This window comes from Musca domestica, unplaced genomic scaffold, assembly GCF_030504385.1.
Source record: "Musca domestica strain aabys unplaced genomic scaffold, Musca_domestica.polishedcontigs.V.1.1 7, whole genome shotgun sequence".
NCBI classification, from domain to species: Eukaryota; Metazoa; Arthropoda; class Insecta; order Diptera; family Muscidae; genus Musca; species Musca domestica.
Genome location: NW_026712383.1, coordinates 26,625,570 through 26,769,748, shown reverse-complemented (window position 1 = coordinate 26,769,748; position 144,179 = coordinate 26,625,570). Strand labels below are relative to the sequence as shown.

At 35.8% G+C, this 144,179-nt stretch overlaps 5 protein-coding genes across 6 annotated transcripts in view; 1 reads left to right on the top strand and 4 right to left on the bottom strand.

The window, feature by feature from the left end:
* Positions 1-1,818, bottom strand: part of LOC101890206 (uncharacterized) — a 9,771-nt gene extending 7,953 nt beyond the window's left edge. The window contains exon 1 of the mRNA XM_005187148.4: positions 1,614-1,818. Within this exon, the coding sequence (XP_005187205.1) occupies positions 1,614-1,704 (91 nt within the window). The 5' untranslated portion in view covers positions 1,705-1,818. The remainder of the gene's footprint in view (positions 1-1,613) is intronic.
* Positions 1,819-11,623: 9,805 nt separating this feature from the next.
* Positions 11,624-18,871, bottom strand: LOC101890382 (uncharacterized). The gene is made up of 5 exons (XM_011295733.3): positions 18,668-18,871; positions 18,476-18,568; positions 18,263-18,416; positions 18,052-18,185; positions 11,624-11,949 (listed from the first exon to the last, which is right to left on the bottom strand). The coding sequence occupies exons 1-5, from the start codon at positions 18,741-18,743 to the stop codon at positions 11,633-11,635; spliced, it is 774 nt and encodes a 257-aa protein (XP_011294035.1). The 5' UTR covers positions 18,744-18,871; the 3' UTR covers positions 11,624-11,632.
* Positions 18,872-27,736: 8,865 nt separating this feature from the next.
* On the bottom strand, positions 27,737-31,312 carry LOC101890552 (uncharacterized). The gene is made up of 2 exons (XM_059130246.1): positions 31,075-31,312; positions 27,737-28,375 (listed from the first exon to the last, which is right to left on the bottom strand). Exons 1-2 carry the CDS (start codon positions 31,310-31,312, stop codon positions 27,801-27,803), a joined length of 813 nt encoding a protein of 270 aa, XP_058986229.1. The 3' UTR covers positions 27,737-27,800.
* Positions 31,313-48,117: 16,805 nt separating this feature from the next.
* Positions 48,118-139,058, top strand: LOC101890798 (WD repeat and FYVE domain-containing protein 3). 2 transcript variants are annotated; one of them, XM_059129913.1, is made up of 25 exons: positions 48,118-48,334; positions 104,109-104,594; positions 104,685-104,930; positions 109,934-110,279; positions 110,356-110,542; positions 111,763-113,112; positions 113,177-114,189; positions 114,944-115,098; positions 115,159-115,583; positions 115,646-116,853; positions 120,205-121,439; positions 121,500-121,888; positions 124,065-125,202; positions 127,192-127,410; positions 127,479-127,758; positions 127,823-127,953; positions 128,375-128,478; positions 128,547-128,847; positions 128,914-129,525; positions 135,246-135,435; positions 135,498-135,701; positions 135,770-135,874; positions 135,952-136,086; positions 136,152-136,266; positions 138,688-139,058. In XM_059129913.1, exons 2-25 carry the CDS (start codon positions 104,316-104,318, stop codon positions 138,851-138,853), a joined length of 10,533 nt encoding a protein of 3,510 aa, XP_058985896.1. In that variant the 5' UTR covers positions 48,118-48,334; positions 104,109-104,315; the 3' UTR covers positions 138,854-139,058. The 2 variants fall into 2 exon arrangements, with proteins under 2 accessions (XP_058985896.1, XP_058985895.1); XM_059129912.1 differs by having other exon boundaries at positions 48,119-48,334; positions 135,767-135,874.
* Positions 109,087-109,944, bottom strand: LOC109614198 (uncharacterized). Its single transcript, XM_020039545.1, has 2 exons — positions 109,918-109,944; positions 109,087-109,858 (listed from the first exon to the last, which is right to left on the bottom strand). Exons 1-2 carry the CDS (start codon positions 109,936-109,938, stop codon positions 109,130-109,132), a joined length of 750 nt encoding a protein of 249 aa, XP_019895104.1. The 5' UTR covers positions 109,939-109,944; the 3' UTR covers positions 109,087-109,129.
* Positions 139,059-144,179: the final 5,121 nt, after the last annotated feature.

Sequence of the window (144,179 nt, the reverse complement as noted above, 5' to 3'; positions counted from 1 at the left end):
GATCGCTAAATTTAGAAGAGACCTACTAGCCATGGATGAAAAGTCCACAAAGAAACGTCTTGGCCTGGATAAATCCAAGATCAGGAAGCCATGTCCGAGCATCAAAATAAGATATCAAAAAATCGGAGGTAACCAAACTGACATTTAAAGATTTCGTGTAGTTCTTGTTCGCTAAATTTGGAAGAGACCTACTCCCAAGGGGAGAAAAAGCACACAGATTCGGCTTGATCTGGAAAAACAATTCCAAGATCTGGAAGTCATGTTCGAGCAGCAGAATAAGAGGTCGAAAAATCGGAGGTAACTAAACTGGAAGACCCAAATTGAGGCTTTAAGGTTTTATGAAGTCTTTGCTCTCTAAATTTGAAAGAGACCTAGTAACCATGAAAAAAAGTATTCAAAGAAACGGCGTTAACAGGATACACAAATGCAAGATCTGGAAGTCAAGTTAGAGCGGGAGAATAAATTTATAAAAAAATCATAACCAATTTGGAAGTCCCAGACTGGGACTTCAAGATTTGGTGCCGTCCTTGTTCGCTAAATTTGAAAGAGACTATCTAGCCATAGAAGAAAAGTCCGAAAAGAAACGGCTTGGCCAGCATAAACAAATTTCTTGGTCTGGGTATACTAGTCCAAGATATGGAAGCCATGTTAGAGCAATAGAATAATATGTTGGAAGCTAAGGTTTCAAAAATAAAATAATACCAAACTGAAGCTTTAAGGTGTCGTCCAAGACCTACTTGTCATAGAAGAAAGGTACGAAAGAAACTGGAAGTCAATTTCGAGCAGCAGAATACTATTCATAGAAGAAAGGAACGCAAAGAAACGGCTCTGACTAGATTAACAAGTCCAGGACCTGGAAATGAAGAATAAGAGTCGAAAAATCCAAGGTAACTAAATTTGAAAGAGACCTAATCGTTATGGAAAGAAATGGCTTGACCTGGATAAGGGTTTCAAAATAAAATAATGCCAGACTCACATTTCTAGATTTGATGAAGTCCTTGACCACTAAATTTGAAACAAACCTACTAGCCACAGAAAAAAGTCTACAAAAATGGCTTGGGCTGGATAAACGAGTCCAAAATGTGGAAGCCAATTTCAAGCAGCAGAATAAAAGGTTGAAAATTACGATATAATCAAACTAGAAGTCCCAATCTGGGACTTCAAGGTTTGGTTCAGTCCTTGTTCGCTAAATTTGAAAGAGACCTACTCACCATGGCATAAACATCATCCAAAATCTGGAAGCCAAATTTGAGCAGCAGAATAAAAAATTGGAAGTCAAAATCGAAGAAAAAAGTAGGAAAGTCACTCAATTGAAAAAAAAAATTGATAGGTAAACAAATGGTATTGTTGGACCTTCGGAAAAACACCACGCAAGCATTTACGTACTGCCGATACAATGCATTTCGCAATGTTTGCACTCATTTGGCACCGATTCACGTAAAGTTAGCTCATAACACCACAATATGTTTTCGCTGGATCCAAAGGTTTTTTAACCATCATTTTTTATAACCGAATTCTTCGATAATATTTTCTTTTTTATTAAATCCAATTCAATAACTGAGGTGTGCTCAGAATTGTTTGAAAATATTTATTCTTGTCTTAATTTTACGTACGTTTCTCGCTAAGAATTTTCCGACCCATTGCCAGTGCAATCATGGACAAGGTTACTAAACTGCAAATCTGCATTCGCTGATGGTGATTCATGTTGCGTTTTTCTGCGTTAAACCCACAATACCGCTAAGAAACAGTTTCGTTGTGGACGACAGTCGCTCCGAACAACCGTCCGCTTTGAATTTTAACAAAATACTGAAGGTATTTAAATATGCCGAACAGCAACACGTTTCAATGCACATACACTTGTATTGTTTATATTATGGAAACAACAAAAACTGGTTTTAGTTTAATGCCGGCATCGCGCGTTTTTGTCGTCAAATAGTGGGGTAGACAGAGAGACAGACAGATAGTTGGCCAGCCCGGCAGCCACCTAGCAGACCCACTATTGTGAAATATTACGGCCAAACAGAAAAAATGTTAACAATAACAAATGTTATAACCAAATTAAAAGTGAAATCCAGACTTCAACGAATTTGGGTGTGCCCTAAGGGAATGGGGCTTTGGAACGAAAGAAAGAATTAAATGTATCTGTAAAAATTAGAGGGGAATCCAATCTCGCTCTTCGGCTGTCAATTCAATTCTCTATCCGGTTCGAAGGACCAAATGTGAAAAATGAAAAGGGAATCTAATCTTGCTCTTCGATTGTTAATTCAAGGAAATCCAATCTCTCTCTTCGGTTGTCAATTCAAATCTCCATCCGGCTCGAAGGACCAAATGTGAAAAATGGAAAGAGAATCTTATCTTGCTCTTCGGTTGTCAATTCAAGGAAATCCAATCTCTCTCTTCGATTGTCAATTCAATTCTCTATCCGGCTCGAAGGACCAAATGGAAAAAAAATGAGAAGGGAATCCAATCTCGCTTTTCGGTTATTAATTCAAAGAAATCCAATCTCTCTCTTCTGTTGTCAATTCAATTCTCTATCCAGCTCGACGCACCAAATGTGAATCTATTTTTATCTATTCAAATATTGAATGGAGAGCATTTACCGGACTTGGTTGTCCTTTAATTCAAGTGGTCTTGAATACCAACAGAGCACATCCGATACATCTTTATTATCTTATATATTATCAATGAAGGATCACTGAATTGTTCTTATAGGGTGAGGTGAAAACAAAACTGCAACCAACTTCAGACTGGTGTCATTTTCAACCCACTCATCCGACAGCTGTTAAAATTATTCCAGTGACAGTTCATTATATTGTCTACAAGCGTACGAAAGCATTTTGGTGAGAATTTTCCAGAAAAAAAGTTATTCGTGATGGAATTCAAGCGTGATTTCTTTATATTTGGCTGGAAAACCCCAGGGGGCTATCGTTAGAGCACTCCAGCATTTAAATGTGAATAAATCTTTTGTGTCTCGTGCCATCTCTCGTTGCCGTGATACTGGTAGCGTATCCCGAGGTCCGACGTCAAGGAAGTGAAAGTGGACAGAAGAAAACAGCAACATCAGCAGAAATGGTTCGAAAAGTGAAGAAGCGACTTGATCTAAACCCACGTCGCAGTGGTCGAAAATTGGCTTGTGAGCTGTTTATCTGCTTGAGTACGTATTAATGTATCTTGCAGCCGTATCGTTGAACATCCTGCTAATCTGCTTGATTACATATGAAGGTCTCTTGTCATCATAGTCTTTAGCATCTTTGTAGTCTGCCTGAGAACTTATTAGGTCACTGACAACCCTATCATTCCATATCCTCGTAGCATGCTTGATTACTTATTAAGATCTCCTGCATCCGTAGCTTTGAATATCCTTGTAGCCACCTTATGTACTTATTAAAGTCTCTTGCAACCGTATCCTTGAATATCGTTGTAGTCAGCTTGAGTACTTATTATGGTATCCTGCCAAGATAGCCTTGAATACACTTGTAGTCTGTCTGAGTACTTTTTAAGGTATCTTGGAACGGTAGCTTGGAGTATCCTTGTAGTCTGCCTGAGTACTTATTAAGATATCTTTCATCCGTAGCTTTGAATATCCTTGTAGCAAGCTCATGTACTTATTAAGGTATCTTGCAACCGTATCCTTAAATATCCTTGTAGTCAGCTTGAGTACTTATTATGGTATCCTGCCAAGATAGCCTTGCATATACTGCTAATCTGTCTAAGTACTTTTTAAGGTATCTTGCAACGGTAGCTTGGAGTATCCTTGTAGTGAGCTTAAGTACTTATTAAGGTCTCTTGCAACCGTAGAATATCCGTTAGGTATGCTTGAGTTCTTATTATGGTATCTTGCAAACGTATCCAGTAGACCATATACATAAATAGGCGAAGGTAGTTCCCGTTCGTCAGCATAATCATACATGCAGCACCTGCATGGGTGTCATCCAAACCATCATATGGACATCAACGCTACAAAAGAAAGCCTCCAGATCAGGAAGTTTTTCAGGCTGGTCTGAGTGGCATTAATAGATTGGTTTTAGAAAATTGGCTCGTGAGCTGAACATATCGCAATATTCCATTCGGCAAATATTGAAAAATGAGCTCGGGGTAAAGCCATTGAAATTCCGAAAAGTGCAAGAAATTACACCGCAACAGAAAGAAAATAGACTCAAAAGAGCCAAAGAGTTGATTCGCTTTGCCGAGTACCGAGTGGTGAACTGCCGAATTTGGTTTTCTCCGTCTCCGATAAGAAAACATTCCAGCAGCATGTCCAGCAGTTTGTAAACAAACAAAATGATCGTGTTTACTTGCCAAGGAGGTCAGCTGAAAATGTGCACCTTAGGTTGGCCACCAGAAAAAAAAACTCAAGCGCCGGCTATGATGTGGACCGCCATAAAAGCCGATGGTCTCTCTCCGCTCGTATAAATCGACCATGGCATCAGAATAAATGCCGAATATTATCGCGAAAATATTCTGGAGGGTGTATTAAAGCCTTGGGCACGCAAACATTTTGGCCGCAGACCTTGGACATTCCAACAGGACTCAGCACCATCGCACTCAGCACGCGCCACCCAACAGTGGTTACAAAATGAGGTCCCTCGCTTCATTTCCAGCGCACAATGGCGACCAAAATCTCCAGATACCAATCCGTTGGACTATTGTCTGTGAAGTATTTTGGAAAGCAAGGTTGGCACTAGAAAATACCAAAGTGTCGATCACCTCAAGCAAGCGCTTCACCGGGAATGTGTCAAAATACCGCAGAACAACATTCAGGCAACGTGTGATGGTTTCATTGGCCCTTTGGAGGCCATAATTCGTGCCAATTCGAACAAATCTAAACTTATTCTAAAATTTGATGCTATTTCCGACATTTTTTGCTTTCATTTAATAAAATTGAAAAAATAAAGTAAATATTATGGTGTTGGACTTTGTTACAATTTTTTACCTCACCCTGTATGCTGCATTTTATGGCATGTGAATAATTGATAATTTTGGAATATTTATTTTTAATTGTTAAATTTTCCCAGCACCTCACCCGCACTCAAAAGTATGCGCAAAGTTTTTGATCATCTCACTCTATTCATCATTGGTGTGCCTCCGAAAATTTCTGAGAAGTTTTCTTTCGACTTCTTTGGGCTAGAATACCAGATTTTTAGTAAGGTATCTAACTTCACGATTTGTCTTCTCTTCTTCATCTCAAAATAGATAAAATAAATTAAATTTAAATTTTTGATATTTTAATCCCTCATCTTTATATGCCACATGTAGGGTATCACAATAATAGACGTTAAAGCTCATTGCACTACCAAACAACAAATAGTCAGTTTATGTACATACATATGTATGCATGAACTCTTGTGTAGTCAAGTCCGACAAAAAAAAACGAAAGTAGCTTACACGAGCACATACATACATAGCAACTTATCCGCTATTATTATTACCAAACAATGGACGGAGAGCCAAATATTAAATAATTCAATGTGAAGAAGTCAAACCACAACAAACAAACCAACAACCACAACAACAAAAATAACACTTTCTTTTTCCAAACAATTCGAAATGAGAGTATTACCGAGAACTTGTATTTTACGCTCCACTAAATTGGTTTGCTGGGCATAGGTGTTACTCGTCTTTTGGTCAACATTTGAAGTTCTGGAAAAGTGATTAAGTTTTAAAAACTTTAGGCATTTATAATACAAAAGAGGTGGTAATATTAGATCAGTATAACAAACCCCAAAAGAGAGTAGAATTCTCAGCTAAAAAAATCGCATTATAATTGCTATAACGCGACCTAAGTTTCGAAACTTTTAAGACAGAACTTTGAAATATGGATTATTGGTAATTAAAGTGGCGAAAATTAATTTCCTCAATAGATGTTCAAAAAAGAGGTACAGAATAATTAAGAACCTCAATTTTTTAAAATGTCCAACATATATGGGATGGAGGGTAAAGTAAATGTCATTTTGTAATCTCTCATTGTAAGCTTAAATCTCAAGGGTTGGTAAAAAATAATGCATAAATAAAATAATTCATAAAGTTTATTAAAAAATTCATTGTATGATATGTTGGAGTAAGTGTTAGGTTAGATTACTTTTCTACAAACAGATTAATCGGCCATTCGGACCTTTACATAAGACCTTTACACAGCGATAACCTAGACCGTCATGCGAGTCCGAAATCTATGAACATTGTGAGCGAAGGTTTGATGTGTCGTAATTTAATATATATGATCTAGAATTATATTAAAAAATAACTTTTTTTCAGATTCTTAAAATATTATATGCTACAGAATGGACTAATGGACAACATTTGAAGATAAAATTATAATGACCAGTGGACCTGATAACTCTATTTATTCCACAAATATTTTCATCATCTTGGGAAGTCTTTTGTGCTTGAATCTTTCTCCAATATTGTTTAGAATAAATTCCACTTGATTTTATTTTAACGAAAACACTCTTTAAAATTAAAGTTTTGTGTTCTCGAAAAAAAATTCCGTTCCTAGAATTTCTTGCGTCTTCACTATCGCCGAACAAAATCTCTCGCCCTCACATGTTGAGATCTTCTTTGGCAAACTTATCAATAACTGTCTCTTCAAAAACTAAATGCAAAAAATTTTGTGGTTAAAGACTTTTCACTCAGCCAGGGATTTTTTTCTCAAATGTTGTTAACTACAAATAACTATAGGAGCATATTTTGTAATTTACAGACGTAAATATTAAAAAAAAAAAATAATTAAAAAATGGGAAGACAACGAGGACTCACTGTTGGAGTGAGAAATTTAGTAGTTAAACATTACAAAATCCATAAATCGCTAAGTGAGATATCTGAGATTGTTGATAGGAGCCGATCTACAGTTCAGTACATCATAAAACGGTTCACAACAGACAGAAGTGTAGAAAATTAATCAAAAACGACAAATAATAAAATATTTACCTTGAGTGATGAGAAGTATATTTTACGGCAGATCAAAAAGGATCCAATTTTGAGTGCACCGAAGCTCGGAAAATTTGCTGAAAGGGATTTGCGAAAAGTATGTTGCCCTCAAAAAATAAAAAAAATATAATGCATAAGTTGAATTACAATGGAAGAAGAGCTAGACAAAATCCTCTAATCAGCAAGCGAAATCAAGAAGTAAGATTGCGATTTGCCAAGGAGCGCTTATCAAAAGATTTTTCATTTTGGAAGAATGTGATGTTCACAAACGAGAGCAAATGCAACCTTTTTAGTTCAGAGGCCATACTTAAGTATGCAGAAAGGCAATTGAAGCGCGCTTTGCCAAAATACATATGAAGCCTACAATGAAGCACGGTGGTGGGTCAATAATGGTGTGGGGTTCATTTTCAGCCTCTGGACCTGGTGTATTGCATTTTATTGAAGGTATTATGAATCAGACTATTTACCTTTACATTTTGAAAGAAAGTTTGCCACTATGTAAGGAAAAGCTCGGCCTTGGCGAAGATTATTATTTTTATCAAGACAATGATCCGAAACACAAGGCTTATAAAGTGCGGTCATGGTTGCTATATAATTGTCCCCACGTCATGGATACGCCAGCCCAGAGTCCAGGCGTAAACCCCATAGAGAATTTATGGAGCTATCTCGATGGAAAAATCCGCCAGCGTGCCATATCATGCAAAGAAAATTTCAAGAAAGATTTGTTGGAAGAATGGCAAAAAATTGAACCTAGATTTTGCGAAAACCTTGTTAAAAGTATGCTAAATAGGCCACAAATGGTAAAAAATAAAGGAATGCATACAAAATATTAATGTCTTTTATTTTTTACTTTAAATAAATTAAAATTTTAAGTTTTTTTTATTTTTTAATTTGTAAACATTTTTTAAGTTTTGATTTTTGAAAGTTATAAGAAAAATAATAATTTTCTTTAGCTATACGAGTTCTGCTTCGAGCTACTATATATATAAAAACTGGATATCAGAACAAATAATTTTTTGGTATAAATGGAAAAATAATTAATAAAACGGAAAACGTTCCAGCAAAAAACCCTTATTTTATATCACAGAGTTATACCTTTTGAATTATGGCAACCGAATATTGCAGGTTTGTTTTATCTTTATTTTTATACCCTACACCACAAGGTGGTCAGGGTATTATGTCTTTGTGCATTTGTTTGTAACAGGCAAATGGAAACGAGATAGACCCATAGTTCCTTTTGATGATCTGCATAGAATCACATTCTGAGTCGATTTATGCATGTCCGTCTGTCCAAAGTACAGTTCGCATTTATTGCCCTATCCAGATGAAATTTTGCACAAATCATTTGTTTGGCCCAAGGACGAACCCTATTGAAATTGGAGATAATCGGTAAAAATTTAGATATAGCTCCCATATATATCTTCGTCCGATTTTCCTTTTTGTTGTGCACCAAACGTGTAATATCAGGCCGAATAGTATGGAATTTTGCACATACAACAAAATAAGGCCTGTATGCCAAATTTGATCGAAATCGGTTCAGATATAGCTATAGCTCCCATATATATGTTTCATCCGATTTGTTATTTTTGTCCTCCGCAGCCGTAATATGCACTCTGTAACAACAATATTTGGGAAAATATATCAAATACAGCTCAGGAATACATTTGCTAAATTTTATCGAAATCGGATCAGATTTGGATATAGCTCCCATATGTAGCTTCTTTGGTTTACTTTTGATTGTGCACCAAACGTCTAATATTTGCCCAAATTGGATGAAATTTGGCACTTACGACCGAATTGAGTCTAGAAACTAGTATGTCAAATTTGGTGAAGATCGGTTCGGATATAGCTATAGCTCCCATATATACTGTTCATCCGATTTGTTGAATTTTTTACCCACAGGGAAATATATCAAATTCAGGGAAATATATCAAATAAAGCTCTGAAATATCTTTGCCAAATTTTATCGAAATCGGATCAGATTTGGATATAGCTTCCATATATAACTTCGTCCGATTTACCATTTATTGTGCACCAAACGTCTAATATTTGTCCAAATAAGATGGAATTTGGCACATACGACCGAATTGAGTCTAGAAACTAGTACGTGAAATTTGGTGAAGATCGGTTCAGATATAGCTATAGCCCCCATATAATGTTCATTCGATATGTTATATTTGTTACCCACAGCCGTAATATGCACTCCGTAACAACGACATTCAGGGAAATATATCAAATACAGCTCAGAAATATCTTTGCCAAATTTTATCGAGATCGGTTCCGATTTGGATATAGCTCCCATATATATCTTTATCCGATTTCAAATGAATTGTGCACCAAATGGCCAATACAAGTCTGAATTTAAAAGATACAAATGCTTCGGCATGTTTAATCCTTTGAACTTTAAATTATAATTATAATCATGGCGTGTATGATTGAATTCTCCCATTAAAACGTTTAATTGTTATGCGGAGCTCTTCTAAATTAGCAAAATGGTAGGGTATCATAAAGTCGGCCCCGCCCGACTTTAAGACTTACTTTACTTGTTTTTTTTTTTTTTTTGTATTCATCGATATGTGCACTCTCTCTTGTCTACGGAGGCTGTCAAGAGTATAGGGCTTATTCTATCTCCTCTCCTTATCTGGAATTCTCACATTATCGAAGTGTTCATATACAGTGGGGAGCAAAAGTGATTCCATGTTCAGCATAAGCATGTTCATCAGCTCATAGAACGTAAGTCAATGAACCAAATGAAACAAACTTTTTTCTCTCGATTACTTATTCAATTTGTAAGAAAACACCTAAATACTACAATAATACAAGAAGAAATGTAAGAGATAGAAAAAATATCAAAAACAAAAGGCATGTACTCAGTTTTGCACCTTCCGTTATTCGCACTTGTTTTTGCTCTCCCTGTTTTCTTATCGGCAAAATACTTCCAGATTTACAGTTTCATATCTTTTTCATTCAATATTCGTTGTCATAATTCAGAAAGTCGCACAATTCTTACAGTTTAAAGTAGATTTCATGAATTAAGAAATTAGTCTTCAACTTATATCTTTAAAATGAAGAAGCTATCGCCAGACACCGAAAATAGTATTGTTTCCATGACTAAAAATGGTTGTTCGACACGCACAATTGCTGAGAAGCTGAAAATTAGTCAGTCAGTGGTGGTCAAGGTGCAAAAAAGACAAAATGTTTGTTCCGAAAGCGGGTTGAATGGTCGCCCCCGCCTTCTAACGGACTCTGATGCTCGACTTATGATGTCCAACATGAGGAAGAATAAGCTTTTAACACCAAAAGAGGCTTCTAAGGAGTTAAATAAAACCGTAAGTCGATGGACAGCTAGAAGAGCACTGGGTAGAATTGGATATGTCGCCTCTGTTAAAAAAATAAACCAGCTTTATCCGAGAAAAATGTTAGAGCTCAGTTACAATTTGCAAAGACACACAAGAAGTGGACTATAGAAGACTGGAAACGTGTTATCTGGTCAGACGAATCCAAATTTAACCGTTTCCAGTCGGATGGCAAGAAGTATTATTGGCATAGACCCGGAGACAAGCTTCAGAGACATCATGTAAAGCAAACCGTAAAGCATGGAGGAGGAAGTATAATGGCTTGGGGGTGCTTCACATGGTGGCACGTTGGGTCGTTGCACAAAATTGATGGGATAATGCGAAAAGAGGACTATTTAAATATTTTAAAAACCCGTCTTCACGATTTTATCGATAAGAGTGCCTATCCCGAAGGAGAAATCACTTTCCAACAGGATGGGGATCCAAAGCACACAGCGAAAATTGTCAAAGAATGGTTGGCAAAACAAAATTTTAAGGTCATGGAGTGGCCAGCTCAAAGTCCCGACGTCAATCCAATTGAAAACTTATGGTCAATTGTGAAGCGACGGCTCGGGCAGCATGCAACCTTGACAATCTCTGGAGACGCGTGGAGATTGAATGGAGCAAAATTCCGAAAGAAATTATACTGAACTTAGTTGAGAGCATGCCAAAGCGCATAAAAAATGTAATAGAGAATAAGGGTCTTTGGACCAAATATTAATTTGGTATTTCTTTATAATATTTCATAAAAGGTGCAAAACTGAGTACATGCCTTCTGTTTTTGTTTTTTTATTTCTATGTCTTACATTTCTTGTTGTATTATTGTAGTATTTAAGTATATTTGCTACTAATAAAATAAGTATTCCGGGAAAAAAAGTTTGTTTCATTTGGTTCATTGGTTTATGTTTTATGAACGGTCAAACATCCATATGCTGAACATGGAATCACTTTTGCTCCACACTGTATGTCCCCACTGTTTCATATGCTGAGATAAAGCTGTGTTTTCTCTTCCTTTTTTAACATCTGTTTTATACTCATTTATTCTCACACACAATATTCTCTTCGTTGTCCTCACATACAGCTTATTGCACGTCTCTTTTTTATTACCTCTGCATCTTCATAGACAACATCATTTCCTTTAAATGTTTCCGTTTTCTTCCTTTGTTGTTTTCCAAATATGATTTAAGCCATTAAAAAAGCCGCCTATGCACTCTCACCTTAAGGCTTTGATATTTTATTTAATAAAACATTTGTTAATTAAAAAATTATATATTTGTTTTATTTCATTCTTATGCATAAATCTAAATATTATTTTAACAATTAAAAAAATAAATCACATTTTGCGCTTATTTCGACATACTTCCTTCCCTAGTCTATTTATATCTTCTGCCTCCAACTGGCAAGTCTTCAAACAAATACGATGCCGGTACATAGGCCAAAATTTTCGTCCAATAATCTTGCATTATTCGGCCAAAGGCTCCATTTAAACTTGGTCGCAATATGTCAAAAATGCCCGGTTCATTTTGATTCAGAATCTCATTTGCCTTTGCCTCCGCAGCTCGATTATCCAGCTGAAGTCGTAGTCCACTGATATCACGTAGGTTCAAGTGCAGACGCTCCACATCGGTAAAGAGAAGATTACGCTCTTCGCGAGCCAACAGGCGAACGGTGATGTCGACGCGAGATTGTTCTGAAAGAGAGAGGGAGAGGGAAAGAGAGTGTGAGATAAATTGGAGTAATTAATCAATGCATATTGAGAGTGAAATAAATCCATGTCTATTTTTAGTTGAGAGTCGGGTTGAGGGTCAGGCAGAGAGAGAGAGAGCTGTATCGGTTGGCTCTCTGAAGATCCTTATATTCTCTTCTCTCACGAGTACCCATTCCTAGCTACAAGAAGAGCCAGGAGATACTCTCCTAAATTAAAGTAAAATTAAAGTTTGGTCTTTCCAAAGAGTACTCATTCCTAGGTACAAGAAGACCCAGGATATATTCTCCTGAATTGAAGCAAAATTAAAGTTTGGTCTTCCCAAAAAATGTAAATACTCCCAAACTTACCCTCCAACCCAAAACATTGAGGTAGGGCATTGTAAAGCCACTGCGTAAACATTCATCGCACAAATGTTAAGGTCGTAGGGGCTGAGCTATTAGCAATTCTTATTAACTTGCTATTTACTATTTATAAATTGTTGTTGTACATATTATCATTGAAATTCTAATCAAGCATAGCCAGTCGGACGACAAGCTTAAGGCTTGACTGGCAAACGTAATCGAGAAGAATTTAATACAAATTATTATAAAAAAAAAATCTGTTAAAAAAATAAATAAAAACTAGAACAGGGAGGCACAACAATGGAGCAGGAAACGATTTAAAAATAGCTCTTAGCTAAAGCAAAGGTGTTCGGTCACAAAGAGATACAATGTGTGGAGTGTTAATTGCTGGCTTGATTTTTTTTCATTTTATGGGAATTTTTTTGAGTTTGAAGTCTAGCCATAACTTTGGGGGATATGAAAAATTCTCAGTAATTTTAAAATAAAATTTATTTGGGGTGTTCATTGCCGAATAAAAGTTTAATGGTCAAGTTAGCACATACTATTAAAATTGAAATGTATCATAAGCTCCCAAAGTGACAGATCCGTAAATAATTAATTTCCAATAATATTCCATAGTTTACAGGTCGGAATGGTACGAAAGAGGGAGTATTTCAACAATCAGATGGGAGATTTTTAGTTTCCGAAGGAATCCTAAGAGAAACAGACTATTATAATCGCCACCCGATTCTCAAGGCAGACATCAGGAATCTGAGCATAATAATTACGCCATTGAGATTATTTCAAAGTCTCCTAGGAAAAACTTGAGGTGAACTGAAGTGAAGGTCAATGGAACTGTCGGTCTTTTCCTCAAAGGAATAGTAAGCGAAAATGGAGTGATTTTTTCGATAACGAAATTTTTGTTCATCAAATACTTCAAGTTAATCACTCCGAAAATACAGGATGGCAGACAAACCGAAGTGTTATGAATTCCTTATAACTTTTTTATTACAATTCGTTTTTTCTTTCTTTTCAGCATTTTGTAAAGAAGACTTGGTCAATTTATCATGGAGCAATACAGAACTGAGAAACGCGCCTAAATCGTTGAAATTTACTTTTCAAATCAATGGCCCATTGGGTTGACTCAAGGTGCATACCGTCAGTCAACAATAAACCTGGACTGGTTGCAAATTTTCGACGACAAAGAGCAGTAGCAGCAGGAACCTTCTTGGTCCCGGTAGAATACGAACTGTCCACATATTTGACAATGTTCAAGTGGTCCTGCAAGGTTCTCCATTCAATATTCGAATAGATAAGAATAATTGTGTGGTCCCAAGGGACCTCGGTCTTTTCCTCAATGGAATAGTGAGAGACAATTGATTGATTTTAAGGGATAACGAAATTTTTGTTCATCAAATACTTTAAGTTAATCACTCCGAAAATACAGGGTGGCCCAGAAAAACCGAAGTATTGGGAATTCCTTATAACTTTTTTATAATAATTCGTTTTTTACTTTTGTTTTCAGTATTTTGTAAAGGAGACTTGAACAATTTATAATGGAGCAATACACAACTGAACAACGTGCCCGAATCTTTGAAATTTACTTTTCAAATCAACGGTACATTATGTGGATCCAGCGTGCATACCGTCGTCAATTTAATGTGCGGGTTGTAACCTCTCAATCAACAATAAACCTAGTCTGGTTGGAAATTTTCGACAATAAGGACCAGAAAGGAACCCTCCTCATTCCGGTAGAATACGAACTCTCCACACGTTTGACAATTGTCCAGTGGTCGTGCAATGTTCTCCATTCAATATTGGAATAGATAAGAATAATTGTGTTGCTGCGATTTGGTTAAGTTATAGTAGTTTTTGCAGCAATATTTGTAAGTAAAAACAACTAACGAACTTTGAATACCCTCCACTATTTGGAACCAATTTGGAAATTTTCAAAAAAATAAAAAAAAATTAAAATACTGAATATAGCCGTTATATTGGGGTCTATACGAAGAATTGGACCCGCATAGACAACTTTTGTCATAAGCCATTACAATATTCAAATGCGAAACTTGAAAACAAATCGGTGAATGATGTCGCTTTAATCACCAAAATACCGAAAATAGGGAGGTGCCGTTATATCGAGGCTATACGAAGGCCTGGACCTGCACAGAAAATTTTCTAACGCAGACTGTAGTACCTATTAGGAACATTAAATACAAAATCTTAAACAATTTCGGTGTATGTTATGCGCTCCACCATACATAGTATGGAGAGTATATTAAGTTCGTCATTCCGTTTATAACTCATCGAAATAATTTTAGACCAAACAAAGTTTATATATTCTTGATCGCCGTAATATTCTATGACGATTTAGCCCTGTCCGTCCGTCTGTTGTAATCACACTACAGTCGAAACGAATTAAGAAAGGAAGCTAAAGAAGGGCTATATCGGTCCTCGATATCGTTTAGCCCCCATATAACGGTACCCTCTGACATTCGGTATTTTGATGATTTTTTTTCCACATTTTTCAGACGAAATTGTCTGAAAATTTACACAAGAAGTTCCTTGTGGGTATTTTATACCCTAGAAGAGAATTGTGTATATAGGTCCACGATATGGTATAGTCCCCATATAATACCCATATAACGTTTTTTATTTAAGCGGTATTTTTCGACGATTTTTTTTTAATTTTTCAAGTTTCTTCCAAATGGTGGGGGGTATGGAAAGTTCGGCCTGGCTGAAATTAGCTTCTTTTTTAATTGATTTATTGAATATTTGGGGAATTATTGGGCAATTTCCGTGGACTTCAATATTTACATACATATTTTTCAAGTTCTCAAAACCACAATAAGGTCACCATAAAATCCATATGTGTGTCTTCATTGGTCCTCTGCGCTGGCTCAAACGACCAGAAACCACTTGAATGAACGGACGAGTTCTACATTACATACGTACACCCCAAATAAGAAGAATTTTCCAAGGATCCAAATGTCTCAATAAACATGAACTTTTTAAAGAATTTTTGGAGAACTCAAAGACATCAAAAACATGAATTTTTCGAAGATCCAAAGACCTCCATATATTTGGTTTTTTTTTAATTTTTTAGACTTTAGTAAACGATAATTTTTTAAGAATTTTCAAGGCCTCAGAGACCTCAATAAACGTGAACTTTTTAAAGATTTTTTTTCGCGAATTTAAAGACCTTCATAAATGTGGATTTTTTAACATTTTTTAGACTTCAGTAAACGATATTTTTTAAGACTCAAGGGATCACATACCTCAATAAACGTGAACTTTTTATTAAATTTTCGAGGACTCAAAGACCTTCATAAATGTGATTTTTTTAAAGGATTTTTTAATTTTTGAACATTTTCTAAACGACATTAATTTAAGAATTTACCTCAAAACACTGAGTTTTTTAAAGGATTTTCCGAAGACCAAAGACCTCAATAAACGTGGATCCTTCGAAGAAATTTTTGAGGATTCAAAGACGTGGAAATTTAACGAATTTTTTTAAAACCCATATATCTCATGGACGTGGATTTTTTAGAGGATTAAAGTCTTTAATAAACTTGGAATTTTAAATGATTTTTTTTTTCGAGAACTCATAGACCTCTATGAACGTGGATTTTTTAAAGAATTTTTGATGGACCCATAGAACTCAGTAAACGAGGATGTTTTAAAGAATTTTCAGAGTAAAAATATACTTCTATAAATCCCCCAACAATGGGGTATTTTAAAAAGAATATTTAAGAATTCAAAGACCCCAACAAAAGGGGATTTTGAAAAGAATTTTCAGGGAGTCAAAAACTTAATAAAACATGGATTTTTTAAGAATTTTCAGAGGACTCACAGATCTGGATTTTTATGAGATTTTCTGAGGATTGAAATATATGAATAATCTTGATTTTTTCAGGAATTTTTGCAGACTCATAAACCTGGATTTTTTAAAGAATTTTTCGTAGATCCCTTGGCCGAAATAAACGTGGATTTTCGCGGACCCATAGACCTCAATATACTTGGACATTTTAAATAATTTTTCAAAGGCCCACAGACCTCAATAAGTCCTCAAGATGTCTTATAAACCTCTATAAACGTGGATTGGAACAGTGTCGGAATGTTTGTTCGGGATACCGTAGTATTTTGTTGTTGCAAAACAGTCAGAATTTTCAGAGGACTCAAAGTCCTCATAAACGTGGATTTTTCATGAATTTGATTGATTGATTCAAAGACCACCATAACAAATATCAATAAACTTGAATTTTAAAAGGATTTTCGAGGACCTCAATAGACGTCGATTTTTTGAAGGACCCATACATTCAAATAAAAGTGGATTTTTTAAAGAATTTTCAGAGCATCCATAGACCTCTATAAAGGTTTATTCTTTAAAGCATTTTTCGAAGCCCCATAGACCTCTATAAACGTGTTTTTTTTTTTAAAGTATTCTTCGGACCCCCCATAGACCTCTATAAACGTTGGTTTTTTTAAGCATTTTGCAAAGACGTAACGAATTTTTCAAGAACTTAAAGACCTCAAAAACGTAGATTTTTTAACGAATTTTTCAAGGACCCAAAGACCTCAAAAAACCTGGATTTTTAAAGAATTTTCAGAAGAAGTAACGTTTTAAAGAAGACTCAAAAACCTCCATAAACGTGAATTTGAAAAAAATCGAGGACCTATTGATTTCAATAAACGTGGAATTTATCCAGAACTCAAAAGATCTCAAAAGTGTGGATTTTTTTAAAGAATTGTTCAAGTACCCATTGACCTCAATAAACGTGGACTTTAAAAAACAAATCAAAGCACCCATAGACCTAAATAAACGCAAATTTTTTTTAAGGATTTTTAAGGGATTTTTTTTGGATTTTCTAGAGGTTTTTTGGATTTTTTCGCGAATTTTCAAGGACACATAGAACTCAATAAACGTGAATTTTTTAAAGACCCAAAGACCTCAATAAACGTGGATTTTTAAAAAAACGTGGATTTTTCAAAGAATTTTTCAAGTACCCATAGACTTCAAAAAACGTGGATTTTGTAAGGACTCATAGACTTCAAAAAAAAGTAAATTTTTTAAAGAAATTTTCAACTACCCATATCCCCCTAAAAATGTGTTTTTTAAGAATTTGTCAAGGATCCACAGACTTCAAAAAAAGTGGATTTTTTCAAAGAATTTTTCAAGTACCCATATCTCTCTAAAAATCTGACTTCAAAAAAAGTGGAATTTTTTAAGAATTTTTCAAGTACCCATAGACTTTAAAAAAAGTGGATTTTTTTCAAGAATTTTTCGAGGACCCACATTCCTGAATTTTTTAAAGAAATTTTCAGAGGACCCACAGACTTCAATAACAGTGGATTTTTACAGAATTTGATAAATATACATAGTCCTGAATAATCGAGGACTTTTAAAAAAAAAAAAATTTAGAGGACTCAAAGGCCTTATTAAATGTGGATTTTTGAGAAGCCTCTTGAAACTTAGAGACCACACTAAAGGCAGATTTTAAATGAATTTTTAAAAAAAAATGGAGACGAACTTTTAAGAACTCTTGTGGACTACCAATAAATGCTGGTTTTTAAATTAATTTTTTCAGGGCTCAAATATATCACTTAACCTTGACTTTAAGGATTTTTCAGGGACACATACTTTTCCAGGACTCATTGAATTTTTTATGTATTTTTTGTGGACTCAAAGACTTCAATCGGTATGGATTTTTTAAAGAATTCTACTGAGGCTCTTAAGCTCTTTATCAACTTTTTTTGAACTTACCCACAGTTAGCGAAGCCTTTCCCATGCCATCCAAGGGATATTCCAATAAATGCCCCGTAATATTATAATCTCCACTTAAAACTAGCTTTGGTACCACACATTTGGCCAATATGCTCAAGGGTTTCGGCTTGAAACTGCAATGTGGGAAATTTTAAAATTTCAAATGATTATGAGTTTAATTTTCAAAATTCCATCGCTTTAATTATCTTACCTAGCCTCTGTACACTGGGCATCGCTGATGCCCTCCATTGTAACATTTGTCAATTCCAAATGAATGCCAATCGGACTCAGTGGGTCACCATCGACAAGGATGCGTTGAATTTCCAAGGGATCTATGGCATTGACTGTACGCAGGCCGGGAACGCCTAGAGGGGATTTTATGTTAAAATTTTAGGTGTCGATATTTTTCAAAATTTCCCTTTACCATTTTTCCATTCCTTGAGAATATTTCCAACATTTTTGGAGAGACAACTGGCAAAACTGTTGCCACTGACACTACATGGCTCCAAGAAGTCAGCTGGAATTGGAAAATCAATATTTTTGTTATTAAAACCCTATTTTCAAAATTTCTCATATTTTCCCATATTTCAAAAACAACTTTCAAAATTCCACTTACGTTTTTCGAGCAAATATTTCTCAGCACCCACCACACAAACAGCCAACAACAATGTCACACAAACTATTCGCATCATTTTTCTATTTTGAATATCTCTTTTATTTTTTTTTAGTTCCAATTAATTCCAACCACCGAATACTTATTTAAATTCAAAACAACTGATCCGTCGAAAGCTTCTGTGTGAACTGTTTAAACGAAGTTCTTAATTTGAAGCTCGACAAAAATTAATTTGTAATATGACAAAGCCAATCAAAATAGAAAACAAATTAAAAATCAAAAAAAAAGATTCAAACTTGTTTCGCCGATTTTTTTTTGGTGGCTGTCGTCGTCGGCATCTGTTATGGACCGTGAACAATAACGATGGCGCCAGTATCGAAAACAAAAGAAGGTATTCAAAAAAAAAAAAAAAAAGATTCAAAATATTTCGATTCTAAAGTAGAATTTTGAATACTCTACTTGATGTATGGAAAATGGCGCCCAATCGTGGAAATTTCACTAGGCAAATATATGGCGCCCAATCAAAAGTTTTTCATTCGTGCATTTTTTAAAGAATTTCCATAGCACCCATACCCAATAAACGTGGATTTTTTAAAGAATTTTCAAAGGACCTATAGATCTCGATAATCAAGGATTTTTTAAAGAATTTTCAGAGGATCCATAGACTTCATTAAACGTGGATTTTTTAAGGAATTTTCAGAGGACCCATACATCTCAATAATCCAGGATTTTTAAAGAATTTTCAGAAGACTCATAGACTTCAATAAACGTGGATTTTTTTAAGGATTTTTGAAGGACCCATAGACCTCAATAATCCAGGATATTTTAAAGGATTTTCAGAGGACCCATAGTCTTCAATAAACGTGGATTTTTTAAAGAATTTTCAGAGGACCCATAGTCTTCAATAAACGTGGATTTTTTAAAGAATTTTCAGAGGACCTACGTGGATTTTAAAAAAAATTCAGAGGACCCTTAGACTTCAATAAACGTGGATTTTTTAAAGAATTTTTAGAGGACCCATAGACTTTTATAAACTTTGATTTTTTAAAGAATTTCCAGAGGACCCATAGACTTCAATAAACGTGGATTTTTTAAGGAATTTTTAGAGGACCCATAGACTTTTATAAACTTTGATTTTTTAAAGAATTTCCAGAGGACCCATAGACTTCAATAATCGTGGATTTTTTAAAGAATTTTCAGAGGACCCATAGACTTCAATAAACGTGGATTTTTTAAAGAATTTTCAGAGGACCCATAGACTTCAATAATCCAGAATTTTGTTAAGAATTTTCGGAGGACCCATAGACTTCAATAAACGTGGATTTTTTAAAGAATTTTCAGAGGTCCCATAGACCTAAATAATCCAGGATTTTTTTAAGAATTTTCAGAGGACCCATTGACTTAAAAAAAAACCTGGATTTTTTAAAGGATTTCAATGGACCCATAGACTTCAATAAACGTGGATATTTTAAAGAAATTGCAGAAGACCCATAGACCTCAATAAACGTGGATTTTTTAAAGAATTTTCAGAGGACCCATAAACCTCAATAAACGTGGATTTTTTAAAGAATTTTCAGAGGACCCATAAACCTTAATAAACGTGGATTTTTTAAAGAATTTTCTGAGGACCCATAGACCCAAGCGTGAATTTTTTAAAGGATTTTCAGAGGACCCATAGGCTTCAATAAACGTGGATTTTTTAAAGGATTTTCAGAGGACCCAAAGATTTCAATAAACGTGGATTTTTTAAAGAATTTTCAGAGGACCCATAGGCTTCAATAATCGCGGATTTTTTAAAGAATTTTCAGAGGACCCATAGACTTCAATAAACGTGGATTTTTTTAAGAATTTTCAGAGGGCCCATTAACCTCAATAATCCAAAATATTGTTAAGAATTTTCAGAGGACCCATAGACTTCAAAAAACGTGGATTTTTTTAAAGAATTTTCAGAGGACCCATAGACTTCAATAAACGTAGATTTTTTAAAGAGTCGTCAGAGGACCCATAGACTTTAAAGGATTTTCAGAGGGCCCATACACTTAAATAAACGTGGATTTTTTAAAGAATTTTCTCGAGGATCCACAGACCTCAAAAATACAGAATTGTTTAAAGAATTTTCTTGAGGACCCATAGACCCCACTAAACGTGGAATTTTTAAAGAATTTTCAGAGGATGCATAGACCTCAATAATCCGGGAATTTTTAAAGAATTTTCAGAGGACCCATAGACTTCAATAAACGTGAACTTTTTAAAGAATTTTTAAAGGTCTCAAAGTCTCCAATTTTAGAACCGCTTCGATGCCTTCTTATCGCTGCCAAAGCGATATAGGCAGATCTCTCTTCGCGTAGGGTACAACTCCCCCCTCTCCAAAATTAGTATTGTTCTAATTTATTGACGTATTTTGGATCACAACAAAATACCATGAAATCATGATCATTATCTTTGGTTTGGTTCTGCAGTACCCAGAACACAACAACAACCACAGCAGAAACGATGAAAAAGTGTGAATCTCGAACCGGTACCGGTTCAGTTAAGTGTTGATTAATTGTGCCCCCTTAGAACCGGAGATTCTGAATTTTTTTTGGAAATACAATTACTTGTTTATTGAACAGTTAGTTAGAACTGACAATTGTGTTTGAAACCAAATACCAAATTGAGGTGTTCAAAATTAATTAACCATGGAATGCAGCCAGATGGGTATATTATTTGAAAAAAGGAATTTCCGAATGGAGAATTTTTAGGAATTAGATAATAAAATCACAGGCTGGGGTGTAGGGGAAGGTGAATTCCGATTTCTCACACATATCCACGTTTATTGAAGTGGATGGGTCCTCTGAAAATTCTGAAAACTCTATGGATGCTCTGAAAATTCTTTAAAAAATCCACGTTTAATGAAGTCTATGGGTCCTCTGAAAATTCTTTAAAAAATCCACGTTTATTGAGGTCTATGGGTCCTCTGAAAATTCTTTAAAAAATTGTTTAAAAAATTCTTTAAAAAATTGAAGTCTATGGGTCCTCTGAAAATTCTTTAAAAAATCCACGTTTAATGAAGTCTATGGGTCCTCTGAAAATTCTTTAAAAAATCCACGTTTATTGAGGTCTATGGGTCCTCTGAAAATTCTTTAAAAAATTGTTTAAAAAATTCTTTAAAAAATTGAAGTCTATGGGTCCTCTGAAAATTCTTTAAAAAATCCACGTTTATTGAAGTCTATGGGTCCTCTGAAAATTCTTTAAAAAATCCACGTTTATTGAAGTCTATGGGTCCTCTGAAAATTCTTTAAAAAATCCACATTTATTGAAGTCTATGGGTCCTCTGAAAATTCTTTAAAAAATCCACGTTTATTGAAGTCTTTGGGTCCTCTGAAAATTATTTAAAAAATCCTGGATTATTGAGGCCTATGGATCCTTTGACAATTATTTAAAAAATCCACGTTTATTGAAGTCTATGGGTCCTCTGAAAATTCTTTAAAAAATCCACGTCCATGTGGCCTTGAAAAAATTTAAAAAAAATCTTTAAAAAATGCCAAAGTTATTGAGATCTTTTAATTCTCTGAAAATTCTTCTCAAATATTCTTTAAATTTATTAAAAAACAACGTTTATTGAGAAAATTATTGAAAAAATCTAGAAAATCTCGATTGGGCGCCACGCATTTCCTAGTGAATCACCCACGATTGGGCGCCATTTTTGCCCATTTTCATAAATCATGTAGAGTATTCATTTCATTTTATTCAAAATATTATCTTCTTTTCTTTTCGATAACTGAAGTTTTTTTATAATGCCCTTAAGTCCTGCTACTCCAACCCCTTGCAATGAATATTCTCGTTGATCATGAATTAAAAATGCAATTTATTTCCAAAATTATTCTCCACATATTCCTAGCAAACATGCCAAGTTATTTTTATTAACCCAAAAATACAAAATTCAATTAACAAAATTATATGTTGACCTGGTTTTTTCGACTCAGAACACCAACTGAGTAACATCAACATAAAAACCAACTCCCCTTGGTAATCAGCCACGCTTTGGCCGGCCGGGGCTGGGAAACAAGGAAAGAAAATTAACTTTAGTGGAATGCCATTAAAAATTACAACTTCACAGAAAAAAAAACGCCAACTACATACCAAAGCTCCCAAAGTTGGGGCGGGGGTGTCGTGGAGGCTTAACATGCAATATTCCGTATGTCCTGCATATGACCCACATAGAAACAAACAAAATTTATTAAACCCTCCCCAAGTAAAGATGAAAAATTAATTTTTCAAAATTGCATTTTATGGCCGGCTAAAAACACATACTTTCAAACCGGAATAATACATAAACGAAATCCTCAATGCATTCTGGTCAGAAAGTTCACAACATAAAAATATATCACAACACCAACCACACCTCAGCAACTCCCCCCGCCTGCTGTTGGGGATGGTGATGGGTGGGTGGCCAAGCCCAGCAATAAAACACAGCAACAGCAGCTAATAAAGTAAACAACAACACACCTGGCCTTTGGATGTAGGTGTGTGTGTTTGTGTAGAAATGTAGAAGGATGCAACTTTCCGAAAAAAACCCATCCAATTTTCCAAAGTTTTTCTTTTTTGGAAAATTAGAAATGGAATATCAAATTATGTTTACGAGAGGCTAAAGTTTTTTTATGGCATATTTATGATAGTATTATGGCAAAGTTGCAATAAACTATGAAATATTAGAAACATTTATGGTAAGGGGGTGTTTTAGTGGCGTGGCAGGGAGGTCAGCTTTATTTTAGAAGGTTTCCAGGTGGTCTTCTTTTGGAAAAGAAGAAAAAAGAACGGCCATGTTCCTTTTTGATAGTTGAAAAGCTCTAAATATTCAGATCCAATTTGCTTTCCTTGGGGATGGGGGATAGGTCATAAGAAAAAATGGAAAAATTCTAAAGAACACGTATGAATCAAGTAGTCGAAGTTGTGGCGCCCAAATCTCTAAACAGCAAAATTCTACAGCTGTTGGACCCTATCGTGGGCTCCAAACAGATTATAATTTTAGAATCCAATAGAAACATTTTAGCACCCAAAAATTGTAGGATTTAAGTACACATATTCAAAAGACCAACCATGAAGCTTTAATAGCGCCCCTATGGCGCCCAATAGCAAGAGTTAAAAACCCAAATTCATGGCGGCCAATCGTATCTTTAAACAGGAAAATTCTAAAGTGGTGCTACATGGCGTCCAACATTTAATTGGACTAATTTCCTGAGGACCCAATTGAGGATTTTTAAGGGTATTTCAGAGGAGTCAAAGACCCCAATAAACGTGGATTTTTAAAGATTTTTTTTAGGACTCCAGAATGTCAATAAAAGTGGATTTTTTAGCAGATTTTCAGAGGACTCAAAGGGACGTGTATTTTTTAAAGAATTTTCAGGGGACCTATAGACTTCAATAAACGTGGATTTAAAAAAAATCAAGGAACCTATAGGCTTTAATAAACGTGGTTTTTTTTAAAACAAATTTCAGAGGACCTATAGACTTTAATAAAGGAGGATTTTTTAAAGAATTTTCAGGCTTCAATAAACGGATAATTTAAAAAAAAAATCAGGGGACCTATAGACCTTAATAAACTGGGATTTTTTTGAAAGAATTTTCGGAGGACCCATAGACTTCATTAAAGGAGGATTTTTTAAAGAATTTTCAGGCTTCAATAAACGCGGATTTTTTTAAGGACCCACCTAACTCCATAAACGTGGGTTTTTAAAGAATTGTTTAAGGAACACTAGACCTCAACAAACGTGGATTTTCTTTAAGAATTTTTAAAGGACTCGCAAACCTCCATAAGAGTGTATTTTTAAAGAATTTTCAAACTCGAAATCCTCAATAAATTATGGGTACTCAAAATAGACAATTCCATGGAACCCAAGGGTGAGATTTACAATAAACATGGCGCCCAATCAGCTGGACAAATTAATGGCGTCCAATTGTGGGTATTCTAATACATAAATCGTCGGTTCTCGAATAGACCTGAATAAAAGTGGATTTTTTAAAGAATTTTTTAAGGACCCACAGACCTCTTTAAACTTGGATTTTTTAAAGAATTTTCAGAGGACCAAAAGACTTCAAGAAACGTGGATTTTTTAAAGAATTTTCAGAAGACCCATAGACTTTAATAAACGTGGATTTTTTAAAGAATTTTCAGAAGACCCATAGACTTCATGAAACGTGAATTTTTTAATAAATTTTCAGAGGACCCATAGACTTCAATAAAAGTGGATTTTTTAAAGAATTTTCAGAGGACTCATAGACTTCAAAAAAAGTGGATTTTTTAATGAATTTTCAGAGGACCCATAGCCTTCAATAAACGTGCATTTTTTAAAGAATTTTTAGAGGACCAAAGGACCTCAATATACGAGGATGTTTTAAAGAATTTTCAGAGGACCCATAGAATTTAATAAACGTGGATTTTTTAAAGAATTTTTTTAAGAACCCATAGAATTTAATAAACATGGATTTTTTAAAGAATTTTTTTAAGAACCCATAGACTTCAATAAACGTTGATTTTTTTAAGAATTTTCAGAGGACCCATAGACTTCAATAAACGTGGAGTTTTTAAAGAATTTTTTAAGGACCCATAGACTTCAATAAACGTTGATTTTTTTAAGAATTTTCAGAGGACCCATAGACTTCAATAAACGTGGATTTTTTAAAGAATTTTCAGAGGACCCATAGACTTCAAAAAACGTGGATTTTTTAAAGATTTTTTGGGACCCATAGACTTTTATAAACGTGGATTTTTTAAGAATTTTCAGAGGATCCATAAAATGGATTTTTTAATGAATTTTCAGAGGACTCAATAAACGTGGATTTTTTAATGAATTTTCAGAGGACTCAATAAACGTGGATTTTTTAAAGAATTTTCAGAGGACTCAATAAACGTGGATTTTTTAAAGAATTTTCAGAGGACTCAATAAACGTGGATTTGTTAAAGAATTTTCAGAGGACTCAATAAACGTGGATTTTTTAAAGAATTTTCAGAGGACTCAATAAACGTGCATTTTTTAAAGAATTTTCAGAGGACTCAATAAACGTGGATTTTTAAAAGAATTTTCAGAGGACCCATAGACTTCAATAAACGTGGATTTTTTAAAGAATTTTCAGAGGACCCATAGACTTTAATAAACGTGGATTTTTTAAAGAATTTTCAGAGGACCTATAGACTTCAATAAACGTGGATTTTTTAAAGAATTTTCAGAGGACCTATAGACTTTAATAAACGTGGATTTTTTAAAGAATTTTCAGAGGACCCATAGACTTCAATAAATGTGGATTTTTTAAAGAATTTTCAGAGGCCTCAATAAACGTGGATTTTTAAAGAATTTTCAAAGGACCCATTTACTTCAAAAAACCTGGATTTTTTAAAGAATTTTCAGAGGACCCATAGACTTCAATAAATGTGGATTTTTTAAGAATTTTCAGAGGTCTCAATAAACGTGGATTTTTAAAGAATTTTCAGAGGACTCAATAAACGTGGATTTTTAGAGAATTATTTTAAGGACCCATATACCTCAATAAACGTGGATTTTTAATTTCATATAATTCAATAAACGGATTTTTTAAAGAATATTCAGAGGACTCGTAGATTTCATTAAATGTGGAGTTTCTAAAGAATTTTCAGAGCACCCATAGACTTGAATAAACGTGGATTTTTTAAAGAATTTTCAGAAGACCCATAGACTTCAATAAACGATTTTTTAAAGAATTTTCAGAGGACCCATAGACTTTAATAAATGTGGATTATTTAGAAAATTTTCAGAGGACTCAAAAACCTCAATAAAGGTGGATTTTTAACAAATTTTCAGAGGACACATAAACGTATATTTTCTTAAAGAAATTTCTGAGTATCCACAAACGTGAATTTTTTTAAAAAAAAATTTCAGAGGATCCATAAACGTGGATTTTTTAATAAAATTTCAGAGTATCCATAAACGTGGAGTTTTTAAAGAATTTTTTGAGGGCCCACAGACCTCAATAATCGTGGAATTCTAAAGAATTCTTTTCTATTGAAATTTCTCAGAAATTAAAGACCTCTATAAAGAATTTCTCAAAGACCCAAAGTCAATATAAAACATAATTTTTTTTTTCCAGAATTTTGGCTGATAGGAAAAATCGCAATAAATCTGTATTTCTAAAGAATTATGACAGGACTACAGAACTTAAGTAAACGGACATTTGTAAGGCATTTTGGTCCTTGAAAAAAGAAATTCTTTAAAAAATCCGCGTTTCTTCAACTGATCCACGTTTCTTCACGTTTCTGATTCTTTAAAATATCCGCGTTTCTTGGTCTGAACAAATATTTAAAAAAAATTCATATTTCTTCGTGTGATGGTACTTGATTTTTTTTTTTTTTTTTTTTTTTTTTTTTTGTAAGTTCCTGTCACATCTCATCACAACAACCGAATTCTGACACCGATGACAACTTTTTCAAAACTTTCCAACAGCCAAACAACCATCGATGAATCTGCAGTGGATTCACGGCACTTGACGTTGACACAATGACATACCGAAGACCGATATTTGAAATTTCAAACAAATATTTAAAGACCCAAAAGCCATGGCAGAGTTCCGTAGAAATTTTGATAATTTAACGGTATTTAAAACTACTGTCAAACAGAAACTTTTATCTGTCTCCCTGTCGTGGGAGGTTGGGAGAATTTGAGTTCATAGTTGGTTGGGCACGGGAAATTTAGTTGTTAAAATATTCAAAATGTTTTGACGGGTTTTAGAATAAATAAAGTGATGGGAAAAGTTTTTTGCTGTTGGGAAAATATTTTGACACTTTGAAGGTGGGAAAGATAGTTGTGAAGATAGTTGAAACCGGGAGAGATTGTTTCTCAAAACATCACAGAATGAGATAGCAGTAATGGTTTGGAGGTCAAATGGAATGATAAATGTGTTGAGGACCTTAGAGCCAACCTTGCTGCCATTCTGGGCAAAATAACAACTCAGAGGATTTATTTCCGAAATAAAAGTCTATTGGTCTTGTTATACTTTAATTTTCTTTTATTTTAAAAATTTTCACTTCAATACCGAACTTATAACCGAATTCTGATTTGGTATGTTATGCTTCTGAAAGAGGGTTCTCTACTCCTCTCCCTCTCTCTACTCTGTCTCTCTCACCTCCTTATGGTATGGTATCCCAATCCATATCCCAGCCCAGGGCATCACTAATCACACCCTTCAACTGATCCAGCGGAACACCCAAATGATACAGGGTCACCGTAAGTTCCTTGTAGGCTGGGACATTATTTCTCAAACGTTTAACAATTCGCTCAAATTCCTTCGATTTCATGCTGGTCACTTCTCGCAACAGCTGATCATCGGTGGAGATTAAGTGAGCATATAAATCTCTCAATTTTTGTCGCGGGATTACCGATTGAATTTTATATATAAGACCTCTGATGCCGGTCTCTGGTGCCCTGCGAAGGAAATTCCGGGAAACATAGTGGCCATCCTGTTGCAAATCCAGATGTAGGACATTACACACAAAGGAATTGAAAATGTTGTACTCCTCGGAGCTGCGTATGAGGGCGACCTTTTCCTTGTAGTCAGCAGATTCGATGTAATCTTTTAGGGCCTTGAATTCAGGATCATCGGCAAAGGATTTAACGATTTGTTTAACACTGTCCCAGGGTATAAGTTTCCGCGATTGGTTGAAGAGGTTTGCCAAGCCTTTGCTGGAGTCCCCTGTACATTTGCCTAAAAATAAAAATTATAAAAAAAAATATTTTTAGAAAATTCACGTTTGTTTGAGACTTGAAAAAATATTTATTTAAAACAATCCCCATTTGTTAAGGACTTGAAAAAAACATTTTTTAAAAAATCCACGTTTGTCGGAGACTTGAAAAAATAATTTTTAAAAAGTTCACGTTTGTTTAGGAATTGAAAAAATAATTTTTAAAAAGTTCACGTTTGTTTAGGAATTGAAAAAAATTATTTTTAAAAAATCCACGTTTGTTTAGGAATTGAAAAAATAATTTTTAAAAAATCCTCGTTTGTTTAGGAATTGAAAAAATAATTTTTAAAAAGTTCACGTTTGTTTAGGAATTGAAAAAAATTATTTTTAAAAAATCCACGTTTGTTTAGGAATTGAAAAAATAATTTTTAAAAAATCCACGTTTGTTTAGAAATTAAAAAAATAATTTTTAAAAAATCCACGTTTGTTTAGGAATTGAAAAAATAATTTTTAAAGAATCCTCGTTTGTTTAGGAATTGAAAAAATAATTTTTAAAAAGTTCACGTTTGTTTAGGAATTGAAAAAAATTATTTTTAAAAAATCCACGTTTGTTTAGGAATTGAAAAAATAATTTTTAAAAAATCCACGTTTGTTTAGGAATTAAAAAAATAATTTTTAAAAAAATCCACGTTTGTTTAGGAATTCAAAAAATAATTTTTAAAAAAATCCACGTTGGTTTAGGAATTAAAAAAAATAATTTTTAAAAAAATCCACGTTTGTTTAGGAATTCAAAAAATAATTTTTAAAAAAATCCACGTTTGTTTAGGAATTCAAAAAATAATTTTTAAAAAAATCCACGTTGGTTTAGGAATTAAAAAAAATAATTTTTAAAAAAATCCACGTTTGTTTAGGAATTCAAAAAATAATTTTTAAAAAAATCCACGTTTGTTTAGGAATTCAAAAAATAATTTTTAAAAAATCCACGTTTGTTTAGGAATTCAAAAAATAATTTTTAAAAAAATCCACGTTTGTTTAGGAATTCAAAAAATAATTTTTAAAAAAATCCACGTTTGTTTAGGAATTCAAAAAATAATTTTAAAAATCCACGTTTGTTTGTGACTTGAAAAAATAGTTTTTAAAAAATCCACGTTTGTTTAGGAATTCAAAAAATAATTTTTAAAAAAATCCACGTTTGTTTAGGAATTCAAAAAATAATTTTTTTTAAAATCCACGTTTGTTTAGGAATTCAAAAAATATTTTTTTTTTTAAATCCACGTTTGTTTAGGAATTCAAAAAATATTTTTTTTTTTTAAATCCACGTTTGTTTAGGAATTCAAAAAATATTTTTTTTTTAAATCCACGTTTGTTTAGGAATTCAAAAAATATTTTTTTTAAAATCCACGTTTGTTTAGGAATTCAAAAAATATTTTTTAAAAAATCCACGTTTGTTTTGGAATTCGAAAAATAATTTTTAAAAAATCCACGTTTGTTTAGGAATTCAAAAAATAATTTTTTTAAAATCCACGTTTGTTTAGGAATTCAAAAAATAATTTTTTTAAAATTCATGTTTGTTTAGGAATTCCAAAAATAATTTTTAAAAAATTCACGTTTGTTTAGGAATTTCAAAAATAATTTTTTAAAAAATCCACGTTTGTTTAGGAATTCCAAAACTAATTTTTAAAAAATCCACGTTTGTTTAGGAATTCAAAAAATATTTTTTTAAAAAATCCACGTTTGTTTAGGAATTCAAAAAATATTTTTTTAAAAAATCCACGTTTGTTTAGGAATTTAAAAAATAATTTTTTAAAAAATCCACGTTTGTTTAGGAATTCAAAAAATAATTTTTAAAAAATCCACGTTTGTTTAGGAATTCAAAAAATAATTTTTAAAAAATCCACGTTTGTTTAGGAATTCAAAAAATAATTTTTAAAAAATCCACGTTTGTTTAGGAATTCAAAAAATAATTTTTAAAAAATCCACGTTTGTTTAGGAATTCAAAAAATAATTTTTAAAAAATCCACGTTTGTTTAGGAATTCAAAAAATAATTTTTAAAAAATCCACGTTTGTTTAGGAATTCAAAAAATAATTTTTAAAAAATCCACGTTTGTTTAGGAATTCAAAAAATAATTTTTAAAAAATCCACGTTTGTTTAGGAATTCAAAAAATAATTTTTAAAAAATCCACGTTTGTTTAGGAATTCAAAAAATAATTTTTAAAAAATCCACGTTTGTTTAGGAATTCAAAAAATAATTTTTAAAAAATCCACGTTTGTTTAGGAATTCAAAAAATAATTTTTAAAAAATCCACGTTTGTTTAGGAATTCAAAAAATAATTTTTAAAAAATCCACGTTTGTTTAGGAATTCAAAAAATAATTTTTAAAAAATCCACGTTTGTTTAGGAATTCAAAAAATAATTTTTAAAAAATCCACGTTTGTTTAGGAATTCAAAAAATAATTTTTAAAAAATCCACGATTGTTTAGGAATTCAAAAAATAATTTTTAAAAAATCCACGTTTGTTTGAGACTTGAAAAAATATTTCCCCCATTTTGTTGCCTTAACCATAAAAGTCCCGGCCTCCTTTCCCTCCAAATTTGAAATAAAACTAAATTTCGACTTTTTTTTCATTTTTCTATTTTAGACTGTTGTCAAAGGTGTCGAGGGTTTATTGGCTTTTATGGATTTGGTTAACAAAATAGGGGTCTTTACAAGTATCGGTTTACCTTTTTTACCAACTGCCTTGACAACAAATTCATTTTCCCCAGCAATATCATCCCACACCGGTTGCCAATTGATCTTCACATGATGTAGATCCTCCAGAGAACGATCGAATACTTCCAATGTTTCAGGCGATTCCAGGGACTCATGGGATTCCAGCGACTTTGTACGATACCATATGCCGGCTGCCAGGATTTGGGGGATGACCAACAGGAGCAGGGCAAAAATTTTAAAATTCAACATGATTGACTCAGAATTCTGTTAAAACGTCAGTGGAAGCCAGCTTATCCAGAACTGTTGGAAGTTTTGTAAATGGAAATAACTTTTATACCTTGCCCCGAATGTGGGTCATTTGGTCTGTCGTTGTTGGCTTCTTTGTGTTTGGGCTCCTTAGGGACTTTTCTTTTTTTTTTCTTCGGAATATTGAGACAAAGATTTGAGTTCTTTGGCAAAAATGGGAATTGATTTTAAATTAATGCCGGTGATTATGAATTGGAAGCTAAAAATAACCAAAGGTTGAATGACAAGATTTTTTGGATGCAATCTGCAGCTCAATGCAGCTTCATGAAATTTTTAGTGGAATGACGTGTTCCATAAATCCATTTATCATTTCAGGGTGACTGAGGTGGTATCCTGGTCGTCTTCAGGGCCAACAGAAATTATGCAACACATAGAAAAATTAACAACAGCTAACATTGTTTTTTGTGGCCGCCACTCACCCCCAGTTCCACTTTCCCCTCCAGCCAAACAATGACATCTCCTAATGAGGATTAATATTTGCCTTAATCAAACTTGTCTATTACAACCATCAACCACCCTGCTCCTTCTCCTTACAACCCCTCCCTTACATATTTTATATGGGTCACAATGACCACCACCTCCATTGTTCTCCTTCCTTAGAAATAGTTTGATGTCCCATTTCTTGTTGGGCCGAAATTAATTGACATGCGGCGAAACCCCCCTCTTCTCTTATCACAAATGATGGAATCACCAAAGTTCCTTAAGGCAAATAATCAGCGACGTCTGGGTGTGTCTTTAATAAATTGTTGGTCACATTGAAATATTCACATTTCCTAGAGGAGACCTAGACCTAGAAATCAAAAAACCCTGGGAAATGTCTGTATCAAAACAAACATAACTTCTTTTGGTAACTTTAACTTTTGAATTTTTTAAAATTATTTTTTGAAGTCTATAACAAACGTGGATTTTTTAAAAATAATTTTTTGAATTCCCAAACAGTCTTGGATTTTTTAAAAATTATTTTTTGAATTCCTAAACAAACGTGGATTTTTTAAAAATTATTTTTTGAATTCCTAAACAAACGTGGATTTTTTTATAAATAATTTTTTTAAGTCTCAAACAAACGTGGATTTTTTAAAAATTATTTTTTGAAGTCTCAAACAAACGTGGATTTTTTAAAAATTATTTTTTCAAGTCTCAAACAAACGTGGATTTTTTAAAAAAAATATTTTTTCAAGTCTCAAACAAACGTGGATTTTTTAAAAAAATATTTTTTCAAGTCTCAAAAAAAAGTGGATTTTTTAAAAATTATTTTTTCAAATCTAAAACAGACGTGGATTTTTTAAAAAATATTTTTTCAAATCTAAAACAGACGTGGATTTTTTAAAAAATATTTTTTCAAATCTAAAACAGACGTGGATTTTTTAAAAATTATTTTTTCAAGTCTCAAACAAACGTGAATTTTTTAAAAATTATTTTTTCAAGTCTCAAACAAACGTGAATTTTTTAAAAATTATTTTTTCAAGTCTCAAACAAACGTGAATTTAAAAATTGTTTTTCCAAGTTATTTACAAACGTTGATTTTTTAAAAATTATTTTTTCAAGTCTCAAACAAACGTGGACTTTTTAAAAATTATTTTTTCAAGTCTCAAACAAACGTGGATTTTTTTAAAATTATTTTTTCAAATCTCAAACAAACGTAGATTTTTTAAAAATTATTTCTTGAATTCCTAAACAAACGTGGATTTTTTAAAAATTATTTTTTGAATTCCTAAACAAACGTGGATTTTTTAAAAATTATTTTTTGAATTCCTAAACAAACGTGGATTTTTAAAAAATTATTTTTTGAATTCCTAAACAAACGGGGATTTTTTAAAAATTATTTTTTGAATTACTAAACAAACGTGGATTTTTTAAAAATTATTTTTTGAATTCCTAAACAAACGTGGATTTTTTAAAAATTATTTTTTGAATTCCTAAACAAACGTGGATTTTTTAAAAATTATTTTTTGAATTCCTAAACAAACGTGGATTTTTTAAAAATTATTTTTGAATTCCTAAACAAACGTGGATTTTTTAAAAATTATTATTTGAATTCCTAAACAAACGTGGATTTTTTAAAAATTATTTTTTGAATTCCTAAACAAACGTGGATTTTTTAAAAATTATTTTTTGAATTCCTAAACAAACGTGGATTTTTTAAAAATTATTTTTTCAAGTTATTTACAAACGTGGATTTTTTAAAAATTATTTTTTCAAGTTTCAAACAAACGTGGATTTTTTAAAAATTATTTTTTCAAGTTTCAAACAAACGTGGATTTTTTAAAAATTATTTTTTCAAGTTTCAAACAAACGTGGATTTTTTAAAAATTATTTTTTCAAGTTTCAAACAAACGTGGATTTCTTAAAAATTATTTTTTCAAGTTTCAAACAAACGTGGATTTTTTAAAAATTATTTTTTCAAGTTTCAAACAAACGTGGATTTTTTAAAAATTATTTTTTCAAGTTTCAAACAAACTTGGATTTTTTAAAAATTATTTTTTCAAGTTTCAAACAAACGTGGATTTTTTAAAAATTATTTTTTCAAGTTTCAAACAAACTTGGATTTTTTAAAAATTATTTTTTCAAGTTTCAAACAAACGTGGATTTTTTAAAAATTATTTTTTCAAGTTTCAAACAAACGTGGATTTTTTAAAAATTATTTTTTCAAGTTTTTTTTAATTAAATTTGACTTGTTTCAATTTCAGGCAAATGCACTTTATACTCCGGCGAAGGCTTGGCACACCTCTTCGAAAACGAATGCCCTTTAACAGTGTTGAACATATCGTTAAATCCTATGCCGATGATCCTGAATTCAAGGCCCTAAAAGCCTACATCGAGTCTCCGGACTACAAAGAAAAGGTCGCCCTGATACGCAGCTCCGAGGAGAACAAAATTTTCATTTCCTTTGTTGTAATGTCTTAAATCTGGATTTGCAACAGGATAGTCATTATGTTTCCCGGAATTTCCTGCGCAGGGCACCAGAGACCGGTATCAGAGGTCTTATATATAAAATTCAATCGCTAATATCACGACAAAAATTGAGAGATTTATATGCTTACCTTATCTCCACCGATGATCAGCTGCTGCGAGAAGTGACCAGCATGAAATCAAAAGAATTTGAGCGAATTGTTAAACGTTTGAGAAATAATGTCCCAGCCTACAAGAAACTTACAGTGACCCTTTATTATTTAGGCGTTCCCCTGGATCAGTTGAAGGGTGTGATAAGTGATGCCCTGGGTTATGGATTGGGATACCATAGCAGAAAAAGCTGATGGAAGAAGGGGGAGGAAAGTAGGGAACTCTATTTCAGAAGCATAACATACCAAATCAGCATTCGGTTATAAGTTAGGTATTGAAGTGAAAAAATTTAAAAATAAATGAAAATTATTTTATAAATGAAAATTATTTTATAACTTTGAAAATAAATCCTCTGAGTTGTTATTCTGCCCATAATGTCAGCAAAGAGCCCTTTAAGGTCCTCCACACATTTAACAATTCATTTGACCTCCAAACCATCACTGCTACCTCACTCTGTGATATTTTGATAAACAATCTCTCCCGGTTTCTACTCCCTTCCTCACGTTCCCCCCACCAAAGTGTCAAAATATTATCACAACAGCAAAACACTTTTCCCATCACTTTAGTTATTCTAAAACCCGTCAAAACATTTTGAATATTTTAACAACTAAATTTCCCGTGTCCAACCAACTATGGACTCACATTATCCCACCTCCCACGAGAGGGAGACAGATAAAAGTTTCTGTTTGACAGTAGTTTTAAATACCGTTAAATTATCAAATTTCTACGGAAGTCTGGCATGGCTTTTGGGTCTTTAAATATTTGTTTGAAATTGCAAATATCGGTCGTCGGTATGTCAATGTGTCAACGTCAAGTGCTATGAATCGGCTGTCGATTCATCGATGGTTGGTTGGCTGTTGGGAAGTTTTGAAAAAGTTGTCATCGCTGCCAGGATTTGGTTATTGGTGTTGAGATGTGAGAGGAATCAAAATTACACTATGCAACACAAAAATTCAATAGATTATGAAAGTACAGCTAAAAAGAGAAGACACGTGTATCGGCGTTTTGAAAGTTTAGCTCGAAAAGATACCAAAATAGAGAGGGACAAGCTTCCCCTCTCTTCCACACTTTTAGACAATTTCAAATTAAGGTTCCTCGGAACCCGTGTATTTTAAGTATATAGCGTCGTCGGCAATATTGCAGATAAAAATATGGGAAATATTTTGGTAGAAAATTTTAACCCTCCAGCGAGTCACCAAAGTGGTCTTTTTGACTCTTTTTTACAAAAATTGGTTAAAAACTCCTTTTAAATGGCATCGCAGCAAGTAAAAATATTCTACAAGATTATTTGTCATAAAATTCTGCTATAGGTTCTAGATTACGTCAAGAGTAGAGCTTTTGTAGGCTTGTAAAAAATATAATGAGTTGTCACTGGGTTAATTTTAACAGCTATCGGACGAGCGGCTTAGAAATGACAGCAGTCTGAAATTGGTTGCAGTTTTAGGGGTTAGAACCGTACTTACTGTGAGTTTGTGCAAAAATCTCCAACAAAGCACCATTTTAGAAGGATAAAGTCAACGACAAAAATATTCTCCATCAAATTTCACTATAAGTCACCAAAGAAAAGAAATCTCTATTTCCACTCAATATCAAAAAAAAATATTTGCATCAATGTGCCAAAGAAAAACCCATGAAAATAATCCCTAATTTATTGATCAATTTTTTCACTGACTTTTTTCGAATTTACGCCTGAAGGTGACATATAACTTAATTGTAGGCAGAATTTGTCAAAAACAAAAATATTCTCCATCAAATTTCACTACAAGTCGCCAAAGAAAAGAAATCTCTATTTTCATGGAATATCAAAAAAATATCTGCATCAATATTCCAAAAAAAAAAAAAAGAAATCTTTCCTTCATTTTTGAGCTATTTTCCCTCGGACTTTTTTCGAGTTGACGCCTGAAAGTCACATAAAATTTCATTTTAGGCGGAAGCCATCAAAAGAAGAAATATTCTATACAATATTTCACTACAAATCTCGGAATAAATCATATATCTAGCTGCAATGGATTTAAAGAAATTTGCATTTAAAATTTGAGTACTTCAAGTGAAAATTATGTCTTTGCTTTTTTCGCTGTTCATTTAACATGTATTCACTTCAAGTCAAAATCACCCTTTATACTTTATTTTTTGGGGAAAGTATCAAAGGAAGAATTATTCTACATCGAATTTCATTACAAATCTCAGAATAAATCATATATCTAGGTGCAATAGTTTTTATGAAAATTGCATTCACAATTTATGCACTAAATATGAAAATAATGTCTTTGCTTTTTTCGCTGTTAATTCAACACGTATCCACTCCAAGTCAAAATCTCCCTTTATGTTTCATTTTTTGGGGAAAGTGCCAAAGGAAGAATTATTCTACATCGAATTTTACTATAAATCTCAGAACAAACCATATATCTAGGAGCAAAAGTTTCTAAGAAAATTACATTCAAAATGTATGTGCTAAAAGTGAAAATTATGTATTAGCTTTTTTCGCTGTTAATTTAACACGCATCCATTCCAAGACAAAATCTCCCTTTTTGCTTCATTTTTTGGTTCAAATGTCAAAGAAGAAATTATTCTACACCGAATTTTACTACAAATCTCAGAATAAACCGTATATCTTGGTGCAATAGTTTCTAAGAAAATTGCATTCAAACTATATGTGTTAAAAGTGAAAATTTAGCCTTTGCTTATAGTTCTGTTAAATTATCACGCATCCAAATCCTAGTCAAAATCTCCCTTCATACTTCATTTTTTGGGAAAAGTGTCAAAGCAAGAATTATTCTAAATAAAATTTCACTACAAATCTCAGAATAAACCATATATCTAGGTGCAATAGTTTCTAAGAAAATTACACTCAAACTTTATGTGCTAAAAGTAATAATTTTGGTTTTGCTTTTTTCGCTGTTAATTTTACATGTATCCACTCCAAGTCAAAATCTCCCCTTATACTTCATTTTTTGGGAAAAGTGCCAAAGGGAGAATTATTCTACATCGAATTTCACTATAAATCTCAGAATAAACCATATATCTAGGTGCAATAGTTTCTAAGAAAATTACATTCAAAATTTATGCACTAAAGGTGAAAATAATGTCTTTGCTTTTTTCACTGTAAATTTAACACGTATACACTCCCAGTCAAAATCTCCCTTTTTGCTTCATTTTTTGGGTCAAATGTCAAAGGAGGAATTATTCTACATCGAATTTTACTACAAATCTCAGAGTAAACCATATATCTAGTGCCAATAGTTTTTATGAAAATTATATTCGAAATGTATTAAATAAAAGTGAAAATTAAGTAATTGCATTTTTTGCTTCTAATTTAAAACGAACCCAATCCGGGTCAAAATCTCCCTTTTTGCTTCATTTTTTGGGTCAAATGTCATGGAGGAATTATTCTACATCGAATTTTACTATAAATCTCAGAATAAACCGTATATCTGGTGCAATAGTTTCTAAGAAAATTGCATTCAAACTATATGTGCTAAAAGTAAAAATTCAACCTTTACTTCTATTGCTGTTAAATTATCACGCATTCAAATCCGAGTCAAAGTCTCCCTTAATACTTCATTTTTTGGGAAAAGTGCCAAAGGAAGAATTATTCTACATCGAATTTCACTATAAATCTCAGAATAAACCATATATCTAGGTGCAATAGTTACTAAGAAAATTACATTCAAAATTTATGCACTAAAGGTGAAAATAATGCCTTTGCTTTTTTCACTGTAAATTTAACACGTATACACTCCCAGTCAAAATCTCCCTTTTTGCTTCATTTTTTGGGTCAAATGTCAAAGGAGGAATTATTCTACATCGAATTTTACTACAAATCTCAGAGTAAACCATATATCTATGTGCAATAGTTTCTAAGAAAATTACATTCAAAATGTATGCATTAAAGGTGAAAATTATGTCTTTGCTTCTATTGCTGTTAATTTAAAACGTATCCACTCCAAGTCAAAATCTCCCTTTATAATTATTTTTTTGGAAGAAGTGTAAAAGCAAGAATTATTCTACATCGAATTTCACTACAAATCTCAGAATAAACGTATATCTAGGTGCAATAGTTTAGAAAAAATAGAAATAGAAAATTGCATTCAAACTATATGTACTAAAAGTGAAAATTACATCTTGGCTTGTTTACTTGTACTAAAAGTGAAAATTATATGTTAGCTTTTTTCACTTTTAATTTAACATGTATCCAGACCGGATCAAAATCTCCCTTTATAAGTAATTTTTTGGGGAAAATTGCCAAAGGGAGAATTATTCTACATCGAATTTCACTACAAATCTCAGAATAAACCATATATCTAGGTGCAATAGTTTTTATGAAAATTACATTCAAAATGTATGCACTAAAGGTGAAAATTATGTCTTTGCTTCTATTGCTGTTAATTTAACACGTATCCATTCCAAGTCAAAATCTCCCTTTATGTTTCATTTTTAAGGGAAAGTGCCAAAGCAAAAATTATTCTACATCGAATTTCACTACAAATCTCGGAATAAACTATGTATCTTGGTCCAATAGTTTCTAAGAAAATTACATTCAAAATGAATATACCATAAGTGAAAATTATATGTTAGCTTTTTTCGCTGTTAATTTAACACGCATCCATTCCAAGTCAAAATCTCCCTATTTGCTTCATTTTTTGGGTCAAATGTCAAAGGAGGAATTATTCTAGATCAAATTTCACTACAAATCTCAGAATAAACTATATCTCTAGGTGCAATGGTTTCTATAAAAAATTCATTCAAACCTTATGTGTTAAAAGTGAAAATTATGTCTTGTCATTTTTCGCTGTTAATTTAACATGTATTCACTTCAAGTCAAAATCTCCCTTTATACTTCATTTTTTGGGTCAAATGTCAAAGGAAGAATTATTCTACATCGAATTTCACCATAAATCTCAGAATAAACCATATATCTAGTTCCAATAGTTTCTAAGAAAATTACATTCAAACTTCATGTGCTAAAAGTAAAAATTCAGCCTTTGCTTCTATTGCTGTTAAATTATCATGCATCCAAATCCGGATCAAAATCTCCCCTTAAACTTCGTTTTTTTGAGAAAAATGTCAAAGCAAGAATTATTCTACATCAAATTTCACTACAAATCTCAGAATAAACCATATTTCTAGGTCCAATAGTTTCTAAGAAAATTACATTCAAAATTTATGAACTAAATATGAAAATAATGTCTTTGCTTTTTTCGCTGTTAATTTAACACATATCCATTCCAAGTCAAAATCTGCCTTTTTGCTTCATTTTTTTGGGGAAAGTGCCAAAGAAAGAATTATTCTACATCGAATTTAATTACATATCTCAGAATAAACTATATATCTAGGTCCAATAGTTTCTAAGAAAATCACATTCAAAATGAATGTACAAAGAGTGAAAATTATATGTTAGCTTTTTTCGCTGTAAATTTAACACGCATCCACTCCAAGTCAAAATCTCCCTTTATAAGTAATTTTTTGGGGAAAGTGTCAAAGAAAGAATTATTCTACATCGAATTTCACTACAAATCTCAGAATAAACCATATATCTAGGTGTAATAGTTTCTAAGAAAATTACATTCACAATTTATGCACTAAAGGTGAAAATTTCGTCTTGGCTTATTTACTGTTAAATTGAAAAATATCCACTGCAAGTCAAAATCTCCCATTATGTTTCATTTTTTGGGGAAAGTGAAAAGGGAAGAATTATTCTACATCGAATTTCACTACAAATCTCAGAATAAACCATATATCTAGGTGGAATAGTTTTTTATAAAAAACTCATTCAAACTTTATGTACTAAAAGTGAAATTTATGTATTTTTTCGATCTTAATTTAACACATATCCACTCCAAGTCAAAATCTCCCTTTATGTTCCATTTTTTGGGGAAAGTTCCAAAGGAAGAATTATTCTACATCAAATTTTACTATAAATCTCAGGATAAACCATATGTCTAGGAGCAATAATTTTTATGAAAATTTCATTCAAAATGTATTTACCACAAGTGAGATTTTTTCTTTGCCTTTTTTGCTGTTGATTTATCACGCATCCGATCCGAGTCAAAATCTCCCTTTATGTTTCATTTTTTGAGAAAAGTTCCAAAGAAGAATTATTCTACATCGGATTTAACTACAAATCTCAGAATAAACCATGTATCTAGGTGCAATAGTTTTTATAAAAATTTCATTCAAAATTTATACACTAAATATGAAAATAATGTCTTTGTTTTTTCGCTGTTAATTCAACACGTATCCACTCCAAGTCAAAATCTCCCTTTATGTTTCATTTTATGGAGAAAATACCAAAGGAAGAATTATTCTACATTGAATTTCACTACAAATCTCAGAATAAACCATATATCTAGGGCCAATAGTTTCTAAGAAAATTAAAAGTGAAAATTATATGTTAGCTTTTTTCGCTGTTAATTTAACACGTATCCAATCCGAGTCGAAATCTCCCATTATGTTTCATTTTTTGGGGAATGTGTCAAAGTGAGAATTATTCTACATCGAATTTCACTACAAATCTCAGAATAAACCATATATCTCGGAGCAATAGTTTTTATGAAAATTACATTCAAAATTTATGCACTAAATATGAAAATTATGTGCTTGCATTTGCTTCTGTTAATTTAACACGTTTTCAATTCGAGTCAAAATCTTCCTTTATTCTTCGTTTTTTGGGAAAAGTGTCGGAGACAAAAATATTCTCCATCAAATTTCACTATAAGTCACCAAAGAAAAGAAATCTCTATTTCCATTGCATATCCAAAAAATGTTTGCATCAATGTTCCAAGAAAAGGAACCTAAAATATTCCCTTTATTTTTTAAATTTTCTTTGAACTATTTTTTTTTAAATTGACCCCTGAAAGTAACATAAAATTACATAAATTTTTTTAAGACTCTAATAAAAGTGAAATCCTGAAAAACCATACATTTTTTTAAAAATATTTTTTGTCTTTTTTGAAATTATTTTTTCATAAATTTAAAATTAAACAATATTCCAACCCTTGTACCTAGGCTTGCCACCAAAACCGCCACATTAATCAAATATTAACATTGCCGCAATGATAAACATAAATAATGTCCTGATCGATCAATTTGAGGCAAAATATGACCATCTGGACACGTGCCAAACATCAAACATATCCTCAGACACATCCTTAAAACGTCGTGTAACGACCGCATTGTGTAAATCGATATTTATAGATTTCCGTCGTTTTTTTTTTGGCCCGCCACTTAAAAGAAGCATTACCCATGCGGTAATGTGATATTTTTTTTCGTTGTTGTTCTTTTAATCTTCCGGAGGCCAAAGGACGAGCGGCAGACAATTCACAACCAAAAAAAAAAAAATCACCTTTAGTTGGTCTTCTTCAATAAACCTGTTTTTGTATTAGGTCCTTATTGGATATGGCGATTTACCAAAGAAAAAAAAAGGAAACATAAAAAGTAGTCCCACCCCTTAAGGAAGCTTTAACGCAAACAGGTGCTCCACTTAATTGCCACCAAAAAAAAGGCTGTTATCACCTTTAAGGACTCCAAAGAGAGAAGTGCTTTGTTTGCCCTTTTTTGTGGGGGGAAGTAGCATGCGTTGCGGATTTTTTTTTTTTGCTGACTACGCAAATGTGAGCAGTTTTTTTTTTGTATTCTAGGTTTGGAACATCTGTTCCGTATGGTGGCGTTTAAAGGACAGATTTTGGGTTTCCAATAACCACTTCTTGGTTAGACACATATTTGGAGTTTTGAGAAAAACTCGCCCCCTTGGTGGGGGAGGTACCACAGTAAATAGTCCGATCTCTACCATCTTTATAACAGATCTTGTGTTGGTAGAAATATTGAGATGTACCAAGTCTCAATGGAATCGGATGTTAATTTCGCGGTTTTATGAGCTTCATGGATATTTTCCAAATTTGACCCCTTGTGGGGGAGGTACCAGAAGGAGTGGAAAAATATTTCTCATCTTCATAGCAGATCTTGTGTTAATACACCTCCACTATCTATATTTAACAGATCTCGTATTGATGGAAATATTGAGATGTACCAAGTCTGAGGGTAGATATTCGAAATTTTGACCCTTTGTGGGGGAGGGACCAGAAGGAGTGCTCCGATATATCCCATCTTCTCAGCAGATCTTGTGTTAATAGAAATAATGGGATGTGTGGAATATAAAGAGAACCGGAGGCTTATTTCGGATTTTATAATCGTTTTGGTTATTCAAAATCTTTAACCCTTTGTGGGGGAGGTACCAGAAGGAGTGGTCCGATCTCTTTCAACTTTTTAACAGATCTTGAGTTGATGGAAATATTGAAATGTGCCAAGTCTGAATGGAATCGGATGTTAACTTTGCGTTTTATGAGCTTCATGGATATTTGAAATTTTGACCCTTTGTGGGGGAGGTACCAAAAGGAGTGGATCGATACATACCATCTTCAAAGCAGACCTTGGGTTATTGAAAATATTGTGATGTGTGTAATTTGAAGTCAATCGGGCTCTTACATCAGATTTTATAGGAGTTATAATAATTCAATATTTTAACCCTTTGTGGGGGAGGTACTTGATGGATTGGGCCTATATTCTCCATTTTCGCACATGTCCTATTACTGATAGAAATATTAGGATTTGCAAAGGTTAAGCAAAATCGGATGTTCCTTTCTCTTTCTGTGCAGTAAAATTATTTTTCAAAATTCCGACCCTTGTGGGGGAGGTACCAGAAGGAGTCGACCGATATTGCCCATCTCCTAACCCGGTTTATGTTTGATAATAATATTACGATGTTCCAAGTTTGGATCAAATCGGATACTCCCTTCGAGAGTTATCGTGGGTATCAGCCAGACAGAGAGACAGACGGACTGACATCGCTAGATGGACTCCAAATATCCTGAAACGGATTTGGTCCAAAGAGACCTAGGGTCTAAAACCATTATTTCGATGAGGTACGTTTTGGCCGTATCAAATGTTATATACCCTCTCTAGCCATGTGGAGGAGAGTATAACAAAACTCCTCTTGTCAATTAGGTTAGCGCTGTTATAATCCTTTTTTAACCCATCTATGACCTCCAGCAACAGGATGTGTGAACGCGTGTTAAAACATCGCCTGCCCTCTAATTTTGGCATTTCATATTAAATAAATATGCCAACCAAGCAAGCTGATTTCCTTCAGGATATTTCTTTCTTGCTCACTTGTTTACGCATTCAATGTTTTCATTGAGGATATCCACCTGTGTATTCCAGTGACTTCAACAAATCACCTGTATTTTCGTTGACTTTAGTATTGGGGGATGGTTTCGCAGATTTCTGGATTTAAAAACTGTTTTCAATTTGTTACTGGAGCAGAACAGCTGAAACGGCAGGAACTGGTTCAGGTGTCCATTTAGACATTGCAGGATATGCGGATATAAAAGAAGTTGCTACAAAATCTTAAAAAGAAGGAGAATCAGGTTTTTCAGTCAGCTTTAACAAAAATGAGGGAGCCATCTGTTTAAAAGACAACTACAGTTTTTATTGGGCGCCATCTATGTGTACCAAGAGAGTTTATTTGTAAAATAACTTACTGGGCACCACTTTCTAGCAAAGACCACAACCTCACGTTAATCTTTTACAAACTCAATGTTATTTCAGAATTTCCAGTTCAAGAACCCATAACCCAACTAAAAGCAGCCACTGATTTGTAAATGTTAAATGGACCCAGTAAGAAATGGCAGTAGCCAATCACTATTGACCTCCCTCTATACTATGGTTAGAAGCTTCTCAAAATAGTGAGATTTCGGTATAACAATTATTTTCGTAAAAAATCATCCGCAGACTCCACAATAAATGATATGTTCCCCACGAAATTAGGATTTCGACCACCTTCATAAATGTTTTTTTTACGAAAAGCCAAAAAATGGCTATCGGGAAATATATAAGAAATCTATATTCAAATCTTAACCAATCTCGATAAAACTTCTGCGGATGTTCGTAATATCTTTACCAAAAATCATTGTTTTTCGAGTGTATATTACGATTTTGAGGGACTTAGATATAAAATCGGAAGAAAGATATATATGTGGGAGCTATAGCTAAATCTTAACCGATTTTCAAAACCGATTTGAAAAACTGGATTCTAAGCTAAATTTGTTAGTTTCAGCTAAAATTTATCTAATTGGGACCAATATTACACTATAATTGTTATCGAATAAATGTGAGAGCTATATCCAAATCTGGACCGACTTCGTCAAAAATTATTAAAAGTATTTCTAGTTTGCATCCCAAATCTTGTACCGAATATCATTGCATTGGAGTGAATATATGTGCGGATGTAGAGGATTTAAATATGAAATCGGCAGCTGTAGCGATTTTCACTGAAAACTTTCTTCTAGGCCACATTCGGGCCACAAATCGGGCATATATTATATTTGGTGGTCAATAAACATGAAATCGAGTCAAAACGTATATGTGAGCTATAGGGGGAGATAAAAAAACTGCAACAAAGTCAAATGCCATAATTTTTACATTTTTTTAAATTTTTTTTTTTTTTTTTTTTTTTTGAATGAAATCAAAAAATATCGGAAATAGCATCAAATTTTAGAATGAGTTTAGATTTTTTCGAATTGGTCACCTTTGGCACGAATTATGACCTTCAAACGGCCAATGAAATCATCACACGTTGCCCGAATATTGCTCTGTGGTATTTTGACCCATTCCCGACGAAGCGCTTGCTAGAGGTGATCGACACTTTGGTATTTTTTAGTGCCAACCTTGCTTTCCAAAATACTTCAGACATAATATTTCAACGGATTGGTATCCGGAGATTTTGGTGGCCATTGTGCGCTGGAAATGAAGCGAGGAACCTCATTTTGTAGCCATTCGTGGGTGGCGCGTGCTGAGTCCTGTTGGTTGGCAATGATGCCCAATGTTTTAATACACCCTCCAGAATATTTTCGCGATAATATTAGGCATTTATTCTGATGCCACGGTCGATTAATACGAGCGGAGAGCGACCATCGGCTGTTATGGCGGCCCACACCATCAGTATGGCCGGCGCTTGAGTTCTGGTGGCCAACCGAAGGTGCACATTTTCAGATGACCTCTTTGGCAAGTAAACACGATCATTTTGTCTGTTTACAAATTGCTGGACAACGAATGTTTTCTCATCGGAGACCATCGGAAACCAAATTCGGCAGTTCACCACTTTCGGCCAAACGAAGCAACTCTTGAGCTCTTTTGAGTCTATTTTCTTTCTGTTGCCGTGAAAGTTCTTACATTTTTTGGAATTCAAATGGCTTTATCCCGATCTCGTTTTTCAATATTTGCCGAATGGTATAATGCGATATGTTCAGCTAACTAGCCATTTTTCGGCCACTGCGGTCACTGCGACGCGGGTTTCGATCAAGTCGCTTCTTTACTTTTCGAAGCATTTCTGTTGATGTTGCTGTTTTCTTCCGTCCACATCCTTGACGTCGGGCTACGCTACCAGTATCACGGTAACACAAAAGATTTATTCACATTTATCTGCTGGAGTTCTCTAACGTTAGCCACTTGTGGTTTTCGAGCCAATATAAAGACATCACACTATCACGCTTAAATTCCATCACGAATAACTTTTGTCACTGGAATAATTTTAACAGCTGTCGGACGAGTGGTTTTGAAAGTTGGTTGCATTTTTTCATCTCACCCATTCAATCTCATTCAATTTTAATGTGCGCCATATATCTAATATTCCGCACATTCCCTCGAATTTAGCCCAGAAGCAAGTACTTCAAATTTGGTGAAAATATGTTCAGGTATATCTATGTTTCAGCCGATTTTGTTCCCCACATTCGTAATATGCACTTCAGAAAAATGATATTTGGTACTAGATATCAGATACAGCTCAGAAATACCTCTGTCAAATATTATAGAGATCAAGCCAGATTCGGATATAGCTGTGATATATTTTTGTTCGATTTCAAGTATATTGTTCGCCAAATGTGTAATATTAGCCCAAATAGGATGAGTTTTGGCAGATACTACCAAATTCAGTCCAGAATAAAGTGTGTTAATTTTCGGTTCAGATATAGCGATGGGCCCCATATGAATATGTTTTATCCGATTTTACATCCAAGTCACCCAAATCCGTATAATACACTCCGTAACAAGGATCTCCGGTACATATCGGCATATAGGCCATTTAGCCGCTCTCCCCCCACCTTCGATCATCTTTTCTTTTCCTTGTCCTGATGACCCCTTTTGTCGATAATACCGCTTATTACAGGTTGAAGTACAAATTAACATCTTCAAATACGAAAGTTGACACAATTCCGGTGAATAATGTCGCTAATATCACCAAAATACCGAATAAGGGGATGTACTGTTATATCGGAGCTATACGAAGACCTGGACCTGCATAGATAATTTTCTATCACAGGCTGTAGTACCTATTATGAACTTCAAATACCAAAATTGAAACAATTCCGCTGAATAATGTCGCTAAAATTTCCAAAATACCGAATAAAGGGATGTACTGCTATATTGGGGCTATATGAAGATATGGACCGGCATATGAAGTTTTTTCCCCCGTTGCGAACTTTAAATACGAAATAATGTCGCTGAAATAATTAAAATACCTAATATTTTGAGGTACCATTATATGGGGGCTATACGAAAGCGTTAACCGACGTGGTCCATTTACGAATTGAACCTGCCAACTGGCTAAATACACAAAGTATGCAACATTTCAGCCTTCTATTGCAATTCTTTTGAAAGATAGCGTGATTATAAAAGATAGACGGGAATCGCTAAATCGGTGCCGATTCAGAATATATGTTGGGTCTGACATGAGTATTTGGAGGAGTCATAACCGGAATGGCAAAGTTAATACACCCTCGATTATATAGTGGAGGGTATAAAAACACAATCTTATTAGTATTTCGTCATAAAACGGAGTTCAAAAACTGGCTATACACCATTCACTTTCCCTTCTATGCATTGTTCTTTCTTGGTCAAAATGCTTTTATTGAGGTAAGTTTTAAAGGAAATGTAAATAATCTTCTTGTCAGGCTCGTCTACCCGTTAGAAGACCGAAAACTTCTTCAGGATCTCCTCCATTCAGCCCTTATGGTCTCTTTCTATGATTTTATTACATGATTGCCTCCTGAGACCTTTGTTTTTGATAAGGGGCCCAACTACGTAATGTACTTGCCATGGTAGAAGAATACAGGTAGTCGTATCGACACAGCTGCTGGGACAATGAACTGTCAAGAAAATTTTGGAATGGAAATTTTTGAATGAAGAGTTATTCAAATTTGTAAAAATGCATTAATTAACAACAAATAAGGAAAACAAATCTATTTTTTAATATACATAAAATTTCTTGACATATCAAAGTATCCAAGCGTTGATGCATCTACCCATATTCTTCTACCATGGTACTTGCCTTTCTCCGCTTTTGGCCGTTGACGAAACTACCAATCTAACTGCGTTCCCTAAAAATTCACTTCGTCTCAGTACTCCCACCAAATATCCCGAGCAAAACAAACCAAAGAAAAAACATAAACAAAGAACTAGCCTAGCAAAACAAACCCCCCGCTAAAGCAGTGTAACCCCATAAACAACAATGAGAGCAAGCTCAAGAAAGAGAGCCAAATACAAAAGGCAAATAAATGACAAACACAAAACAAAATGTCAAAAAGCATGACGTGCGGAGAGCAATGATTGAGTACTCTTGTCGCATGTTGGTGTACTCATTCGTTGTAGATATTTTATCCGTAGCGGACGTGTTCGGTGGCCAAAACGTTTGTACCGTCGCAAAAAAAAATACAGAAAAATACAGAAAAAAAAGAAATATTGAAAAAAGTGTTTGAAAAATATTTCAACAAAAGAATGGAAAAAATAAAATTTAATAATGAAAAAAATTAAATCAAAGCCTATTTGAAGAGAAATGAATGAATGAATTCATATAAAGTGAGTGTTGGATGGTGGAAATTTGATTTGAAATTTCCCCAAGAAAAAGAAAAGGTTTTTGTGAAAAATCCATTGAAATATGTGAAAAAAAATTTTTTTCTCCCCTACACTACACACAGTGCTACAGACTTGTGTGTTTGTTCTGAGTGTGTGTGCATGGTTGGATATACAATGTGAAAAGAAGTTGCATTTATAAGATACACAGAGCAAAAGTATGAAAAAAAAGGAATGAAAAGAAGAAGCAGCAGCAGTGAAATAAGAAAAAAATAATATTCTGTGTGTATTGAGAGTTTGCTGGGGAGAATGTTCCAATTGGTGGTTTTTTTCGTGTGTGTGTTTGTCGATGAGAGAGGAGAGGAAGGGGTGGCATTTGGAAGTTGTAGAGAGAGAATACATTTCACACTGCCGCCATCAAATCAAATGGTGGTTGAGTTGTGTGGTGTTGTTATTATTATTGTTATTTCTGTTGTTGCCGTCAATGTTGCTCATTCTGTCGGCAATGTTAATGATGTTGTTAAAGAAGGTTCGTGTTTGTTTTTGTTGCCGTTGTTGGGTACTCTACATTCGTACCTTCGTCGTTTTCTTCTTCTTCTTCTGATGGCTGTATGAATTGCAAAGTGTTTTAGTTGTTGTTTCTCATGCAATATTTGTTGTTTTTACCACCTTCCTACTTTCTACACTTACTCTCTGCCTCTCGCTCTCTCACTCTCGCTCTCGTGCCCGTTAGCACCCCATCAATTGCTGTGGTGTTTGAGAATAGAAAAAAAAACAAAACAACGAAAAGAAGAAGCACAAGAAATTACATGGCGTACCAAATGACTGCGGAGATTTTTGTAAGACCAGCGCGTAAAACTCTGTACACCAGTCTTTGCAAAGAAAATTGGAATTGGAATTAAAGTTTCTATGCCAACTAATAAATAAGAAAGAAAGAAAAAAACAGCAAATTGTAAAGGAAAATCCCAAGAGAGAGAACAATCAGGTTTGCTGTGGCTTTTATTGTGAAGAAATATTCTATCTAATCAGAATTTAATTCATTGTATTTCAGATTTACCAGTCCAATTAGAATTGATAAGACATTGATAGTCAGAGATACTAGGAAGCATAGCGTTAAGTTCCGCAAATAATTGGTTTTAACTCTAGGAAAAACTCACGGATTTTTTTGAATTTGTTTGCAGAGCTTGATATTCATATCCTGGTTGGGGGAAAGTAATTTTTTTTTGATGGACGCCTCTGGATGCCCGTATATTTGGTCCAAGACCTGGGCTAAGCCCGGACTTACTAAATCTATATCGACAATATATTTATATCATTTGAAAGCTAATGAAAGCTACTTTCAATAAACTGATCCAGGAAATATAATGACACATACTGTAGCATTTTAGAAAGGTTGGAGTGTCCAGTCTGTTTAGAATTGATAAGACATTAACAGTCAGAGACTAGGAAGCATAGCGTTAAGTTCTGCAAATAATTCAGTATAACCCCAGAAAAAAGCACGATCTTTTTTTGAAAGTTTTTCCAATTTTAGATTTTTTTTGTGATACGTCCTGTGTGCCCGCATATTTGACACGAAAGTCCTGGCGCAAGACCGAGTTTAAACCCGGACCTACTTAGCCAATATTGGCAATAACATACAAGGTTTGAAAGTTAATGAAAACATAATTTCAATGAACTGAACAGAATAGATTTTCCAGGTTTTTAGGCTCATATCTCTGGATCCAGGAAATATAATTGCACACATTATAGCATTTTGAAAAGGTTGGAGCGTAAGCTATAATTGAGTTTATATTTTATAGACTTCCATAATAAGCTCTTCTTCGACTTTTTTAGGTTTTTTCTACACTCGGCCATACATTGAGGGTATATTAAGTTCGTCATTCCGTTTATAAGTCATCGAAATAATAATATTAGACCCTACAAAGTATATATATTCTGAATCAGCGTGAAATTCTAAAATGATTCAGCACAGTGCCTCCGAATGTCTGTTATAATCACGATTAAAAATAGGAGGCAAATATTTTGCACAGATCAGTTTTTTGTCTTCAGGCAGGTCATTAATGGGATTTTTTAATGGGATTGTCTAAAAACAAGTAAAAAAGATGTAAGATCGGCCGGGCGAACTTTGAATACGCTCCACCATTTCGAACGAATTTGGCAATTCTCAAAAACAATAAAATCCCTTAAAAATTCTGTTAAAATCTGTAAAATGTCGAATAAAGCTATTATATTAGGGTCTATACGACGACATGCACCTGCGTAGGTAACATTTGTCATAAGCCATTACAATATTCAAATGCGAAACTTAAAAAAAATCGGTTATAATGTGGATAAAATCAAAATACCGAATATCGGGAGGTACCGTTATATGGGGGCTATACGAAGACGTGGACCTGCACAGACAATTTTCTGTCTTAGGCTGTGGTATCCATTACGAATTTCAAATGCCAAATTTGAAACAATTCCGGTGAATAATGTCGCTAAAATTATCAAAGTATATCGGGAGGTACCTTTATATGGGGGCTATACCAAAACGTGGACCTACATGGCCCATTTTCAATACCAAAAGTCCTGCAGACATAACATACATTTGAGCAAAATTTTATCAATCTACTTCAATTCGTTCGGAAGCTACAGTGATTTCCACAGACAGACATTCGGACGGAAGTCGCTAAATCAACATAGAATTTTATGCTGATCAAGAATATATATACTTTGTGGGATCTAAAATGTGTATTTCGAGGTGTTACAAACGGAATGATAAACTTAATATACCCTCCATACTATGGTGGAGGGTATAATAAACACTTGAAGTTGTTTCTAACCACTTTACCCCCTGAAGGAGAAATGTCTACATAGGTCGGTATATTCGGTATTTTTAAGATTTTAACGGATTTCATTTTTTTTTTTTTTTTGAAAATTTCCAAATTCTTTCCAAATGGTGGAGGGTAATCAAAATTCGGCACGGCCGATCTTACTGCTTTTTTACTTGTTATAACCTCAGCCACATGGCTAGTGAGGGTATTACGTGCCTCATCGAAATAACGATTTTAGACCCTAGGTCTTTTTGGGCCAAATCCGTTTCAGGACATTTGGAGTCGATCTAGCGATGTTCGTTCGTACGTCTATCTGGCTGGCTGGAGCGTACGATAATTGTCAAAGGGAGAATTATTATTATCTTAAATCGAATTTGGAGATGGACAATATAGCTTCACTCCTTCTGGTATCTCCAACACAAAATGTCAACATTTTTGAAAGAAAATAATTTACTGCACAGAAAGAGAAAGAATGATCTGATTTTGCTCCAACTTTGCAAATCCTAATATTTCCACCAGTGATTCGTTAGGTACGAAAATTGACAGTATCGGTCAACTCCATCAAGTACCTCCCCCCAAAGGGTCAACATTTTGAATGATTATAACTTTCATAAAATGTGATGTAAGATTGTCCGATTGACTTCAAAGCTCATAAAACACGAAATTCTCATCCGATTACACTCAGACTTGGCTCACCTCAATATTTCTATAACAAGATCTGTTATAAAGGTAATAGAGCTCAAACCATTACTTAATGATACCTCCCCCACAAAGGGTCAAAAAGCATCCGGTTCTCTTCATATTTCACATATCCCATTATTTTTATTAACACAAGATCTGCTGAGAAGATGGGATATATCGGCTCACTGTTTCTAGTATCCCCCCCCAAAAAAAAAAGGTCAAAATTGTGAACATCCATGAAGCTCACAAAACGCGATATTAACATCCGATTCCATTTAAACTTGGCACGTCTCAATAATTCTATCAGCACAAGATTTGTTATAAAGATGGTAGAGACCGGAGCATTTCTTCTGGTACATCCCCCACAAAGGCTTCAATATTTTTGAATAACCAAAACGATCATAAAATCCGAAATAGGCATCATGATTTTTCATGAACCTGTAACCTTAAAAAATTTCAAACAAATCCGAGACTTTAGTTTTTATATAAATGGGAAGCCATGCAAAAACTGAACCCTGTCAGAAAATTTAGTCAAGATCTTCGACACTTCTAAAAAAGAGATGAACTTTTTTACCCACTGAGAACCTGAAGTTAATCCCCAAATAAAAATAAAACAAACAATAAACATGGAACTCTTTCCCCTACGCGTGCCTCGAAGATAGTCCAGCCGTTAAGAAGGTTGATTAATTATTTATTTTTAAACCAGTACTTGTCTTCGAACAAAGATATCTAAGAGAGGATCCATGAAATTACCAACATTTTCCGAATGACAAACTTAACATAACCTCCATACGGCATCGGTCCGGAAGATAGTTTACAACTTGGCCAGGCAAAGAGGATTAAATGTAAAACTGGAATAAAACATAGTACCAATGTCTTTTCACCAGGACGATTAAAATTGGGCAACCGGCCTTCCGGAATAATACAATATGTATCTCCCGTTAAGCCTAATACCTTTAATAAATCCTAGATAAAAAAAATTATTAACGAAAAAGCAAATAAAAATCACAGATGCCGGTCAATCCGTAGAATAACAATAGATTAAAGATCGGAACGAAATCCCAATAAATCGTAATAAGACCTATCCTAAAATACACGTCGGTATTCTGGAGGACAGCAATGGACAAAGGCTACAATATCAAAATCCTACAATCAGCCCAAAGTATGACATGGGACACTCAATAGAGGAAATCAATTCTGACAGAATACCAGAAAAAATAACTGCTTGTGTGGAGTAGGAAGTAGCTGACGAGAGATCGGCTTATAGGCATTTTTTTAGCCACACTTTTAACCATATGGGCAGCGGACATTTTGGTCGATGGTGCTTTAATTCCCACCTCCAGACTTATTTTGAAAAAGGACCAAAAATAGCTTTTTGGTGATACCTAAAATACAAGGATTACAAGGAATCTTAATCCTAAAAATACAAAAAGGGGACTGAACCTGCCCCCTTTATTTAGGTTACTTTGTGAGGAAAGGTTTCTATTTTTATCTCTTCTTTCATAATCTGCAGGATTTTCCCCGTAAGTATTGAAAAAAAAATGAATTTTGTCGCACGGTGTAATTCACTTCAAGCTGATATCGGTATACAAATATAAATACCTTTAAAAATACTTTAAAGTACATTTACGTCACACCTAACAACATATTTGCTGACACACATATGTTAATCTAAAATCGAATGAAAAAGGATGCAACATCTGGCACATGCTATAACCATAAAGGACCACCCGACAAAGGTTGTCTACCCCTGTCTATGAGTGACGTACGTAAGTTCATATATGGCTCTCAGTCCATACACGGAGTGTTTACTTTGCGTTTTTATTGTGCTCTTTCAAATACTTCGCATACGTCATCTGGTGTGGAGGGTGGTGGCAGGAATGGGAGATTATAAGTAGCACTTCCACTACCAGTAGTAAACAGAGTTTCCATGCTCTTTTTTTTAATCTCTCCCATATTGTTTGTCTAAAAATTAGAATTTGAGAAATGTGATTTATGTTGGGCGCCACTAGGTTGGTATCATCGACGAACGGATTCATTTATTCCTAATGAAAAGAACACAGAGTAATTTTTTCGTTTTGAAAAATTTGAGTTTCAGCGATACCAACAATCCATTGGAATCGTTTACGTTAAAAATTTGATTTGACATTGGGCGCCATTCAGTTGTTATCTACTATCGATGCTCCGAATGAGTTTCTACGTTCAAACTCTTCGAAACGATTTTTTTAAAGACCTACCAAGATCAAAAAGATCGAGATTTTGGAACCTCCAAACAATAAATGTCGGAAGGATACTCCAGAAATATTTTGGAAACATTAAAATGCTTGGATGGGGATATTTTTTTCATAATTTTTCCATGAGATTTAAAATTCTCAATATAATGTTGATCCTATCAGGGACTCCTTTCTTTCTCAAAATTAAAAACAAATGTGTTTGACGTTGGGCGCCATTCGGTGGCTATCAAGAACACAAGGTATTTCCGAATGCAATCATACGGGCCAAAATCTTATTGTTTACATCAATGTTCTCAAAAATCTATTGGAATCGCGGAAGCGTTAAAAACTTGGTAAATAAAAGTCATGCAATTAACGTTAGGCGCCATTCGTCAATGCTCAGATTTTCGATTTTTTGAAGTTTTCTGCCATAAATTTCAACCAAATTAGCTGAAACTTGGTTCTTGGTAGGTCTGTTCTCTTCTTCAAAAAATATTCGCTATAGATCCACAAATTGTTATAGCCCCCATATAACGATAGCTCCCGATTTTCGGGGTTTTGAAGGTTTCTGCTACCATTTTCAAGCAAATCTTCTAAAACTTGACATTTAAGGGTTCTTGGAAGGTCTGTTCAATCCTTGCAAAAAATATTCGATTAAGGTCCAGTAATTTCTATAACACCAAATAACAGTATCTCCCGATTTTCGGTATTTGAAAGGTTACTGCCACAATTTCCCACCAAATCAGCTGAAACATGACATTTGGGGTTCTTGGAAGGTCTGTTCTCTCCTTGCAAAAAATGTTCGCTACAGGTCCACTAGTTGTAATAGCCTCCATAAGGATACCTCTCGATTTTCTCTATATTTGAGGTTTCTGCCACAATTTCCAACCAAATTAGTTGAAACTTGACAATTAGGGTTCTTGGTAAGTCTGTTATCTCATTGCGAAAAAATTTGCTACAGCTTCACTAATTGGTATAGCCTCCATATAAGGGTACCTCCTGATTTTCGGTATTTTTGAAGGTTTCTGCCACCATTTCCAACCAAAACTTGTCAATTGGGGTTCTCGGTAGGCCTATTTTCTTCTTTCAAAAAATATTCGCTACAGGTCCACTAATTGGTATAGCTCCCTTATACACGTACTTCCCTATATTCGGTATCTTGAAGATTTCTGCCACAATTTCAAAACCAAATTAGCTGAAACTTGACAATTGAGGTTCTCGATAGGTCTATTTTCCACTTGCAAAAAATATTTGCTACAGCTCCATTAGTTGGTATGGCCCGCCCTATAACAGTACCTCCCGGTTTTAGGTATTTTGCAGGTTTCTGCCACAATTTTCAACCGAATTAGCTGAAGCTTGATATTTAAGGGTTCTTGGAAGGTCTGTTATCTCCCTGCAAAAAATATTAGTTCCACTCATTGGTATAGCCCCCATATAACAATACCTCCCGATTTCGGATGTTTTAAATATTTCTGCCACAATTTCCCACAAAGTCTACTAAAACTTTATATTTGGGGTTCTAGAAAGTCCTGTTCACACCATGCAAAAAAATATATACGAAGCTGCACTAATTGGTATAACCCCCATATAAAAGTACCTTCCGATTTTTGGTATTTTGCAGGTTTCTGTCACAATTTCCAACCAAATTAGCTGAAACTTGACAATTGGGGTTCCCGAGATGTCTGTTCTCTCCTTGCAAAATATGTTCGATTCAGGACTGCTACTTGGTATAGTTCCTATATAAAAGTACCTTCCGACTTTCGGTATTTTGAAGGTTTCTGCGACAATGTCCAACCAAATTAGCTGAAATTTTACAATTGGGGTTGCCGATGAGTCTGTTCCCTTCTTGCAAAAAATATTCAATTAAGGCCCACTAATTGCTATAGCCCCCATATAACCTTACCTTCCGATTTTCGGTATTTTGCAGGTTTCTGCCACATTTTCCAACCAAATTATCTGAAATTTTACATTTGGGGTTCTTGGAAGGTCTGTTCTTTCCTTGCAAAAATATTTGATTAAGGCCCACTAATTGCTATAGCCTCATATAACGGTACCCCCCCCGATTTCAGGTATTTTGCAGGTTTCTGCCACAATTTCCAACCAAATTAGCCGAAACTTGACAATTGGAGTTCTAGGTAGGTCTGTTATCTCCTTGCAAAAAATATTCGCTATAGGTCCACTAGTTTTTATATCCTCCATATGACGATACCTCCGATTTTCGGTACTTTTGATGGTTTCTGCCACAATTTCCAACCAAATTTGGTGAAACTTGACAATCAGGGTTCCCGAGAGGTCTATTCTCTTATTTCAAAAAATGTTCGATTCAGTTCTTCTAATTGGTGTAGCTCCCATATAACGACACCAACCGATTTTCGGTATTTTGAAGATTTCTGCCACAGTTTCCGAGCGATTCGGCTTAAACTTGACATTTAGGGTTCTTGGAAGGTCTGTTCTCTCCGTCCGTTTCAGGTTCTCTGCTTGGTGTAGCACTCATTTAACGTTTCCGCCCGATTTCCGGTATTTTTGAGATGAGGGTATAAAAAGCTAGGCCCGACCGATTTTAAAGTCCTTTTTACTTGTTGGAATTTTCAAATGGTTCCTGGAGGATTTTTTTCCTTAATTATTTCTAAAAGTTTATGAATTGACATCATCTTTGATGTCCTACCAAGGACTTCTTTTTTAGCCAGGGTTTCCCTTGTTTCAGATCCTTTAAAAAAATAAAAACTGGCATCCCTGATTCGTATGGCTGAGTGTAACATCAGTCCCATGCCCAAACAAAACTCGAAACACAGAAAGAACAAGGATACAAGGAATAACAACAAAACACCAGAAAACTGGGGTAGTTGTTGACAGCCAAGAGGGGGGAGGGGGATTGGTTGGGCCCTGCTCTCTGGAGAAAAAAGGAAAATGAGAAAAATCGATAAAATCCCTCAATTTTTGTTTACATATAACACGCACACCAAAACGGAGTCCATAAACGTAAAAGAGACGAAGGAGAAGAAAAGGAGAACAAGAAATGTCAGCAAAAAAAGGGGGCGAAAAAATCTAAAAATAAAATTTATTTTTATGGTTTTGACAGTGAAAAGGATATCTTATCCTTTGTGTCAATCAGTCTTTCAATTTTTGTTGGTGGTTTACCTGAAATTTACTACCCATTAGGTTGACGATACCCTCCCACACATTGTCAATAAAAAATAATCTTATCTTTGGGTATTCCCTTTCCTTTATTTTTTCTTTTTTTTTAATACCTGTCATTCGTCTGTCAGTCACTCAGCTAGCCAGCCAGCCAGTCCGTCATCTTTTGTATTTTTAATGACATATCCAGCTAATTAACATAAAATGCTAATATTGTTGCTGTAATCGCCTGCTGTTGTTGGTGTTGTTGTCATTGTTGTTGACATTTCTTGCCATAACATATGTATGTAACCACACACACAAACACCCGATTGAAGTCGCCATACAAAAACTACGTTGTAGTATTTGTAGTAATGTCCTGTTCCCCCCTTTGTCATCGTGGGATCCTTGTATCGGTAATTGCCATCAAGTGTCCTATTCCTTGGCATATTCTCTCTGTCACTCTTTTTTAACGTTTGAAATTTATGACGTGCTTCTTCGCTTTACAATTATGACCGTCGTCCTTACCCCATTCACATTGACTGTTATGATGGTGTTTTGATGTCCTTATCCCTTTCGTTTTCATTTCAAGTGTCCTCCATGTTTTATGATATTTTTTTCATAGTCCTGTGAAGATAAAGGATGTTGGAAGAAAATTCAAATTTTTCAAGGATACAATATTTTCCAAGTAAGTTTTTTTTTTCAAATTTGATGGAAGGATTAAAAATTTATGAGGAGAAGTATACGGTTTCTGAGGATCCTCAGAAACTTAAGATACTCTAGAGATCTTAAGAAAATCACAGACTCCAGGTATCCTTGGACAACCAAGACTTTGAAGGCGTTAGATATCCTCCAAGAAACCCCGTCTCCGAAAGCTCTATAAGATTTAAAGAGTTCTCGTCTTTGGAGGATCTAAGGGTATTTGAAAAAAAAAACAACTCTTTGAAGGCTCTCGAACTAGTCTAGAGGACTCTAGAAATCCTCAAAAAAGCATGACCTTAAAGGCTTCAGATATATTTAAAATAATGTTTATACTATGGCTCTAGAGGTCGCAGATAACACACATTTAAACGGTCTAGAAATCCTCAAGGAACCACATTTTTACGTATACAAATACATCTTTAAAGAAGAACCCACTTTTTTGGGGTGGGATGGTGTTTCTTAAGATCTTCAGTAATTATATCTTGAGAATCCTGAGAAGGTCTCCAAAATCACATATTGAGGAGACTCTCAAAAACCCCTCTTGGAAGGATACCGTGAACTTCATGTCTAAGGGACGTCTAGAGCTTCTTAAGTCCTCGTCTTTTAATTCTATGGCATTAAGCTTCTATGACATTCAGCTCTAGACGATCTTAAAAAAAAAAACATATCTTTGAAGGCCCTTGTGCTGGACTTTAAACATCCTCGAAATCCTTGAATATCCAGCTTTAAAGGGCTCTATTAACCGAAAAGCATCACTTGAAAGACTCTAGAAATCTTTAAAACACTACTGATACTGTGACTCCTGAGATTTCAGAAAAATATTCTTTGGACAGTTTAGAGATCCCTAAGAACCACATTTTTGAAGTACTCGAAAATCACACGTTTAACGACTCTAGAGATATATCTTTAATTACGTGTTTAAAGCAGATTCCCCTTTTTGTGTTTGTCCTTAAGATCTGCAAAAATTTCATCTTGAGAATCCTTAAAACACATATTGAGGATATTCTCAAAAAAGTCCTCATCAAATGTCCAGTTGACGTCTAAAGCTTCTTTAAACATATCTTTGGGATCCTCAAATGCCACGTCCCAGATTTTTTTTAAAAAGGACGAATTTTGAAAGTATCGTGCCATGAGAGATTTTGAAAAACCACATCTTGGGAAGTTTTAGATATCCTTAAAAAGTAGGTCTGCAGAAACCGTAGAGATGCTTAAATGACCACGTTTTGGGAGGTGCTGCAGATCCTTAAATTACCACGTGTTGAACAGTCCTACAGATCCTTAAATAACTTAGTTTAAGAGATTCAAATAACCACGTCTTGGAAAGCCCTAGAGATCCTTAAATAACAAAGTCTTGGGAGGTCCGAGAAATCTTCAAACAAGCACGTGTTGGAAATTCCTAGAGATTCTTAAATAACTAAGTCTAACAGATTCAAATAACCACGCCTTGGAGAGCCCTAGAGATTCTTAAATAACAAGGTCTTGGAAGGTCCGAGAGATCCTTAAGTAACTACGTCTTTGAGAGTCCTAGAGATACATAAATAACCACTAAATAACAGCACCTCCAGAGATCCACGAAAAATGTAATCTTTTAGCTCCTTGAAAAACACTCCTTGGGAGGCTGCAGTGATCCTCCACAAATGACGCAGTTGAAAGCTTCAGAAATTCTATAAAAGTCACGCCTCTGAGGACTCTACAGTTCGTGAAATAAACAATCTCACAAAAAGTTCCCAACAACAATTCTTGGAAATTCTCGAAGACCCTCGAAAAACCCTGTCCTAGGATGTCTTACAGAGGTCCATTAAGATAAATACCATTCTCAAAAAAACTCGTGGAATCCAAGAAGATTTGGAGGCACTAGAGTAAGACACAAAAAATGTCCTGGGAAGTTGTAGTGGTCCTCAAACCCCACGTCTGGGAAGTTATAGTGGTCCTTACAACCCCACTTCTTTTAAAATTCTACAAAAGTTCATGTGTACTCGTATTGGTTTTGAATATCATCTTCGGTGATCTCTGGATCCTTTTCTGTAAGCACATCCATGAGACTACACACCTTTTCCAAATTGCCGATTGAATCCATAGAAAGACGTTATTTTTAGTGAAACTTTAGTTTATCCAAAGGCATGGCTTTCAAACGATTTTTAGATTATCCTACGACACAGTTTTTAAGGATATGTTTAAGGATACGTGATTTTTAAAATATTTTAGGTCTGCATAAGTTTTTTTTAAGAATCTGTGGACCTTTCTAAAAAATTTGGATTTACAGTATTTTCAGACCTCATCAGGGCTAGTATTTCGAGGACTCTTACACATTTCTAAGAAGTGAATAGGAAGGAATTCATGGTCATCTTGGTGGTTTTTTAAGGATCTTTAGTTCATTTTAATACGTATTTTTTAACTGATATACAGATTTTTCGGGGCGGCGGGGTTTTTAGAGTATCTTTAGTCCAAACAAAGAAGTGGTTTTCAAAAGATCTTTTAGCCAAACTTAGTTCTGTTTTTAAAGAGATCTTAAGCCCATCCTTCGAAGTAATGTTTAGAGAATATTGAGACCATTCTTAGACGTGATTTTCAAAGGATTTTAAAGGACCTTGTTGAGACGAGTTTTTCAAAAGGAATCATGGGACCTTCCTTAGACGAGGTTTTCAAGGTGATTAAGGCTCATTCCTAAGCGTTTGTAAAGTATCTTTATTCCGATATTAAAAGGATCTTAGGTCCGATTTTTAAATCATATTTAGTCCTACCAAAGAAGTGGTTTTTAAAGGATCATTAGACTCTATTGGGACGTTATTTTAGAGTATCTTTAGTCCAGCAAAAGAAGTGTCTTTTAGAGGATCATAAAACTTTCCTGAGACGTGATTTTAAAAGGATCTTTAAACAAGGGATTTTTAGTCTATCATTCAAAGTAGTTTTGAGAGAATCTTTAGACTTAGTCGTGTTTTAGAAAGAATCCTTGGTCCTTCCCAAGAGGGGGATTTCGAAGGGATCTTGGGACCTTGCTAAAATTTGGTTTTTAAAGAATCTTTCGGTTATTAGGTGACCTTCCTAAGACGTGGTTATTGATGGACTTCCCTTAGACTTGGTTTTTAAAGAATCTTTGGTTTCTATATAGGATCTTGGGACCTTCCTAAGGCGTGGATTTTAACGGATCTTGGGGCCTTCCTAAGTGGTGGTTTTAAAGGATTAGGCTATCCTTGGAAAAAAATTGTTTAAGAATTACAGATGTGTTTTTAAAGGATCCAATACATGGTTGTTTAACAATCCTTAGGCCATTCTAGCGGGATTTTTCTATGAACCAAGATGTGGTTTTTAATGGATATCTTACAATCCAAGCGCAAATTTTTAAGGATCCAATACCAGTTTTTTAGAGGTGCCTTAGACCATCTAGAGGGTGTTTTTAAAAGGTCTATTTCGTGATTCTAGGACCTTCTTTCGATCTTCCTCTATGGTATATTACTTAAGAATCCAAGATCTTTTCTAGACTATCCTTTGACCAAAACGTGGTTTTTAAAGGATCCATAGACCATCCTATCCCTAGACCAAGACGAGGTTTCCAAAGGATCCTTAGAACAAGGCGTGGTTTTCAAAGGATCCTTTAAACAAGAAGTGGTTTCTAAAGGATCCTTAGACCGAGACGTGGTTTATAAAGGATCCTTAGTCCTTAGAACTTCCTATCCTTAGATCAAGACGTGGTTTCTAAAGGATCCTTAGACCAAGACGTGGCTTCTAAAGGTTCCTTAGACCAAGACGTGGTTTCTAAAGGATCCTCAGACCAAGACGTGATTTCTAAAGGATCTTTAGACCAAGACGTGGTTTCAAAAGGATCCTCAGACCAAGGCGTGATGTCTAAAGGATCCTCAGACCAAGGCGTGATGTCTAAAGGATCCTTAGACCAAGACGTGGTTTCTAAAGGATCCTTAGACCAAGACGTGGTTTCTAAAGGATCCTTAGACCAAGACGTGGTTTCTAAAGGATCCTTAGACCAAGACGTGGTTTCTAAAGGATCCTTAGACCAAGACGTGGTTTCTAAAGGATCCTTAGACCAAGACGTGGTTTCTAAAGGATCCTTAGACCAAGACGTGGTTTCTAAAGGATCCTTAGACCAAGACGTGGTTTCTAAAGGATCCTTAGACCAAGACGTAGTTTTTAAAGACCAAGACGTGGTTTCTAAAGGATCCTTAGACCAAGACGTGGTTTCTAAAGAATCTTTAGACCATCCTATCCTTAGACCTAGACATGGTTTCTAAAGGATCTTTAAACCATGCTATCCTTAGACCAAGATGTGGATTCTGAAGGATTCCTTGACCATCCCATAGTGTATTTTTTAAGGATCGATGACCTGGTTCCTTGACCATGCCAGGGCGTATTTTTTGAAGGACCCAAGCGAGGTTTTTTTGAAGGATCCTTAGACCATCATAGATGTTATTTTTTGGATGACCCTTAAACTGATTTTTAAAGAACCCTTAAAGTGTCCTGCGCCTTGACAGTTAAAGAATCCTTGGCGGATTTTTAACGGATACATACATGGCTCTAAGCCGTGATTTTTAGAGGAACTAAAAAGGCGTAGTTTCTACATGATTCTTAGACAATTCTGGGAGTATTTCTCGTAGGATCTTCCGAACATCCTAAGAATTCGCTTTTAAAGAATTTTTAGAGCTTCTTAAAGCCTACTTTTGTAAGATGGAGATATGTACACTTTTTCCATCTCTATTTTAATTGCTTCCCTCTGGCATTCGTAAATTTCCATGTACCCACTCTGCCTCCCGATCTCTCTCCCCCTTCCCGACTGACTGCCACCCTGTCAATCTAAATTTCAATTTCATTTGAATTGTATGCCTCTGGCTGTTCATGTTTGCATTACAGCTATATTCAATCACTTTCGTTTCGAGGAAAAACGGTTGCCGTCTAAACAAATCAAACGGCCTTCCATCAAACCAGCCAACCAACCAGCCATCCTTCCATCCATCCATTCCACCGACCGACCGACCGGGCAACCCTTGTCAATATTTGTTGTTGTTCGTAACTTTTGTCATCATTGCCTGGCACTTCAGACTGTCATCGATGTTCTGCGCTGCTGTGTGTGTCTGTGTCACGATAAACAGCAAACAAAGCAAATCTCCACTGAACGACAACAGCAGGAAGAACAACAACAAATGTAGTGAATAAATCCTCGTTTCGAAGGAATCCAAAGGATATCCTTCTCATATTTGCATTTAAAAGGATTCTTTTTTTTTCGATTTCTCTTTTGCGGAGGGTTTTGTCGTCTGTTGTCTGTCAGGTTTTAGATATCTGTCTTAGTGTCAACTTAAGGCAATGATTATTGGTATTTGTGGACTGCTAGACAAGAATACAGCAAAAAAAATCGGACAGGTCCTTTTGGGGGATGTCCTGCTCAAAAGAGAAGTTAAAATATACTTATATTTTTATTGGAATATTGATTTTCCTTGGAGGAGAATTGAGGACCTGGGGGGAAGTGTGAAGGGTTTGGCGGTGGTTATGTTGGTTAATGAAGCCTCTGCTTTAAATAACCCATTTGTACGCCATCAGCTATGTATCCAGGACTCTTGTTTGCTTCACTGGCGGCATTTTCTTGCCTCTGTCCTTCCCCTTCTCCTTGCCTTTCCTTTTTTCCTTTTTTCATCTCAAATGCCATCTCCTGCCTGGCATGCCTTGACAAAGATTTTAATGGAAAACTTTTCTCTAATAGTGTCAAGGATAAATTTTCTATTCAATTAACTCTCGTGTCTGAGTGGGAGAGAGAGGGGAGAGAGAGAGAGGGGGAGATGGTGGCCCATGAAGTCATAATAGAATTCTCGATGAAATGACTTGAGGCAGTTGTGGAAAGGCATGAGGTAAATAAAGGACTCCTGTTAACATTTTTATGGACCTTTTGGAATGGTCATAGATTTTTGTTTTTGTTGCAATTTTGAAAAAAAAAAAAACATATTTTCTTAAGTGGTAGTTAGTTATAATGACATAATTGATAATGGCCGAACAATTGCAGGGAGGGAGTCTGGGAGAAGGAATCGTGGTGCATATGGTAAATTACTATGTGAAATTTCAAAGAAAAACACAAAAAAAAACAACGGAAAGTAACAAAGCAGTAAGTTCGACAGGGTCGAACTTTGAATACCCTCCACCCTTTGGAACGAGTTTGGAAATTTTCAAAAAAAAAAAAAAAATAAAATCTGTTAAAATTTTTTTTTAAAATTTAAAAATATATGAGCCCTAGACGAAGTCCTGAACATGCATAGACAATTTTCTGTCACAGGATGTAGTATCCATTTCGAACTTTAAATACCAAATTTGAAGCAATTCCAATGGATAATGTCGCTAAAATCATCAAAATACCGAATATCAGGAGGTATCGTTATATGGGGGCTATATGATGACGTGGACCTGCACAGACAATTTTCTGTCTTGGGATGTAGTATCCTTTACGAACTTCAAACGACAAATTTGAAACAATTCCGGTGAATAATGTCGCTAAAATCATCAAAATACCGAATATCGGGAGGTACTGATATATGAGGCCTATACGAAGACGTAAACCTGCACAGACAATTTTCTGTCATAGGCTGTAGTAGGCATTGCGAATTTCAAATACCAAATTTGAAACAATTCCGGTGAATAATGTCGTTAAAATAATTAAAATACCGAAAAGAAGGAGGTGCCACTATATGGGGGCTATGCGAAGACTTGGACCTACATGGCCCATTTTCTGGCATAGGCTGTAATATCTACTACGAACTTCAAATACCAAATTTGAAACAATTTCGGTGAATAGTGTAGCTAAAATCAACAAAATACCGAATATCGGGAGGTACTGATATATGAGGTCTATACGAAGACGTGAACCTGCACAGACAATTTTCTGTCATAGGCTGTAGTATCGATTACGAACTGCAAATATCAAATTTGAAGCAATTCCGCTGAATAATGTCGCTAAAATCTTCAAAATTCCGAATATGGTGAGGTATTCTTATATGGGACCTATGCGAAGTCCTGGACCTGTATAAAAAATTTTCTGTCATAGGATGTAGTATCCATTTCGAACTTCAAATACCAAATTTCAAACAATTTCGGAGAATAATGTCTCTAAAATCATCAAAATACCGAAAATCGGGAGGTACCGTTGTATGGGGGCTATACGAAGTCGTGGACCTGCACGGGCAATTTTCTGTCCGAGGCTGTAGTACCTATTACGAACTTTAAATACCAAACTTGAAGCAATTCCAATGGATAATGTCGATAAAATCACCAAAATACCGAATATGATGATGTACTCTTATATGGGCCCTATACGAAGTCCTGGACCTGTATCGAAAATTTTCTGTCATAGGCTGTAGTATCCATTACGAACTTCAAGTACCAAATTTGAAACAATTCCGACGAATAATGTTGCCAAAATCAACAAAATACCGAATAAAGGGATGTACTGATATATGAGACCTATACGAAGTCCTGGACCTGTATGGAAAATTTTCTGTCATAGGATGTAGTATCCATTACGAACTTCAACTATCAAAATTGAAACCATTCCGGTGAATAATGTCTCTTAAATCAACAAAATATCGAATATCGGGAGGTACGGTTATGTAGAGGGCTATACAAAGATGTGGACCTGCACGGACAATTTTCTGTCTTAGGATGTAGTATCCATTATGAACTTCAAATACCAAATATTCAACAATTCCGGTGAATAATGTAGCTGAAATCATGAAAATACTGAATATCGGGAGGTAACGTTATATGGGGCCTATACGAAAACGTGAACCTGCACAGACGATTTTCTGTCTTAGGATGTAGTATCCATTACGAACTTCAAATATCAAATTTGAAACAATTCCGATGAATAATGTCGCTAAAACCATCAAAATGCCGAATATCGGGAGGTGCCGTTGTATGGGGGCTATGCGAAGGCGTGGACCTTCGTAGACAATTTTCTGTCACAGGCTGTAGTATCCATTACGAACTTCAAATACCAAATTTCAAACAATTTCGGAGAATAATGTCTCTAAAATCATCAAAATACCGAAAATCGGGAGGTACCGTTGTATGGGGGCTATACGAAGTCGTGGACCTGCACGGGCAATTTTCTGTCCGAGGCTGTAGTACCTGTTACGAACTTTAAATACCAAACTTGAAGCAATTCCAATGGATAATGTCGATAAAATCACCAAAATACCGAATATGAGGATGTACTCTTATATGGGCCCTATACGAAGTCCTGGACCTGTATCGAAAATTTTCTGTCATAGGCTGTAGTATCCATTACGAACTTCAAGTACCAAATTTGAAACAATTCCGACGAATAATGTTGCCAAAATCAACAAAATACCGAATAAAGGGATGTACTGATATATGAGACCTATACGAAGTCCTGGACCTGTATGGAAAATTTTCTGTCATAGGATGTAGTATCCATTACAAACTTCAACTACCAAAATTGAAACCATTCCGGTGAATAATGTCTCTTAAATCAACAAAATATCGAATATCGGGAGGTACGGTTATGTAGAGGGCTATACAAAGATGTGGACCTGCACGGACAATTTTCTGTCTTAGGATGTAGTATCCATTATGAACTTCAAATACCAAATATTCAACAATTCCGGTGAATAATGTAGCTGAAATCATGAAAATACTGAATATCGGGAGGTACCTTTATATGGGGGCTATATGATGACGTGGACCTTCACAGAAAATTTTCTGTCACAGGCTGTAATATCCATTACGAACTGCAAATATCAAATTTGAAACAATTCCGGTGAATAATGTCGCTAAAATCATCAAAATACCGAATATCGGGAGGTACCGTTATATGACGGCTATACGAAGGCGTGGACCAACAAAGCCCATTTTCAATACCAAAAGTCCTGCAGACATAGTATACATCTGAGTAAAATTGTATCAACCTACTTCATTTCGTTCGGAAGCTAGAGTGATATCCACAGACGGACGGACATGGCTTAAAATTTGGACTTTAAAGGATCCTTAGGCCTTCCTATAAATATTGGTTTTAAAGGATATTTATATCAACTTAGGGTGTGGTTTTTAAAGGATCTGTCTACAACATCTTAAGGCGTGGTTTTTAAAGGATCTGTCTACAACCTCTTAAGATAAGGCGTCGTTTTTAAAGGTTATCTAAAGCCTCTTAAGGTCTGGTTTTTAAAGGATCTGTCTACACCCCATTAAGGCCTGGTTCTTAAAGGATCTGTCTACAACCTCTTCAGATAAGGCGTGGTTTTTAAAGGATCTGTCTACAACCTCTTCAGATAAGGCGTGGTTTTTAAAGGATCTGTCTACACCCCATTAAGGCCTGGTTCTTAAAGGATCTGTCTACACCCCATTAAGGCGTGGTTTTTAAAGGATCTGTCTACACCCCATTAAGGCGTGGTTTTTAAAGGATCTGTCTACACCCCATTAAGGCCTGGTTCTTAAAGGATCTGTCTACACCCCATTAAGGCGTGGTTTTTAAAGGATCTGTCTACACTCCATTAAGGCGTGGTTTTTAAAGGATCTGTCTACACTCCATTAAGGCGTGGTTTTTAAAGGATCTGTCTACAACATCTTAAGGCGTGGTTTTTAAAGGATCTGTCTACACTCCATTAAGACGTGGTTTTTAAAGGATCTGTCTACAACCTCTTAAGATAAGGCGTCGTTTTTAAAGGTTATCTAAAGCCTCTTAAGGTCTGGTTTTTAAAGGATCTGTCTACACCCCATTAAGGCCTGGTTCTTAAAGGATCTGTCTACAACCTCTTCAGATAAGGCGTGGTTTTTAAAGGATCTGTCTACAACCTCTTCAGATAAGGCGTGGTTTTTAAAGGATCTGTCTACACCCCATTAAGGCCTGGTTCTTAAAGGATCTGTCTACACCCCATTAAGGCGTGGTTTTTAAAGGATCTGTCTACACCCCATTAAGGCGTGGTTTTTAAAGGATCTGTCTACACCCCATTAAGGCCTGGTTCTTAAAGGATCTGTCTACACCCCATTAAGGCGTGGTTTTTAAAGGATCTGTCTACACTCCATTAAGGCGTGGTTTTTAAAGGATCTGTCTACACTCCATTAAGGCGTGGTTTTTAAAGGATCTGTCTACAACATCTTAAGGCGTGGTTTTTAAAGGATCTGTCTACACTCCATTAAGACGTGGTTTTTAAAGGATCTGTCTACAACCTCTTAAGATAAGGCGTCGTTTTTAAAGGTTATCTAAAGCCTCTTAAGGTCTGGTTTTTAAAGGATCTGTCTACACCCCATTAAGGCCTGGTTCTTAAAGGATCTGTCTACAACCTCTTCAGATAAGGCGTGGTTTTTAAAGGATCTGTCTACAACCTCTTCAGATAAGGCGTGGTTTTTAAAGGATCTGTCTACACCCCATTAAGGCCTGGTTCTTAAAGGATCTGTCTACAACCTCTTCAGATAAGGCGTGGTTTTTAAAGGATCTGTCTACAACCTCTTCAGATAAGGCGTGGTTTTTAAAGGATCTGTCTACACCCCATTAAGGCCTGGTTCTTAAAGGATCTGTCTACACCCCATTAAGGCGTGGTTTTTAAAGGATCTGTCTACACCCCATTAAGGCGTGGTTTTTAAAGGATCTGTCTACACCCCATTAAGGCGTGGTTTTTAAAGGATCTGTCTACACCCCATTAAGGCCTGGTTCTTAAAGGATCTGTCTACACCCCATTAAGGCGTGGTTTTTAAAGGATCTGTCTACACTCCATTAAGGCGTGGTTTTTAAAGGATCTGTCTACACTCCATTAAGGCGTGGTTTTTAAAGGATCTGTCTACAACCTCTTAAGGCGTGGTTTTTAAAGGATCTGTCTACACTCCATTAAGGCGTGGTTTTTAAAGGATCTGTCTACAACCTCTTAAGGCGTGGTTTTTAAAGGATCCATTAAGGCGTGGTTTTTAAAGGATCCATTAAGGCGTGGTTTTTAAAGGATCCATTAAGGCGTGGTTTTTAAAGGATCTGTCTACACTCCATTAAGGCGTGGTTTTTAAAGGATCTGTCTACACTCCATTAAGGCGTGGTTTTTAAAGGATCTGTCTACACTCCATTAAGGCGTGGTTTTTAAAGGATCTGTCTACAACCTCTTAGGGCGTGGTTTTTAAAGGATCTGTCTTCAACCTCTTAAGCTAAGGCGTGGTTTTTAAAGGATCTGTCTACAACCTCTTCAGATAAGGCCTGGTTTTTAAAGGATCTGTCTACAACCTCTTCAGATAAGGCCTGGTTTTTAAAGAATCTGTCTACAACCTCTTAAGGCGTGGTTTTTAAAGGATCTGTCTACAACCTCCTCAGATTAGGCGTGGTTTTTAAAGAATCGGTCTACAACCTCTTAAGGCTTGGTTTTTAAAGAATCTGTCTACAACCTCTTAAGGCGTGGTTTTTAAAGAATCTGTCTACACCCCATTAGGGCGTGGTTTTTAAAGGATCTTTCTATAACCTCCTAAGGCGTGGTTTTTAAAGGATCTTTCTACAACCTCTTAAGGCGTGGTTTTTAAAGGATCTGTCTATAACTTCTTAAGGCGTGGTTTTTAAAGGATCTGTCTATAACTTCTTGAGGCGTGGCTTTTTATAGGATCTGTCTATTACTTCTTAAGGCGTGGTTTTTAAAGGATCTGTCTATAACTTCTTAAGGCGTGGTTTTTAAAGGATCTGTCTATAACTTCTTGAGGCGTGGCTTTTTATAGGATCTGTCTATTACTTCTTAAGGCGTGGTTTTTAAAAGATCTGTCTACACCCCATTAAGGCGTGGTTTTTAAAGGATCTGTCTACACTCCATTAAGGCGTGGTTTTTAAAGGATCTGTCTACACTCCATTAAGGCGTGGTTTTTAAAGGATCTGTCTACACCCCATTAAGGCGTGTTTTTTAAAGGATCTGTCTACACCCCATTAAGGCGTGGTTTTTAAAGGATCTGTCTACACCCCATTAAGGCGTGGTTTTTAAAGGATCTGTCTACACCCCATTAAGGCGTGGTTTTTAAAGGATCTGTCTACACCCCATTAAGGCATGGTTTTTAAAGGATCTGTCTACACCCCATTAAGGCGTGGTTTTTAAAGGATCTGTCTACACCCCATTAATGCGTGGTTTTCAAAGGATCTGTCTACACTCCATTAAGGCGTGGTTTTCAAAGGATCTGTCTACAACCTCTTAAGGCGTGGTTTTCAAAGGATCTGTCTACAACCTCTTAAGGCGTGGTTTTTAAAGAATCTGTCTATACTCCATTAAGGCGTGGTTTTCAAAGAATCTGTCTATACTCCATTAAGGCGTGGTTTTCAAAGGATCTGTCTACAACCTCTTAAGGCGTGGTTTTTAAAGGATCTGTCTACACTCCATGAAGGCGTGGTTTTTAAAGGATCTGTCTACAACCTCTTAAGGCGTGGTTTTTAAAGGATCTGTCTACACTCCATGAAGGCGTGGTTTTTAAAGGATCTGCCTACACTCCATTAAGGCGTGGTTTTTAAAGGATCTGCCTACACTCCATTAAGGCGTGGTTTTTAAAGGATCTGTCTACAGCCTTTTAAGGCGTGTTTTTGTTTAAGAATCTGTGTAGAACCTATGCCTATGTATGCCTACTTGGACGAGTAGAGCCTCAAAAGGCGTGGTTTTTAAAGGATCTGTCTACAGCCTTTTAAGGCGTGGTTTTTTAAGAATCTGTCTAGAACCTATGCCTATGGATGCCTACTTGGACGAGTAGAGCCTCGTAAGGCATGGTTTTTAAAGGTTATCTAGAGCCTCTTAAGGTCTGGTTTTTAAAGAATCTGTCTAGAATCTATGGCTATGGATACCTACTTGGACGAGTAGAGCCTCGTAAGGCATGGTTTTTAAAGGTTATCTAGAGCCTCTTAAGGTCTGGTTTTTAAAGAATCTGTCTAGAATCTATGGCTATGGATACCTACTTGGACGAGTAGAACCTCTTAAGGCGTTGTTTTAAATGGATGCCTACGTGGGGGAATAGAGCCTTATAAGGCGTGGTTTTTAATCGATGGCTACGTTGAGGAGTAGTGCGAGGTTTTCAGATCATCCCTGGAGCCTCTTAAGTGGCGGATTTGGAATCGTCCCTGGAGCCTCTTAATGCATGGTTTTTAGATCAGCCCTGGAGCCTCTTAGGTCGCGGATTTGAAATCGTCCCTGGAGCCACTTAAGGTGTGGTTTTTAGATCATCCCTGGAACCTCCTAAGGCGTGGTTTTAAGATCAACCCTGGAGCCTCTAAGGGCGTGATTTTTAGATCAATCCTTGAGCCTCTTAGGCGGGGATTTTAAAGCATCCCTGGAGCCTCTTAAGCCGCGGATTTAAAAGCATCCCTGGAGCCTCTTAGGTCGTGGATTTAAAAGCCTCTAGAGCCTTTTGGGGCGTTGACTTATAATGTTAATTACCTCTTCTGAAAATTGTCTTACCCACCTCATTACATAGCATCTATTTCCAAGTTCTAACCTCGATCTGAGAAGTAATCGCTTACTTCCCGTTTAAGTACTGTTGTTGTTGTTGTTGGTTTTTCTCCTCAGTATTCTTTAAGTCATTGTTGTTTTTGTTGGTGACATTCTCAAAGCTGTTCTTCCACTTTGAGCATTGTTTCGAATCGACATACTTGGCTAATTTGAATACAATTCGTAGTGGTGGAACAAGACAGGGACGTATCAAGGGTGGGGGAATTGGGGTCCCAGGCCCCATCCAGAAATTTCTACCTTTCCGACATTTTTCGTATATTTGAAATGGGACTGTTAATTGAGCCCCCCTCGAAGTGGTTTCAAAATACATTTCTGTCTACGTCCCTGGAACTACACTTGTGTGTGTGAGTGTGTTTTTATATGTCTTGTGTAGTAAATGAGCAAAGAACAGTAAAAAAAACTGAGAACCTTGCCCTTTGTTCAGATTCAAATGACACGATTTTCAAATCAATTTATTTTGAATTAAAAAAAAAATCTGGGATTTTGTTGTGGGTTTGCGAGGTTTTCAGAGCTGGGTATAGTTGCCGAGAATTTTTTTCCAAAGAAGTTGATTTTCGAATAATATATTTTTCCAAGGACCTCTACGCTATAAATTAGGATTTTTTAAACGATTTTTCCAAGGACCCATAGTTGAAAAGCGTGGATTTTTTAAAGAATATTTTTCCAAGGACCAATAGTTGAAGAAGCGTGGATTTTTTAAAGAATATTTTTCCAAGGACCATTAGTTGAAGAGGCGTGGATTTTTTAAAGAATATTTTTCCAAGGACCATTAGTTGAAGAGGCGTGGATTTTTTAAAGAATATTTTTCCAAGGACCATCCGTTGAAGAAGCGTGGATTTTTTAAAGAATATTTTTCCAAGGACCATTAGTTGAAGAGGCGTGGATTTTTTAAAGAATATTTTTCCAAGGACCATTAGTTGAAGAGGCGTGGATTTTTTAAAGAATATTTTTCCAAGGACCATTAGTTGAAGAGGCGTGGATTTTTTAAAGAATATTTTTCCAAGGACCATTAGTTGAAGAGGCGTGGATTTTTTAAAGAATATTTTTCCAAGGACCATTAGTTGAAGAGGCGTGGATTTTTTAAAGAATATTTTTCCAAGGACCATTAGTTGAAGAGGCGTGGATTTTTTAAAGAATATTTTTCCAAGGACCATCCGTTGAAGAAGCGTGGATTTTTTAAAGAATATTTTTCCAAGGACCATTAGTTGAAGAGGCGTGGATTTTTTAAAGAATATTTTTCCAAGGACCATCCGTTGAAGAAGCGTGGATTTTTTAAAGAATATTTTTCCAAGGACCATTAGTTGAAGAGGCGTGGATTTTTTAAAGAATATTTTTCCAAGGACCAATAGTTGAAGAAGCGTGGATTTTTTAAAGAATATTTTTCCAAGGACCATTAGTTGAAGAGGCGTGGATTTTTTAAAGAATATTTTTCCAAGGACCATTAGTTGAAGAGGCATGGATTTTTTAAAGAATATTTTTCCAAGGACCAATAGTTAAAGAAGCGTGGATTTTTTAAAGAATATTTTTCCAAGGACCAATAGTTAAAGAAGCGTGGATTTTTTAAAGAATATTTTTCCAAGGACCAATAGTTAAAGAAGCGTGGATTTTTTAAAGAATATTTTTCCAAGGACCAATAGTTAAAGAAGCGTGGATTTTTTAAAGAATTTTTATTCCAAGGACCAATAGTTGAAGAAGCGTGGATTTTTTAAAGAATTTTTATTCCAAGGACCAATAGTTGAAGAAGCGTGGATTTTTTAAAGAATATTTTTCCAAGTACCATCCGTTGAAGTAGCATGGATTTTTTAAAGAATATTTTTCCAAGGACCAATAGTTGAAGATGCGTGGATTTTTTAAAGAATATTTTTCCAAGGACCAATAGTTGAAGAGGCGTGGATTTTTTAAAGAATATTTTTCCAAAGACCTCTCCTCATTCCATTGACAAAACAGAAATCCAGGCCACCATAATTTCCCAAAGATTTCATCACAGTCATTACCCACTTCGTTGGCCCAAGATGAATGAATGACATGATAACCTCTTCCCCCATATCTCTGTTTTTTTTCGTGCTCTGGTGGAGGACAGGTTATATGGACCTCTTGCAAAATGATGTTGATGAACAAATTACAATGCCTCACCTTGAAAAAGACTACTGACCTCTTGGCATCAATTCGTTCGTTACCCAACGTCATTAGAAACTGTAGCAGTCCGACAGTTTCCAAAGACAGTTGGAAGGCACTACACTATCCAATATTACATGCGACCAGCGAACTTAATATCGGAACTATACATAAATTCATATAATATGACGATGCTGCTGCTAATGGCATTGTACAGAGGAAGAAGGTAGGAGAGGGGAGGGAATCTATGTCAGCAGAAGTTGTTGGGTATCTTAATTCATCTATCTTGCTATTCATAAAATCTCACTCGCACACACACACTCTCACCGAGTAATAGTCAAGAAGTGTTATGAACTGAATTAGTAGATCTTGGATATGTTGCCTCTCCTCCAATTTCCCTTTGCAGGCAGGCAGGCAATCAGTGGTAATTTATGGTGCAAAACAAACGAACATGGAAAGAAGAAAACCTTAAACTACGTCATAAAGTCTGTGATTGCGTACTTGGAAGTAAGAAACTATGTAAGAACGGCGGATATATCTCATCATCGCCAAAGCTAGTTAATTTATACGAGGGTTGGTGGGAAAGTTTTAAAAGAAAAACAAGAAAAAAAAGCTGTAAATTTGGCCGCGTCGAACTTGGAATACCCTCCACCATTTGGAAAAAATTTGGGAATTTTCAAAAATCATCAAAATACCGAATATCGGGAGGTATCGTTATATGGGGGCTATACGAAGACATAGACCTGCACAGACAATTTTCTGTCATAGGTTGTAACATCCATTACGAACTTCAAATACCGAATTTGAAACATTTCCGTTAAATAATGTTGCCAAAATCATCAAAATACCGAATATCGGGAGGTACTGTTATATGGGGGCTATAGGAAGACATAGACCTGCACAGACAATTTTCTGTTTTGGGCTGTGGTATCCCTTAAGAACTTCAAATACCAAATTTGAAACATTTCCGGTGAATAATGTCTCTAAAATCATTGAAATACCGAATATCGGATGGTAACGTTATATGGGGGCTATACGAAGACGTGGGGCTGCACAGATAGTTTTCTGTCTTGGGCTGTAGTATTCATTACGATCTTCAAATACCAAATTTGAAACCATTCCGGAAAATAATGTCGCTAAAATCATCAAAATACCAAATATCGGGAGGTACCCTTATATGGGGGCTATACGAAGACGTGAGCCTGCACAGACAATTTTCTGTCATAGGCTGTAGCATCCATTACGAACTTCAAATACCAAATTTAAAATAAATACGGTAAATAATGTCACTTAAATCATCAAAATACCGAATATCGGGAGGTAAAGTTATATGGGGGCTATACGAAGTCGTGGACCTGCACAGACAATTGTCTGTCATAGGCTGTAGTACCCATTACGAACTTCAAATACCAAATTTGAAAGAAATCCGGTTAATAATGTCGCTAAAATCATCAAAATACCGAATATCGGGAGGTAACGTTATATGAGGGCTATACGAAGACGTGGACCTGCACGGACAATTTTCTGTCCTAGGCTATAGTATCCATTACAATTCTCAAATACCAAATTTGAGACAATTCCTGTGAATAATGTTGCCAAAATCATCAAAATACCAAATATCGGGAGATACCGTTATATGGGGGCTATACGAAGACGTGGATCTGCAAAGACAATTTTCTGTCTTGGGCTGTAGTATCCATAATGAACTCGAAATACCAAATTTGAAACAATTCCGGCGAATAATGTTGCCAAAAATAATCAAAATACCGAATATCGGAAGGTGCGATATATGGGGGCTATACGAAGACGTGGGCCTACATAGACAATTTTCTGTCACAGGCTGTAGTATCCATTACGAACTTCAAATGCCAAATTTGAGACAATTCCGATGAATGATGTCGCTAAAATCATCAAAATACCGAATATAGGGAGGTATCGTTAAATGGGGGCTATACAAAGGCGTGGACATGCACAGACAATTTTCTTTCATAGGCTGTAGTATCCATTACTAACTTCAAATACCAAATTTGAAACATTTCCTGTAAATAACGTCACTAAAATCATCAAAATACCGAATATCAAGAGGTACCGTTATATGGGGGCTATACGAAGACGTGGACCTGTATACACAATTTTCTGTCATATTCTGTAGTATCCATTACCAGCTTCAAATACCAAATTTGAAACAATTCCGGTGAATAATGTCGCTAAAATCATCAAAATACCGAATATCGGGAGGTATCGTTATATGGGGGCTATACGAAGACGTGGGCCTTTACAGACAATTTTCTGTCATAGGCTGAAGTGCCTATTAGGAACTCCAAATATCAAATTTGAAACAATTCCGGTGAATAATGTAGCGGAAATCATCAAAATACGGAATATCGGGAGGTACCATTATATGGGGGTTATACGAAGACGTGGACCTACACAGACAGTTTTCTGTTATATGGTGTATTATCCATTACGAACGTCAAATACCAAATTTGAGACAATTCCGGTAAATAATGTCGCGAATATCATCAAAATACCGAATATCGTGAGGTACCGTTATATGGGGGCTATACGAAGACGTGGACCTGCACAGGTAATTTTCTGTCATAGGCTGTAGTGTCTATTACGAACTTCAACTACCAAATTTGAAACAATTACGGTGAATAATGTTGCTAAAATCATCAAAATACCGAATATCGGAAGGTAACGTTATATGGGGGCTATACGAAGACGTGGACCTGCACAGACAATTTTCTGTCTTAGGCTGTAGTATCCCGTAAGAAATTCAAGTACCAAATTTGAAACAATTCCGGTGAGTAATGTAGCGGAAATCATCAAAATACGGAATATCGGGAGGTACCATTATATAGGGGTTATACGAAGACGTGGACCTACACAGACAGTTTTCTGTTATATGGTGTATTATCCATTACGAACTTCAAATACCAAATTTGAAACAATTCCGGTGAATAATGTCGCTAAAATCATCAAAATACCGAATATCGGGAGGTATCGTTATATGGGGGCTATACGAAGACGTGGACCTGCACAGGTAATTTTCTGTCTTAGGCTATAGTATCCAAAATGAATTCGAAATAACAAATTTGAAACAATTCCGGTGAATAATGTCGCTCAAATCATTAAAATACCAAATATCAGGAGGTGCCGTTGTATGGTGGCTAGACGCAGTAACCCCCCCTACCCCTCTCCAAAAGTCTCCTGCGAATGCAAGTCATTATATCGTCCCTAGGGACTTCAAAAATTTCTATGACGTCAATCATCGTTAATATTTTTTTGACGCATTGACATTGAATTTGGCTATTATCGAGTAATTAGGACTTCCCCTTCTCCCCACCTCCCCCCGTCGGGGGAATTCACATCAAAACTTTTCCTTCCTTCCCCAATTGATGGCATCATTATTAATTGGACAAAACAGCAACAGAAAACAGAAATTGAAACTCAAAACCACAAAATATGAAATAATCACACAAACACACACACATCTACAAATGAATCGCTGAGGCAATGAACACCAGGCATTTGGGGTTTTGAAATTGTTGTGGGGGCATTGTTTTGGGTGAACTGCGTCATCGTTGGTCTTTGTGGTTCCACAAAACAAAAATATAAATATTATCACAAATTCTCACGAGTATTGAGTTGAAATAGCGTGCGAAAAGAAGGATTCGGAATAGAAAACGGCATTTGGAAACGGCGTGGGAATGGGGTATTTAAGGACATTAATCGGGACTATTTTTGTAGGATTTTTGAGGTGTCAAAAATCAAAGATTTATTAAGTTATTGTGAAACGGCGGTCAAGGTTGAAGAGTTCTAGGAAACTCAAAATTGGGATTTTTTACTTTCCTGTTTTATAGGAAATTTTCAATGAAATGCTTGAGGACCCTATTAGGTCCTTCAGGTCAATATTAAAAACAAATTGTTGAAGGTTCCTCATAGATCTCTCAGCGTGAATTTCTTAAAGAAATTTTGGAAATCTTTTATAAATCCTTGACTTGAATTTTTAGAGATCCTTTACAGATCCGTTAACTTGGATATCATCATTACCCACTTCGTTGGCCCGAGATGAATGAATGACATGATAACCAAAATTTTATCTTGAATCTTTTAAGACAATTTGCAGGAACCTAGTAGATCCTTCACGTGAATTTTATAAACAATTTTTAAAGGATCCTCATTGAACCTTCAGCGTGAATTTGTTAAAGAAATATTTGGAAATTTTATATAAATTCTTCACCTGAATTTTAGAGGACCTTTATAGATCCTTGTTAACAAATTGTTGAAGGTATTTTGTTAACAAATTATTGAAGGTTCCTCATAGATCCTTCAGCATGTATTTCTTAAAGAAATTTTGGAAATCTTGGAAATTTTGGAAATCTATAAATCCTTGACTTAAATTTTTAGAGATCCTTTATAGATCCGCCAACTTGGATATCATCATTACCCACTTCGTTGGCCCGAGATGAATAAACGTAAATTTTAACTTGAATCTTTTAAGACGATTTGGATTTGTTTCCTCCTTCAGGTGAATTTTATAAATAATTTTTGAAGGTTCCTCATAGATCCTTCAACGTGAATTTGTTAAATAAATTTTGGAAATCTTTTATAAATTCTTCACCTGAATTTTAGAGGTCCTTTATAGATCCTCCAACTTGGACATTAAAATAAATTTGGCAGGCACTTTATATATCCTTCAACCTCGTGCAATTCTTTAAATCTCTTTAAAACGTGGATTATAAAAAGAAAATGCTCCTTCAAGCTTATAGGTCATTCAACCTGATTGTTTAAATAACCTTTGGAGGTCCTCTATAGATCCTTTAACGGGAACTTTTAAAAAATATCTAGAGATCCTTCAACATAGATTTTTAAAACAATTATGGAGATTCTTCAGCGTAATTTTTTGAAGAAAAATTTGAAGGTCCTTAAAGATCCTTTAATTTGGATTTTTAACATATTTCGGGGATTTTAAAACAAATATCGGTTATTCTTCAACATAGATTTTTAAAAACATTTTGGTGATTCTTCAACGCGAATATTTTAGGGAAAATTTTAAGGTCCTTAAAAATCCTTTAACTAGGATTTTTCGATTTTTTTAAAAGAATTTTTAAAGGTTCTTTATAGCTACTCCAACGACGATTTTTAAAGTCAATTTGGAGGTTGGATTTTTTAACTTTGATTAAAAAAACATTTGGATGTCCTATTAAAGAGTTTTTATGATGATCCTCCAACGGGGATTTGTTAAAGTCAATTTTGAGGTTAGATTGTTTAAAATTGATTTTTAAAGAAATGTTAGAAGACCTTTTAAAGGTTCTTTGAAGATCCTCCAACGGGGATTTTTTAAAGGCAATTTGGAGATTAGATTATTTAACTTTGATTTTTAAAGACATTTTTGAATGCCCTCTTAAAGGTTCTTTGAAGATCCTTCGACGTGCATTCTTAAAGATTTTTTTAAATGTCCTTTATAATTTCTTTAACTTTGATTTCTAATGACATTTTGGAGATCCTTCAGCGTTGGTTTTTTTAGACTTGAAGGTCTTCAAAGGGTTTTATAAAAGCTGTGAAAGTCCTTAGAAATATTGTTATAAATAGAGATCCTTCAACAGAGGTCCTTCAATAAAGGTCCTTCAATAGAGGTCCTTCAACAGAGATTTCATTAAGAATTTTTGGAGGTCTTTTAGAGATCCTTTAACGTAGATATTTGAAGATTTTTTTGGATTTCATAAGAATTTTTGGAGGTCCTCCAACCTGGATTTCTTTAAGAATTTTTGGTGGTCCTTCAACGTGGATTTCATCATGAATTTTCGGAGGTATTTAAGGGTCCTTTCAACGTGGACATCAACACATTTGGAGTTTCTTCAACCTCGATTTTATAGAAATTATTTTGATTATTAAAAGCTGATTTTCAAAAAAAAAAAAAAAAAAAAAAAAAAATGAGGCCCTTTAATGTTAAAGTATACAGAATTTTTGGAGGTCCTTCAACGTTGATGCTATACAGAATTTTTGGAAGTCTTTCATAGATTCTTTAACATTGATTTTTAAGGAAATTTGGATGTACTCCAAAGTTGATTCTGAAAGAAATTTTAAATGTTTTTCAATGGGGGTATTAATAATTTTTAAACGCGGAATTTAAAGGTATTTTGGAGGTTCTTCAAAGTGGATTTTACATATTTTTTTTTGGAAAGTTGGGGATTTTATGTAGAAGTTTTGCAGGTCCTTCCTTCAACGTGGATTTTATGAAGGATATTTGTAAGTCCTCCAACGTGGTTTTTGAAGAATTTTTGGAGGACCTTCCTTCAACGTGGATTTTAGGATATTCGGAGGTCCTTCAACCGAGATTTTATGGAGAATTTTTAGATATTATAAAAAAAAATTCTTAAAAACTCCTTCAATGTGGAAATCCTTGAACGTGAATTTTATAAAATATTGTGGAATGCTCTTAAGAGATTTTAGATTATAAAGGCTCTCAGAGGTCCTTCAGAGACCGTGAATTTTATATAGGCTCTTGGGATGTCCTTTAAAATATATATTACAATATTATATTTGGAGGTTCTTCCACATGTGTTTTTAAAAATTTGTTAGGCCCCTCGACGTGAAAGAGATTTGATTTTAAAGTGGATTTTATACTGGTTTCAGAGGTTCTTTAGTTATATTTGGACGCGAATTTTATCAAGGCTCTTAGAAGGTCCTTTAAAGAAATGTTGGAGGTCCTTATCGTGATTTTTAAATGGATGGAATTTTGGACGTTTTTTTGGAGGCCCTTCAACGTGGATTTTTAAAGAATTTTTGAAGATTGGATCAACGGGGATTTTATTAAGGGTATTTGGAGGTCTTCAGCCTGGATTTTATAAAGAATTTTATGAAGGCTCTCGAAGGTCCTATGGACATCTCTAAACGCGAATTTTTGTACAATGATTTAATCAGGATTTTTTTACAGCTCCCTTTAGGTTGATTTTATTGAGAATCTTTGGAGGTATCATAGAGCTTATCGAATTTTACTTTTATTAATGATTTTTGGATAACTTCGTTAGTTCTTTACACATATATTCTATAAAGAACATTTGAGGGTCTCTGGGGCTCCATAAATGTGTTTCTTTTTTTAAGAATCTTTGGATGTCTTATAAAGCTTCCTGAACGTGATCCACCTCATAAAGAATAATGAGAATTAATTTTCCCTTCAATCTCCTTTTTTATTTTTATAATAAAATAACTCTAAATTACTCTAGCATCCGAACGAAATTAATTAGGTTCTTTAAATTTTACTCAAATGTATATTATGCCTGCAGGACCATTGGTATTGAATATGGGCCATGTAGTTCCACGTTTTTGTATAGCTCTCATATAATGGTACCTCCCTTTTTTCGGTATTTTGGTGGTTTAAGTATAATTATTCACAGGAAATGTTTCAAATTTGGTATTTGAAGTTCGAAATTCAAAAAGATAAACAATTGTCTGTGTAGGTCCACCCACGTCTTTGTATAACCCCCATATAACGGTATTTTTATGATTTTATCGACATTATTAAATGGATTTTTTTCAAATTTGGTATTTGAAGTTCGTTATGGATACTACAGCCTATGACAAAAAATTGTCTCTGCAGGTCTACGTCTTCGTATAGCCCCCATATGAAGGCACCTCCAGATATTCGGTATTTTGGTGATTTTAGCGACATTATTCACTGGAATTGTTTCAAATTTGGTATTTAAAGTTCGTAATGGATACTAGAGCTTATGACAAAAAATTGTCCATGCAGGTCCACGTTTTCGTATAGCCCCAATGTAGCGGTACCTTCGATATTTGGTATTTTGATGATTTAAGCGACATTATTCACGGATTTATTTCATGTTTCGTATTTCAATATTGTAATGGCTTATGACAAAAGTTGCCTATGCAGGTCCACGTCGTCGTATAGACCCTAATATACATTCGTTATTTTTAAGATTGTAACAGAATTTTTAATGGATTTATTCATTTATTTATTAATTTTTTTTTTTTTTTTTTGAAAATTACCAAATGTTGGAGGGTATTCAAAGTTCGGCCCGGCCGAACTTATAACTTTTTTTTAAAAAAAGTCGAAAATGGCCTATTATGGGGTTCAATAAAATTCACGCCAAATTATAGCTGACACCCTTACCTTTCCAAAATGTTACAATTTGTGCTTTCCAACGATATCTATGTTGTGCATATCGGATGTTGTCCACATGGATATCGGATAAATGATCTAGCCCGGGTCTTTAACCCGGACTTTCGGCTCAAAAATCTGGTGTCCCGGGTCCGTCCCCCCAAAAAAAAAGGATAGTTTCCCGAAATCAGGGTAAAAAATACTCTTAAAAAATTGAAGAGTTTTTACCAAATTAGAGTTAAGCCAAAATTAGTATTTACTACGGACCATTTTCCTGGTAATTTTTTTTTACTAAAGGCCGCCAATAGACCAACTAAAAATGGAAGAATTTTTTTTTTTCAATTTGTCTTGAATGCCTTTTTTAATTTTTTTTATATTATTTATTTTTTTTTTTGTTTTAATTTCAATTTTAAATAGGAAATAATTCAAAACAAAACCAACCTAACTCCCCTCGAATAATACCAAACAAGGGGAATTTCATCATAATTGTATTACGGAAAACATAGGCAGCACCGGATTGAGTGCAATGAATCACACCAAATACAACTACAACAAAAAAATAACAAAAAAAAACATTTCGCAAATTAGCGCTTGATTAGACCACAAATACCCAAAAACAAACGAAATAATTTTAGGTTTTGCCAAAAAAAAAACAGCTACGAAAATTAAATCACCTGCGTCTTAACTTGGCCATAAATTTAATGTAGCGTTCCGTTCGTTCGTTTGTTTTGTTTATTAGCCAATTTGTACAATAACTTCTATGGGCTGGAATTGTTTTACAATGCAACGTTGTTGTGGTATTTATTCAATCGGGGGAGAGGGGGATGGGGGAGGGGCTTGCAATTTGCCATTGTTATGGGCCCATATTTATCGCTTCTTCTTCTACTTCTGCAGCTCCAACAGCTTTACACTGACAAGAATTATTGAAAGCGTTTTAATTTTTGTTGTTGTTTTTGTTCCAAACACACATGACTGAGTGGCACTCAACTATGACACACTCACTCGAACGTTTTACAGCACTCGGGCTGTCTATTGAAAACAACAACAACAAAAAACACTTTCAAATCACAGCCAACAGCAGCAACAACAACAACAGCATTCACATCTAATTGCACACAGAGTACAAAAAACACTTTTAATAATAAAATTATTAAAAAAATATAAAAAAAAAATAAATAATTGATTTAGTTCGTTTTATTAAAAGCATTGTTTGCTTTGTGCACTTCTCTGCATTTGCTGAGAGTGAATGCTGAAGGAATGACAAGTGAGGGAGGGCAGAGAAAATGAAACCACCTGTAGTTGTTCTACTTGTTTGCTAGTCAGTGTTAGTAGTGATGATGATGATGATGTTACCGGCTGTGGGTGATGAGCTCATAAATGTGGGCAGAATGCATTTGGAATCCAACAAATGAACGCACATCAGCACAATTGTCAATCAAAATAATCCAAAGCGTAGGAATGTGAAAAATATTACTTTTCATGAGGATTAGAAAATTGCTATTTTAAAAAAATTAATTTAAAAATTTAAAAAAAAAATTATTTACAACAAGGAAAAAATCTGTAATACCCTCCACCATTTGGAACGAACTTTGCAATTTTCAAAAAAAAAAAAAAAAAGAATAAATAACTAAAATCCATTAAAAATTCTGTTAAAATCTTAAAAATACCGAATGTAGCTGTTATATTAGGGTCTATACGACGATGTGGATCTGCATAGGTAAATTTTGTCAAAAGCCATTACAACATTCAAATGCAAAACTTGAAAAAAAATCGGTGAATAATGTAGCTTAAATCATCAAAGTCCCGAATGTCGGGAGGTACCATTATATGGCGGCTATACCAAACTGTGGACCTGCACAGACAATCTTCTCTCATAGGCTGTAGTATCCATAAAAAACTTCAAATACCAAATTTGAAACATTTCCGGTCACTCATGTAACTAAAATCCTCAAAATACCGAATATAGGGAGGTACCATTATATCTGGCTATGCGAAGACCTAGACCTGCAGAGACAATTCTCCTTCTTAGGCTATAGTATCCATTACGAACATCAAATACCAAATTTGAAACATTTCCGGTCACAACTAAAATCCTCAAAATACCGAATATAGGGAGGTACCATTATATCTGGCTATGCGAAGACATAGACCTGCAGAGACAATTCTCTTTCTTAGGCTATAGTATCCATTATGAACTACAAATACCAAATTTGAAACAATTCCGATGAATAATGTCGCTAAAATCATCAAAATGCCGAATATCGGGAGGTACCCTTATATGGGGGCTTTAAGAAGACCTGGATCTGCATAGACAATTTTCTTTCTTAGGCTGTAGTATACATTGCGATCTTAAAATACAAAATTTGAAACAATTCCGATGAATAATGTAGCTAAAGTCATCAAAATATCGAATATCGGGAGGTACCGTTATATAGGGGCTATACGAAGACGTGGACCTGCACTGAATATTTTCTCTCATAGGCTGTGGTAGTGGAAGTTAAAATACCAAATTTGAAACAATTCCGGTAAATAATGTAGCTAAAATCATCAAAATACCGAATATCGGGAGGTACAGATATATGGGGACTATAAGAAGAACTGGACCTGCACTGACAATTTTCTGTCATAGGCTGTAGCATCCATTACGAACTTCAAATACCAAATTTGAAACAATTCCGGTGAATAATGTTGCTAAAATAATCAAAATACCGAGTATAGGGAGGTACCCTTATATGGGGGCTATACAAAGACGTGGACCTGCATAGACAATTTTTGGTCATAGGCTGTAGTATCCATTACGAACTTCAAATACCAAATTTCAAACAATTCCAATGAATAATGTTGCTAAAATCATCAAAATACCGAATATAGGGAGGTACCGATATATGGGGGGTATACGAAGACCTGGACCTGCATAGACAATTTTCTGTCATAATCTGTAGTATACATTATAAACTTCGAATACCAAATTTGAAACAATTCCAGTGAATAATCTCGCTACAATCATTAAAATACTGAATATAGGGAGGTACCGTTATATGGGGGCTATATGAAGACCTGGACTTGCATAGACAATTTTCTGTCTTAGGCTGAAGTATTTATTGCGAACTTCAAATACCAAATTTGAAACAATTCCGGTGATTAATGTCGCTAAAATCATCAAAGTACCGAATATCGGGAGGTACTGCTATAAGAGGGCTATATGAAGAACTGGACCTGCACAGACAATTTTCTGTCTTAGGCTGTAGTATCCATTACGAACTTCAAATACCAAACTTGAAACAATTCCGGTGAATAAAGTCGCTAAAATATTCAAAATAACGAATATCGGGAGGTACCGTTATATGGGGGCTATACGAAGACGTGGACCTGCATAGACAATTTTCTGTCACAGACTGTAGTTCCCATTACGAACTCTAAATACGTAATTTGAAACAATTCCGGTGAATAATGTCGCTAAAATCATCAAAATACCGAATATCGGGAGGTACCCTTATATGGGGGCTATACGAAGGCGTGGGCCTGTATGGACAATTTTCGGTCATAGACTTTGGTACCTCTTATGAAGTTCAAATACGAAATTTGAAACAATTCCGGAGAATAATATTGCTAAAATCATCAAAATACCGAATATAGGGAGGTACCCTTATATGGGGGCTATACGAAGACGTGGACCTGCACTGACAATTTTCTGTCTTAGGCTGTAGTATTCATTACGAACTTTGAATACCAAATTTGAAACAATTCCGGTAAATAATGTCGCTAAAATCTTCTAAATACTGAATATCGGAAGGTACCGTTATATGAGGGTAACATTTCAGGGGGTAAAATAATTCGAAAAAAAAGAGTGATCTGTGCAAAATGTTAGCTTCCTATCTTTATTCGTTTCGACTCTAGCGTGATTACAAAAGAGCTACAGACGGACAGGGCTAAATCGCCTTAGAACTTTGCGTTTATCAAGAATACACAGGGTGACATAAAAAACTGCAACAAAGTCAAACGCCATAATTTTTTAATTTTTTTGTTTGAATTTATTCGAATGAAAGCATTAAATTTCAGAATAAGTTTAGATTTGTTCGAATTGGTCACCTTTGGCACGAATTATGGCCTTCAAACGGCCAATGAAACCGTCATACGCTGCCCGAATGTTGCTCTGCGGTATTTTGGCCCATTCCCGGCGAAACGCTTGCTAGAGGTGATCGACACTTTGGCCCATTTTTTAGTGCCAACCCTGCTTTCCAAAATACTCCAGACACAATAGTTCAACAGATTGGTATCCGGAGATTTTGGTGGCCATGGTGGTGCGCTGGAAATGAAGCGAGGAACTTCATTTTGTAACCATTCTTGGGTGGAGCGTACTGAGTGCGATGGAATGTCCAAGGTCTGTGGCCAAAATGTTTGCGTGCCCAAGTCTTTAGTACAGCCTCTAGAATATTTTCGCGATAATATTCGGTATTTATTCTGATGCCACGGTCGATTAATACGAGCGGAGAGCGACCATCGGCTGTTATGGTGGCCCATACCCACATAATGACCATGGCCGGCCCTTGAGTTCTGATCTGGCCAACCGAATGTGCACATTTTCAGCTGACCTCTTTGGCAAGTAAACACGATCATTTTGTTCGTTTACAAACTGCTGGCCAAGGAATGTTTTCTCATCGGAGACGGAAAAAACCAAATTCGGCAATTCACCACTTTCGGCCAAGCGTAGCAACTCTTTAGCTCTTCGGAGACGGAGAAAACCAAATTCGGCAGTCCACCACTTTCGTCCTAGCGAAGCAGCTCTTTTGAGTCTATTTTCTTTCTGTTGCGGTGTAAGTTCTTGCACTTTTTTGAATTTTAATGGTATTACCCCGAGCTCATTTTTCAATATTTGCCGAATGGAATATTGCAATATGTTCAGCTTAGAGCCATTTTTCGGCCACTGCGACGCGGGTCGCTTCTTTACATTTCGAACAAATTCCTGTTTTCTTCTGATGTTGCTGTTTTCTTCCGTCCACTTCCTTGACGTTGGGCTATGCTACCAGCTACCCGTATCACGGTAATGAGTGGTGGTACGAGACACAAAAGATTTATTCACATTTAAATGCCGGAGTGATCTAACGACAGCCACTTGTGGTTCTCCAGCCAAATATAAAGAAATCACACTATCTCGCTTGAATTCCATCACGAATAACTTTTTTTCTGGAAAATCCTCACCAAAAGGCTATTGTACGCTTGTAAACAATATAATGAGCTGTCACTGGAATAATTTTAATAGCTGTCGGACGAGTGGCTTGGATATGAAAGCTGTCTGAAGTTGGTTGCAATTTTTTCATCTCACAGGGTGAGATAAGGACACCCATGAGATAAATTATTGTGAGGGTCTTACCAATATTTTCCAAACGATTTTGAAAAGCTACCCTCAAAATAATCTGTAATTAGGTCATAAATTCTCTTCTCTCTATCCCTCTTCATATCTTATTGAGAATTATTTTCTCTAAAATGACTGCAAATAATAAAACATATTTTTGACCTTATCGCTTAAGGTCATTTTTATCGCCAGTCATTCACTAAGTAAACATTTTTTCAATCTATAACGAGCGGGAGGGAGGAAAACGCATTGAAAAGAAGAAGAAAAACAATGAACGTGCCAAAACGCAAATATTCATTCATTCATTCATTCGCCCATTTCGGGTCGCTAATTCCGTCACTAAGTATCTATGGCAGCGCTGCAGTAAATAAAACGGCGCAACGCAGTTTTGTAAAGCTGCCAAAAAAAATAGAGGAATAAAAAAAATGAAAGAAAAGAAAGAGTTTGTTGACATTGAATTCTATGCGGATTCTGAAAAAAAAAACGACAACAAATTTAGATATGAAGAAGGAAGGCAGATACATTCGTCAAAGGGAAATGGGTCTTCATATCCTACGTTTTATGTTCATATCTAAGCTCTTCTGATTACATTCTACGTGAGTTTATCTATTGAACGTAAACACGAAATGCGTGACAAACAATACGTGATGTTGGAAGCAAAAAATATGAACGCACACATGCACGCACTTACTGTGGATCCAAAAATCCGCCAGGCAATCACCCACTCAATCCATCCCGCCTTACACATCCAACAACCTCGAAAAAAGGTGAGAGGGAGGGAGACAAATATGAATGAATGAATTTTAGTGTAGCTGTTCTCAGGGGGAAAAGACCCCCCTTTTTCGTAATACAAACAATGAGGTTCATACTCCATATGCGTGCCAGGGAAGGAAGGTGGTTTGGTTGGTCGGACTGGATGTGTGAGTGTCACTGCCTTGACATGCAATCAAATGTTTACAAAAATTACAAAAAAGAACATGGGTGCACTTATGTCAATACTCTTTAGCTAAAGGAGTGACAGAACAGTTCTCCAAACATTAAGAAATTTTGGTACGTAATCTTGGAAATCTCGAAAATCTGTGTTCAATATTTTATAAAAAAATTTGTGGACTTTGTAAAAAGAAAAAATCCACGTTTCTTCAACTGATGGTCGTTGAAAAAATATTCTTTAAAAAATCCACGTTTCTTGGTCTTTTGGTCGTTGAAAAAATATTCTTTAAAAAATCCACGTTTCTTGGTCTTTTGGTCGTTGAAAAAATATTCTTTAAAAAATCCACGTTTCTTGGTCTTTTGGTCGTTGAAAAAATATTCTTTAAAAAATCCACGTTTCTTGGTCTTTTGGTCGTTGAAAAAATATTCTTTAAAAAATCCACGTTTCTTGGTCTTTTGGTCGTTGAAAAAATATTCTTTAAAAAAACCACGTTTCTTGGTCTTTTGGTCGTTGAAAAAATATTCTTTAAAAAAACCACGTTTCTTGGTCTTTTGGTCGTTGAAAAAAAATTCTTTAAAAAATCCACCTTTCTTTGTCTTTTGCTCCTCGAATAAATATTCTTTAAAAAATCCACGTTTCTTGGTCTTTTGGTCGTTGAAAAAATATTCTTTAAAAAAACCACGTTTCTTGGTCTTTTGGTCGTTGAAAAAAAATTCTTTAAAAAATCCACCTTTCTTTGTCTTTTGCTCCTCGAATAAATATTCTTTAAAAAATCCACGTTTCTTGGTCTTTTGGTCGTTGAAAAAATATTCTTTAAAAAAACCACGTTTCTTGGTCTTTTGGTCGTTGAAAAAAAATTCTTTAAAAAATCCACCTTTCTTTGTCTTTTGCTCCTCGAATAAATATTCTTTAAAAAATCCACGTTTCTTGGTCTTTTGGTCGTTGAAAAAATATTCTTTAAAAAATCCACGTTTCTTGGTCTTTTGGTCGTTGAAAAAATATTCTTTAAAAAATCCACGTTTCTTCAACTGATGGTCGATGAAAAAATATTCTTTAAAAAATCCATGTTTCTTGGTCTTTTGGTCGTTGAAAAAATATTCTTTAAAAAATCCACGTTTCTTGGTCTTTTGGTCGTTGAAAAAATATTCTTTAAAAAATCCACGTTTCTTGGTCTTTTGGTCGTTGAAAAAATATTCTTTAAAAAATCCACGTTTCTTGGTCTTTTGGTCGTTGAAAAAATATTCTTTAAAAAATCCACGTTTCTTGGTCTTTTGGTCGTTGAAAAAATATTCTTTAAAAAATCCACGTTTCTTGGTCTTTTGGTCGTTGAAAAAATATTCTTTAAAAAAACCACGTTTCTTGGTCTTTTGGTCGTTGAAAAAATATTCTTTAAAAAAACCACGTTTCTTGGTCTTTTGGTCGTTGAAAAAAAATTCTTTAAAAAATCCACCTTTCTTTGTCTTTTGCTCCTCGAATAAATATTCTTTAAAAAATCCACGTTTCTTGGTCTTTTGGTCGTTGAAAAAATATTCTTTAAAAAAACCACGTTTCTTGGTCTTTTGGTCGTTGAAAAAAAATTCTTTAAAAAATCCACCTTTCTTTGTCTTTTGCTCCTCGAATAAATATTCTTTAAAAAATCCACGTTTCTTGGTCTTTTGGTCGTTGAAAAAATATTCTTTAAAAAAACCACGTTTCTTGGTCTTTTGGTCGTTGAAAAAAAATTCTTTAAAAAATCCACCTTTCTTTGTCTTTTGCTCCTCGAATAAATATTCTTTAAAAAATCCACGTTTCTTGGTCTTTTGGTCGTTGAAAAAATATTCTTTAAAAAATCCACGTTTCTTGGTCTTTTGGTCGTTGAAAAAATATTCTTTAAAAAATCCACGTTTCTTCAACTGATGGTCGATGAAAAAATATTCTTTAAAAAATCCATGTTTCTTGGTCTTTTGGTCGTTGAAAAAATATTCTTTAAAAAATCCACGTTTCTTGGTCTTTTGGTCGTTGAAAAAATATTCTTTAAAAAATCCACGTTTCTTGGTCTTTTGGTCGTTGAAAAAATATTCTTTAAAAAATCCACGTTTCTTGGTCTTTTGGTCGTTGAAAAAATATTCTTTAAAAAATCCACGTTTCTTGGTCTTTTGGTCGTTGAAAAAATATTCTTTAAAAAATCCACGTTTCTTGGTCTTTTGGTCGTTGAAAAAATATTCTTTAAAAAACCACGTTTCTTGGTCTTTTGGTCGTTGAAAAAATATTCTTTAAAAAAACCACGTTTCTTGGTCTTTTGGTCGTTGAAAAAATATTCTTTAAAAAAACCACGTTTCTTGGTCTTTTGGTCGTTGAAAAAAAATTCTTTAAAAAATCCACCTTTCTTTGTCTTTTGCTCCTCGAATAAATATTCTTTAAAAAATCCACGTTTCTTGGTCTTTTGGTCGTTGAAAAAATATTCTTTAAAAAATCCACGTTTCTTGGTCTTTTGGTCGTTGAAAAAATATTCTTTAAAAAATCCACGTTTCTTCAACTGATGGTCGATGAAAAAATATTCTTTAAAAAATCCATGTTTCTTGGTCTTTTGGTCGTTGAAAAAATATTCTTTAAAAAATCCACGTTTCTTCAACTGATGGTCGATGAAAAAATATTCTTTAAAAAATCCATGTTTCTTGGTCTTTTGGTCGTTGAAAAAATATTCTTTAAAAAATCCACGTTTCTTGGTCTTTTGGTCGTTGAAAAAATATTCTTTAAAAAATCCACGTTTCTTCAACTGATGGTCGTTGAAAAAATATTCTTTAAAAAATCCACGTTTCTTGGTCTTTTGGTCGTTGAAAAAATATTCTTTAAAAAATCCACGTTTCTTGGTCTTTTGGTCGTTGAAAAAATATTCTTTAAAAAATACACGTTTCTTCAACCATTGGTCCTTGGAAAAATATTCTTTAAAAAATCCACGTTTCTTGGTCTTTTCATCCCTGAAAAAATATTCTTTAAAAAATCCACGTTTCTTCGACTTTTGGTCCTTGGAAAAATATTCTTTAAAAAATCCACGTTTCTTCAACTATTGGTCGTTGGAAAAATATTCTTTAAAAAATCCACGTTTCTTCAACTATTGGTCGTTGGAAAAATATTCTTTAAAAAATCCACGTTTCTTCAACTATTGGTCGTTGGAAAAATATTCTTTAAAAAATCCACGTTTCTTCAACTATTGGTCGTTGGAAAAATATTCTTTAAAAAATCCACGTTTCTTCAACTATTGATCGTTGGAAAAATATTCTTTAAAAAATCCACGTTTCTTCAACTATTGGTCCTTGGAAAAATATTCTTTAAAAAATCCACGTTTCTTCAACTATTGGTCGTTGGAAAAATATTCTTTAAAAAATCCACGTTTCTTCAACTATTGATCGTTGGAAAAATATTCTTTAAAAAATCCACGTTTCTTCAACTATTGGTCCTTGGAAAAATATTCTTCAAAAAAATCCACGTTTCTTCAACTGATGGTCGTTGAAAAAATATTCTTTAAAAAATCCACGTTTCTTCAACTGATGGTCGTTGAAAAAATATTCTTTAAAAAATCCACGTTTCTTCAACTGATGGTCGTTGAAAAAATATTCTTTAAAAAATCCACGTTTCTTCAACTGATGGTCGTTGAAAAAATATTCTTTAAAAAATCCACGTTTATTCAACTGATGGTCGTTGAAAAAATATTCTTTAAAAAATCCACGTTTCTTCAACTATTGGTCGTTGGAAAAATATTCTTTAAAAAATCCACGTTTCTTCAACTATTGGTCGTTGGAAAAATATTCTTTAAAAAATCCACGTTTCTTCAACTATTGGTCGTTGGAAAAATATTCTTTAAAAAATCCACGTTTCTTCAACTATTGGTCGTTGGAAAAATATTCTTTAAAAAATCCACGTTTCTTCAACTATTGGTCGTTGGAAAAATATTCTTTAAAAAATCCACGTTTCTTCAACTATTGGTCGTTGGAAAAATATTCTTTAAAAAATCCACGTTTCTTCAACTATTGGTCGTTGGAAAAATATTCTTTAAAAAATCCACGTTTCTTCAACTATTGGTCGTTGGAAAAATATTCTTTAAAAAATCCACGTTTCTTCAACTATTGGTCGTTGGAAAAATATTCTTTAAAAAATCCACGTTTCTTCAACTATTGATCGTTGGAAAAATATTCTTTAAAAAATCCACGTTTCTTCAACTATTGATCGTTGGAAAAATATTCTTTAAAAAATCCACGTTTCTTCAACTATTGGTCCTTGGAAAAATATTCTTCAAAAAAATCCACGTTTCTTCAACTGATGGTCGTTGAAAAAATATTCTTTAAAAAATCCACGTTTCTTCAACTGATGGTCGTTGAAAAAATATTCTTTAAAAAATCCACGTTTCTTCAACTGATGGTCGTTGAAAAAATATTCTTTAAAAAATCCACGTTTCTTCAACTGATGGTCGTTGAAAAAATATTCTTTAAAAAATCCACGTTTCTTCAACTGATGGTCGTTGAAAAAATATTCTTTAAAAAATCCACGTTTCTTCAACTGATGGTCGTTGAAAAAATATTCTTTAAAAAATCCACGTTTCTTCAACTGATGGTCGTTGAAAAAATATTCTTTAAAAAATCCACGTTTATTCAACTGATGGTCGTTGAAAAAATATTCTTTAAAAAATCCACGTTTCTTCAACTATTGGTCGTTGGAAAAATATTCTTTAAAAAATCCACGTTTCTTCAACTATTGGTCGTTGGAAAAATATTCTTTAAAAAATCCACGTTTCTTCAACTATTGGTCGTTGGAAAAATATTCTTTAAAAAATCCACGTTTCTTCAACTATTGGTCGTTGGAAAAATATTCTTTAAAAAATCCACGTTTCTTCAACTATTGGTCGTTGGAAAAATATTCTTTAAAAAATCCACGTTTCTTCAACTATTGGTCGTTGGAAAAATATTCTTTAAAAAATCCACGTTTCTTCAACTATTGATCGTTGGAAAAATATTCTTTAAAAAATCCACGTTTCTTCAACTATTGATCGTTGGAAAAATATTCTTTAAAAAATCCACGTTTCTTCAACTATTGGTCCTTGGAAAAATATTCTTCAAAAAAATCCACGTTTCTTCAACTGATGGTCGTTGAAAAAATATTCTTTAAAAAATCCACGTTTCTTCAACTGATGGTCGTTGAAAAAATATTCTTTAAAAAATCCACGTTTCTTCAACTGATGGTCGTTGAAAAAATATTCTTTAAAAAATCCACGTTTCTTCAACTGATGGTCGTTGAAAAAATATTCTTTAAAAAATCCACGTTTCTTCAACTGATGGTCGTTGAAAAAATATTCTTTAAAAAATCCACGTTTCTTCAACTGATGGTCGTTGAAAAAATATTCTTTAAAAAATCCACGTTTCTTCAACTGATGGTCGTTGAAAAAATATTCTTTAAAAAATCCACGTTTATTCAACTGATGGTCGTTGAAAAAATATTCTTTAAAAAATCCACGTTTCTTCAACTATTGGTCGTTGGAAAAATATTCTTTAAAAAATCCACGTTTCTTCAACTATTGGTCGTTGGAAAAATATTCTTTAAAAAATCCACGTTTCTTCAACTATTGGTCGTTGGAAAAATATTCTTTAAAAAATCCACGTTTCTTCAACTATTGGTCGTTGGAAAAATATTCTTTAAAAAATCCACGTTTCTTCAACTATTGGTCGTTGGAAAAATATTCTTTAAAAAATCCACGTTTCTTCAACTATTGGTCGTTGGAAAAATATTCTTTAAAAAATCCACGTTTCTTCAACTATTGGTCGTTGGAAAAATATTCTTTAAAAAATCCACGTTTCTTCAACTATTGGTCGTTGGAAAAATATTCTTTAAAAAATCCACGTTTCTTCAACTATTGGTCGTTGGAAAAATATTCTTTAAAAAATCCACGTTTCTTCAACTATTGGTCGTTGGAAAAATATTCTTTAAAAAATCCACGTTTCTTCAACTATTGGTCCTTGGAAAAATATTCTTTAAAAAATCCACGTTTCTTCAACTATTGGTCCTTGGAAAAATATTCTTTAAAAAATCCACGTTTCTTCAACTATTGGTCCTCGGAAAAATATTCCTTAAAAAATCCTCGTTTCCTCAACTATTGGTCCTTCAAAAAATATTCTTTAAAAAATCCACGTTTCTTGGTCTTTTGGTCATTGAAAAAATATTCTTTAAAAAATCCACGTTTCTTCAACTATTGGTCCTCGGAAAAATATTCCTTAAAAAATCCTCGTTTCCTCAACTATTGGTCCTTCAAAAAATATTCTTTAAAAAATCCACGTTTCTTGGTCTTTTGGTCATTGAAAAAATATTCTTTAAAAAATCCACGTTTCTTCAACTGATGGTCGTTGAAAAAATATTCTTTAAAAAATCCACGTTTCTTCAACTGATGGTCGTTGAAAAAATATTCTTTAAAAAATCCACGTTTCTTCAACTGATGGTCGTTGAAAAAATATTCTTTAAAAAATCCACGTTTCTTCAACTGATTGTCGTTGAAAAAATATTCTTTAAAAAATCCACGTTTCTTCAACTGATGGTCGTTGAAAAAATATTCTTTAAAAAATCCACGTTTCTTCAACTGATGGTCGTTGAAAAAATATTCTTTAAAAAATCCACGTTTCTTCAACTGATGGTCGTTGAAAAAATATTCTTTAAAAAATCCACGTTTCTTCAACTGATGGTCGTTGAAAAAATATTCTTTAAAAAATCCACGTTTCTTCAACTGATGGTCGTTGAAAAAATATTCTTTAAAAAATCCACGTTTCTTCAACTGATGGTCGTTGAAAAAATATTCTTTAAAAAATCCACGTTTCTTCAACTGATGGTCGTTGAAAAAATATTCTTTAAAAAATCCACGTTTCTTCAACTGATGGTCGTTGAAAAAATATTCTTTAAAAAATCCACGTTTCTTCAACTGATGGTCGTTGAAAAAATATTCTTTAAAAAATCCACGTTTCTTCAACTATTGGTCGTTGGAAAAATATTCTTTAAAAAATCCACGTTTCTTCAACTATTGGTCGTTGGAAAAATATTGTTTAAAAAATCCACGTTTCTTCAACTATTGGTCGTTGGAAAAATATTGTTTAAAAATCCACGTTTCTTCAACTATTGGTCGTTGGAAAAATATTCTTTAAAAAATCCACGTTTCTTCAACTATTGGTCGTTGGAAAAATATTCTTTAAAAAATCCACGTTTCTTCAACTATTGGTCGTTGGAAAAATATTCTTTAAAAAATCCACGTTTCTTCAACTATTGGTCGTTGGAAAAATATTCTTTAAAAAATCCACGTTTCTTCAACTATTGGTCGTTGGAAAAATATTCTTTAAAAAATCCACGTTTCTTCAACTATTGGTCGTTGGAAAAATATTCTTTAAAAAATCCACGTTTCTTCAACTATTGGTCGTTGGAAAAATATTCTTTAAAAAATCCACGTTTCTTCAACTATTGGTCGTTGGAAAAATATTGTTTAAAAATCCACGTTTTTTCAACTATTGATCGTTGGAAAAATATTCTTTAAAAAATCCACGTTTCTTCAACTATTGGTCGTTGAAAAAATATTCTTTAAAAAATATAGGTTTCTTGTTCTGAGGGTCCTTGAAAAAATATTCGTTAAAAAATCCACGTTTCTTCAACTGATGGTCGTTGAAAAAATATTCTTTAAAAAATCCACGTTTCTTCAACTGATGGTCGTTGAAAAAATATTCTTTAAAAAATCCACGTTTCTTCAACTATTGGTTCTTAAAAAATATCCTTTAAAAATCCGCGTTTCTTGGTCTGTTAGTCCTTGAAAAAATATCCTTTAAAAATCCACGTTTCTTGGTCTTTTGGCCCTTGAAAAAATATTCTTTAAAAAATCCAAAATCCATTTTCAATTTAATATCGGCATTTTCCACCTCCTCCTCACCCCTACCTCCCCTTGCTCTTAAGTGTTCATCACACGTGCCGCATTTTTTTTTGTCTGGCTGTTTTAATTTTTTCCTTGTCTCAAATTATTTAACTTGGCCACAACGATTTGCTGCAGTGAATGACCCACAAATACCGTTAAGAGACCAAAGACCGAATAAATATATATTCCGAAATTTCCGCCATTGTCTGGCCAGAAGAAAGAAAATTTTCTATTTACACACACACATACATATATTTATAGATATATACCGGCAATACTCATTGGAAATTCTTTAGACGTCACCTTTCCGTTTTCATTTTCCGGAAAAATGTACAAAAAATAAATGAGGAACTGAAGAAAATAAACAAAACGCTACTGGCGGTGATTGAAAATGTCCAACCAGAAATTCTCCGAATTTTAACCGTTTCGATGATGGTTGGCTCTTGACAATTTTTTGCCTTTCGTCTTCTTTGAATAATAAATTGTTTTGGGAAGTAAACATTAACAACAAACAAATAAAGGAAAGCAGCGAAAGACATTGATGGGCTTGTCCGACCTGGCGGCATGCTTGCCAGGCGGCCAGGCAGCCTGTCTGTCGGTAGACACCCCCAATTTTGTTGTGGGAATTGTTCGTACGACATGTTGGGGAAGGCGGAATTTGTTTATATTTACATGCACACATACATATGTAGGTATGTATGTAGGTGTATACACACATACATATGTAATTATTTGTTTGTAATCATAAAATTGTTGTAGTTGTTATTACTCAACATGAGCAGAATGTAAATTTTTTGTAAAACCCACTCGTGTCGCCGTTTTGTCCTACCGCTTAATTTTAAATGCCTTTGGTGAGGTACCATTGTTCCCAAAAGACACTGATGATGATGCCATAACATGGCCATTATCACTCGGAACAACAAAAGCAACAACATCAACAACAATATGTGTAGGAACAAAAAATAAAAATTAAACAAAATAACATAATAATGTTTTTTCTTTTTCCTCCTCCGATCAACCCCCCTCCCCCCCTTCTCTTTGTACTCCTGGTACTGTATATTTACACAAAACAAGAGCTGTGATAAAGACAAACAGAGAACCAGAATATTGTGACACAATTTCTTGATGATGTTGTATGGCAGATAGCAGATATTGTTAACCCATTAGGGGCAAAGGGGTGGGGGGACTGAAAGGGTACACCACGAATTTATTTCCCAAAAATAGTTTCTTCCTTTGAAAAAACATCCTTAAAAAATCCACGTCTATTGGATGTTTGAAAAAATATTTTTTAAAAAATCCACGTCTATTGGATGTTTGAAAAAATATTTTTTAAAAAATCCACGTCTGTTGGATGTTTAAAAAAATATTTTTTAAAAAATCCTCGTCTATTGGATGTTTGAAAAAATATTTTTTAAAAAATCCACGTCTATTGGATGTTTGAAAAAATATTTTTTAAAAAATCCACGTCTATTGGATGTTTGAAAAAATATTTTTTAAAAAATCCTCGTCCATTGGATGTTTGAAAAAATATTCTTTAAAAAATCCTCGTCCATTGGATGTTTGAAAAGAATATTCTTTAAAAACTCCATGTCTATTGGATGTTTGAAAAAATATTTTTTAAAAAATCCACGTCTATTGGATGTTTGAAAAAATATTTTTTAAAAAATCCTCGTCCATTGGATGTTTGAAAAAATATTCTTTAAAAAATCCTCGTCCATTGGATGTTTGAAAAGAATATTCTTTAAAAACTCCATGTCTATTGGATGTTTGAAATTTTTTTTTTTTAAAAATCCACTTCTTTTGGATGTTTGAAAAAAATATTTTTTAAAAAATCCACGTCTATTGGATGTTTGAAATTTTTTTTAAAAAAATCCACTTCTTTTGGATGTTTGAAAAAAATATTTTTTAAAAAATCCACGTCTATTGGATGTTTGAAAAAATATTCTTTAAAAAATCCACGTCTATTGGATTCTATATTGCCCATCTCCGAACACGATCTAAGTTTTATAATATTACGATGTACCAAGTTTGGATCAAATCCGATACTCCCTTTGAGAGTTATCGTGCGCATCACCCAGCCCGACAGACAGACGGACGGACGGACATCGCCAGATCGACTCCAAATGTCCTGAAACGGAATTGGTCCAAAGAGACCTAGTGTCTAAACCTGTTATTTCGATGAGGCACGTTTTGGCCGTATCAAATGATATATACCCTCTCTCTAGCCATATGGCTAAGGGGTATAATGAGTACCATTATTAATACTGAAGTATAGATGACGTTTCTTGTTCATTTATATATTCTTACGTCCATTTTACGATATTCAAAAAATATGCCAATAATTCAATTATTCTTAAACTGATAAGCCAGCACGTTTTGTAAGAGAACCTACATTAAAATATTTTTTTAATATTTATTTAAAAAAAAATATTGTAAATATTTTCAAGACAAAATCACAGAAATTTCAATCATCTCCCCTTAAGTTTGTTGATATCCAAATCAACACGACCCATATTTATGGCTCGTGAAATAAACTCAGGCAAATGAGGGGGAAACGTGATACCACCAAATATAATATAAATAATTGAATATGTATATTTTTTCACACCAATAGGCCGTCGGCCCATACACCACTGAGGCAAGTACTTACGGCCGATATGGATGGGTGTGTGTACACTCAGACACTCGATTCATTTGTTTACAAATAAAAATATCAGTGGTGATTCACCATTTCATTTAGCAAATCGCTGTTATAAATGAAACCATGGGAGGAGGGAGGTGAGTGGGTAAAGGAGAAATGTGGGGGCTTTGTTTTTTTTTTAAAGAATAAATGCCAATTAATCTGTGATAAATATTAATTAGAAGGCTTATAAACAAGTTAAGAAACTAAATTAATTGATGTGGTCTTTAAAGCCGTTTATTCAGCGGGGGTGCGAAGAGATTTGCAGAGGGAATACATTTTTCTAAGGGAAAATTTTAATTCAGCCTGGTGGAATGGGGTGTCTGTTGGGGGAACTTTTATTCAATTAATTTTTTTTTTTTTTTTGATGGAAGTCACTAGGAGAAATATTTTTAAAAAAATCCACATTTATGGAAATTGTAGGAAAAATATTTTAATAAAAATCCACGTTGCTGGAAATTGCAGGAAAAATATTTTAATAAAAATCCACGTTGCTGGAAATTGCAGGAAAAATATTTTAATAAAAACCATGTTGGTGGAAAATGCAGGAAAAATATTTTTTTAATCCACGTTGCTGGAAATTGCAGGAAAAATATTTTTTTAAATCCACGTTTCTAGAAATCGCAGAAAAATATTTTTAAAAAAATCTTCGTTGCTGGAAATTGCAGGAAAAATATTTTTTTAAAAAATCCACGTTGCTGGAAATTGCAGGAAAAATATTTTTTTAAAAAATCCACGTTGCTGGAAATTGCAGGAAAAATATTTTTTTTTTTTTTTAAATCCACGTTGCTGGAAATATTTTTTTAAAAATTCACGTTGTAGGAAATTGCAGGAAAAATATTTTTTTAATGATCCACGTTGTTGGAAATTGCAGGAAAATTTTTTTTTAAATCCATATTGCTGGAAATTGCAGGAAAAATATTTTTAAAAAATCCGCTTTGATGGAAGTCTCGAGAAAAAATATTTATAAAAAATTCACGTTGATGAGAGTCTCAAAAAAATAATTTTTAAAAAAATCCACGTTGCTGGAAATTGCAGGAAAAATATTTTTTTAAAAAACCCTCGTTGCTGGAAATTGCAGGAAAAATATTTTTAAAAAATCAACTTTGAGGGAAGTCTCGAGAAAAAATATTTTCAAAAAATTCACGTTGATGAGAGTCTCAAGAACAATATTTTTAAAATAAATCCACGTTGCTGGAAATTGCAAGAAAAATATTTTTAAAAAAAATCCATGTTGCTGGAAATTGCAAGAAAAATATTTTTAAAAAAAAATCCACGTTGCTGGAAATAGCAGGAAAAATATTTTTTAAAAAATCTACTTTTAAGGAAGTCACAAGAAAAACTATTTTAAAAAAATGCACTTTGAAGGAAGTCGCAAGAAAAACTATTTAAAAAAAATTCACGTTGAGTGAAGTCTCAAGAAAAAATATTTTTAAAAAATCCACTTTGATGGAAGTCTCGAGAAAAAAAATTTTAAAAGATTCACGTTGATGAGAGTCTCAAGAAAAATATTTTTTTAAAAATCCACGTTGTTGGAAATTGCAGGAAATATTTTTTTTTTAAAATCCACGTTGTTGGAAATTGCAGGAAATATTTTTTTTTAAAAATCCACTTTGTTGGAAATTGCAGGAAATATTTTTTTTTTAAAATCCACGTTGTTGGAGATTGCAGGAAAAATATTTTATTTATAAATATTTTAATAAAAATCCCCTTTGATGGAAGTCGCGAGAAAAACTATTTCTAAAAAATCCACGTTGATTTTTAAAACAACCACGTTGATAGAGGTCACAAGTAAAATTATTTTTAAAAAATTTGCTTTGAGGGAAACCCCAAGAAAAATTATTTTTAAAAAAACCACTTTAAGGATAGTCACAAGAAAAATTATTTTCAAAAAATCCACGTTGATGGAAGTCGCAAGAAAAACTATTTTTAACAAAAAAAAATCCACGTTGATGGAAGTCTCGAGAAAAAATATTTTTAAAAAATTTACGTTGCTGGAAATTGCAGGAAAAATATTTTTTTTAAATCCGTTTCTGGAAATCACAGGAATTTTTTCTGGAAATCACAGGAAAATATTTTTAAAAAATCCACGTTTCTGGAAATTGCAGGAAAAATATTTTTTTTAAATCCACGTTGATGAAAATTGCAGGAAAAAATATGTTTTAAAAAATCCACGTTTCTGGAAATCGCAGGAAAATATTTTTTTAAAAATCCACGTTGATGGAAATTGCAGGAAAATATTAAGAAAAATCCACGTTGATGGAAATTGCAGGAGAATATTTAAAAAAAAATCCACGTTGATGGAAATTGCAGGAAAATATTTAAAAAAATCCACGTTTCTGGAAATCGCAGGAAAATATTTTTAAAAAATCCACGTTGATGGAGGTCACAAGTAAAATTATTTTTAAAAAATTCGCTTTGAGGGAAACACCAAGAAAAATTATTTAAAAAAATCCACTTTAAGGAAAGTCACAAGAAAAATTATTTTCAAAAATCCACTTTGATGGAAGTCGCAAGAAAAACTATTATTAACAAAAAATCCACGTTGATGGAAGTCTCGGGAAAAAATATTTTAAAAAAATTCACGTTGATGGCAGTCTCAATAAAAATATTTTTTAAAAAATCTACGTTGATAGAAGTATCAAGAAAAATATTTTTAAAAAATTCATGTTGATGGGAGTCTCAAGAAAAATATTTTTTAAAAAATCCACGTTGATAGAAGCCTCGAGAAAAATCGAGTTGATGGGAGTCTCAAGAAGAAAATTTTTTTAAAAAATCCACGTTAATGGAGGTCACAAGAAAAAATATTTTAAAAAAAATCGCTTTGATGGAAGTCACAAGAGAAAATATTTTTAAAAAATTCACTCTGAGGAAAGTCACAGGAAAATGTATTTGTAAAAACATCATGTTGATGGAAGTCTTGAGAAAAAATATTTTAAAAAAGTTCACGTGGATGGGATCCTCAACAAAACAAAAGAAATAAGGTATCTCTGGAAAAATTATTTTTAAAAAAATCCACGTTGTTAGAAGTCAAAGGAAAATTTATTTGTAAAAAAATTCATGTTGCTAGAAGTCTCGAAAAAAAAAATATTTTTTAAAAATGCACGGTAATAGGGGTCTCAAGAAAAAATATTTTTTAAAAATCTATTTTGTAGGATGTCTCAGAAAAAAATATTTTTAAAAAATACGCATTGATGGAAGTTAGAAAAAAAATATTTTTAAAAAATTTACGTTGCTGGAAGTTTCAGTAATTTTTTTTTTAAATCCATGATTGTCTACTTTGGCCATGATGAATAGGGGTATATGTAAACTTGGTACAAGCTCTCACGCATAGGAAAAGACCCCCTTGATCGGCCGGTGAGGCTGTGAAAGGCGTGAGAACAAACGAAAAAAATTGAAATAAAAATATATATTCTACATTCAACCGTTTACCTCATGCCTGCCACCATAAAATAACAATGTAAATTCTCATATATAGATGGCGTAACTTATATCACAGACTTAAATATCAATAAAATCCCGATATTAATATTTAAGTACAGATGGCGTTTATTAATTCTGGAAAAACTTCTATTCTAAAACTTCTGGCTGAATGTGGTTGCAGATCGAAAAACCTCTACTCGACCCAGGAAGAATAAATTATATGTAAGCATTCAAACTTCGGTCACTTCCCCGTGTCTGCTACAATTACATATCTATGTACCCATATGTAGATGGCGTCCTAATAACATCAAATAAACTTTATTTACACTTCAAACTTAACTGAAGATTTATACGAAGACGTGGACCTGCACAGACGATTTTCTGCCATAGGCTGTAGTATCTATTACGAACTTTAAATACCGAATTTGAAACAATTCCGGTGAATAATGTCGCTAAAATCATCAAAATACCGAATATCGGGAGATACCGTTATATGGGGGCTATACCAAAACGTGGACCTGCACAGACAATTTTCTGTCTTCGGCTGAAGTATCCGTTACGAATTTCAAATGCCAACATTTGAATCAATTTCGGTGAATAATGTCGCTAAAATCATCAAAATACCGAAAATAGGGAGGTACTAATATATGGGGGCTATACGAAGGCGTGAACCTACATGGTCCATTTTCAATACCAAAAGTGCTGCGGATATAATGTAGATTCGAGTAAAATTTTATTAACCTACTTCACTTCGTTCGGCATCTAGAGGGATTCTCACAGACAGACGGACATCGCTAAATCGACATAGAATTTTATGCTGATGAAGAATATGTATACTTTGTGGGATCTAAAATGTATATTTCGAGGTATTACAAATGGAATCACAAACTTAATATACCCTCCATACTATGGTGGATGTTGTGGCCTTCTGTCAGCAAGTTTCTCGTCTAATGGTCGCCGAGATACGTAAACGGGCCTCAAATCCAAAAGCGCCATCTGTACTTTAATATAAAGTGATGAATTTAATATTCAACTCTGCTGTACGATGTAAGCCATCTACGAGCATATAAGGCCAGATGGACGTAATTTAAGATCTTGGTATGGGTATAATTTTGGTATGAAAGAGCTGCGGGATTTTGGTAAATTATTTATTTAGAAAATTACGAGGCTAAGTAAGAACACCATCTATATTTCAATTTAAAAACTAAACACTTGGATCTATTTAATAATGTTAACATTTTCGGACATTTGTTTTGAGCTTGGTTTTGAGAATACGAAAATTGGAACATATGAATACAAAAAGGGCTAGCTCCGGGGCTTTTGTACATTTTTTCTAGACGAATGGGAAAAATAGTAAAAAAATACCATCTATACTTAAATTTTAGGATTGACCTTTGATAGGAGCGGAATTTTTGACAATATCTGGGGGATGTTTTAGAAAATTTGTTTGCCTTAAAAAGGGATCTTCGGGACTTTTGTGCATTGTTTCTTAGAAGAATATGGAAATATGTTGAAACGCCATCTATATTTGAGTTTAAATTTAAAGCCTTAACCAGACGGAGCAGCGGATTTTTTAACAATATCCAGCGAATCAATTGAAGCTGGGTTTTTAGACTATTTGCTTGCCTTAAAAAGAATCTTCGGGATTTTTGTCAATTTTTTTAGAAGAATATGGAAATTCGTTGAAACGCCATCTATATTTGAATTTAAGTTTAAAGTCTTAACTAGACGGAGCAGCGGATTTTTTAACAATATCCAGGCGAAGCAATTGTAGCTAGGTTTTTAGACAATTTGCGTGCCTCAAAAAGGAATCTTTGGGATTTTTGTGCATTGTTTCTTAGAAGAGTACGGGAATTGGTAGAAACGCCATCTATTTTTGAATTTAACTTTTAATCCTTAACCAGACGGAGCAGCGGATTTTTTAACAATATCCAGGCTAAGCAATTGTAGCTAGGTTTTAGAAAATTTACTTGCTTTAAAAGGTATCTTCGGGGTTTTTGTCATTTTTTTTCTTAGAAGAATACGGAAATGGGTAGAAGCGCCATCTATATTAAAATTTTAAATTGAATTTAAAGCCTTAACCTGATGGAATGAAGATTTCCATAGGAAATACTCAATTCCATCAAATAAAAAAAAAATTCAACGACCTTTAAGCTGCTTGACTTCTTCATCTCCTTTGTCGTCGTCATCATTCCCTTACATTTTTCTCATCAGAATCCCTCTTAAATCATTCGAAAATTTCATTATTTTTTTTTTCTCTTGCCTTCCAGATATTTTTACAATCCAACATCATCAGAAAATCGTTAAGTCATCACTTGTGACTAGAGGGTGCAGGAGGAGGCGGAGGAGGATACCCCCAGACACCACATAAACTATTAACAACACCAAAAAGCAAAGAAGAAGAAACAAATCACCAGGCCAAGGGAGGGGGCAGTGACATTGAAGAAGAGCTTTAAAAGCTCTTCTCATCCTTCAGGATGAATGTGATGCGTAAATTGCGTGGCGCCGGCAGTGCTCCAGCTGGTAATGGTAGTGCCGGCAACAGCAGCGGCAGTGGCTCCACAGGTTCCTCGACCGCAAATGGGGGTTCCACCCTAACCACGGCAGCTAGTGAGGATGGCATGCTGGATGCCCGTGTCCAAATGAGCTTACATACTCTGAAGAAACTATTCAATGAGTACACCCATCCCAAGGAGCCGTTGAGCGAACAAGAAAGGGACATGAAACTCTATCAAATGTTGCCACTGTTTTGTAAGGTAGGCACCCCACTTCCCCCTTTTCCCTTACAATCCTAACGGAAATGAATGACCACACAATTGTTTTTGTTTTTTTTTTCTCCATAACAGGTTTTCAGTGCTTGTCCTGCCTCCGATATGAGCGAAAAGTTCTGGGATGTTGTGGCCTTCTGTCAGCAAGTTTCTCGTCTAATGGTCGCCGAGATACGTAAACGGGCCTCAAATCAAAGCACAGAGGCTGCCTCAATAGCCATTGTTAAGTTTCTAGAAATAGAAACAACCGAAGAGACCAGCAGCGGTTGGATGTTGCTGTCAACCTTGAATTTGTTGGCGAACGGAGATGTGTCCTTGATACAGGTATGGAAAACTAGAAATGGCAGGAAAATTAAAAAGGAAATTATAAATTTATAATTTCCTATAGAAATCCCCCTTCAGCCAGGCTGAAATGAAGATTTCCTATAGATATCCCCCTTCAGCCAGGCTGAAATGAAGATTTCCTATAGAAATCCCCCTTCAGCCAGGCTGAAATGAAGATTTCCTATAGAAATCCCCCTTCAGCCAGGCTGAAATGAAGATTTCCTATAGAAATCCCCCTTCAGCCAGGCTGAAATGAAGATTTCCTATAGAAATCCCCCTTCAGCCAGGCTGAAATGAAGATTTCCTATAGAAATCCCCCTTCAGCCAGGCTGAAATGAAGATTTCCTATAGAAATCCCCCTTCAGCCAGGCTAAAATGAAGATTTCCTATGGAAATCCTCACCCTTCAGCCAGGCTGAAATGAAGATTTCCTATGGAAATCCTCACCCTTCAGCCAGGCTGAAATGAAGATTTCCTATGGAAATCCTCACCCTTCAGCCAGGCTGAAATGAAGATTTCCTATGGAAATCCTCACCCTTCAGCCAGGCTGAAATGAAGATTTCCTATGGAAATCCTCACCCTTCAGCCAGGCTGAAATGAAGATTTCCTATGGAAATCCTCACCCTTCAGCCAGGCTGAAATGAAGATTTCCTATGGAAATCCTCACCCTTCTGCCAGGCTGAAATGAAGATTTCCTATGGAAATCCTCACCCTTCAGCCAGGCTGAAATGAAGATTTCCTATGGAAATCCTCACCCTTCAGCCAGGCTGAAATGAAGATTTCCTATGGAAATCCTCACCCTTCAGCCAGGCTGAAATGAAGATTTCCTATGGAAATCCTCACCCTTCAGCCAGGCTGAAATGAAGATTTCCTATGGAAATCCTCACCCTTCAGCCAGGCTGAATTGCAGATTTCCTCTAGAAATCCTCACCCTTCAGTTAGGCTGAATTGCAGATTTCCTATAGAAATCCTCACCCTTCAGCCAGGCTGAATTGCAGATTTCCTATAGAAATCCTCACCCTTCAGCTAGGCTGAATTGCAGATTTCCTATAGAAATCCTCACCCTTCAGCCAGGCTGAATTGCAGATTTCCTATAGAAATCCTCACCCTTCAGCCAGGCTGAATTGCAGATTTCCTATAGAAATCCTCCTTCAGCCAGGCTGAAATGAAGATTTCCTATAGAAATCTCCCTTCAGCCAGGCTGAAATGAAGATTTCCTATAGAAATCTCCCTTCAGCCAGGCTGAAATGAAGATTTCCTATAGAAATCTCCCTTCAGCCAGGCTGAAATGAAGATTTCCTATAGAAATCTCCCTTCAGCCAGGCTGAAATGAAGATTTCCTATAGAAATCTCCCTTCAGCCAGGCTGAAATGAAGATTTCCTATAGAAATCTCCCTTCAGCCAGGCTGAAATGAAGATTTCCTATAGAAATCTCCCTTCAGCCAGGCTGAAATGAAGATTTCCTATAGAAATCTCCCTTCAGCCAGGCTGAAATGAAGATTTCCTATAGAAATCTCCCTTCAGCCAGGCTGAAATGAAGATTTCCTATAGAAATCTCCCTTCAGCCAGGCTGAAATGAAGATTTCCTATAGAAATCTCCCTTCAGCCAGGCTGAAATGAAGATTTCCTATAGAAATCTCCCTTCAGCCAGGCTGAAATGAAGATTTCCTATAGAAATCTCCCTTCAGCCAGGCTGAAATGAAGATTTCCTATAGAAATCTCCCTTCAGCCAGGCTGAAATGAAGATTTCCTATAGAAATCTCCCTTCAGCCAGGCTGAAATGAAGATTTCCTATAGAAATCTCCCTTCAGCCAGGCTGAAATGAAGATTTCCTATAGAAATCTCCCTTCAGCCAGGCTGAAATGAAGATTTCCTATAGAAATCTCCCTTCAGCCAGGCTGAAATGAAGATTTCCTATAGAAATCTCCCTTCAGCCAGGCTGAAATGAAGATTTCCTATAGAAATCTCCCTTCAGCCAGGCTGAAATGAAGATTTCCTATAGAAATCTCCCTTCAGCCAGGCTGAAATGAAGATTTCCTATAGAAATCTCCCTTCAGCCAGGCTGAAATGAAGATTTCCTATAGAAATCTCCCTTCAGCCAGGCTGAAATGAAGATTTCCTATAGAAATCTCCCTTCAGCCAGGCTGAAATGAAGATTTCCTATAGAAATCTCCCTTCAGCCAGGCTGAAATGAAGATTTCCTATAGAAATCTCCCTTCAGCCAGGCTGAAATGAAGATTTCCTATAGAAATCTCCCTTCAGCCAGGCTGAAATGAAGATTTCCTATAGAAATCTCCCTTCAGCCAGGCTGAAATGAAGATTTCCTATAGAAATCTCCCTTCAGCCAGGCTGAAATGAAGATTTCCTATAGAAATCTCCCTTCAGCCAGGCTGAAATGAAGATTTCCTATAGAAATCTCCCTTCAGCCAGGCTGAAATGAAGATTTCCTATAGAAATCTCCCTTCAGCCAGGCTGAAATGAAGATTTCCTATAGAAATCTCCCTTCAGCCAGGCTGAAATGAAGATTTCCTATAGAAATCTCCCTTCAGCCAGGCTGAAATGAAGATTTCCTATAGAAATCTCCCTTCAGCCAGGCTGAAATTGCAGATTTCCTATAGAAATCTCCCTTCAGCCAGGCTGAATTGCAGATTTCCTATAGAAATCTCCCTTCAGCCAGGCTGAAATGAAGATTTCCTATAGAAATCTCCCTTCAGCCAGGCTGAAATGAAGATTTCCTATAGAAATCTCCCTTCAGCCAGGCTGAAATGAAGATTTCCTATAGAAATCTCCCTTCAGCCAGGCTGAAATGAAGATTTCCTATAGAAATCTCCCTTCAGCCAGGCTGAAATGAAGATTTCCTATAGAAATCTCCCTTCAGCCAGGCTGAAATGAAGATTTCCTATAGAAATCTCCCTTCAGCCAGGCTGAAATGAAGATTTCCTATAGAAATCTCCCTTCAGCCAGGCTGAAATGAAGATTTCCTATAGAAATCTCCCTTCAGCCAGGCTGAAATGAAGATTTCCTATAGAAATCTCCCTTCAGCCAGGCTGAAATGAAGATTTCCTATAGAAATCTCCCTTCAGCCAGGCTGAAATGAAGATTTCCTATAGAAATCTCCCTTCAGCCAGGCTGAAATGAAGATTTCCTATAGAAATCTCCCTTCAGCCAGGCTGAAATGAAGATTTCCTATAGAAATCTCCCTTCAGCCAGGCTGAAATGAAGATTTCCTATAGAAATCTCCCTTCAGCCAGGCTGAAATGAAGATTTCCTATAGAAATCCCCCTTCAGCCAGGCTGAATTGCAGATTTCCTATAGAAATCCCCCTTCAGCCAGGCTGAATTGCAGATTTCCTATAGAAATCCCCCTTCAGCCAGGCTGAATTGCAGATTTCCTATAGAAATCCCCCTTCAGCCAGGCTGAATTGCAGATTTCCTATAGAAATCCCCCTTCAGCCAGGCTGAATTGCAGATTTCCTATAGAAATCCCCCTTCAGCCAGGCTGAATTGCAGATTTCCTATAGAAATCCCCCTTCAGCCAGGCTGAATTGCAGATTTCCTATAGAAATCCCCCTTCAGCCAGGCTGAATTGCAGATTTCCTATAGAAATCCCCCTTCAGCCAGGCTGAATTGCAGATTTCCTATAGAAATCCCCCTTCAGCCAGGCTGAATTGCAGATTTCCTATAGAAATCCCCCTTCAGCCAGGCTGAATTGCAGATTTCCTATAGAAATCCCACTTCAGCCAGGCTGAATTGCAGATTTCCTATAGAAATCCCCCTTCAGCCAGGCTGATTTGCAGATTTCCTATAGAAATCCCCCTTCAGCCAGGCTGAATTGCAGATTTCCTATAGAAATCCCCCTTCAGCCAGGCTGAATTGCAGATTTCCTATAGAAATCCCCCTTCAGCCAGGCTGAAATGGAGATTTCCTATAGAAATCCCCCTTCAGCCAGGCTGAAATGGAGATTTCCTATAGAAATCCCCCTTCAGCCAGGCTGAAATGGAGATTTCCTATAGAAATCCCCCTTCAGCCAGGCTGAAATGGAGATTTCCTATAGAAATCCCCCTTCAGCCAGGCTGAAATGGAGATTTCCTATAGAAATCCTCACCCTTCAGCCAGGCTGAAATGAAGATTTCCAAGATTTCAACCAGATTTTCTAAATTTAATCTGAAAGATTTATTCAAAATATAGAAGATTATTTGGGTCACACAATTTCGGATTTATCATAGAGTTGTGAGGTATTCAAAGATGTGGTCGAAAGCGATGAGGTTCCTTCGATATTTTCATTGGGATTCACCGGAATTACCCTTTCTCGCTTATGATGTTTCTGGCCTCTGTGGGTCTTTGAAGTCCTTTGAACTTCCTTCTGTTCTCCTCCCTTGCCATCATGCAACAAATACCCCCGGAACCATTGAAATTGCTGCAAATACCCCTCCACACTTTCACTGACAAAATATAACCTCAAAGGCTGTAAAGCGGCTTCATTCTCATCCTCAAATATCGACATGGTCGGCTGACGTATCCAACAAATATCCACTGCCAAAACACAATGCAAAAGCAACAGTAAACCCGTGGCCAGGGAGGCAATGCTCTGGTGTTTGCAATGCCCAAAAAAGCCATGGAGGGGCTCCTCAAAATCCGACAAATACATCAAATGGAAATCTCTTTCGGCATGATACATGGTCAGGAGGGAGGCCAGAATAAACATTAACGCACCTGTGCCACTGATAATGGCCTCCATTAGGGGCTTGGCCGGGCGTCCAAGCAGAATGCCGACACTACCAAATGCCGTGAGGAGAGTGAAACCGAAATAGGTGCCACAATAAATCACGGCATGGGGTATGGGTTCCACATCATCCAAGCCCATGAAATGTATGGCCAAACAAAGACAGGACAAAGCGAATTCCATGAATTTGAAGAGGAACCAGACTTGCTGCATTTTGCGGAATATTTTAAAATATTTTTTAATTTTCAAATAATTTCTATTTTTACCATTTCTCTTTTCCAGGTCATGACAGCTGCCGCAGTGCCCTCTACATTGGTGAAGTGTTTATATCTCTTTTTCGATTTGCCCGCTGTGGAAGATGACCCTCCCTGCGAGACGCCCAGCGACTTCAATGCCTTCGAACGACGCACTCTACTGCAAAAGGTCTTTGTGCAGCTGCTGGTGAAACTATGCTCATATCCCTACCCAGCAGAGGAGCTGGCTCGTATGGATGATTTGACATTACTGTTTTCCGCCATTACCTCACCCTGTCCCACTCACAATATTGTGTGGCGTAAAAATGCTGCCGAAATCCTAACCACCATCTCACGGCATGGTCTGACCGATGCCGTTGTGAGCTACATACATTGTAAGTCCTCCACCGTTAAGGAAGTACGCTTGAGGAAGATTAATAATTTGTTGTTGTTTTTGTATTTTTCTTATAGCCAAAGGCTGCATGGCCTTGTGTGTGGACAATATGAGACGCCTGACATTCGGCAATCCCTTGGAGATAGTTGAAATGTTCGTTACCGTCTTTTGTTTCCTCAAAGATTCTAGTCAAGTATCCCAGATACTCATGGATGATTTTAAGGCCTCACAGGGATATACCTTCCTGACCGATTTTTTGCTCAAGTAAGTAATCAACAGATTTAGCCCAGGCTGAACAGGGTTTCCGTCAGGGAAACCTTTTTTCAGTCCAGGTTGAATAGGATTTCAGTCAGGGAAACTTATCTTCAGCCTTGGCTGAATAGGGTTTCCCTGGGAGAAATCTTCCATTCAGCCCAGGCTGAATAGGGTTTTCCGTCAGGGGAACTTCTCTTCAGCCTTGGCTGAATAGGGTTTCCGTCAGGGAAACTTCTCTTCAGCCTTGGCTGAATAGGGTTTCCGTCAGGGAAACTTCTCTTCAGCCTTGGCTGAATAGGGTTTCCGTCAGGGAAACTTCGCTTTAGCCTTGGCTGAATAGGGTTTCCGTCAGGGAAACTTCTCTTCAGCCTTGGCTGAATAGGGTTTCCGTCAGGGAGACTTCTCTTCAGCCTTGGCTAAATAGAGTTTCCATTGGGAAATCTCCAATTCAGCCCAGGCTGAATAGAGTTTCCTTTGGAAAAACTCCCCTACAGCCTGGCTGAATAGAGTTTCCGTCGGGGGAAACTCCCCTTCAGCCTGGCTGAATAGAGTTTCCGTCGGGGGAAACTCCCCTTCAGCCTGGCTGAATAGAGTTTCCGTCGGGGGAAACTCCCCTTCAGCCTGGCTGAATAGAGTTTCCGTCGGGGGAAACTCCCCTTCAGCCTGGCTGAATAGAGTTTCCGTCGGGGGAAACTCCCCTTCAGCCTGGCTGAATAGAGTTTCCGTCGGGGGAAACTCCCCTTCAGCCTGGCTGGATACAGTTTCCGTCGGGGGAAACTCCCCTTCAGCCTTGGCGGAATAGGGTTTCGGCAGGGAAACTTCTCTTCAGCCTTGGATGAATAGGGTTTCCATCAGGGAAACTTCCCTTCAGCCTTGGCTGAATAGGGTTTCCGGCAGGGAAACTTCTCTTCAGCCTTGGCTGAATAGGGTTTCCATTTGGAAATCTCCCATTCAGCCCAGGCCATTGGGTAAACTCCCATTCAGCCCAGGCTAAATAGAGTTTCCTTTGGGAGAACTCCCTTTCAGTCCAGGCTGAATAGAGTTTCCATTAGGAAAACTCCCATTCAGTCCAGACCGAATAGAGTTTCCAAAGGGGAAATCTCCTATTCAGCCCGGCTGAATAAAGACTTCATTGGAAAATCTTCCCTTAGGCCTGGCTGAATGTGGTATCCTCCGGTACTTCGACTCAAATATTAAATCTCTTCCTCTCTCTCTTCTCTTCCTTTCAGATTCGACACCACTCGCACCCATTCTGTTGAGGTACAGGCTGCCATACGCAACCTCGTCCTCATGATCTCATCGCTCTGCATGTGTGGCTACAATGAGCTGAGGCCACCACAGGCCCAAATCAATGCCCTTTTCAAAATGCAAAATTTCCAAATGCCTCAGGCCACGTCACGGGAGACCTGTGTTCGCAACATCTATGCCTTTCAGGTTTTGCAAACCGTATTCCTGAGGGCCACATCCTCGGGGCTTTGCTGCACAATTTTGGATGCCATCTCCAGGGTTTATCATTCGGAAAATGCCAATTATTTTATATTGGAATCGGAAAATACCCTCAGTCAATTTACGGAGAGGATACACCTGAAAGGCTCCCAGATACAGGAGAAATTTTTCGACCTATTGGAGTTCATTGTTTTCCAATTGAATTTTGTGCCCTGCAAGGAATTGATTTCCCTGTCGTTGCTGTTGAAAAACAATCACTCGACCAGCTGTAGTATTTTATGCCTCAAAACGTTGCTGAATATTCTGCGGCATAATAATGTCTTTAAGGATGTCTATCGGGAGGTGGGCATTTTGGAGGTGTTTGTAACCTGCCTCAATCGTTATGCCGATCATGTTCGTACAATAACCAAAGATGATGAAAATGCTGTTGTGGCGGCGGAGGAGGGGGAGTCGGAAGACCTTGCCGACAGCATGGGCAAACATGTGCTGGAAGCCCTGACCATACTGCTAAGTGGAAACAACAACAATGCCAATGTATTCCGCGAGAGTGGTGGAGCCAAATGCATCCATGATTTGGTGAAATTCAAACATTGCCGACCCCAATCTTTGGGCATAATTCGGGAGCTGATACTCTCGGCTGGGGGAGATGATGATATGCTTTTCATATTGTCCGTCATGCATGCAGTACCACCCTATCAGGTGGAATTTAAAATACAAATCCTCAATATGCTCCTGGGTTGCCTAAAGGATTCACATCGCACAAGGACTGTATTCCGCAAGGTGGGCGGTTTTGTCTATTTGACCAGTGTCTTTGTATCGTTGGATGGGAAGTTATGTGATGAGGACCACCTGGAGTCGGAAGATCCAGAGGCCCAACTAATACCCCAAGATGACTTGGTTCTACTGCTACAAATGGTTTGCCAAACCTTGGCCACAGCAATGCGTTTCGAGCCGGCCAATGCAAAGTTTTTCCATCAGGAAATTTGTACCGCCTCACTCTGTGATACTCTACGGCTGTTGGGATGTTTTGGCAATGAAACAGAGCTGCCCGAATTCAAGGGAATATTTAAATCGGACACCACCACTCAAAAGTATTATCACGAGGTCTTTTCGGGAGACATTTTGAATTATCGGTGAGACCTTTTTCTTTTCCAATTTCCAAGGACTTTTACTTATCCTTTCGCTTTTTCCTTTCAGATTCAATGACTCCATACCCCGTTCCCTCTCCTATGTTTGTGTGGTCTATCGCCTGCTGTACAGTATTGCCTTGGATAATTTTGAATCTCCGAATTTGAATAACATCATCACACTCTTCAATGATCAACTGAATCGTTCACCAACCAAAGAATTAGCTTTACCTCCAGCCCATCCCAATCAACTGAATCTCTCACAGCCAACACCGGAACCTCGCATTGTCCATCCCGGTGTGGTGTTGTGTATGATTCAGCTGCTACCCAGCGTCTCCCACAGCCAGCAACACACTCTGGCCACCAACTTGCAGGTGTATCTCAGTGAAATCATCAAATCTCTGGTACGCAGTGAACGCAACCAACAGATAATGTGCGATTATGGCTTGGCTGGCCAGCTGTTGAAAATCGCCCGCAAAGCCCTATCCGAAGAAGTCAATCCCCTACATGTCCCCATGCAATACATTTTGGAGAGATTGGCAGCTCAGGCCCTACAGCCTACCGAGCTGAGAGAATTTTTACGCCTAGGCGAGCCCTTGTCGTGTAAAAATATCGATCTTAATAAATGCTATTCCATGGGTGGACCTGTCCCATTGACTCGCATAAAGACACTGGTCTCCATGACCACCCCGAGAGATTTTCGAGCCCATGGGTCCAGTACATTGCCGCCATTTGTTGAAATGGATATGTCAGCGGAAGGATTTGGTTGTTTGTATCTACCCTCATTGGCACCACAGGCCACTGCCACGGCAGGTGGGACCATAGATGCCAATACCATTGGCGGCATTGGTTCCGGAGATCGCATCTTTCCACCACAAACAGGTCTCTCCTTTTCCACATGGTTTTGTGTTGAGAAATTCTCGGATCCTAAAACGGATCCCCATTGCGTAAGGCTGCTGACATTGGTGCGTACCATCCATAATCCGCGAGAAGAGAATTTGGTGTGTCTTTCCATATTGCTGTCGGCGAGAGATAAGGCCATTGTGGTCTCTACACAGGAGACCCTGGTGACTCCAAGTAAAAGTAAGTTATTAAAAATAGATTCGGAAAATGCCGATTCAGGTCGGAATAAAGGGGGTTACAATAGGAAAACCCGGGCTAAATAGGGTTTCCGATAGGAGAACATCTATTCAGCCTGGACTCAATAGGTTTTCCGATGGGATAAAATCTATTAAGCCCGGGCTGAATAGGTTTGCCGTTTGGAAAAATCCCTCTTTAGCCTGGCTGAATAGGTTTGCCGTTAGGAAAACTCCCATTCAGCCCGGGCTGAATAGGTTTGCCGTTCGGAAAACTTCCATTCAGCCCGGGCTGAATAGGTTTGCCTTTCGGAAAACTTCCATTCAGCCTGGCTGAATAGGTTTGCCGTTAGGAAAACTCCCATTCAGCCCGGGCTGAATAGGTTTGCCGTTAGGAAAACTCCCATTCAGCCCGGGCTGAATAGGTTTGCCGTTAGGAAAACTCCCTCTTCAGCCCGGGCTGAATAGGTTTGCCGTTAGGAAAACTCCCTCTTCAGCCCGGGCTGAATAGGTTTGCCGTTAGGAAAACTCCCTCTTCAGCCCGGGCTGAATAGGTTTGCCGTTAGGAAAACTCCCTCTTCAGCCCGGGCTGAATAGGTTTGCCGTTAGGAAAACTCCCTCTTCAGCCCGGGCTGAATAGGTTTGCCGTCAGGAAAACTCCCTCTTCAGCCCGGGCTGAATAGGTTTGCCATTAGGAAAACTCCCTTATGGGACCTTAGATTAAACGATTCCTAAACATTATTTCTCTTATTCCATTCCAGGCCTTGGTGATTGGGAGCCAGAGGGCTCGGATGACAACAGCGCCCGCATATGGTGTCCAGATCTCTTACATGAAGGCCAATGGCACCACCTCGTGGTTGTACTTAATCGTGCGGTGTTGAAAAACTCAAGCCTCTCTCTGTATTTGGATGGAACGGTAAGAGAAGACAGACCCTCTCTAAGAGAATTTTTAATATTTTGGAATTTTCTCTTTCAGCCTCTGCACTCTCAAAAACTCCATTATATATCGCAGAACCCAGGAGCTGGTTCGGCCAACTTGCCTGTGGCCACCTCGGTGTTCGGTTACATTGGCACCCCACCCATATGGCGTCGCTACTCACGTTTGTGTTGGAAGCAGGGTGTTTGTCATCTCCTCGAAGATGTGGTCAATCAACAGACGGTTCAGACAATTTTCAATTTAGGTCCCCATTATATGGGCTCGCTGCAAGCTCCCCAGTTGGGCAAAAAGGTTGAACCTTTGGGTCCCCTTGTGGCCGAGGAGAAAGTCCTGTTGGGTCTCAATGCCAAAGCTGTGTCACAACTGACTTTGGTCAAGATTCGTAAGGTTTACAGTCGAGCCGACAATAAGTCCATAGCCAAGCAACTGGGCATGAATTCCCATGAGAATGCCACACCCATAAAGTATGCAGGATCAAGCACCGAACTTAACGTTTTTTAATATACATCCTTTTTTATGTTTTCAGGATCCTCCACAATTCTGCTGGTCATTTGGCTGGAGCTGGCCGTACCTTGGGTGGTGTGGTTGTGGGTTATTTGGGCGTCCGTGTCTTCAGCCCCCATCCCGTCTCAGCCATGATTGATACCGTCGGAGGTTGCAATGTGCTGCTGGGCATTATTGCCATGGCCCAGGATGTTGAGTCTTTGTATGCTGGCGTCAAAGCCTTGACCTGTGTGGTACGCTCCAATCGTGCCGCCCAAAGTGAAATGGATCGCAAACGATGCTACCAAACCCTGGGCATGTTCTTTAAGAAAAAGAAAAATCTCTTGAATTCCCACATTTTGCACTTGACATTTGGCTTGGTGGGCACTGTCAACAGTGGCCAGGATATGTCGGCCATACCCAATGTTACAGCCTTTCAGGATCTCCTCTGCGATTTGGATATATGGCATAATGCACCAAATGGCTTGCTGAGATCTTTGCTGGAACATCTGTTGGAGCTGGCTGTGGAGTCGAATGAGAAGAAACAAAATGTGAAGATTATGAGAGAGCTGCAGCTACTCAACAAGCTGCTCTACATCATAGTGGACATACAGGATCATTCCACGCGAGAGATATTATTTAATTTAGTCGAAGCTCTGCTGGGTGGCCAGCCAAGGCATACGGATCTACTGCTTTTCGGGCAGTATTGTGCTTCCAAGCTACCCAAAGCGGATCAGGTGGAGAAATCGCTAATATTGCCCACCATGAAACCCACCCCGAATCCTTCCAATTCCGCTGCTACTGCCGAAAATGATGTAACCGCTCAAAATATCTATCTTCGCAATCGTTGTCTGTCCCTACTCCATGGGCTGCTGTTTACGGCTCGCAACACCGTCAATTACATAATTTGTGATGATATCTCCAAGACCCTGGGTATGGATTGGTTGCTGTTGTTTATGCAACCTAATGTCCATTTTACCACGGTCATAATTGCGGTAAGGATACTGGTGGTCATCTGTGCCAATGAGAGTTTTTTGGTACGTTTCCGGGATTCGACACACAATGGAGGTTATTTGCGTTTTACCGAAATGGTGTCGCAAAAGAAGTCAATGGGAATTGCGGCTCAACAGCTGAATGCTCGGCCTTCAACGGGAACGGGGACTGTCATAGTGGCCACACCGGCCAATACCTTGCAGCATTTACCCACACACATTGCCGGGGAAGTGAGGACGGCGGCACTGAATATACCAGGTGGGGATTTCAAATTTCTAAAAAAATCTCCTTTCAGCCCGGGCTGAATGGGAGTTTTCCTAATGGAAAACCTATTCAGCCCGGACTGAATGGGAGATTTCCTAATGGAAAACCTATTCAGCCATGGTCCTTGAAAAAATTTTCTTTAAAAAATCAACGTATCTTCAACTGATGGTCCTTGAAAAAATATTCTTTAAAAAATCCAAGTATCTTCAACTGATGGTCCTTGAAAAAAATTTCTTTAAAAAATCCACGCATCTTCAACTGATGGTCCTTGAAAAAAATTTCTTTAAAAAATCCACTTATCTTCAACTGATGGTCCTTGAAAAAATATTCTTTAAACAATCCACGTATCTTCAACTGATGGTCCTTGAAAAAAATATTCTTTAAAAAATCCACGTATCTTCAACTGATGGTCCTTGAAAAAATATTCTTTAAAAAATCCACGTATCTTCAACTGATGGTCCTTGAAAAAAATATTCATTAAAAAATCCAAGTATCTTCAACTGATGGTCCTTGAAAAAATATTCTTTAAAAAATCCAAGTATCTTCAACTGATGGTCCTTGAAAAAAATATTCATTAAAAAATCCAAGTATCTTCAACTGATGGTCCTTGAAAAAATATTCTTTAAAAAATCCACGTATCTTCAACTGATGGTCCTTGAAAAAAATATTCATTAAAAAATCCAAGTATCTTCAACTGATGGTCCTTGAAAAAATATTCTTTAAAAAATCCAAGTATCTTCAACTGATGGTCCTTGAAAAAAATTTCTTTAAAAAATCCACGCATCTTCAACTGATGGTCCTTGAAAAAAATATTCATTAAAAAATCCAAGTGTCTTCAACTGATGGTCCTTGAAAAAATATTCTTTAAAAAATCCAAGTATCTTCAACTGATGGTCCTTGAAAAAATATTCTTTAAAAAATCAACGTATCTTCAACTGATGGTCCTTGAAAAAAATATTCTTTAAAAAATCCACGTATCTTCAACTGATGGTCCTTGAAAAAATTTTCTTTAAAAAATCCACGCATCTTCAACTGATGGTCCTTGAAAAAATTTTCTTTAAAAAATCCACGTATCATCAACTGATGGTCCTTGAAAAAAATTTCTTTAAAAAATCCACGTATCTTCAACTGATGGTCCTTGAAAAAATATTCTTTAAAAAATCCAAGTATCTTCAACTGATGGTCCTTGAAAAAAATATTCATTAAAAAATCCAAGTATCTTCAACTGATGGTCCTTGAAAAAATATTCTTTAAAAAATCCACGTATCTTCAACTGATGGTCCTTGAAAAAATATTCTTTAAAAAATCAACGTATCTTCAACTGATGGTCCTTGAAAAAAATATTCTTTAAAAAATCCACGTATCTTCAACTGATGGTCCTTGAAAAAATTTTCTTTAAAAAATCCACGCATCTTCAACTGATGGTCCTTGAAAAAATTTTCTTTAAAAAATCCACGTATCATCAACTGATGGTCCTTGAAAAAAATTTCTTTAAAAAATCCACGTATCTTCAACTGATGGTCCTTGAAAAAATATTCTTTAAAAAATCAACGTATCTTCAACTGATGGTCCTTAAAAAAATTTCTTTAAAAAATCCACGTAACTTCAACTGATGGTCCTTGGTCTTTTGGTCGTTGAAAAAATATTCTTTAAAAAATCCACGTTTCTTGGTATTTTGGTCGTTGAAAAAATATTCTTTAAAAAATCCACGTTTCTTGGTATTTTGGTCGTTGAAAAAATATTCTTTAAAAAATCCACGTTTCTTGGTCTTTTGGTCGTTGAAAAAATATTCTTTAAAAAATCCACGTTTCTTGGTCTTTTGGTCGTTGAAAAAATATTCTTTAAAAAATCCACGTTTCTTGGTCTTTTGGTCGTTGAAAAAATATTCTTTAAAAAATCCACGTTTCTTGGTCTTTTGGTCGTTGAAAAAATATTCTTTAAAAAATCCACGTTTCTTGGTCTTTTGGTCGTTGAAAAAATATTCTTTAAAAAATCCACGTTTCTTGGTCTTTTGGTCGTTGAAAAAATATTCTTTAAAAAATCCACGTTTCTTGGTCTTTTGGTCGTTGAAAAAATATTCTTTAAAAAATCCACGTTTCTTGGTCTTTTGGTCGTTGAAAAAATATTCTTTAAAAAATCCACGTTTCTTGGTCTTTTGGTCGTTGAAAAAATATTCTTTAAAAAATCCACGTTTCTTGGTCTTTTGGTCGTTGAAAAAATATTCTTTAAAAAATCCACGTTTCTTGGTCTTTTGGTCGTTGAAAAAATATTCTTTAAAAAATCCACGTTTCTTGGTCTTTTGGTCGTTGAAAAAATATTCTTTAAAAAATCCACGTTTCTTGGTCTTTTGGTCGTTGAAAAAATATTCATTAAAAAATCCAAGTATCTTCAACTGATGGTCCTTGAAAAAAATTTCTTTAAAAAATCCACGCATCTTCAACTGATGGTCCTTGAAAAAATATTCTTTAAAAAATCCACGTATCTTCAACTGATGGTCCTTGAAAAAATATTCTTTAAAAAATCCACGTATCTTCAACTGATGGTCCTTGAAAAAATATTCATTAAAAAATCCAAGTATCTTCAACTGATGGTCCTTGAAAAAATATTCTTTAAAAAATCCACGTATCTTCAACTGATGGTCCTTGAAAAAATATTTTTTAAAAAATCCACGTATCCTCAACTGATGGTCCTTGAAAAAAATATTCTTTAAAAAATCCACGTAACTTCAACTGATGGTCCTTGAAAAAATTTTCTTTAAAAAATCCACGAATCTTCAACTGATGGTCCTTGAAAAAATTTTCTTTAAAAAATCCACGTATCTTCAACTGATGGTCCTTGAAAAAATATTCTTTAAAAAATCAACGTATCTTCAACTGATGGTCCTTAAAAAATTTCTTTAAAAAATCCACGTAACTTCAACTGATGGTCCTTGGTCTTTTGGTCCTTGATAAAATATTCTTTAAAAAATCCACGTAACTTCAACTGATGGTCCTTGGTCTTTTGGTCCTTGATAAAATATTCTTTAAAAAATCCACGTTTCTTGGTCTTTGGGTCCTTGAAAAAATATTCTTTAAAAAATCCTATTCAGCCAGGCTGAATGGGAGTTTTCCCAATGGAAAACCTATTCAGCCAGCCTGAATGGGAGTTTTCCCAATGGAAAACCTATTCAGCCAGGCTGAATGGGAGTTTTCAGAATGGAAAACCTATTCAGCCATGCTGAATGGGAGTTTTCCTAAAGGACATCCTATTCAGCCAGGCTGTATGTAGCTCCTCCTATGGAGCTTTGCCTTGTTTTAAATTTCCTCCTTCCCTTAAGGGATTCTAATAACGTGTTTTCTTTTTTAGGTTTCCAAACCCTGGAATGGCTGATGCAGTACCATTTGGACGTTCCCGAACTGTATTTCCTCATTACCGCTCTGATAATGGGCCAACCTGTAAAACTTTTGGCCACAGAACACACCAAATTCGATCTGGACCGAGTCTGGTCATTCCTCTGGGGTGCCCCTGTATCGGCCAATACAAATGTACCCAAAATGAACATCTGTCCCGAAGGAGTGTGTGTACTCTTGGGCATGGTTAGGGCAATTGTCCATGGTGGTGAAATGGCTCCCTGGCTCAATAGCCACCCTGAGACAATCATACAGCTACTCTTCAGTCTCTATCAAAATCTAACCGATTTTATGCCAGTCATGATGTCTGGAGATGTCATATCCTCCTTGGTGGCCGTTTTGTTTCCCAATAGCAGTAAAGATGAAAATGTGGAATCTGAGCCGAACAGTGGCAACAGTTCACCCACCGAGGAGACGGGTGGTTTTATGTTAAGTCTCAATGCTGCAGCGCATAATCCAGCCAATCTAGTCAAGCTTACCAATCATCCGGTAAGGAAATGTATCATCGACTTCCTGAGGGTCATTGTGGTGGACTCGTTGAGCTTAAATATGCATGGCAAGACAACACCCGTCATAGATTTGGTATTGGATGCCTCGCCGGAGAATTCGGAAATGAATTTACAGGTTGAATACCAAACGGAAATCATTACAGCTTTAATGGATCATCTGCTGGCGGCAGACATTTTGGTGGGAGAACAGGCCGCCCTGTCCTTGGTACCCCTACTCCAAAGTCATACCCAACATGTGGCGCCAAATGTTTTCTATTTCACCGCTCGAGTGGTGGATAAAATGTGGCAGGGCTGTCTGACCCGCAATCCTCATGATATCTTTGATTTTATTATCAAATTAATTGCCCAAGCTAAGAGGAGAACCTCATCGTTGACGCTGGAGCAGTTACATCATTCCCTGAATCGTACCATTTTGTATTTATTATCACGGCCCACGGAGGCCATAACCGAGCAGATGAGCGTCTTGGAGGCTTTACATAAAATCATCACCCATCGTTTGTTGATTTTTGGAGCTGGCAATCATGAGCTGGAATTCATTGGTTGTCTCACCTATTGTCTGCTGCAATTGACATCGGATATGAAAATCATATTAGAGCCTTCGACGGCTCGCAACACCACATGGCATGTTAATCCTCAGGCTGATATTATTGAGCCCAAAGATGAGGATTTGAATCAATTGCAGGTAGGATGGATTTTCTCAAATGAATTCCAAAAGATTAAACCTCGTTTTTCTCTCCTTAAGGGTCGCAATTTAATTGTGGGTGCCGCCTTCCGTGTCTGGGAAGAGTTGTATGTGTGTAAAAAGCCAGCCATAGAAGAGGTCTTCAAAGTCAGCTTGTCGCCGCCACCGAACAATCAAAAGGCCCCGGATTTGCAAACCACACGTGAACAGGTCATGGAATTGGCCTCGAAATTATGGTTTAATTATGTCGATGCTGAACGTAAGGCTTCGTATCGTATCCCCTGGGAAATCCATAATCAGATACAATCAAAGATTCAGAAAGTAACTGGTGGCTTGACACGTCTGGCTAGTCGCACCAAGGTCAAGAAAGATGAAATGGTACGCGCCAAGTCGTCCATGACCCGCGAGTCGGCTTTCGAGTGTACCAACATACATGTGCAATTGATAAAGTGAGTATTTGGATAATACTTTTCAGGGATTTTTTGGAAAAAAAATATATTTTTTATACCCTCCGCCGTATGGCTAGAGAGGCTATATATTATTTGAAGCGGCCAAAACGTGCCTCATCGAAATAACGATTTTAGAGCCTAGGTCTCTTTGGAGCAAATCCGTTTCAGGACATTTGGAGTCGATCTAGCGATGTCCGTCCGTCGGGGGCGTAAATGGGCAATATCGGTCCACTGCATCAAGTACCTCCCCCACAAAGGGTCTAAATTTTGAATAATTATAACTCTCATAAAATGTGATGTAAGAGTCCGATTGTCTTCAAATCACACACATCTCAATATTTTTATTAACCCAAGGTCTGGTGTGAAGATGGAATATATCGGTCCACTCCTTCTGGTACCTCCCCCACAAAGGGTCAAAATTTTGAATATCCACGAAGCTCATAAAATGCGAAATTAACATCCGATTCGATTCAGATTTGGCACATCTTTATATTTTCATCAACACAAGATCTCTTACAAAGATGGTGGAGATCGGGCCATTTCTTCTGGTACCTCCCCCACAAAGGGTCAAAGTTCTGAATAAACAAAACGATTATAAAAATCCGAAATAAGCATCCGATTCTCTTTATATTTCGCACATCCCATTATTTCTATTAACCCAACATCTGCTGTGAAGATAGGATATATCGGACCATTTCTTCTGGTATCTCCCCCACAAAGGGTCAAAATTTTGAATAATCAAAACGCTTATAAAATCTGAAATAAGCATTCGATTCTCTTCATACTTCACCCATCCCATTATTTCTACTAACACAAGATCTACTGTGAAGATGGAATATATCGGCGCCCTCCTTCTGGTATCTCCCCCACAAAGGGTCAAAATTTTGAATATCCATGAAGCTCATAAAACCGCGAAATTAACATCCGATTCCATTCAGATTTGGCACATCTCAATATTTCCGTCAACACAAGATCTGTTGTAAAGATGGTGGAGATCGGAACATTCCTTCTGGTACCTCCCCCACAAAGGGTCAAAGTTTTGAATAAACAAAATGATTATAAAAATCCGAAATAAGCATCCGGTTCTCTTCATATTTTACACATCGTAATATTTTTATTAACCCAAGGTTTGGTGTACAGATCGGTTATATCGGCGCACTCCTTCTGGTACCTCCCCCGCAAACGCTCAAAATTTTGAATAACCATGAAGCTCATAAAACGCCGAATTATCATCCGATTCCATTCAGACTTGGTACATCTCAATATTTCCATCAAGACAAGATCTCTTACAAAGATGGTGGAGATCGGACCATTTCTTCTGGTACCTCCCCCACAAAGGGTCAAAGTTCTGAATAAACAAAACATTTCTTAAAATCCGAAATAAGCATTCGATTCTCTTCATATTTCACACATCTCATTATTTGTACCAACACAAGATCTACTGTGAAGCTGGAGTATATTGGTCCACTCCTTCTGGTACCTCCCCCACAAAGGGTCAAAATTTTTAATATCCATGAACCTCATAAAACCCCGAAATTAACATCCGATTCCTTTCAGCCTTGGCACTTCTCAATATTTCCATCAACACAAGCTCTGTTATAAAAATGGTAGAGATCGGACCATTCCTTCTGGTACCTCCCACACAAAGGGTCAAAGTTTTGAATAACCAAAACGCTTATTAAAATCCAAAATAAGCATCGGGTTTCCTTCATATTTCACACATCCCATTATTTCTACTAACCCAACACCTCTACTAATCCAACACCTGAGATCGGAATATTTCTTCTGGTACCTCCCCCACAAACGGTCAAAATTTTGAAAATCCATGAAGCTCATAAAGGACAAAATGAAGATCCGATTCCATTAAGTTTTGGCACTTCTCAATATTTCGATCATCACAAGATCTGTTATAAATATGGTAGAGATCGGACCATTCCTTCTGGTAGCTTCCCCACAAAGGGTCAAAGTTTTGAATAACCAAAACACTTATTAAAATCCGAAGTAAGCATCCGATGCTCTTCATATTTCACACATCCCATTATTTGTACTAACACAAGATCTGCTGTGAAGATGGGATATATCGGTCCACTCCTTCTGGTACCTCCCCCTCAAAGGGTCAACATTTTGAATAACCATGAAGCTTTCAATAACCTCCCTTCTTTGTTTCTCCTTCCAGGGACCTTTGGGAGTTACGCTGCAAACAGTACATACAAATGCTGCAACACACCCAGCGTTATGTCTACCAGGATTGGGTGCAATCGGAAACAGAATTAACCCGAGAACGTGGCCTCTGGGGTCCCGAGGGCTATTCTTCGCTTGACAAATGGATATTGGACACCACTGAAGGGCCACATCGTATGCGTAAGAAAACCATGCGCAATGATCTCTTCTATCTGCAGTATCCATATCGCCCAGAATTGGATATACCCGATAATCGTCAATTAAAATATAAAGTTGCCACCAGTTTTGATAGTAAAATCTACTACACCCATTGTCAGCAGCCACCAAGGATATTGTGTGAAACCGATTCGCTCACACAACAACAATCGCTAACACATCAACATTCCGTAGATGCCAATCAATTGCTGAAAGCTTCGGGACAAACCACCCATAGTCATCCCCAATTGCAGACATCCAAAAGTGAGCCGGGTGGTACAACGTCCACACCACCCCAGTCACCCAATGAACATCGCATTGCCCATGCCCATGCCCAGGAGTCGTTAGATGTCAATGCACCCGACGATGATGAGGAGGACGATGAAATGTCAAATATTGCCGATAATGAAACATTTTTACGGCTGCTGGAAGAGCAGGAAAAAATCTCTTTTATGTTTAGATGTGCACGCATCCAAGGTCTGGATACCTTTGAGGGTCTACTGTTGTTCGGCAAGGAACATTGTTACATCGTTGATGGTTTTACATTGCTCAAAAATCGTGAAATAAAAGATATCGACACCCTGCCACCGGGGGCCTATGAACCCATTATACCCAACTCGGGGGGTACAACAAGGCAGCACAAAGTTCGCCAGTGTTCTAAGTTTGCTTACGAGGAGATACGAGAGGTACACAAGCGACGTTATTTGTTACAACCCATTGCACTGGAGGTGTTCTCCGAAGATGGACGAAATTATTTGTTAAGTTTTCCGCGCAAGGTTCGAAATAAGGTTTATCAGCGTTTCATGGCCCATGCCACGGCCATCAATGACAATGCTCAGCAGTCGGTGGCGGGCCAAAAGAGGACGGCAAGTGTAGAACAGACATCGGGTATCTTCAGTAGTTTGATTGGTGAAACCTCGGTGACCCAGAGATGGGTGGTAAGTATTTGGATCTTCTTCTTTTTTTATACCCTCCTTCATAGTATTTGGGTATATTAAGTTTGTCATTCTTAAATATACATTTAGACCCCACAAAGTATATATATTCTTGATCCGCATAAAATTCTCTGTCGATTTAGCGATGTCCGTCCGTCTGTGGAAATCACTCTAGCTTCCGAACGAAATGAATTAGGTTGTTAAAATTTTACTCAAATCTATATTATGTCTGCAGGACTTTTGGTATTGCAAATGGGCCATGTAGGTCCACGTTTTGGTATAGCCCCCATGTAACGGCACCTCCCGATATTCGGTATTTTGATGATTTTAGCGACATTACTTACCGGAATTGTTTCAAATTTGGTATTTAAAGTTCGTAATGGATACTAGAGCTTATGACAGAAAATTGTCAGTGCAGGTCCACGTCTTCGTATAGCCCCCATATAACGATAACTCCCCATATTCGGTATTTTGATGATTTAAGCGACTCTATTCATCGGAATTGTTTCAAATTTGGCATTTGAAGTTCGTAATGGATACTACAGCCTGAGACAGAAAATTATCTGTATAGGTCCACGTCTTCGCATAGCCCCCATATAACGATACCTCCCGATATTCGGTATTTTGATGATTTTAGCGACATTATTCAACGGAATTGTATCAAATTTGGTATTTGAAGTTCGTAATGGATACCACAGCCTGTGACAGAAAATTGTCTTTGCAGATCCAAGCCTTCGTATAGCCCCCATATAGCGGTACCTTCCGATATTCGGTATATTGATTGTTTTAGCGACATTATTCACCGGAATTGTTTCATATTTGATATTTGAAGTTCCTAATAAATACTACAGCCTATAACAGAAAATTGTCTGTGCAGGTCCACGTCTTCGTATAGCCCCCATATAACAATACCTTCCGATATTAGGTATTTTAATGATTCTAGCGACATTATTCACCGGAATTGTTTCAAATTTGGTATTTGAAGTTCGTAATGGATGTTTCAGCCTAAGGCAGAAAATTGTTTGTGCAGGTCCACGCCGTTGTATAGCCCCCATATAACGGTACCTTCCGATATTCAGTATTTTGATGATTTTAGCTACATTTTTTGCCGGAATTGTTTCAAATTTGGTATTTGAAGTTCGCAATGGGTACTACAGCCTATGACAGAAAATTGTCTCTGCAGGTCCACGTCTTCTTATATCCCCCATATAACGGTACTTCCCGATATTCGGTAATTTCATGATTTTAGCGACATTATTTACCGGAATTGTTTTAAATTTGGTATTTGAAGTTCGTAATAGATACTACAGCCTATGGCAGAAAATTGTCTGTGCAGGTCCACGCCTTCGTATAGCCCCCTTATAATGGTACCTCCCTATATTCGGTATTTTGATGATTTTTGTGACATTATTCAACGGAATCATTTCAAATTCGGTATTTGAAGTTCGTAACGGATACTACAACCTATGACAGAAAATTGTCTGTGCAGGTCCACGTCTTCGTATTGCCCCCATATAACGGCACCTCCCGAGATTCGGTATTTTGATGATTTTAGCGACATTATTCACTGGAATTGTTTCAAATTGGGAATTTGAAGTTCGTAATGGATATTACAGCCTATGACAGAAAATTGTCTGTGCAAACCCACGTCTTCGTATAGGCCCCATATAACGGTACCTTCCGATATTCGGTATTTTAATGATTTTAGCGACATTATTCACCGGAATTGTTTCAAATTTGGTATTTGAAGCTCGTAATGGACACTACAGGCTATTAGAGAAAATTGTTTGTGCAGGTCCACGTCTTCGAATGGCCCCTGCGGTATTTTTAGGATTTTAACAGAATTGTTAACTAATTTTATTTACTTATTTTTTTTTTTTGAAAATTTCCAAATTAATTCCGAATTGTGGAGGCTATTCAAAGTTCGGCCCGGCCGAACTTATATTTTTTTTTCCTTTTTTCCTGATAAATTAATCACGTTCTCTTTTGCAGCGCGGTGAAATTTCCAACTTCCAATATCTAATGCATTTAAATACCCTCGCTGGGCGCTCCTACAATGATCTCATGCAGTATCCCGTTTTCCCCTGGATATTGGCCGATTATGATTCCGAAGAGTTGGATTTCAATAATCCCAAAACATTCCGAGATTTTTCCAAGCCCATGGGTGCCCAGTCGGAGGAGAGACTGGAACAGTTTCAGAAAAGATTTAAGGTAAAATCAACTCAAACCTCTTCAACAATCAAAATATTTAAAAAAATCCAATTTTTTTTTATTTCCAGGAATGGGATGATCCCCATGGTGAAACACCACCCTATCACTATGGCACCCACTACTCATCGGCCATGATTGTTTGCTCATATCTGGTGCGCTTGGAACCGTTTACCCAGCACTTTTTGCGCCTGCAAGGTGGCCACTTTGATTTGGCCGATCGCATGTTCCACAGCCTTAAAGAGGCCTGGCTCTCGGCCTCCAAATTCAATATGGCCGATGTGAAAGAGCTAATACCCGAGTTTTTCTACCTCCCAGAATTCATAACCAATTCGAATAACTTTGATTTGGGTAAGTAAATGGCAGAGTAATGAAAGGAATCAATTGAAAATAATATTCTATTGTCCCCTTTAAGGTACCAAACAAAATGGCGAAACCTTGAACGATGTCATCCTGCCGCCCTGGGCCAAACAGGATCCAAGAGAATTCATAAGATTACATCGCAATGCCTTGGAATGTGATTATGTTAGCCAGAATTTACATTTGGTAAGGAGATTTTAAAGAGTATATGCAAACTTCTATTGACAAACAACCACAGGAATCTACTAGTTCCGAAAAGAAGTTTCCGGGAAAAGTTTGTAGAAAAAGTATTTTGCAGACTTCTGAAATCGGGGACTTGGAGGCCTGAAAATTTGAACTGATTTAAATGAGTCTATGTTGCCTTTAATTTTCTAATGGTAGACGACATAAAATATATTTTTCTGGACGACAGTAAATGAGAACTTCAAAGATAACTGAAATACGGTATTTTTGAACCCGGAGGAAGGTGGTTTCTAGGGATCCTTATAAAGGACTTGTAGAACAATAAAATTAGATTTTTGGAGACCTGATATAGAGTCAATTTGAAACATCAGACCATCAGAGAAATGCTGTCATTTATGTATTAATCGAATTATTTTCCTTTCAGTGGATCGATTTGATATTTGGCCACAAGCAACAAGGCCCCGCCGCTGTGGAAGCCACAAATGTTTTCCATCATTTGTTCTATGAAGGAAATGTCGATATTTACAAGTAAGTTGCCCTAAAAATGACCCTAAATGTCTCTCAATTAATCCTATTCTCTATTCTCCCGAATCTAGCATTGATGACCCTCTGAAGAAAAACGCCACAATTGGTTTCATTAACAACTTTGGACAAATACCCAAGCAGCTGTTTAAGAAACCCCATCCCGCCAAGAAAATGTCTGGCTCGCGGCATTCGACGCTAATAGATCCGAGCGCCTTGATACAGGGCAATACAACTGTGCTACAATCCGATCGTTTGTTCTTCCATAATTTGGATAATTTGAAACCGAGCCTGCAACCCATCAAGGAGCTAAAAGGTCCCGTGGGTCAGATATTGCAACCAGATAAGACTGTTTTTGCTGTGGAACAAAATAAGGTAAGGAAATACAAAATTCGATAAATTCGAGATTTTAATAAATTACTCTCTTTTCCCCCTTCCTAGGTGATGATGCCCCCATCATATACCAAATACATTGCCTGGGGCTTTGCCGATCACTCGCTGCGCATTGGCCTCTATGACACAGATCGTGCTTCATTTGTTTCCGAGGCGGCGGCACAAAATTCCGGTGAAATTTTGGCCTGTGCCTGTCCCAATTCAAAAATGATCATTACCGCCGGCACAAGTTCGGTCATTACGATTTGGAAATTCGATGCAAATCGTAAAAGTTTAACGGTGAAACATTCGCTACATGGCCATACGGATGCCGTTACATGTTTGGCAGCCAGTGCAGCATATAATGTCATTGTGTCGGGTTCAAGAGATGGTACGGCAATTGTTTGGGATATGACACGTTTCACATTTGTACGCCAATTGCCCGGCCATGTGGGTGTTGTGGCAGCAGTGGCCATAAATGAATTGACTGGTGATATTGCCACATGTTCGGCAACGTGGTTACATGTGTGGTCCATCAATGGTGATCCTTTGGCAACGGTGAATACATGCGTGGGCAGTGCCGATCGTATGCAGCAAATATTGTGTGTGGCCTTTTCACAAATCCGAGAATGGGATCCACAGAATGTGGTCATAACTGGCTCCACGGATGGCGTTGTGAGGGTGAGTTGGGAAAGGGAGACTAGTTGGGAAACTGAAAATTAATCTTTGTCGACGACTCGAACGAAGCAACACAAAGGCGGTTTAAAGGAATGAAAAATAAGTGTTTATAGATGATTTAGAAGTTGGTCTTCTTGGGAGATTCAAATCAGATAATTCAGACTAAATCGGATACCTAATTTAGGGACATCTTAAAGGCATCCCATTGACTAAGAAGAACCACATTTTTGATTTGGAAAGGGGTCTTTACAGGCGATTTAAAGGAAATCCTTTTTGGGATACTGGAATGGAGCCACCGAGGACACACAAGGATTATTAATCGAAAAATGACGATTCAAACGACGTCTTGTAAGTCGTCTTTGAATGAAAACTATTCCTTTTTGGTGATTGAAAAGTGTTCTGCTTGGACGATTAAAATCAGATAATTCAGACTAAAGCGGATACTTAATGGGACTTTTTAAAAGCGTCTAAGAGGAATACCATAGACGATGGGAAAAATATTTTTTTGTAACTGGAAAAGGGGCCTTTACGGGGTCTTATGGGGGATCCTTTTTAGGTTACTCGAAAGGAGCCTGTAGGAGTGATAAGTGTCTTTAGGAGTATCAATCAGGAATCTTTATAGACGACTATTCAAAGGAAGTTTACAAAGATGGCAGTACCAAATGAAAAAGAAGTCCTTAGAGGTGACTGAAATATGGTCTTCATGGAAGATTGAAATCCAATAATTCGGATTAAATCGGCTTCCTAATGCGGCTTTTAGAGGCGGGTTAAAGGGATGCCATGGAGGATTGAAGAAATATTATTTTCTGATTGGAAAGGTGTCCTTTGAGGCGATTTATAGAAAATCCTTTTTGGTGCCTTAAGGAGTATTAATCAGAAATCTTGATAGACGAAATAAAGGAAGTTTATAAAGGCGATATAAACAAATGAAAAATAAGTCCTTAGAGGTGACTGAAATATGGTCTTCGAGGTAATATAATAATTCGGATTAAATCGGGTTCGTAATGCGTTTTTTTAAAGGCATCTTAAAGGGATTCCATAGACGATGGAAGAAATATTATTTTCTGACTGGAAAAGAGATCTTTAGAGGCGACTTACAGAAAATCCTTTTTGAGGTTCAAGAGGTCAAGAGGGTAGGGAGTCATTAGGAGGATTAATCAGAAATATTTATAGACAACGATTAAAAGGAAGTCTATATCAACGACTAAAGAGAAGGGAAAGGAGTCCTTAACGGCAATTAACAGATGGTCTTCATGGGAGTTTAAAATCAGATAATTGAGATAAAGTCTGTTACTTATTGTGACTTTTTAGAGGAGTCTTAAGGGATCCCATAGATGAGAGAATAAAGATTATTTTGTGATTGAAAAGGGGTCTCTACAGACGACATATGAGTAATCCGTTTTGGGCTTCTCGAAAGGAAACCTTAAGGGCTGATGACCTGTTTTTAGGGGATTAATCAGGAATCTTTATACGACGATTCAAAGTATGTCTCTAAAGACAACTTCAACGGATGAAAAGGAGTCATTGTACGTGACTGAAAAATTAAATATATGGGAGATTGAAAACAAATAGTTCAGAATAAATCGTCTACTTAATGGGACGTTGTAGAGAAGTCTTAAAGGTATCCCATAGACGACGGAAAAAACATTTTTTTGTAGTTGGAAATCAGTCTTTACTGGGGATTTATAGGACATTATTTTGGGGCTACATGAATGGAGTCCAGTATAGATTTAAAGGAAGTTTATAAAGGCAATATAAACAAATGAAAAATAAGTCCTTATAGGTGGTTGAAAGATGGTCTTCATAGGAGATTGAAATACGATGATTCGGTTCCTAATGGGACTTTTTAGAATTGTTTTAAAGGTATCCCACGGACGATTAAAGAAATATTATTTTCTGATGGAAAAAGAGGTCTTTAGAGGCGACTTATTGAAAATCATTTTTGGGCTACTAGAATGGAGTCCAAGAGGTCTGGTGAGGTGGCTTAAGAGGTCTAATCAGAAATCTTGATAGACGACGAAATAAAGGAAGTTTATAAAGGCGATATAAACAAATGAAAAATAAGTCCTTAGAGGTGACTGAAATATGGTCTTCTTTGGACATTGAAATCCGATATTTCGTACTAAATCGGGTTCCTAATGCGTCCTTTTACAGGCCTCTTAAAGGGATGCCATAGACGATCGAAGAAATATTATTTTCTGATTGGAAAGGAGTCTTTTGAGGCAACTTATAGGAAATCCTTTTTGAGATTCAAGAGGTCTGGTAGGGAGTCATTAGGAGAATTAATCAGAAATATTTATATACGACGATTAAAAGGAAGCCTATAGCAACGCCTATAAAGATGGGAAAGGAGTCCTTAACGGCAATTAACAGATGGTCTTCATGGGAGTTTAAAATCAGATAATTGAGATAAAGTCTGTTACTTATTGTGACTTTTTAGAGGAGTCTTAAAGGGATCCCATAGATGAGAGAATAAACATTATTTTGTGATTGAAAAGGGGTCTCTACTTCTAAGAAATTCGTTTTGGGTTTCTCGAAGGGAAACCTTAAGGGCTGGTGATGTGTCTTTAGGGGATTAATCAGGAATCTTTATACGACGATTCAAAATATGTCTATAAAGACAACTTCAACGGATGAAAAGGAGTCCTTGTACGTGACTGAAAAATTAAATATATGGGAGATTGAAAACAAATAGTTCGGAATAAATCGTCTACTTAATGGGACGTTGTAGAGAAGTCTTAAAGGTATCCCATAGACGACGGAAAAACATTTTTTTGTAGTTGGAAATCAGTCTTTACTGGGGATTTATAGGACATTATTTTGGGGCTACAGGAATGGAGTCCAGTATAGATTTAAAGGAAGTTTTTAAAGGCAATATAAACAAATGAAAAATAAGTCCTTATAGGTGGTTGAAAGATAGTCTTCATAGGAGATTGAAATACGATGATTCGGTTCCTAATGGGGCTTTTTAGAATTGTTTTAAAGGTATCCCACGGACGATCAAAGAAATATTATTTTCTGATGGAAAAAGAGGTCTTTAGAGGCGACTTATTGAAAATCTTTTTGGGGTTCAAGCAGTCTGGTAGGGTGTCATTAGGAGAATTAATCAGAAATATTTATATACGACGATTAAAAGGAAGCCTATAGCAACGCCTAAAAAGAAGGGAAAGGAGTCCTTAAAGGCAATTAACAGATGGTCTTTATGGGAGTAAAAAATCAGATAATTGAGATAAAATCGGCAAGTTTTCAGAAGAATGTTAAGGGTATCCCTTATATGAGAAAAGAAACATTATTTTGTGATTGGAAAGGTTTCTCCACAAACGACCTACGAGAAATCCGTTTTGGGCTTCACGAAAGGAGACCTTAAGGGCTGGTGACCTGTCTTTAGAGGGTCAATAAGGAATCTTTATGCGACGGGTTTTTAAAGGCGTCTTAAAGGGATGCCATAGACGATGAAAGATTGAAAAGGAGTCTTTAGAGGCGACTTACAGGAAATCCTTTTTGGGGTTCAAGAGGTCTGGTAGGGTGCTATTGGGAGGATTAATCAGAAATCTTTATAGACGACGATTTTAAGGAAGCCTATAACAGCGACTCAAATAGGAATGGAGTCCTTAAGGGAAAGGAGTCTTTAAAGTCAATTAACAGATCGTCTTCACGGCAGTCTAAAATCAAATAATTCATACTAAATCGGCTACTTCTTTGAGCTTTTTAGAGTAGTCTTAAAGAGATCCCATAGATGAGAGAATAAACATTATTTTGTGTTTCGAAAGGGGTCTTTACAGACGACTTATGAGAAAGTAAGCTACTCAAAAGGAACCCTTATAGGCTGAAAAGCTGTCTTTAGGGGATTAAGCAGAGATCTATCAACGACGATTGAAAGAAAGCCCATGAAGGCGACTTAAACGAACGAAAAAGAAGATTATTTGAGAGATTTGAAATGAGGTCCTCTTGAGAGATTAGAATTACAGAAGGCAGGCTAAATCGACCACTTAATGAGAATTTTTCGAAACGTCTTAAAGAGATCCCATAGACGATGGAAGAAACATTACTTTTGTGATTGAACAGACAACTTATAGATCATCATTTTTGAGCTACTCAAAAGGAGCCCTTAAGGACTGATAAGGTGTCTTCAACAAATGAAATAGAGTCCTTATAGATGATTGAAATATGGTCTTCATGGGAGATCAGATAACTTGGACTAAATTGGCTATTTAATACGACTTTTTAAAAGATCTCATAGACAACGGGAATACCATTTTTGGCTACTCAAAAGGAGCTTTTTATGATTGATAAGCTGTTCTTAATGGGATTAACCAGGAATCATTATTTTATCATTATTTTGTGATCGGAAAATGGTCTTTATAGGAAATCCTTTTGGGTACTCAAAAGAATCCTCAAAGGACTGGTAACCTTACTTTCAGAATTTTTTATAGACGACTTATAGGGAATATTTTTGAGATACTAGAAAGGAAACCTTAAGGGCTATTGGCAGGTAATTTTATAGGTGATTCGTAAGAAGTCTTATATCCCAAATAATAAGGAGTCTATATAGGCAATTGGCAGAGAGTCCTTATAAATGACTACTATAGACTTTTTATAGACGACTTATGAGGTCCAATGATAAGGAGTCATTATGTGCAGATGGTAAGGACTCTTTATGGGAGAGTGGCAAGGCAAGTCTGTATAGACTGGTAAAAAATCTGGTTAGACGACAACTGGAAAAGAGGCTGTAGAGACGACTGGGAAGGAGTCTGTATAGACTGGTAAAAAATCTGGTTAGACGACTGGAAAAGAGACTGTAGAGACGACTGGGAAGGAGTCTGATATAACAACTGGAAAGGCCTGGTAAAAAGCCTGCAAGGAGTCTGTATAGACGACGGGAAAGGAGTCTGTATAAACGACTGGAAAGGAGTCTGTGAAGACGGCTGGTAAGGAGTCTGTGTAGACGGCTGGAAAGGAGTCTGTATAGACGACTGGAAGAAGTCTTTATAGACGAGTGTAGAGGAGTCTGCATATACGACTGGAAAGGAGTCTGTATAGACGACTGGAAAGGAGTCTGTTAGACGACTAGAAAGGAGTCTCTATAGACGACTGGAAAGGAGTCTCTATAGACGACTGGTAAGGAGTCTCTATAGACGACTGGTAAGGAGTCTCTATAGACGACTGGTAAGGAGTCTCTATAGACGACTGGTAAGGAGTCTATAGACGACTGGTAAGGAGTCTCTATAGACGACTAGAAAGGAATCTCTATAGACGACTAGAAAGGAATCTCTATAGACGACTGGAAAAGAGTCTGTAAGGAGTCTGTATAGAAAAAAAGACTGGAAAAGAGACTGTATAGACTTTATATTTTATGGATGACTGGTAAGGTTTGTTTATAGACGACAGGAAATTAACTGAACCTTAGAATTCATTTTTGACAATTAGTTAGCAGGACTTTGCATGTATATTGCCAGGATAATAAAAAGTAAAGGATTCTTTATGGACATTTAAAAAAAATTTTCGAATATCGTCAGAGATTAATATTTAAGGTCACAGGGACGTCCCTAGGCCTTATATATTTTTAAAAGGTTGGAGAACTGAAGTCTTTATAAAATTCTAAAAAAGAAAAAAAATTCAAATAGTTCTTATACCCTTTAGAGCCGATTGATATACCCAAGGGCATTTTTTACATTTTCCAATCTTATTCTAATGCCGAATTTTTTTCTATTTTTTTTTTTTAGATGTGGTCCCTCGAATATGTTCAAGTACCAATTGAACGTAAACTAAAACGGTATGCCGAAGTGAAATCCCAAGAAAATCCCGACACTGCATCGCACAAAGAAGACGAGACGGCTGTGGCGGGTGGAGAAACCTCAAAGAAAATGGAACTATTTAAACAAATGCAAAGCATATCTTCACATGATGATAATGGTAAGACAAATTTCTCTACTAACGTTATAACCTTATTAAAATCATAGAATTGCCCTTTACAGAAATCCATAAATCTGCTTCGGAAAGCAGCATATCAGAGGCATCACAACACTCAAACAACTCAACACAATCGGATAAGCCAATGAAGGAATGTGAAATACCCGTAACATCGGAACGACGGAAATCTTCATTTTCGGGTGCGAAATCTCTGCACGAAATTAAGTCATCAACGGTGGAGGGTTCGGGGGGTAATAAGGGAATTGAAGGTAGCTTTTTGATAAATATTTGATATTTTAAAAATATTAAATTATTGTTTGTTCTTTGCATCCAGAAGAAGAACGCAGCACAATAAGGCCCAGTAAATCCGATACCAGCCTCACAGACGGATTTGTCATGATCGACAATGATAAACATCGTGGTGATCATTGTCTCAAGAAAGGTAGGGGTATTTTGGAGATTTTGTTAATCAAAGATTCCAAAATTTTAATTTTTTATATTTGTTCTTTACTCCTTTAGGCTTTAAATGGCAACGTCAATTAATGTTCCGTTCAAAACTAACAATGCACACGGCCTATGATCGCAAAGATAATGCCGAACCGGCCAGTATTACTGCCCTGACAGTATCCAAGGATCATAAAATATTATATGTTGGTAAGTAGTTTTCATAAATTATTTTGTGGATTTCCAATTTTTAATACATTTTGAAATATTTCCAGGTGATGCCCGTGGTCGCATCTATTCATGGTGTGTTACGGAGCAACCCGGCCGTGGTGTGGCCGATCATTGGCTAAAGGATGAGGGAGCCGATCAGTGTGTTAAATGTCATGTTAAGTGAGTATTTCATAAAATTTAGCACTAAAAGAGGCGGAAGTATGATTTTATAGACGACGGAACAAACAAAACAGTCACGAAGCATTTGAAGGCACATTTTTTGGAAGAGCTATAGGAAAATCTTTAGGATGCTGAGTGGAGTCTTTATGGAGGAGCTGAAGGCAGTCGTAATAAACACTTAAAAAGAGATTTTATGTGCGAGTTGGAGGGAGTAATTATAAACCAGCTGAAGGGAATCGGTAAAGTCGAATTGGAGGGAGTCTATATCGGAGAGATGAATGAAGTCTTTAGAGACGACGGAAGTATTTTTAGATGAGCTGGAGGGTGTCTTTATAGATGGACTGGACCGAGTTTTTTAGACGGGCTGTATCGAGTATTTATAGACGGGCTAGAGGGAATTTTTTAAGATAGACTGAAGGGAGTCTTTTTAGATAAACGCGAGGGAGTTTTTATCGATAGACTGGAGAGATTTTTTAAATGGACTTGAGAGATTCTTTATAGACGAAGCGGAAGGAGTCTTTATAGATGAACTGGAGGGAGTCTTAATATACGGAGTTTTTATGGCGGTATGGGGGAGTCTTTATTGACGGACTGGAGAGGGTCTTTTTAGATAGGCTTAAGGGAGTCTTTTTAGACGGACTGGATGATGTCCTTATCAAGAGTTGATGGGAGTCTTTTTAGATGGACTGAATGAAAACCTTATCGACGAGTTAAAGGGGGTCTTCATAGCAAGTCTGGAGGAAGTGTTTTTAGATGGACTGGAAGTAGTCTTTAAAGACGGATAGGAGAGATATTCTAAGATGGACTTGAGGGATTCTTTATAGACGAAGTGGAAGGAATCTCTGTAGATGAACTGGAGGGAGTCTTAATAGACGCACTGCAGAAAGTTTTTATGGCGGTCGGGAGGAATCTTGGTAGACGGACTGTAGGAATTCTTTATGGGTGAGTTAAAGGAAATGTTTATAGATGGACTGGAGGGAGACTTTATAGATGACCGGAGGGAGACTTTGTAGATGACCGGAGGGATACTTTTTAGATGGACTGTAGGTAGTTTTTATAGACAGTCTGGAGGGGGTCTTTATAGACGGACTGTAGGCAGTATTTTTAGACGGACTTGAGGTAGTTTTTCGGGGAGTAAAAGGGAGTCTTTACAGAAGGACTGGAGGGAATCTTTATAGACGGACTGAGGGGAGTCTTGATTAACGGACTTGAGGGAGTTTTTATAGACGGACTGGAAGGCCCTTTTATAGACGGACTTGAGGGAGTTTTAATCTGTGAGTTAAAGGGAGAGTTTATAGATGGACTGGAGAGAGTCTTTTAAGATAGACTGGAGGAGACTTTGTAGACGGGCTGGTGGTAGTCTTTATAGACGGACTGGAGTGAGTCTTTATAGACAGAGTGGAGGGGGTCTTTATAGACGGATTGGCGAAAGTCTTTATAGGCAGACAGAAGGGAGTCTTTACAGTCGGACTGGAAGGAGTATTTACAGACGGTCCAGAGGAAGTCTTTATAGACGGAGTAGATGGACTAGAAGGAGTCTTTATAGACGTACTGGAGGAAGTCTTTATAGGCGGACTTGAAGGAATCTTTATAGACAGACTGAAGGAAGTATTTATAGATGGACTAGAAGGAGTCTTAATGGACGGACTGGAGGGATTCTTTATAGATGGACAGAAGGTAGTCTTTATAGACGGACTGGAGGGAATCTTTTTCGGTGAGTTAAAGGGAGTTTTTTTAGACGGACTTAAGGGAGTCTTTTTGGATGGACTGGAGGTAGTCTTAATTGACAAATTAGAGGGAGTCTTTATAGACCGACTGGAAGGTGCTTTTTTAGACAGATAGAAGGGAGTTTTTATAGATGGACTGGAGGAAGTTTTTATAGGCGAGTTAAAACGAGTGTTTGTAGACGGACTGCAGGGAGTCTTTTTAGATGGAGTATCGGGGAATTAAAGGGAGTATTTATAGAAGAGCGAAAGTGAGTCTTTTTAGACTAAGTGGGTATATTTTCACAAGATGAAGCGGGTCTCTATAGACAAGCTCAAGGAAGTATTTATAGGTCAGTTGAAGGAGGAACTTGTTGTAGAGGAATTCCATTAAGATATTTTTAATTGAGTTTTTAAAACCCAGTAGATAATAAAAGTAGATCCAACAATTGAAGACTCGTGTATCGTCGTTATGAAAGATTAGATAGCAAAATAACCTAAATAAAGAGGACAAGTTTGTGTAAAATATTTCTTTGACATTTTTTCAGAAAAATTGATAGAAGAAATTAGGAAATATTTTGGATTTTTTATTTATTTAATTATTTTCTTCTTGTACAGTGTTACTAAAGAGTCTTTAAGCAACATTCAAATATGAAATGAAACGGACTTCCTTCCATGATCCCATTAATTAATTTCTGTTTCACTTTCCCCTTTACAGATTCACCCTATACGAACGCAAACATCACTGTCGCAACTGTGGCCAGGTGTTCTGTAACAAATGCAGTCGTTTCGAATCGGAAATATCGAGATTGAGAATATTGAAACCGGTGCGAGTGTGTCAGACATGTTATGCCCAGCTGAGAGCGACATCTGTTGACAATTAATAATTATAAGAAATTTAAAGAAGAAAACAATAAAATTAATATTATATATATTTTAGAAGAAAGAAAACAAAAATAACTATTCAAAGACACACACACCCATACATTCTCACATACATTTATGCATAACACACACACATACATGCGAAATTATTATATTTAAAAAGAAGACACTGAAAAAAGAGTAAATGTACCTTTTACAAAATAATATGTTGATAAAAAAAAACGAGAGAGAAGAAAAATAATAGTAATTATTAAAAAAATAAAAGAAAAAGAAATAAAATAGAAAAAAGAAACATAAAAAAGAAAAATACATTATACCAAAAAAAAACTTAAGATTATGAATGCAGAAACATACACACATATACATATATATTTAAAAATAATATTAATAATAGAAAAAAGAGAAAAAATTGTAATGATAATAATAACTAGGTTTAAGTATAGACAAAAGGAAAATAGAGAATAGAGAATGTGAAAAAAGAAAACAATAATAACAAAAACAATAATATTTATAAAAATATAAATAATAATAATAATGATGTAATAATAATGATAATTATAATAAAAATAATAATTATAATAACAATAATAATAATAATAATAATAACAATAATAATAATTATAATTATAAAAATATAAATAATAATAATATAATAATAATGATAATATTATTAATAATAATAATGATAATAATGATAATAATAATAATAATAATAATAATAATAATAATAATAATAATAATAATAATAATAATAATAATAATAACAATAATAATAATAACAATAATAATTATAATTATAAAAATATAAATAATAATAATAATAATAATAATAATAATAATAATAATAATAATAATAATAATAATAATAATAATAATAATAATAATAATAATAATAATAATAATAATAATAATAATAATAATAATAATAATAATAATAATAATAATAATAATAATAATAATAATAATAATAATAATAATAATAAAAATAACAATAATAATAAGAATTGTTATTATTATTATTATTATTATTATTATTATTATTATTATTATTATTATTATAGCTTATAATAATTATACAGGGTGAGATAAAAAAACAGCAACAAAGTCAAACGCCATAATTTTTATTTTTTTTTTAAATTTTGTTGAATGAAACAAAAACTGTCGGAAATAGCATCAACTTTTAGAATTAGTTTAGATTTGTTCGAATTGGTCACCTTTGGCAAGATTTATGTTGTTGCTCTGCGCTATTTTGGCCCATTTCCGGTGAAGCGACTGTTTGAGGTGATCGACATTTTGGTATTTTTTAGTGCCAACCTTACTTTCCAATATACTTCAGACACAATAGTCCAACGGATTGGTATCCGGAGATTTTGATGGCCATTGTGCGCTGGAGATGATGCGAGGAACCTCATTTTGTAACCATTCTTGGTGGCTCGTGCTGAGTCCTTTGGAATGTCCAAGGTCTGCGGCCAAAATATTTGCGTGCCTAAGGCTTTAATACACCCTCCAGAATATTTTCACGATAATATTCGGCATTTATTCTGATGTCACGGTCGATTAATATGAGCAGAGAGCGACCATCGGCTGTTATGGCGGCCCAAACCCACACCATCACCATGGCCGGCGCTTGAGTTCTGGTGGCCAAACGATGTTGCACATTTTCAGATGATCTCTTTGGCAAGTAAACACGATCATTTCGTTTATTTGCAAACTGCTGGACAACGAATGTTTTCTCATCGGAGACGGAGAAAATCAAATTCGGCAGTTCACCACTTTCGTCCAAGCGAAGCAACTCTTTAGCACTTCGGAGACGGAGAAAGCCAAATTTGCAGTTCGACCAAGATAAGCAACTCTTTAGCTTTTTTGAGTCTATTTTCTTTCTGTTGCGGTGTAAGTTCTTGCACTTTTTGGAATTTCAATGTCTTTATCCTGAGCTCATTATTTAAATATTTGCCGAATGGAATATTGCGATATGTTCAGCTCACGAGCCATTTTTCGGCCACTTCGACGCGGGTTTCGATCAAGTCGCTTCTTTACTTTTCGTATCATTTGCTGTTTTCTGCTGATGTTTCTGTTTTCTTCCATCCACTTCCCTGACGTCAGGCTACGCTTCAGCATCACAAAAACGAGCGATGGTACGAGACCCAAAAGATTTATCCACATTTAAATGCTGGAGTAGCTCTAACGATAGCCACTTGTGGTTTTCCAGCCAAATATAAAGAAATTACACTATCACGTTTGAATTCCATCACAAACAACTTTTTTTTCTGGAAAATTCTTACCATAATACTTTTGTACGCTTGTAAACAATATAATGAGCTGTCACTGGAATAATTTTAACTTCTGTTGGACGAGTGGCTTAGAAGTGATAGCAGTCTGAAGTTGATTGCCGTTTTTTCATCTCATCCCGTATTATTATTATTATTAATATTATTATTATTATTATTATTATTATTATTATTATTATTATTATTATTATTATTATTATTATTATTATTATTATTATTATTATTATTATTATTAAGTAAATAATATAATTAAATTAATTTTTAAAAATTTGAAAACAAATTGAAATGAAACACAAAAAGATGAAAATTGTAACACGTGAAAATTGTAACACGTAACCCCCTGTCATATAAATCGATTTTTAAATAACCTTTTGTAAATCAAAGAAGAAACTTTTTCAAGGTCTTCTTCGTGATCTATTCAATGTAAATCCTCGATGTACATTTTATACATAAAATACCTTCTAGAGATCTCCTGAACTGGAAAATCGTCTGGAAGTCTAAAATATTTGCATTGAATTGAAGTTAATACAAATACGATGCCCAAGTTTTTCTGACGTCATCCCTACCAGATATGCATGGAAGGCCTTTTCAATGAGGGGGGGCCTTTTCGTCCATGGAGCTCCCTGTAGGGAGAAAATGCAAATTTCTTTTCATTTTTTCCACTCCATGCCCAGATATTCAAATTTTCTTGAATCCAATTTACCCTGTCTCTACTCTCGATTATAAATATCACATTATGTATATTTTTCAGGCATCCATAATAGTTTCTTTTTTGTTAAACACATATTTTATATTTTAAAGGAAATAAAAAAATAATAAAACTCAATACAATAGATTTTATAAGTTTTGTAAAAAAAAAATTAAAAACAAAAACAGCAATTAAAATACAATTTTTGCTATAATGTATATTTTTTAAAGAGAAATTTAAATTCCAAAACCATAATTTTTTTGTTACTTTAGCAACGAATTTTGTTCTCTTTGCCTTTCGCTGCTCTCACTCACTCCAAGATACCTTTATTGGAAATCTCTATATATATAAAAAACAAGTTAAAAAGTATCAGTCGGTATTGCCGCCAGAGATATACCCTCAGCCTATGTTCGATTATCTAAATATATTTTGACTAGTGTTAAGGTTAGTCAAACGTCTGACCCTCTATGGGACAGATCCCGAAGGAATGGGCCAATATTGTCCATTTCCTATCGGACCCAAAAATATGATATAAATATTTCGACAGATGTGCCAAGTCTAAATGGAATCGGATGTTAATTTGGCGATTTATGAGCTTCATGGGTACTCAAAATTTCAATATTTTGTGGGGGAGGTACCAGAAGGAGTGGACCGATGTATTCCCACTTCACACCAGATCATGGGTTAATACAAATATTAGGATGTGTGAAATTTGAAGACAATCGGACTTTTACATCACATTTTATGAGATTGTAATTATTAAAAATTTTGAGGTACTTGATGGAGTGGACCGATACTGTCCATTTCACACCTGTCCTAGCACTGACGCAAATATTAGGATTTGCAAAGACGGAGCAAATTCGGATTAGCCTTTCTCTTTCTGTACAATATATATATATATATATATATATATATATATATATATATATATATATATATATTTTTTTTTTTTTTTTTTGAAAATTTCGACCTTTTGTGGGGGAGGTACCAGAACACCAGACCTTGGGTTAATATAAATATTGGGATGTGTGAAATATGAAGACAATCGGACTCTTACATCACATTTTATGAGAGTTGTAATTATTCAAAATTTTGACGATTTGTGGGGGAGGTACTTGATGGAGTGGACCTATATTGTCCATTTCCACACCTGACCTAGTACTGATGCAAATTTTAGGATATGCAAAGTTGGATCAGAATCGGATTATCCTCTCTCTTTCTGTGCAAAAAATATATGTTTTGAACATTTCCACCTTTTGTGGGGGAGGTACCAGGAGGAGTGGACCGATATTGTCCATTTCCACACCTGTCCTAGCACTGACGCAAATATTAGGATTTGCAAAGTCGGAGCAAATTCGGATTAGCCTTTCTCTTTCTGTGCAAAAAATATGTTTTTTTTTTTTTTTGAAAATTTCGACCTTTTGTGGGGGAAGGTACCAGAAGGAGTGGACCGATATTGTGCATCTTAACACCAGAGCTTGGGTTAATATAAATATTGGGATGTGTGAAATTTGAAGACAATCGGACTCTTACATAACATTTTATGAGAGTTGTAATTATTCAAAATTTTGACCATTTGTGGGGGAGGTACTTGATGGAGTGGACCGATATTGTCCATTTTCACACCTGACCTAGCACTGACGCAAATATTAGGATTTGCAAAGTTGGAGCAAATTCGGATTATCCTTTCTCTTTCTGTGCAAAAAATATTTTTTTTGAAAATTTAGACCTTTTGTGGGGGAGGTACCAGGAGGAGTGGACCGATATTGTCCATTTTCACACCTGACCTAGCACTGACGCAAATATTAGGATTTGCAAAGTTGGAGCAAATTCGGATTATCCTTTCTCTTTCTGTGCAAAAAATATTTTTTTTGAAAATTTAGACCTTTTGTGGGGGAGGTACCAGAAGGAGTGGACCGATATTGCCCATCTCCGAACTCGATCTAAGTTTGACAAAAATATTACGATGTACCAAGTTTGGACCAAATCGGATACTCCCTTCGAGAGTTATCGTGCGCACCAGCCAGCCAGACAGACAGACAGACAGACAGACAGACAGACGGACGGACGGACGGACGGACGGACATCTCTAGATCGACTCCAAATGTTCTGAAACGGATTTGGTCCAAAGAGACCTAGGGTCTAAAACCGTTATTTCGACTAGGCACGTTTTGGCCGTATCAAATGATATATACCCTCTGTAGCCATATGGCTGAGGGTATAAAAAACTAAAGGCTGTTTATTATTTATTTATTAAAAAAAAAAAAAAACAAAAGACAAGAGATATATTATTATAATTATCTATATAAACAAAGTAAAGCTTATTAAGATCATTTTCACAAGATTTAT

Excerpts from the sequence above, each read along its gene's own strand:
- LOC101890382 (XM_011295733.3), bottom strand. The coding sequence starts at position 18,743 with ATGATGCGAATAGTTTGTGTGACATTGTTGTTGGCTGTTTGTGTGGTG. Across the intron at positions 18,569-18,667 it reads GAAATATTTGCTCGAAAAAC|CTGACTTCTTGGAGCCATGT; the intron begins GTAAGTGGAATT and ends TTCCAATTCCAG. Across the intron at positions 18,417-18,475 it reads TCTCAAGGAATGGAAAAATG|GCGTTCCCGGCCTGCGTACA; the intron begins GTAAAGGGAAAT and ends AATCCCCTCTAG.
- LOC101890552 (XM_059130246.1), bottom strand. The coding sequence starts at position 31,312 with ATGTTGAATTTTAAAATTTTTGCCCTGCTCCTGTTGGTCATCCCCCAA. Across the intron at positions 28,376-31,074 it reads CAAGGCAGTTGGTAAAAAAG|GCAAATGTACAGGGGACTCC; the intron begins GTAAACCGATAC and ends TTTTATTTTTAG.
- LOC101890798 (XM_059129912.1), top strand. The coding sequence starts at position 104,316 with ATGAATGTGATGCGTAAATTGCGTGGCGCCGGCAGTGCTCCAGCTGGT. Across the intron at positions 113,113-113,176 it reads GGAGACATTTTGAATTATCG|ATTCAATGACTCCATACCCC; the intron begins GTGAGACCTTTT and ends TTTTCCTTTCAG. Across the intron at positions 116,854-120,204 it reads GGCGGCACTGAATATACCAG|GTTTCCAAACCCTGGAATGG; the intron begins GTGGGGATTTCA and ends TTTCTTTTTTAG.
- LOC109614198 (XM_020039545.1), bottom strand. The coding sequence starts at position 109,938 with ATGACCTGGAAAAGAGAAATG. Across the intron at positions 109,859-109,917 it reads TGACCTGGAAAAGAGAAATG|CAAGTCTGGTTCCTCTTCAA; the intron begins GTAAAAATAGAA and ends CGCAAAATGCAG.